We start from the raw sequence: 118,787 nt of genomic DNA on the forward strand, positions 1-118,787 counted from the left end.
GCCTGGAATTGAGATTTTGTTCCGAGTATCTTGAGAGGTTCTGGAAAGGATTAAAGGAAACATACTGTTCTTGGAATTCTGCACAAACAATTTAAAGGGACCACGTGCAAGGAATAGTGTTTAGGCAAACGGTTTTACTAATACCAATCTTAAGCCTCAGGATTTATAGAATTAAAGTGCGTAAAAATGGCTTGAGGGCTGGGGCTATGTATGGCTCAGTGGAAGAGTGCTTGCCTGGCACATGTGAGGCACTGGGTTCGATCCTCAGCACCTCATCCACCTACAACTATGTATGTAAACTGGCTTGGGCTATAGCTCAGTGGTAGAGTGCTTGCCTTGCATGCACAAGGTCTTTGGTTCAATCCCAGCACCACACTAATAGGCAATTATTCCAGGTCTTCCCTTTGAAAGAGAAATATTCTAGTTTCTGAGGCTTTCATAAGTGGTGACCCAGTGTAGCACTTGAGGAAATGGATAAGGGTTGTATGTCCAGTTTCCTGGGGTAATGCCAACTATCATAGTGGTGTCAGGGGCTTTGATGGGAAGTGAAGTAGACTGAAAGGATTTTTACAGTGCTTGGCACAGTGCCTGAAGTACCTTCAAATGGCCTAATGAGACCTTAGGAACATCCTTGCAGACAGCTGGGTCAGACACCAATGTTGACTTGCAGATCAATTACCATCCATGTTTGTAAATTTGCTACTGGGGTTTGGGGTGGTAGGGTTGTTGGGATTTGAGATAATAAGCTCAGCTAGGCAGTGACTCAGGACAAACATACCAAGTTTCAGCCAATGAAAATAATAGAAATACCTCTTTGGACTCTGGGGACTTGGGAATAATTTGTGAAGTACTAGGAGCCAAGCTTTGTATGGAGATGGACAGTTTGTATAAACCAAAAATGGTGGTATTGTGCTGTACCTGACCTTGGGTCTTGGTAGGCAGTTGTACTTTAGACCACTAGGTGGCAGCTGATGGCAACTCCAAATAAAGCACTTCACAGTCCTGGGAGGTGAGCTTTGGAATCTGAACCACCAATAAATAGAAGCTTGCTTTGGCAGGAAGAGGCAGTGTTTGGGGAAGCTTGTTTCAGCACGGCCTTGGCTGCCCTGCCAAAGATTGCTTTTTATCCAATTTTTCTGCTGGCTCGAGGATGTCAAGTGGTTTGCCCGTGTTCACACGCCTTGTGATTGTTTAACCTGGATTCCACTGTGAAATGTTAGTAGCTCCCGGCCTTTCTGTTTCCCACTGAGATCAGTGAGTGGATGGACTTCTACAGTCTTGGTGATTTTCTGGCCCTAAAATGTCACTGTTTTTCAAGAAGGGCTCTTTGCCAACCTCTTCCCTTATGATTTAAATTAGTTCCAGAATATATTCTAGATCGCCCCTGACTCTGGATAAACCCCTATAAAGTAGTCCAAGCAAGTGGATAAGCATGCTGTTGGAGGAGAGTCTTGCATCCTCCAGCCCCCTCCATTGATAAGTTGAAATTCCCCTGTCAGTCATTCCTTAGCTGCTCAGGGATCATTGCTGGTAAGTACTCTAAGAAACAAGCTCAAAATTTGCCCTCAAGCACCTTATATATTGGTTATATATTGAATATAATACCAAATACTACCTAAGTGGTAAATCATGACCAAACAATTTTTTTTCTTTTTTTCTTTTTTTTTTTTGTACTAGGGATTGAACCCAGGGGTGCTTAACCACTGGGCCACATCCCTAGCCCCTTATTTTAAAAGTTTGAGACAGGGTCTCATTAAGTTGCTGCAGCTGGCCTTGAACTTTGAATCCTCCTGCCTCAGCCTTCTGAGTCACTCTGATTACAGGTGTGTGTCACCACATCCATCTCCAAACTGAGTTATAAGGAAATGTAGCGCAGGGGAAAGAATTTAAAGGGAAGCAGCCCAATGGGGTTTTGTGGGACAAAGGAGGCATGAGACCAGATGGGGCATCTTGAAGAGTTTTTATTGTAAGTGCCCCCTCACTTGGGGAGAGTGGGTTAGGAAAGACAGTGAAAGGCCCAGCTGGAGGACTGTGTGGGCACAGCCACCACTAAGGGAAAGAAAGCTTTGGGCGTCTTCCAGGGTTGCTTTCTAGGTCCGTCATAGCTTGCTTCTACCCTCAACCTCTGCCTTACCAGCTCATTCCTACCACACAACCGTCACCAAAAAACGTCCAAAGAATTTTTAAAGGGATTTTGGAAGCTGATAGATGAAGGTCCCCCCCCCGCCCTAATTTAACATAAACTTCCTGATATGGTCACAAATCTCCTTTCCCCGAAATCTACAATTTCCTTATAACTAGTGCCAATAGCAGCTTCAATTCTCTGTGACGTAGAAGGCAGCCATTCTGCCTCTGTTAGATGCTAGGAGACAAAGAGGTGAATATAGATCAGTTTAAAGGATTTCCCAAGAGCCAGGTACAGAGGTGCATGCCTGGAATTCCAGTGCCTCAGGAGGTGGAGGCAGAAGGATCAAAAGTTTGAGGCCAGTCTAGGTAATTTAACAAGACTGTCTCAAAAAAGGGTGCTGGATGTGGTGTCACATGCCTGTAATCCCAGCAGCTCCAGAGCCTGAGGCAGGAGGATTGCTGGTTCAAAGCCAGTCTCAGCAATTTAGCAAGGCTGTAAGCAATCTAGTGAGACTGTCTCAAAAAATAAAAAGGGTTGGGGAGTGGCTCAGGGGTTAAGTGCCCTTGGGTTCAATCCCTGGTACAAAAAAAAAAAAAAAAAGGCAGGGAGTGGGGAGTGCTGGGTATGTAACTTCAGTGGTAGAGCACCCCCAGGTTCAATGGAGTATGGCAAACAAACAAGGATTTTCCAAGAAACTCATTTTTGAGAAGGTTACATCCTCTGGCCCTGAAGATAAGAGGTCCTGCTGAGAATATTTGCTACCTAGTTCTTAGCAGGGGTCCTCAACAGGGTGGAGGAATTCAGTGCAGATTGTTTTGCATTTTCTAATTTTATTCAAGTGGAATTATATAATATGCACTCCTTTTAGTTTGGCTTCTTTTACTTAGCAGCACTGTGAGTTTCACAATGTTGTTACAGATATTTGTAGTGGCTTTTTATAGCTGAGTATTTTACCTGTTGATAGGCACTTGGGTTATTTCTACTTTTTGGCTATGGTGATTAACGTTGCTGTGAACATTTGTGTGTGGTTTTGGGTGAACCTGTGTTTGCAGTTCTCCTAGGTATATACATAGGAGTGGAGTGGCTAGGTCCTGTGGTCCTGGGTAACATTTTGAGGAACAGCCAAACCATTTCCCAGAGTGGCTTTACCATTTTACATTCCCTTTTGCAGGTTATGAGTTTTAATTGCTTCTCATCCTTACCAAGTCTTGGTTTGGCCAGTCTTTTAATCTCAGCCATTGTGAAGAGTTTGGATTTTTCCTACAGATGACAATTCACAGAATGAAGACAGGGGTAGATGTGGTGGAGAAAGGGAGACTTTGGTCTAAGGGTACAAATGTAGGAGAAGTTCTTATATCATATTGTACAGCATAATGACTATAGTTAACATATTAATATATTATGTTAAGATAATATATAATCATATATTATACATTATATCATATTATATGTCATACATAATATACTTCAAAGTAGCTATAGAGGATTTTAAGTGTTCTCACCACAAAAAGGGATAAGTATTCGAGGTGGTAGATAGGCCAACTGGCCTGATTTTTCTCATTTCAAAATGTTATATGTGCATGTGGCACATGCCTATAATCCCAGCGGCTTGGGAGGCTAAAACAGGAGGATCGTAAATTCAAGGCCAGCCTCAGCAATGGCGGGGCAAATACTTAAATCCTTACTGCAGAAAAAAATCCACATTCTTTACAGTGGCTGAGATTAAGTGACTGGCCAGACCAAGGTGCGGTGAAGGTGAGGATCTAGCTGACTGAGTTTGGGTCTGCATGGTGACCACACAGGGGCACTGAGTGGTCATGGGTGAAGCGCTCTGTCATTGGGGACTACAATACACAGCCTGCGGGAAAGGGAGAGGAAATCCATCATTGGACTGCTCAGTTCTAGAAAGGAAACTGGGACAGAATGAGGGCATTGGTGTGGGGGGGAGAGGGATGAAAGGGATTGTTTAAAAAGTTACAGCCACAGAAAGCCTGGAGCCCATTTCTATTTAAAAGTGCTTTATTAAATAGAAACCCGTGATAAATGCATGGCACGGATCCAAAAGAACAGCCACTTGAAAAATAAGCCCTGCATGGTTTACTGACATATCAAAGAGGCCATTGTAAGAAAAGGGCATCTTTAAAAATAAATAAATATTAAGTGAGAGAGGATACTCAAGCTGAGGGACTAAGGAAGCCTCAAAATGGGGCAAAATTTATGGAAGCAGTGAATCCAATGGGATTTTAAAATTCTGAAGAGTCCTTGCAAGAAACGTCCAAGTAAATAGTTCTAGTTTATTGAAAAACGTGAAAAGTTGGAGGTCAGTTTGAGGATCTGGAGGCATCAGTTCCTCAATATGCAAAAAGTGTATGGGGCTGAGTAGCCAGCTGATTCTGATAGCTTGCCACTATTACATAGATATTTCCTCCTTCTTTTAAAGCTAAAAATATTTTTAAAATTTATACTGCAGTGTGGGGATTCAATCTAGGCCTTTGGGCATGCATTCTAGACAGGCATTCCCCCACTGAGTTATACCCCAGCCCCAAAGCCATTTTAGTAAAGAAATTTTCAAACATAAAATAAACATGATTATAGTAAACCACAATGTAACCATCTCTGAGATTCATCGTAACCAACATTCCATACCATTCTTTTTTATCCCCAGTCCTTTTTTTTTTTTTTTAAATTGCCAGACAGGGTCTTGCTAAATTGCCCAGATGGCCTCAAACTTGCAATTTTCCTGTCTCAGCCTCTGAGATCACTGGGATTAAGCCATGCACTGCCCCCCAAAAGTGGGCCCATTGAGTCTTTCTTGTTACATGATACCTGCACCCTCTCCCCACCCATCCCATCATAATTTGGTGGTTTGTTTTTTTTTTAATATTTTTTAGTAGTAGTTGGGCACAATACCTTTATTTTTTTTATTTATATGAGGTGCTGAGGATCGAACCCAGGGTCTTGCCTGTTTTAGGCAAGCATTCTACCGCTGAGCCACAACCCCAGCCCTGATTGTTTTTTTTAAGTCAGGGGTGTGTGTGTGTGTGTGTGTGTGTGTGTGTGTGTGTGTGTGTATTTTTGCTTTACTGGGATTGTATCCAAGGGTGCTCTAACACTGAGCTTCATCCCAATCTCTTTTAATTTTATATATATATATATTTTTTTAAATTTTTAATATATATATATATATATATATATATTTTTTTTTTTTTAGTTGTAGTATTTATTTTTATATGGAGCTAAGGATCAAACCCAGCATCTCGCAGGTGCTAGGTGAGCACTCTACCACTGAGCCACAACCCCAGCCCTCCCTTTTATTTTTTAATTTGTGATAGGGTCTAGCTAAGTTGTCCAGACTGGCCTTGAACTTGCAACCCTTCTTCCTCAGGCTCCTGAGTAGCTAGGATGACCGACATGTGCTTCTCAACCTAGCTGTTGAATCTTTTTTATTGCTCAATAGCATTCCATCCCATGCTATGGATTTGCCACAATTTGATTAATCATTCACCCAAACAAAGGACATCTTGATTGTTTGAGGTTACCATAAGTAAAGCTGCCACATATTCATGTTCGGGTTTTTTGTTTTTGTGGTTTTGGTACTAGAGATGGAACTCAGGGGCACTTTGCCACTGAGTCACATCCACAGCCCTTTTGACTTTTTTTTTTTTTTTTTTTTTTTTTGAGACAGGGTCTCACAAAATTGCTTAGGGCCTCTGTAAATTGTTGAGACTGGCCTCGAAATTGTTATCCTCCTACTTCTGCCTCCCGAGTCTCTGGGATACAGGTGTGCACTATCATGCCTGGCTTCAAGTTCAGTTTTCTGAATAAACATATTTCTTAATTTCTCTAGGATAAATGCCTAGGAATGCAGTTGCTGCTGGGTGGTATGGTTGTTGCATATTAAGTTTTTTTGAAGCCAGGGGCGTTTAACTACTGAGCCACATCCCCAGTCCTTTTATTTTATTTTTTTCATTTTTCATGTTGAGACAGGATCTTACTAAGTTACTTAAGGCCTTGCTAAATTGCTGGGGCTGGCCTCCAATTTGCAATTCTCCTGCCTCAGCCTCCTGAGCTGCTGGGATTATGGGCATGCACCACCATGTCCAACTGCATGTTAAGTTTCTTACAAGAAACTACCAGTCCCTTGTCCAGGGTGTATCATATTACAAGAGTGATCCAGTTTTCCTTCATCTTTGCCAACATTTAGTGTTTGTCCCTATTTGTTTTTAAATATATATATATATTTAGTTGTTGATAGACATTTATTTTATTTATTTATATGCGGTGCTGAGAATTGAACTCAGTGCCTCACACATGCCAGGCAAATGTGCTACCGCTGAGCCCCAGCCCCAGCCCCTGTCCCTATTTTTAATTTAGCCATTCTGATGTGTGTAGTGATATTTCACTACAATTTAATTTACTTTAATGACTAATGATAATAAACAACTTTTAATGTGCTGTTTTGCTATCTATATATCCTCTTTGTGATAAGTCTATCATGTTGTTTGCCCATTTTCTTTATTTTTTTTTGCATTTATTTAATTTTAATTTGTTCTTTTCAGTTATACATAACAGTAGGATGATTTTGACATATCATACATACATGGATATAACTTCCCATTTTTGTGGCTGTACATGATGTGGCATCACACTGGTCATGCATTCATATATGAACATAGGAAAATTAGTCCAGTTCATTCTACTGTCTTTCCTATTCCCTCTCCCTTCCCTTCCCTCCTTCCCCATTGTCCAATCCAGTGAATTCCTCCTTCCCCACATTTTGCCCATTTTCTAACTGAATTATTTTTATTTTTGGTACTCAGGATTGAAACCAGGGGCACTCAACCACTAGCCATATCCCCAACCCCTTTTTTTGTATTTTAGAGATAGGGTCTCACTAAGTTCCTCAGGGCCTTGCTAAGTTGCTGAGGCTGGCTTAGAACTTGTGATCCTCCTGCCTCAGCCTCCTGAGCTGCCAGGATTATAGGTGTGCCTGGCTCTAACTAAATTGTTTTTTAACCATTATATTTTTAAAATTCTTCATATATTCAAAGTACTTTTCCTTGGTCTGATATGTGGTTTGCAAATATTTTCTTCCAGGCTTGTCTTTTCAGCCTCTTTATGGGTCTTTCACAGAGCAAAATTTTTTATTTTCATGTAGACTAATTTATCATTTTTTCCTTTTATTAATCATGTTTTTGGTGTCAAGTGTAAGAAATCTGTCAAGAAGTAAAACTTGAAGTTTTCTCTGAAAGCTTTAGATCTTTCATGTAAATCCATGATACATTTTGAGTTATTTTTTATTAATTAGGTATGAGGTAGTCCTTATATTAGGTTGAATTTTTTGTTTTTGTTTTGTTATGCTTATGGATGTCCTAGCACCATTTGTTGAAAAGGACATTTTCTGTTAGTTTAAAAATTAACTTGGTAATTAGGCACGGTAGTGCACACCTGTAATCCCAGTGGCTCGGGAGGCTGAGGCAGGAGGATTGCAAGTTCAAAATCAGCCTCAGCAATTTAGCAAGGTCCTGAGCAACTTAGGGAGACCCTGTCTCAAAATAAAAAATTAAAAAGAGGCAGTATGTGGCTCAGTGGTCAAGCACCCCTGGTTCAATCCCAGGTACCAAAAAACAAAACAAAATCCAAACAAAAAATTAATTTTATTGTTTTAAAATACAAAGTTGTTGTACTTCTTCATATACTCTGGCTTGTTTATTTTTTAGTTTTATTATTATTATAATTATTATTTTTGGTACCAGGAATTGAACCCTGGGGTGCTTAACCACTGAGCTACATCCCCCGCCCTTTCTTAATTTTTTATTTTGAGACAGATCTCACTAAATTGGGTTTAGGGCCCCACTATGTTGCTGAGACTAGCCTTGAACTTGAAATCTTTCTTCATCAGCCTCCTTGTTTGCTGTGATTATAGGTATATACCACCATGCCTGGTGGCTTTGTTAATTTTATCTTGTTTACTTTCTATTTCATTGGTTTATTCTCTTTATTAATTTCCACCTCTATTCAATTTAGATTGATTTACTTTATTTATTTGGGTGCTGGGGATTGAACCCAGATCCTTGTGCATGGGAAACAAGCACTCTACCAACTGAGCTATGTCTCCAGCCCTACTAGGTTTTTTCCCCTAGCTTCTTTATTTTTTGTAGCCTTTATTTTGTTTGTTTATTTTTATGTGGTGCTGAGGATCGAACCCGGGCCGCACGAATGCCAGGCGAGCGCGCTACCGCTTAAGCCACATCCCCAGCCCTAAAGGAGATCACTCTTGAGAGAAGAAATAATTATCCTTCCATAGATGATAGTGTCATAGGTTTTTTTTTTTTTTTTTTTTTTTTTGTACCAGGGATTGAATCCAGGGGCACTTAACCACAGAGCCCCATCCCCAGCCTTTTTAAAAATCATTATTTTATTACAGACAGGGTCTTGCTGAGTTGCTCAGGGCCTCACTAAATTGCTAAGGCTGGATTTGAACTTGTGACCCTCATGCCTTAGCCTCCTGAGTCACTGTGATTATAGGTGTGCACTACTGTCTGGCTGATAATAGATTTAAATTTTTAAAAAATCCCAATATATATGTCATTCTACCAAGTATGTTCAATTTTCTAAAAGTCCTGAAAAGTAAAACGCTAATTAATATATTTCAAGTCCCAGGACATATTTGAAGGGAGGTTTTTTTTTTTTTAACAGAATTGGGAAGGTCATGTTTACTCATCCCTTCCACATGGTCAGTCACAAGTTCTGACCCATGCCTCCCTCTACTTTGATGCCCAATATTTAATGATATATGAATACTGTCATTCAAAAATGGAATAGAGCTGGGGATGTAGCTCAGTGGTACAGCATTTACATAGCATATACAAAGCCCTGAGTTCAAACCTCAGCACCACAAAAAGAAAGACAGACTAACAGAGAGACATTTCAGGAAGATGCAATAATTATAAATATACATCCACCTAATAATAGAACTTCAAAATATATGAAGTAAAAACAGAACTAAAGGGAGAAATACACAAACCCACAAGCTTAGATGAAGATTTTATTACCTTTCCCTCAGTACTTGATAGAGCAACTCAACAAAAAATCAGCAAGGACAATATTATCAACTAATTTAACTTAATTGATATTTATAAAGCACTATACCCAATAAGTATATAATGGCAAAGCTCAAGACCAACCTGGGCAACTTAGAAAGTTCTCTCAAAATTAAAAAGGGTGAGGGATATAGCTCAGTGGGAGAGTGGTCCTGGGTTCAAGCCCCAGCACAGGGAAAAAACAAAAATGTTGTTATGGACACCACAGGGTGGTAAATAATAAAAGAACATTTTATTTAAGAAAAGATAAAAAGTCAACATTAATTCTTAGGATGCTGTGGATATTCAGTGACTACTACTGCATGGAAACTTAGTGTTTCTTTTTCTTTTTTTCAGCATATTGTTTCATTTTTTTTCTGAGAAATTAAAAAAACAGTAATAAAACTGGGCGTGGCCATGCACACCACTAACCCTAGGAGTTTGGGAAGCTGAGACCAGAAGATCCCAAGTTCAAGGCCAGCCTCAGCTAAGAAGGCCCTAGGCAACTTGGTGAGATCCTATCTCAAAATAAAAAGCAAAAAAGCCTGGGGCTGGGGCTGAGTGGTAAAGCATTTGCCTAACATTCAATTCTCAGCACCACATAAATAAATCAAATAAAGGTATTATGTCCATTGACAACTAAAACGATATATATTTAAAAAGGGAGGGGGGGCTGGGCATGTAGCCCAGTGGTAAAATGTCCCTGGTTAAATCTCCAGTACCAAAACAAAATACAAAGAAATGGCAATAAAATTGTTTGAACACATACAATTAAATTCAAACATGAAACAACAAAAAAGAACATTTTTTTTTTTGTACCAGGAATTGAACCCAGGGGTGCTTAACCACTGTGCCACATCCCCAAACCTTTTTATGTTTAATTTTAAGACAGTGTCTCACTAAACTGCCCAGGGCCTCACTAAATTGCTAAGGCTGGTTTTGAACTCATGATCCTCCTGCCACAGCCTCCCAATCACTGGGATTACAGTGTGTGCCACCACACCCAGCAAAAAAAAGAAATCTTACAGAATATGTTCTGAGGGAAAAAAAGGACTTAAACTAGTAATAAAAAGGCATGAATATAGTCCCAGCAACTCATAAGGTTGAGGAAGGAGCATTACCAAGTTCAAAGCTAGCCTAGGCAATTTAGCAAGATCCTGTCTCAAAAAAAGTTTTTTTTCAAAAGGGCTGGAATTTAGCTGAATGATAAAGTGCTTGTCTAGTGCATATAAAGCCTGGGGTTAAAAAAAAAAAAAGAAGACTTTAACTAGAAAAGAAAAAGAAGATATCTGGAAAATCCCAAATATTTGTAGATTAAATAGTCTAGTTCTAAATAATACATGAAACAAACAGAAAATCATAATATTTTTAACTGATAGGAATATTTGTGGGGTTCAACTAAGGCAGTACTGAGGATTGAACTCAGGGGCACTTCACCACTGAGCCACATCCTCAGCCCTATTTTTTATTTTATTTAGAGACAGGGTCTCACTGAGTTGCTAAGTTCCTTGCCATTGCTGAGGCTGGCTTCCAACTCACAATTCTCCTACCTCCAAACCACTGGGATTACAGGCATGTGCTACCATGCCTGGCCCTGATTCATGTTTTAAGCCTCTGAGATCTGTGGGTATTTGTTATCCAGCAGTAAGTAACTGATACAAAAGAAGAGGTCAGAAACAAAAGGTGCCCCTGGAGGATTTAATAGGATATGACAAGGTGACCCTGGCAGAGAAGGTGACCCTGGCAAGGTAGGAAGAAGAAGCGGCATGTTCAGGAAGCAAGGGGAGTAAGGAATCTGTGAAGATCTATCTTCTGGATTTTTTTTTTTTTAAATGGGATTGAGAGAGAGAGAGAGAGAGAGAGAGAGAGAGAGAGAGAGAGAGAGAGAGAGAGAATTTTTAAATATTTATTTATTTTTAGTTTTCGGTGGACACAACATCTTTATTTTATTTTATGTGGTGCTGAGGATCGAACCCAGCACCCTGCACATGCCAGGCGAGCACGTTACCGCTTGAGCCACATCCCCAGCCCCTCTTCTGGATTTTATTCACCATTCCATGTAGGATTGGTCCTAAGAAGTTACTTCAGGTGGTCCCTGATATGAGATCAACAGAAATGCTGAGATCTTTATTCAGAAGATGGATTTTAGATGTGGTGGGTGGTGTGTTCCTCCAGACAAGTTCATCTAATTCCATCTGGAATGACTACACTCTACAAATAATGGTCAGATTTTAGAAGGGTTGACTTTTCATTTAACAATCATTTTTTTTTTCAATTACTAGGGATTGAACCCAGGGGTTCTCTACCTCTGAGCTACATACCCACTCCTTTTTAAAAAATAAAAACAAAAATAAAAAAACAAACTATTTTTAGTTATAAATGGACAAATACCTTTATTTATTTATTTTTATGTGGTGCTGAGGATTGAACCAAGTGCCTCACACGGGCTAGGTAAGCATCCCACTGAGCCACAACCTCAGCCCACCCCCATTCCTTTTTATTTATTCACTTTTTACTTTGAGACAGGGCCTTATTAAATTGTGGAGGCTGGCCTCAGATTTGTGATTCTCCTGCCTCAGTCCCCCAAATCACAGGGATTATAGGCATGCGCCACTAAGCCTTGCTAATGATTTTTTGTACTGTCTTCTATACCAGACCCTGGGATAATTACTGAGTAAGATAAGCAATTATATAAATGAGACACAGACCCTGCCTTTAAGAAGGCTGAAATGGGGTTGGGGATGTGGCTCAAGCTGCAGCGCGCTCGCCTGGCATGCGTGCGGCCCCGGTTCGATCCTCAGCACCACATACAAACAAAGATGTTGTGTCCGCCGAGAACTAAAAAATAAATATTAAAATTCTCTCTCTCTAAAAAAAAAAAAAAGAAGACTGAAATGTGGAGGACGAGAAAGGCAAGAAAATAATGACAACACTATGTAACACATGATGTGATAAATTAGGACAAACCCAGGCTATTAGGAGCCACCAAAGTAGTTAGGGAGGGCTTCCTGGAAGAGGTGACATGTTATCTTCATTTTGAAGAACAAATATAACTTAGCCTGAGGGAAAAGGCAATGGAGAGTGTGAGGGAACCTTCCAGATGGCAGGTAAAGCACGTGCAAAGACCTAGAAGGTTGTCTAGAGGCTTAAAAAAACTAGTTAAGAATGACTATAATATAGGAAATAAGGGAAAGGGTAAGGCTGGCAAAGGCCCAGCTCTTACAGGGTCTCCTATTTCCTGGAAGCCTTTGAATTTTTATTGTCAAAGCAATGAGGAGCAACTGTAGGGCTTTAATTAGTGACACGTCGTCACTAATTTTGCATTTTGGAAGAATTCCTCTTACTGCAATGAGTGGATGTGATTGAAGGGGGCTGGTTGAGAGCCAAGACCTGATGTCAGGTAAAAGGGAGAGTCCAAATAAAGTAATGACTGAGGTAAAGGCAGGAAGGACCTGGGACTGAGGATGTCAAGAAGACTGAAGCAATCAAGTTCATGATTAATTGGATAGAAAGTAAGAGATACAGCAACAATGACTCCTAGGTCTCTGGCTTAGGAAACTGAATAAATACCTTACTCTGATATGGACGCAGGAAACATAACATATGGGCATGGTGCTGCATGCTTGTAATCCCAGCAACTTGGGAGGCTGAGGCAGGAGGTTTTCCAAATTTTAGGCCAGTCTGGGCAACTTAGTGAGACCCTCTCAAAATAATATAAAAACAGGTTGGGGATTAAGCTTATTGGTAAAGCACTTGCCTATCATGTGTGAGGCCCCGGGTTTTATCCCCAGTACTGCCAAAAAAACAACCAACCAGCCAAAGAACAAACACAGGGGAATGTCCAGAAAAAAAAAATTGCAGGATACAGATCTCAAAGATATACCATGATTTAGTTTTTTTTTTTTCTTTAAAGAGAGAGTGAGAGAGAGAGAGAGAGAATTTTTAATATTTATTTTTTAGTTCTCGGCGGACACAACATCCTTGTTTGTATGTGGTGCTGAGGATCGAACCCGGGCCGCACGCATGCCAGGCGAGCGCGCTACCGCTTGAGCCACATCCCCAGCCCCCATGATTTAGTTTTTATGCTCTTTGTGTCTTCCAAATTTTTGACAGTGTACTATGTCTATAAACTTTCAGTTTTTTTATTCCTTTCTTTTAAATCAGAGTGGCAGAGGAGAAAGCTATAAAGACAACCAAAACGACCTTTAGGAATTGTCACATGAGGACGGACTAAAGCGAACTGAAATTTCATACCTACTGTGGCAATGGTTGAGAGAAATGTCAATATTAACTACAATGTACTGAGTGCCTACTATGTACCACAACCACTCCCTATTTTATGGAAGTTAAAAAATTGGGTAATCCTAATTAGAATAAGTTATACTCCAAGAATGTATAATATATCAAAATACACTCTATTGTCTCATATATATATATATATGAAAATTCCACCCCCCCCAAAAAAAAAAGTGTGTGTGTAGCAGGCAGGAAACTGAGGTTCCAACTAGGTTTGGTTTGTCTGGTTTCAACTCCTGATCTCCCCAAGCCATTGTACTAGGCTTTCCATCACTGAGCCCTTTTTATGATTCTTAAATTTTTTCCCAAGGCTAGCCTTTAACTTGAGATCCTACTGCCTCAGCCTCCCCTGTTGGGATGACAGGTGCACACCATCACACCAGACATAAAATCCTGATTTTTAAAATTATTATATAAAGTACAAGCAGACTAAAAAAGGGTAAAAAGCAATTCACAAATCCTGCACAAGATTTTTCAAATGTTTAGGATATTGTAATGGTACTAGCTTGGTCGGGGCAGCCAAAAACATTCACTGTTCATACTCCGTTTTTGTTTTTGTTTTTTTGTTTGTTTGTTTTTAGTTTTTCTTTCTGGAGAGCATGTATTATCTTTTTCTTAAGAATATGTTTAACATCCACAATATGTGTATTGATAGAACCGATGTGGCATGATTTACATTGCGTGTGTCCCTTACATCTTCCCTCTGGCATTCGCCTCCCCACAACCTGGCTTCAGTGCTGGGATCCAACCCAAGAGCTCGTGCATGCTAGTCAAGCTACATACGCAGCCCAGTATTTGCTTTGTGCATCAATAAAGAATTGCAGAATAAATATTTATTCCTTCTAATGGACAATATGTCCCAGCCTACAAGACTTTCGAGCTTCAGACTATCGAAACAACGTGTGCAATTCCCCGCCCCATTTCCATGCAGTTCCTAATCCCAGACACTTCGGGTGGCACTCTCGGATGCATTTAATGGTACCCACTTTCTCCTCCAGACATCCCCCCACACCCTCTCCCAGACTTGACACACAGGGCCAAGGGCCCGGCGGCATGACCTTGGGTCATCCTTGGCCGCAGACTCGCGGGGTGACCTTGGGCAAGTCCCCGTTTTCCGCTGACCCGCGTAGCTGGACCCTTGGCTCCGGGCCAGGCGCCCACGCCCCTCTCTTTCCTATCTCCCTCTGCTCGCAGCCCAGGGTCCCCACGCCTACGCTGCCAGCGTAGCGGCTGCCTGGAGTCGTGCGGCCCTCTCATTCCAGACGCTCGTTTACGCCGCGCGGACTGGGAGGGCTCGATTCCCGAACGCGGCCTGCGCCAGGGGCTCGCGGCCGTCCCACAGGCTGGCGCAGTCTTACGCTGCTGACGCAGCGCGCCCAAGATGGCGGCGCAGTCGTCGTCGGGGGTGGCGGCAGCAGAGGGGGCGGCGGCCGTGGCGGCAGCGGCGACGACAGCCGTGACGGCTGCGGTGGCAGCGCGGGACCTGGGCCGGGGGGAATGAGGCGGCCACGGCGAGCGAGCGGCGGAGCCGTGTAGCAGAGAAGCGCCTTCCCCTCCCTGCTTCCCGTGGCCGAGCCGGGGACGCGCGCGCGCGGCCGTCAGGAGCGGGCTCTCCACCCCTCCACTCCCGCGACCCGCACCGCACCCCCACCCGGGCTCGGAGGATGATGAAGCTCAAGTCGAACCAGACCCGCACCTATGACGGCGACGGCTACAAGAAGCGGGCCGCGTGCCTGTGTTTCCGCAGCGAGAGCGAAGAGGAGGTGAGGCGCTGGGCGCGGCGGGGTCGGGGTCGCGGGCCGCTGGCGGCCACGGCGCGGGGGGCGCGGCCGCCCGGCGGGGTGTGCGCGGGCAGCGGACTGGGCCGCCCGGCTCCGCGCGAAAGAAGTTCCGACGGAATTCCTGAGGCGGGGAAGAGGGGGACACAAAAGGGCTGGCGGGGCGGAGGGGAAGCGTCTGTGAGCGGGGCCGGGGTGGACGCGCCCGCCCGGGGGGATGCCAGGCTGCCGCCAGGGCGCGGGGGGCGGCCGCTGAGCCACCGGGGAGCGCCCGCGGGGAGCAGGCAGCGGCCGGGAGGGCCGGTCCCGGGTCCGGACCCCCAGCTCTGACCCAGGAAGGGCAGCTCCGCGCTTGTCAGCCCAGCACATGTGTGCAGAGGCCGCCGTGCACGAGGCGCAGGCCGGCCTTTGTGGCAGAGCATTAATTTTGTCCGCTTCGTTGGCAGGTTTGGGGTTTGTGAGGGATTATGTGTGAGCCCACGCCAGGGACCCGGGTTGCATTAGGAAGATTTAGGGCGTTGTGCACAAGCCAAAGCCAGCTGTTTATTTTACAGTGCCTGGTTAGCCCTATGGTGTAGCCTGAGAAGAAAGGACACTTGAGAAAATAATTTCTGGGGACTGATTTTTGTTTTTTCGTTTTTATTGGGAAGACCAAAAGTGGCACTTAAGATCCCTGCCGTTCCTCCGCTGACCTCTAGCAAAACCCTTAGGATTAAATTTGCCAGGAAAATAGAAATGTTTTAGAATCTGTTTCTTTTTGCCTCGGGTACTTAAAAAACAACAACAAAAAAAACTCGTTTTCTCAAAGCCGTTTCTGTGGTGATGAAGGGAATTCAGGGAAGGCACATGTTTTGTAAATCCACAAAGAATAGCTGCTTTGGAAATTCATAAGATGCCTGTGGGAACGCATTTTTCTCTTGTGCATGATGGTAAAATGGCAGTTAGGCTGGAAACAATGAAGGACAGTGAAATTCAATATGTTATATTCCAGCGATCAGCAGTGGGCTATGGTGGCAGGGTTGCAGTACAGTGCAAGTGTTGAAATGGGGGGGAAAGGAACTTGACCCGTTAGTTATGAAAAGAAGCTGTGATGAAAGAGACGGACGGACTGCCAGGAGTTGCTGCTGTCCAGAGATATTTAGGAGGAAGTGGGAATTTAAATTACTGCCTGAAGAAAATCAAGGAAGCACTAATTGTGCTCTTGAGGGATCCCATATGTGCCCTTTCCCCGCAAAACAGAAGAAAAGATATGGAAATGTATACTTTGTGACCTAGCCTATATTAAAAACGTCCCTCAAAGAGATGCTTGTAAGAGTGATACTAATGAGGGCCATTTTGTAAATTATGTACTGTTTTGGAATACATACTTGAGTAAAATGAAATTATTGGTGGTGGTTCCTGTTCTAGAGGTTTTGTTCTCTTCATTATCATATCATATTATGGGAAATCAGATGGTACTATAGGCTGTTAACTGGAGGGAAAGCAAATTAGCATAATAATGTTTTTCTACACTATGCTTCAGTCTGAGAGCACCCTAATTATAAGTAGAAGGGTGTATAATTTTGTCATGAATGATACAAGACTTTTTTTTTTTCAAATCATACTTGAAATTGAAAACGTGAGTATTTGGGATAAATTCGAGACCCTGTGTAGAACATAAGCAAACTAATAAAAACTTGATTTTCCATTTTCTGTTAGAAGTTTTATCATGTACTGATATTAGCAGAGTTAATGTTGCACGTTTACTTGAATGTTTAGGCTGCCCAGCTGCTGCTTGCAAATTAGACTAGGCATAAGACCTACGTTTTTAGGAGCTTAAGATCTTAACCTGTTGAAAGAAGTTTCTTGAATGGATTAAAAGATTTGCCTGATCATGGAGTTTCCTTTAGTGATTTCTTTTTGAACATTGGTTAATGAGCAGAAGAATCATGTAAATCTTTAATTACAGATTCAGTTTGTGTTATAGCTAAAGCCTGTGAAGAACAAGAAAAATAATGAAGTGGGCCCATTTTAGACTTATTCAGTTCATTTAAGCAAGTATGTTTTAAATAAAGAACCTACTATGGGTGCAGCTCTCTGTCATGTGAGATTTAAAGAAAATCATCCCTTCTTATCCCAAAGTAGTTTTAGATGGGGTTTCTTAATTGAGAGGGATTTTGGACCACAAAATAATCTCCAGAGCACTGTTCAACTTTCAAATTATATAATTGTGTTGGAAGGGAAGTGATTTGTTAGTTCCAGGAGAACTTTTATGTTCTCAATAGATGTGCCAGAGACTGGAAGTATTAGCCGCCACACATTGTGGGAAAGTGAAATTCAAACTTAACAGGACATTCAACCCAATTTTATTTTTTAATGGGAACTAATGGCTTTAATCAAGATAAATAGTTTACAGAATATTATTAGCATAATATAGTTCTAATGTAAATATAAACATGAACCTTGATTCATAAATTTAATTAGCTAGTGTCAAGAAACAAAAACAAATGTGAGGAAAAAGATGGAAATATTAGAAGATAATTGACCATTGAATAAAACCCTCTAGCATTGTGTTTTTTTCAGCCTCAGAAAACTTTACTTATAGGCCAGTAGTGAGAACAGCTGAAGTTCAGATCCGGGTTAGGATGTGTGCACATGGAATGTTTACTGAGTGTTCATTGAATGTTGGGAGTGGGAGACAGGCATGAAAGGAGGGGGCTCTGGGGTTAGTGGGAGAAATAGAAAAAGAGGCCCAAATACAAGATGAAAAGGAGTTCTCTTTCTTCCAGACTTCTGGCTTCTTTTCCTGTTGATAAACTAAAGTTAACCAGAAAAATTCCCCATAACAAGTTCTACTAATTATTTGATGTTTTGATGCTGGACATCAAACAATACAAGCTAGGCCAGTGCTCTGCCTCTGAGCTGCACCCCCATCTCTTACTAATGTCATTAACATTTTGATAAAATCTTGAGTTTGGGGTATTTGTGATAATGAACACATTTCCATAGTCCTGTGAACCTAATGTACAGGGGCCGTGCTCTTAACCAGCCCCCACTCCAGTCAGCTTGGCTCAGTGAACATTGGTTACTCATCAGGCCACTGGGTTCCCTGTACCCCAGCCATGGTCTCCCAGAAGTGAAATTGTGTGCTTATAAGGAGTCAGATGTACTTATTCTTGTATCTGTTCATGCTCATCATATTTGTTGTTGTAATTATGCAACTTAATTAAATATGCCATAGGTCAGTGAAATTTGAGTTCAAAAAGGAATAGTTTATGAGGAATATTTTAAATGCTTTGGGAAAAGTCTATAAATGCAAGTCACTAAAATAAAATTACTGCTCAATTATATATGGCAGAACAGACTGGAAGAGATTGGGAAGAAATCTTGAAATTTAAAAGGACTTTGCTTCTGTATTACTTTATGACCGTTTTTAGGATTTTGTTTTGTTTTGGTACTGGGAATTGAATCGAGGGGTCCTTAAACATGGAGCCACATTCCCAGCCCTTTTTATGTTTTATTTTGAGATAGCATCTCTCAGTTGCTTAGTACCTCCTCACTAAGTTGCTGAGACTGGCTTTGAACTTGTGATTCTCCTGCCTCAGCAGGAGAATATAGGGAATATAGGCATGCGCCATGGCAGGGTTTTTGTTTTAAAGAAACTAGGACTGGAAAACAGGTCCTTCATTATGTGTGTGGTGCAGGAAAGACAGACAACTTCAGTAAGACTCACACTTAAAGCAAGATCTTGGTCTTACAAAGATTGGTGAATAAATATACTTTTATATTTTATTTTGGTACTCTGGATTGAATCCCTGGATGCTAACACTGAGCTGTTGCCCTATTTTATTTATTTATTTATTAAAAAAAATTTTTTTTAGGGGCTGGGGGTGTGGCTCAAGCAGTATCGCTCTCGCCTGGCATGCGCAAAGCGCTGGGTTCAATCCTCAGCACCACATAAAAATAAAATAAAGATGTTGTTTCCACCAAAAACTGAAAAATAAATATTTTTTTTTAAAACATCTGCCAAACTCTTTTTTTTTTTTTTTTTTTTTTTAAGAGAGACAGGAGAGAGAGAGAGAATTTTTAATATTTATTTTTTTTTTAGTTCTCGGGGGACACAACATCTTTGTTGGTATGTGGTGCTGAGGATGGAACCCGGGCCGCACGCATGCCAGGCGAGCGCGCTACCGCTTGAGCCACATCCCCAGCCCCTGAAAAATAAATATTAAAAAAATTCTCTCTCTCTCTTTCTCTTAAAAAAATTTTTTTAAGTTGTAGATGAACATAATACATTTATCTTATTTGTTTTTATATGGTGCTGAGGATCGAACACAGTACCTCACATGTGGGAGGCAAGTGCTCTACCACTGAGCCACAACCCCAGCCTCTCCTTTTTATTTTTTAAGACAGAGTCTCACCAAGTACTTAAAGCCTTGCTAAATTTGCTAAGTCTGGTTCAAACTTTTGATCCTCCTACCTTAGCTTCCTGAACTGATGGACTTATATAGGTATGCACTATTGCACCCTGCTTTATATTTTTTTAATATGCTATATCATCCAGTTTATGGTACTTTATCATATTTAATAAAGTACCATATTTAATTTAATATGAAATTTATTAAAATTTTATTCCGAATTGGTATTATGGCATTTATCTTTATCATAAACCATTACCTAAAGTAATTCTAGCGAGATTGTCTCCCTCTCTCCCTTTTCTTTTTCCTTTCTTTCTTTTTCATTCATTTATTTATTTATTTTCAGCCTCTATAATGAGACGTGATAAATACTAGGGGGAAGAGACAGTCTTATAAGAATTTGTACTCTGTCTACCCTCTCTGGAGGAGGGGTGAAGAATGTAACACAGGCATTCCATACAGTTGAAATATCTAGGACTGTGAAATACTCTTAGAAGAGCCAGTGATACGGAATATATGAAGATAACGTCACGGTGCCTGGGAGAGTTAAAGCTGCTCCTGAAGGTCTTTCGTCTTTCTTTCTTTCTTTCTTTCTTTCTTTCTTTCTTTCTTTCTTTCTTTCTCTCTCTCTCTCTCTCTCTCTCTCTCTCTCTCTCTCTCTCTCTTTTTCTTTCTTCTTTCTTTCTTTCAACAGGGTCTCACTATTGTCTGATGTGATTTCAAAATCTTGAGCTGAAGTGATCCTCCCACCTCACCTTCCTAAAAAGCTAGGACTATAAGGAGAAAAAAAAATGAAGACTAACAAAATTGTGTCAGTTAGAATTCCTTGTGTATTAGAACTGTTTTCAAAAAGAAAGGATAATGCTGGGTGTGGTGGTTTCATGCCTTTAATCCCAGTGAGTCAGGAGGCTGAGGCAGGAGGATCACAAGTTTGAGGCCAGCCTCAAAAACTAAGTGAGACTCTAAACAACTTAGTGAGACCCTGTGTCAAAGTAAAAAAATAAAAGTAAAAAGGGCTGGGAATGTGGCTCAGGATAAAGCACCCTTGGGTTCAGTTCCACAGTAATGTCTCCCCCCTCACACCACCAAATAAATAAATAAATAAATAAATAAATAAATAAATAAACAAACACCAAAAGGATGAAATTTAAATTTTAAACTTTTCCACCAGCAGCCCTACAACTCTTGACTGGGGGAGTGCTTCTGCATTTTCTTAGATCCTGGAGCTCACCAGGTTGGTTGGGGAGATGACTGACACTGAAGATCCTCAGTAAGCAGAGACTCTGGTGGCCTGAGTGTTTGTCTATAAAATGCCCCAGAGGAGCAAGGGGAAGGACGTCACTGCAGACCACACCTTCCAGCAGGCTCTAGAGAGGGGAGTAAGGTGCAGGTGGCAATCCCAGGGGTGATAACCATGACGAAGGGCTTCCAGTAGATCCCACGCTGGCTGGGGAGTACCTCATTGTCCAGTGTTACATCGTTCTAAGATCAGGACGGGTGCTCTGATATAGTCGTTGGACATTTCTGCTCTTCATTTTTCAAGATGTTTCCCAGAGTCTGTTTTTTGTTTTATATTGTTGGCTTTTTTTTTTTTTTTTTTTTTGGTACGGGGATTGAACCCAGGGGCACTTGACCACTGAGCCACATCCCCAGCCCTTTTTATTATCATTAATATTGTTTTCATTCTGAGACAGGCTCTGGCTGAGTTGCTTAGGGCCTTGCTAAATTGCTGAGGCTGGCCTTGAACCTGCAATCCTCTTGTCTCAGCCTCCTGAGCTGCTGGGATTATAGGTGTGTACACCTCGCTGGCTTGGTGTTTTTTGTTTTCCCTTCTGCCTGCCCAATACCAGTTAGTTACTCATTTCTCCCATTATATACTTTTCTTCCCCCTTTTCCAGATGTGACTTCTGGGCTGAAGTTCTACTGCAATCCTCCTCACTGCACTTTTTTTTTTTAAACAACTCTTTGCCCTACTCTTGCTTTAAGGTGATTCTCATTTCTCTGTAAAAATAGTGAGGTATGCCAGACTCAGCAGTGCTTGCCTGTAATACCGGCTACTTGGGAGGATGAGGTAAGAGGATCACAAGTTCAAAACCAGTCCCAGTAACTTAGCGATATCCTGTCACAGAATAAAATAAAAGGCACTGGGTACATGTTTCAGTGGTAGAGTGCTTGCCTAGCATGTGGGAGGCCCTGGGTTCAATCTCCAGTAAAACAGACACACACACACACACACACACACACACACACACACACACACAGTCTTACACGGTTGCTTATCTACTGTGTGTGAAGCAGTCTCTAATTTTTCTTTACAGCCTAGTACAAAAGAGAAGGGGCTTGCTCAGGAATACCTTTGTTTACTCATCTCCTCAGCCCAGCTGTGGCTGGTCCCTGTCCCCCCATCCCTCCTGCTGATTCAGCAGCCTCATTCCCGCAGTGTCTCATCTCTCCTGCATCCTTTCTTTCTCAACTTTATCATTCCAGGGAAAAGAGGCTATTATACTTCTCATTTTAAGAAAAACAAGGGGAGAAAAAGTTCTCTCCGTGCCATATTCCCTCCAGCTACCATCCTAGTTCTCTCTTCCCTTTCATGATAATTTTTCTTGTCATTGTTCTCTCTGCTTCCCCTCCACCCATCCATCCTTTCCTGAACTCATTCCACGTAGGCACTTTCTTCTATTGTTTGCTGAATTCCTCCTCATGATAATTTACAAGTTATTAACTCAATGGCCAGCTCTTAATTCTTGTGTTTTTTGATTTTTCCTTTCTTCTTTTTTATTTTATTAAAAAATATATGTATGTGTATATTTAGCTTTTTAGGTGGACACAATATCTTTATTTTATTTGTATGTGGTGCTGAGGATCGAACCCAGTGCTTCACACATACCAGGCCAGCGCGCTACTACTTGAGCCACATCCCAGCCCCCTCTTCTTTTTTTAAATGTTTATTTTTTAGTTATAGGTGGACACAGTATCTTTATTTTATTTTTATGTGGTGCTGAGGATTGAACCCAGTGCCTCAGGCGTGTTAGGCGAGCGAGCGCTCTACCTCTGAGCCCTAGCCCCTGTTCTTTCTTCTTGACACACTTTCTTCATCAGGCTTCTAGATGATCTCCCTAGTTCTTCTTCCTTTCTGATTGTTCCTTCCTCATATTGTTGTAGATTCCTCCACATTTCTTGACTTCTCTTCATTCCAGTGTGTGAGAACACAATCTTTGAACCCTTTCTTTTCCTTGGACTCATACAGTAGACAGTCTCACCCCATCTTTAAACACTATTTTTACACTTTGTTTTTGTTTTTTGGTAGTAGTAGGGATTGAATGCAGGGTCTTGCATATTCTAGACAGGGGCCCTACCTCTCAGCTATATTCCTAGTCACCCCCACCCCTTTTTAAAATTAAAAAAAAATTTTTTTGTAGTTGCAGATGGGGCAGCATGCCTTTATTGTTTATTTTTGGTGGTGCTGGGGGTTGAACCCAGGACTTTGTGCATGCTAGGCAAGTACTCTACCAATTGAACTATATCCCCAGCCCCCCTTATTTTATTTTTTTAATGTGGTGCTAAAGATGGAATCCAGTGCCTCACATGTGCTAGGCAGTGATCTGCCACTGAGCCCCAGCCTTTTTTTAAATTTTGAGAAAGGCTGACTTTGAATGATCCTCCTGCCTTAGCCTCCCAAGTTGTTGGGGTTATAGCTTGTGCCATCATACCTGGCTTTTTTTTTTTTTTCCTTTGAAATACGGGGTATCCCTGCATTGCCCAGCCTGGTCTCTTAATTCCTGGGCTCGAGTGATCTTTCCTGTCTCAGCTTTCTGTGTGGGACTTCTGAGCTATGCCACCACATTGGTGTACACTGATTACTTTTAAATGTCTATTTTTAACTCTAAATTCTCCTGAAATCAAGACTTGAATGGTCAGCAATCTACTTGATATTTCCATTTGGAAATATGATAAATTCCAAAGCCTAAGCTGATTTCTTTCTTTCTTTTTTTTGGGGGGGGGTGGGAATTGAACCCAGAGGTTTGCATATTCTACCACTAAGTTACACCCCTAATCCCCAATTGAATTTTTTTTAAAGAGAGAGAAAGGGAGAGAGAGAGAGAGAGAGAGAGAGAGAGAGAGAGAAAAGAAAAGAAAGAAAGAATTTTATATTTATTTATTTATTTTTTTAAGTTTTCAGTGGACACAACATCTTTGTTGGTATGTGGTGCTGAGAATCGAACCGGGGCCGCACGCATGCCAGGCGAGCGCGCTACTGCTTGAGCCACATCCCCAACCCCCAATTGAATTTTTTTAAAAATATTTTTTAGTTGTGGATAGGACACAATACCTTTAAGTTTTTTTTTTTTTTTTTAATGTGGTGCTGGAGATGGAACCCAGTGCTTCACGAGTATTAAGCAAGCGCTCCACCACTCAGCCCCAGCCCCAGCCCCAACTGAATTCTTTATTCCATCCACCAAAAAAACAAACAGCAACAAACTCCTGCTTTTCCTGTGGTAAAAGAAATCTTGATAATATCAGTTGCTCAGATGGGAAACCTTGGAAATCGTCTTTGAGTCTTCCCCATCTCATACCCACATGTCATCTAGCAGAAATCACAACTCTAGCGTCTCCCAGCATTCACTGTGCTGCTCCTCCCTGGCCAGTCCTTGCCTCCTGCCTGACCGGTGCCTGTCTTCCTAACTGCTCTGCTTGTTTCTGCTCTCTCTCTGGCCGACTCTACCATCGCTGCAAGGCTGATTCATCAACACAGAGGTCAGATCACAACACCTGCAGGGTACATCCAGAGTCTTAACTGTGACTTCTAAGGTCCTAGATGATCAGATCCCTTGCCACGGCTCTGATAACATCTCTTCCCACTCTCCCTCTTACTCATGCCTCTTTTCTAGACATACTGGCCTCAGGGTCATTTCTCCCCCATATTATCTGCCTGAATCACTCCCTCACATTAGGTCTTTGCTTAATGTACCTTATCAGACACGTCTTTAATGATCAGACTGTTTAAAATATCGATGGTCTCTTGTCAACATGCGTCTCCAGTGCTTGTTATTATTTGACAGCACATACCACCAACAGACATATATTTATTTATTTATTGTCTTATTTCCTCCACTAGAATGTAAGCTAGTTTTTGAAGATTTTTGTGTTTTTATCTGTTTTCACTTCTCTGTCTTCAGTACTTAGAATGTAGAAATATCCAGTTGTTGAATGTGTGATTGAATGAATGACTCTGTATAGTCCCTGCTTTTAAGAAGCTTACTGTTTGCACTGGGATGTGGCTTAGTGGGAAAGCGCTTGACTCCCAAGCTTAAGGTCCTGGGTTTGATCAGACCTACCCACATCCACACCCACACACTTTTGTCTAGTGGAGGAACTGATATCCAAAACACACTGAATGCTAGTGTCTACCAGTAATACATTGATAACTGTGTTCCAGAGAATTCTCCCAGCTCTTTGCTTATTTCCAGTATTTTAGTGACAGGGTATTTGATAATCATGAGTATCAGCCCGATTCCAGTGAATGTGCTTTAGGTTGTAAATCTTTTCTGAGGCTTACTGGATAGTACTATAATAGGACGCTCAGGATTTCTTTCAGACATTGAATATTGTGAGTCTGTGTCATCTTGCAGAATTTTTAAAAAAATTTTTTGGTTGTCAGTGGACCTTTATTTATTTATATGTGGTGCTGAGAATCGAACCCAGTGCCTCACACGTGCTAGGCAAGCGCTCTGCCACCAAGCCACAACCCCAGCCCCATCTTGCAGAATTTGTGTTGGGTGATTGATACATAAACTAGATCCCTATTTCTAGTGGTACAAGTACCTGAGGGCAAAAGATTTTTTCATTTTGCTGATATCCTAGAACCTTTTATTAATACATAAATATTCCAGAAAACCACAATCGAGATAGTTGCTATTTTAATGGCTTGTTGATAGTGGTTCCTAGTTAATAATGTATGTCAGATCTGAATTCTAAAATTAATTAATATTAGAATAGGTCATTTGGAGATGGAGGTTGATAGGGATGGTCATAAAATGTTCCCATGATCTTGTTCTTTATCTAGGTCAAGGTTTAAGAAACATGATGCAAAGTTTGTGGGTGCTGTCCTGACACATTTGATTTATGGTGGTTAATGTTAGTGACAGAACAAAGGAACTTTCTCAGGTGGAACAGGTAACAGGATAAAAGAAGAGTAAGGAGTTGAGTTTGGAAATAAAATCCTCAAATTTAAAATTTAATAAAGAAACATACCCCGAATCAGTTTCTCTGAGTAAAGTCCTCTCAATACCCAAGAAAACTTCCTTGAACCCACTTTAAGAATTTTTGCCTTAATGTAACATGCCTGCATCTTTTCCACAGCCTTCCTGAATGAAGCCTTTGTTTCCTGACCCTTTGAATAGTGAAAACTGTTCACCCATTCACTCACTTCTTCCTTTATGAACTTAATTTATTGAGTGCTTATGTCCAGGCTGGATGCTATTCGGGGGACACTAGTGTCAGAACAAAAGTCCTTACTCTTGTGGAACATCAGATAAAATTCAGGGAGATAGTACTGAGCAAAGAAATCAGTGCACATGATGAACTTAGGCAGCAGGGAGTGCTAGCAGAAAGTAAGTGTGAGAGTCGGGGTTTTGGCATATTTTGGTTGGGTGGTCCCCTCTGAATGACAAGGCAGAGGGAAAAATAGTTACACTCCAACGTGGAAATGACTTGGTCTGGAGAAAATACAGGAAGCAGGCCAGTGTGGCTGGAAGCCAGAGCTGGGGGAGCTGGTGGGAGAGGTGGGAGGCAGCCAGCTCGGGTGGGGCTTCTCCTTGACCCTTTCCTGCCTCCGCCACCAGGAGCATCCAGTGAAACCAGCTTCTTCCTTTGAATGTGAGGGGTAGGAATGAATGGGATGGTGAGAGTTTATTAGAAAAAGCTGTATTAAAGTAATGTAAGAATGGAGATAAAAGGAAGTTCTATAGTTTTTAAAGAAGTTAATCTGAAAGGACTCCATCTCCCCCCAAAAATTTAAGATGTGAGGAAAAAAAGGAAGATGACAAAGGGGAGAAGAAACTTCATGAAAAATAAGGGAATACTGTGTGATGACCTAACATTTCTTCAACTCTTCTTAAGACAATTTAGTCAGAAAGACTTGTTGGAAATTGGTAATACTGGCATGCGGTACAAAATTTGAAAAGGGTGTGGAGTGAAAGGTGATTCTCCTTTCATGTCTTCCTTTGCCACCAGTTCCTTGCCCTAGATTCTACCACTGTTACTAGTTTCTTTATATATATATAGTGTATGTGTGCGCATGTGCATGTCAAGCTCTTGCACACTAGTCAGTCAGGTAGTTAGAACTGATATTGCAAATGAAAGATCTGGAATCAACAGGTGCATTGGTGCATACCTGTAGTCCCAGCTGCTTGGGAGATTGAGATGGGTGGTCACTTGAGCCCATGAGTTTGAGGTCTGCCTGGGCAACACAGAGACCCTGAATAAAAAAATACATACATAAATAAAAGATTGGGGGACGGTTTTTGCTTAATAGAATAAAGATTTGCGAAATTTTCTTAGAAATTTATTAGAACCCATATCAGTTGACTACTTTTTCATCACTTGCCTAGTTTTTTGAGGTTTGTTTACATAAAGTGCTAAGACTAGTATGTGGACATGAGGTCAGTTTTTGTGAGACAGTCAGGAGAGAGCTGGAGTGTGGAAGTCAATTTTCTAACTGACCTTCAAGTCCTAAGAAGCAGCTTAGCAGTTGTCTGGGTCAGACTGGGCTTGCTAACTCCTAGACTGTCTCATTGTTTAGACTACTCAGAAGAACTGAAAAAAGGAACCTTGTAAGCTTAAAGAACCTTTCTTTTCAAGGTAATGTATGAGCCTACACCTGTTAGGAAGCAGTTCACTTTAGCCATATGCTTAATCCCTGGCTGTGGAATGGGAACCTGTAGAATTATGGGTGGAATTGTGGTTTTTCAGCTCCTTCTGAGGCAAGAGGCCATGTCTTAAACTACTTTTGTTTCTTCTTCCCACCAGTCCCCCAAAATGCCAACAGAGCTGGGTGTGGGAAAACCTGAATAGAAAAACTTGACTTGAAAAAGATCATTGCAATTTAATCTCCTTATTTAATTTGAAATAGGAAAAAATTGCTAAAAGATACACCCATATTAAAATGTAATTGCAAACGTATTTGCAAAGCAGAGTAAGTGGTTTTATTTTTTTCTCTTTTGGACATCTCATCCCTTTTAAGGTGTGCTTGTGCTTCTTAATGCATTTAATCAGAAGTCAACTGTTTCTGCAAGTCTGTTGTGTGTTTCATCCAAATATACTTTTAAAAATTCTTAGTTTAGAACACTTTTTTACTCTATTTTAAATGGGAAATTGACAACTTGAGTGTCACAAAGCCTTATTTTATGGTGTATTTTTTGAGCACTTCTAAGACTAAATAAAGAAAGTGAATTTTTAGTTCAGTATCAGAGAGAATGAAAACTTTTATTTAAAAGGAATAAAAATTGAAATGTACAGCAAGTAGAAGTAAAGAGAAAAGGAGTATTATAAACAAAAAACGATCCCTTAAATAGACTTTTTTTTTTTGTACAATTAATCAATCTCTTTGTTCATAAAACAACCTTATGGTTGTTTTCTTTTCTCTTCGTCATTTATTTAACATCTTTTGGATAAGCTTTATAAGAGCAGCATTGCACTGATGGACAGAAGTGGACATGAACTCAGACATACAGTGCTTATGCTTCTATTAAGAAGAGGAAGGATAGTGATTTTTCTTTGAATATTTAGAAATTCTAATAAAACATGCAATAAGAAGTTGCTTTTATGAAACACTTTTTTGTGTGTATAACTTGAACTAATATATCTTAAATATGTGGTTATTATGATAGTTCTTGGAAATTTGATTATTTAATATTTTCACTTGCTTCCTCTTTGCAGAAATGACTTACTTGCTAGACCATTAGCTGAGTATACTGAGCCCTGGAGTTGATGCTCTGCCAGTTCTCAGGGATGACTGTACTTTATTGCATGTCTAAGAAATTATTATTATTATTATTTTAAAGAGAGAGAGAAGAGAATTTAATACTCATTTTTTAGTTTTCGGCGGACACAACATCTTTGCCTGGATGTGGTGCTGAGGATCGAACCCAGGCCGCACACATGCCAGAGGAGCGCGCTATTGCTTGAGCCACATCCCCAGCCCCCCTAAGAAATTATTTTAAATGCTTAAAATAATTTTATATTTATATTTAAATAATTAGCATGTATTTTTTATTTAAAATAATGCCTATGGATTATTATTATAATAAGACTTTTTAAAAAGTCTTTTATTTAAAGAAAGCTTTCTTTTTTTGGGGGGGAGGGATTACCAGGGAGTGAACCCAGAGGTGCTTTGCCACTGAGCCACACCCAAGCCCTTTTTATTTTTTACTTTGAAACAGGATCTCACTAAGTTGCTTAGGATCTCACTAAGTTGCTGAGGCTGGCCTTGAACTTATTTTTTTTAACTTTATTTTGTTTATTTATATTTTTATGTGGTGCTGAGCCGAACCCAGTGCCTCACATGTGCTGGGCAAGTGCTCTATCACTGAGCTACAACCCCAGCCCTGGCCTTGAATTTTTAATCCTTCTGCCTCAGTCTCCCTAGTGGTTGGAATTACAGGGGAATGACACCACATCTTTTTTTTTTTTTTTTTTTTAACTTGAAGTACAGTGCTGTGGAAGAAAAAGGAAAAGAGATTCTTCTTGCATTTGATTAAGTGTGTGAATGAGGACTTGGCAAAGGACTCGACTGAGGGATTTAAAGAAGGGTGTGCTGTGGCCAGATTAGGCAGAAGAGGTCAAGGTCAGTAGGGGCAATAGCTTATGTAGCACCACTTCTTTAGAAGAGCTTGGGTAGCTGTGCAGGGATGTAGTATGTATTGGATGATTTTTTTTTCTGGCATAAAATCAGAAATCATAGAATATAGTATATAAAGAATTGTTCTGTAAATAATTTTGAAAGTATTTGTGTCCCTGGGAACAGGGATGTTTATTATTTCTAGAATTTCTGGCCAACCTCTCCTTCCTCAGAATACTCTTGTCTCCTTTTTAGAGAAAACCCATCCTGAAGGGGATGAGGGGCCCATCTTTTAGTGCATAAACTGAATGGGCCATTATGCTACATCCCTTTTCTGGTGTGCCTACATGAATGCAGTACTAAGGCTTCAGTAGTTGGCTTTTCAGTGCTTGGTGTCTGGCTCCTGAAGAGGCTATGTGGAATCCCAGGGAGGGCATTGGCTGTGTGCTGACCAGATGCTTGTGCTGAAGACCCGGGTTGTGGCTTTTGCTGCCAGCCCTGGAGTGCCTGTGGTATGACGCCAATCTTCCAGTCCTGGCCTATGGTCCTTGCTACTGCAGTTTTCTGAACCTTTGATTTTCTTCCAGTAAATTCCTTTTGGCTTCATACCACCAGGCTTGGTTTCTGTTGCTTGCAACCAAGAACTATAATACACTATCTGAATAGTTTTTAACCTAACCTCCTTAGTAGTCCATTACAGCAGAAGAAATTTATATGTATTGACTCAGAAAATTTCAATTTATATTTTTGGGAGAGATCGTTTTCATTTTACTTCTGAAGCAGGCTTTAAATTTTTAAATTTTTTGAAGTAAAAAATGTGTTCATGCTAATGGTCTTAAAATTGATTTTATTTTAAATTTATACACACACACACACACACACACAGATGATAGGCCTTTATTTTATTTATTTATATGTGGTGCTGAGAATTGAACCCAGTGCCTCACACATGCCAGGCAAGTGTGCTGCCGCTGAACCCCAGTCTCAGCCCCATAAAATTGATTTTAAATGGCGAAAAAATATTCCAGAAATTAGAGGAAATGTAACTGACAGTGGCTTGAACTCTTGATTATTTTTATGAAATGCTTACCAGCATACTTATGCCCTCCCTACCATCGATACTTAGTTTTTAGAACTGTTCTAAAAACTGTTCAAGAATGTGTGAGGTTTTTAATGTTTTAAATCATGTAGTTGTCAAAGACAAGATTTTAAAAATTTTAACAATCCAAGATTAAAAAAACTGTAGGATGCTTTTAAAATACATATCTGTACTTTGCAAGTTCTATCTTGGCTAAGAATTGAGGTCTTTATCTCTCTAGGTGTAGTGATAATTTTAAAACTATGATATGTTCCCTGCTCTCCAGGAAGAATGCTTTTTTTAATTGATTAAATGACCTTCAGCCATTTCAGTTCAGTTGAACAAGTGTCTTGTGTGGGGCCAGATAGGAAAATTAAAATAATCAGGACTTAAAAAGTATATGGAGCAATAAGAAAACGGAGAAGAGACACTGTTTGGAAGTACTTAATTTTGGAGGCAAAATACACAAGTGGTCAGTCTTGGGCTCTAAGAAATGCATAGTTAGAAGGAAGAGGAGAGGGTAGTTAGGAGGAGGGAGCCCAGCACGACAGAGGGTGGGAATGAGTTAGTGCACACCAGAGACCCAAGCACCTGAGTGGCTTGGTGCTGTGGCAGGGCAATAAAATGGGGGTGTTGACAGGGAGGGAGTTTGGGGGTATAGAGCCTTGGTTTAAGAGAATGAGGAGTTTGGGTTGACCTCACACTGGGGACCACAGTTGTCCCTCACAGGGTTGTTGTGTAAAGGCTCTGCAGGATTAACTCCACAGGCTTCTCCCCAGAGGGAGTGAAGGAGTGACTTAAGTGATGCTGCAGTCAAAGGAGCAGACAGATTGGGTGACAGATGGTGAGTTAAAGATGAAATAAGAAGCCTGGGCTGGGGTTGTGGCTCAGTGGCAGAGCGCTTGCCTCACACATGTGAGGCACTGGGTTCTATCCTTAGCACCACATAAAAATAAATAGATAAAATAAAGATATTGTCCATGTATAATTTAAAAAGTATTAACAAAAAAGAAGCCTATGGGTGACAATGACTTATAAATGACCTGGGTAATAGGAAAGATGGAAATTTAGAAGAGAGATTGGTCTTGGAGGGAAGATGGGACTTCAGTTTTTTCATGTCCAATTTGAAGTAATGATAGGAATTGAACTGACAGTAGTTGGAGACGTGTGGCTAGAGGTGTAGTGAAAAATTAGGATCGCAGCCAGAGTTGGGCATCAGCGACCTCAGGGAGAGGGTGGAAAGTGAGCACAAGAGAAAGTGGGCAGGGGGAACAGTGGAGTGCAGCATCCCAGTGCTCAGGGAGGTGCTCAGGGAGGCAGAATGGTGGAAGCTGAGGGAAGAGAACCTTTTGGAAAATTCTGCTGCGCAATAGTGTCAGACCTGGAGCAGTCAAATGCCGCGAAGGTGGGGTGTAGCAGCAATGTTAGTGATGACTTTGGAATGTGGTTTCAGTAGAATGATAAGATGACATGTGGACTTGGGGTGGCTAAATCAGGCTTTGGGAAGGAAGCCCCCCCCCTTTTTTTCTGCCATTGGAGGGCACATGAAAGAAAAAAAACCTAGAACCCAGATTAATATTGATGTGGATTTGAGAAAGTCTCTTCTAGATGGCCTCATTCTGGGGAGAAGTTAAACATATTTCTGGAAGTGGTCTGGTGATAGGAGTTTAAGAGGCAAGAAAAATTGGACAGAGTTGCTGTGGTGTAGTCATGATCGAAGTGATGGTTCTATAAGAGGTGGAAGTGGGGGTTGAGTGGTGCTTATCCTCACACAGTCATGGGCCTGTTGGGCATGGGGAACCATGTAGGCAGCACAGGCGATAAACTACAAGCAGGAGAGACAGTTTCAGAGTTTATAATCTAGGCTTAAAAAAGGAGAAGGACTTTTAGTGTTGAAGTTTTATATTTTTTTTTCCTTTGCTTATAGGAGCTAGAGAGGGGAAAGGGAACAGTAGAGATGTTTTAAGGTTGGATGGAGACTGATTCAAGAACATCAGAAAAGGTCAAAGGAATCAGGAAATTGAAAATCAGTTGCTTTATATGTAGAATGGGAATAAGTCGTACCTAATTCATGAAGTTGTTGTGAGACTTGAGTGAGGAAGGAGAAATAAAGTGCTTCTGAGACGTGTAGTAAATGCTCAGAAAATGTTAAGTGTTGTTATTGAGATACAAGAGGAATCCCACTGGTCAACCAGTAATTATGATATATAGAGGATAATAGCAGCTGCAAAAGAAACCTGTCCATATGATTTAGACATGGAGCAGTAACACATGCTAGATCGAGAAGAAACAGTGGGAAAGGAGAAGACCTGAGTGTCAAAGAGTGAGAAGTTTGCTGCTACTCCATTGTAGAATGTGTAGGCATTAAAAAAATAAATAAAAGAAGATAAAAGAAGATTCTGGGACTTGGGGTATAGCTTAGTGGTGAGCACTTGCCCAGAGTGTATGGGGCCCTGGGTTCTATCTCAAGCACCATGGGGGGAAAATGAGTGTGCATGTCTTGATGATAGTGGCTTCACAAGCCAAGTATACTGGCACACATCTATAATCCCAGTGATTTGGGAAGCTGAAGCAGGAGGATCCCAAGTTCAAGACCAGTTTCAGCAACTTAGTGAGGTCCCAAGCAATTTAGGGAGACCCTGTCTTAGAATAAAAATTTGAAAAGGCTGGGGGTATACCATAGTGATAGAGTGCCTTTGGGCTCAATCCCCAATTCTACATACACATACACAAACAAAATGTATAACAGCTTCACACAGTTGCACAAAGATAGACTTCAGTGTGGTATGTGATTCAAAAATACAGAAAAGAAAGATTTTTTAATTTTTTAAGTTTTTGTTAAAACAAAAGTTGTAGTTGGACATAATACCTTTATTTATTTTATTTGTATGTGGTGCTGAGGATCCAACCCAGGGCCTTGCACATGCTAGGCAAGTGCTCCATTGCTGAGCCACAACTCCAGTCCAAAAGGAAAGATTTAAAGGGCCTTATGGCAGTAGGTAAGACCTGAGGCTATAGAATCTTTAAATTTGTCAGTCTGGAAGTAGTCTTAGGCATGATTTATCCTTCTAACTCAGTGAAAGAAGTAAAAGGGTGTACAAATCTTCTACTGTGATATTTTTGGTAAAATAATCTGTGCAAAGACAGGACAATCATTTCATCTGACAAATCCACAAGAGGGAGTTAAACAAGTAGAATGGAAAAATTTTGAATAAAAATATATTTCTAAGACTGATTCATAGCACCAGCATTTAAAACAAAAAAACCTAGGGCTGAGGTTGTGGCTCAGTGGTAGAGCACTTGCCTAGCACATGTGAGGCACTGGATTTGATCCTCAGCACCACATAAGAATCTATAATTAAAATAAAGGTATTTTGTCCGCCTACAATTAAAAAAGATATATAAAAAAAAACAGTAAACTGGTGGAATGAGAGGCTCTCATATAATTATAGAAACGTAGTCTCTACCAACTCCAGCAGCATCTGCTGTTCTGTTGTTAGTTTGCTGTAGTTGATCACGAGTCCTGGCACCAGTGTTTGTGTATTGTGGGAAGAAGCTGAATTTATCAGAAAGATGGATATTTTTGGTAAATTTTGGATGCAGAATAATACTTTTGACCATTTAATTTTATTTTTATTTTTTATTTTTTTTTAAAGAGAGAGGAGAGAGAGAGAGAGAGAGAGAGAGAGAATTTATTTATTTATTTATTTTAGTTTTTCAGCGGACACAACATCTTTGTTGGTATGTGGTGCTGAGGATCGAACCCGGGCCGCATGCATGCATTGCCAGACGATCGCGCTACTGCTTGAGCCACATCCCCAGCCCCACTTTTGACCATTTTAGTGGTATTTCTTTCATTATGAGGATGGTTTACACTCACTATATAGCAACTTTGGAAAGTAGCCTTTGAGTCTAGTAAGTTATAAATTACCAGAGTTCTTGTTCTTTTTTTATTTTTTATTTTTATTTTTTTGTGTGTGTGGTTCTGGAGACTTAACCCAAAGGCATTCCCACTGAGCTGTGTCTCCAGCTGCCCAGGCTGGCCTTGAACTTGAGATCGTCCTGCCTCAGCCTTTTAGGTAGCTGGTATTATATACCCGTGCCATCATGCCTGGAAACCAGAGTTTAAAATGTCTTCTGCTCATAGTTTATCGTTTCTGGCACTGCATGGTGCTGTATGCACAGGAGACCTACAATTGTTTGTGAAGATAAAATGCCGATAAGCCTCGAAATAATGTCCTCCAAAGCATATAAAAGTCATTATTTTCTTTAATCAGTAATGTGTTTAGTTTTACAACATTGTGATTGATTTGGTTTATAATTTTATGATTTTTTTAAGCACATATAAGCATTTTTTCCTCGCCTGGCTTCTGTACATATTTTTTAAATCAACTCCTATTTATTTATTTATTTGTTGTGGTTAGACACAATACCTTTATTTGTTTTTATGTGGTGCTGAGGATCCAACCCAGGACCTCAAGCTTGCTGGGTGAGCGCACTACCACTGAGCCACAACTCCAGTCCAACATTTTTATTTTTTAACTTTATTTTTTGCAGTGCTGGAGGTCAAACCCAAGGACTATGTATGCTAATCAAGCGCTCTACCACTGAGATGCACCCCAACCCCATACATGTATTTAATGGCTACATGTCCACAATACAGATGAAAGAATTTATTTAAATGACCCTCTCATGTTGTAGATACATTGTTAAATCACAAAAGATGATAATATTAGTGACTCCAGTAATAATTACTTTATTTTTGTCCCATTTCACAAAGTTACACATTTAAAAAAATATATGACACTTAACCAGCCATCTTAACAAAGCTGTCCTCTGCTTGCCACTCTCTTCCCCAGTACTTGCTGACAGAAACCAAGCATTCCAGGTATGGTGGCACAGACCTGAAACCCCTGCAACAGGAGAGGCTGAGACAGGAGGATCTCAAGTTCAAGGCCAGCCTGGGACATTAAACAAGGTCCTGTCTCAAAATAAAAAAGACTGGGGATGTAGCTTAGTAGTAGATTTCCTCTGGATTCAATCCTCAGTACTGGAAACAAAACAAAAATAAAAATAAGAAGTAAACCCTAAGTACATGTATGAAGACACGAATGGTGTGAGTCTACTTTGTTCACAGCCATATATATGAAAAATTGTGCTCTATGTGTATAAAAGGAATTGTGATGCATTCTGCTGTCATATATAACAAATTAAAATTTTTTTAAAAGAATAAGAAGTAAATGTAATACTCTATTCATTTAATCAGGGAACCACATAAACTGTGATTGATAGGATAGAGAAAGAGTGTCAGACATTTTTATGTGTGTCAGTGGGATTTGTTAAGTTTAGGGTCATCTCTGATGATTTCAGAAATGACCAAGTGCAGATTTATTTGCAGTAAGAAATCAATAACGTGTTTAGTAACAGACCTTCTTGTTTGCCTTGTTGCTTCCTGTCTACTGGGTACAAGAGTTACTGTCTTCAAAGCATTTGGCAGTAGTCAAAAATTTGCTCTTCAAAGACACAACAAAGTGGTAACAAACATTTTTAATGCATCTTTTCTTTGTTGGTGTTTGTCAACAGAACATCAATTTAAAAAAATTGTATTTTGTTTTAGCCAGAGAAAATACATAAGAATTTACCCAGTAGTGCTGGTTATCACCGACTTGATGGTCAACCCAGTCTAAAATTAATATCTAATCAATTACCAAGTCCTGCCTAGGGAATCAAGTTGGACATCGATGTCCCCCATTCTGGTTCACTTAGTGTGTGACAGATGTTGTTGCTTGGCTGGCCCCATGCCCATCCTTACCTCCTTTTCCACTTTTCCAGTTTTCTTTGCAATCAGGGATGCTGTTTGGTTTATAATTTTATGATCTTTTTTAGCACATATAAGCAGAAGTTTGCTGAAGAACAGATGTGACTGGCACTATTTTTTGTCTTGAACATTGAAGTGATATTTGAGACTATACGGTGACAATCGTAAGAAGGGATGTGGGAATGCAAAGGTATAAAGTGTCTGAGACCAGAACCAATGCTGTGGTCCATGCCTGTAATACCAGCCCTTGGGAGGCTGAGTCAGGAGAACAGCATATTTGAGGCCAGTCTGGACGACGACGACGACAACAACAACAACAAAAAAAAGGGCTAGGTAGGGGCTGGGGTTGTGACTCAGTAGTATAGCGCTCGCCTCACGCGTGCAAGACCCTGGGGTCGATCCTCAGCATCACATAAAAAATAAGTGAGGGCTGGGGATGTGGCTCAAGTGGTAGCGTGCTTGCCTGGCATGCGTGAAGCACTGAGTTCGATTCTCAGCACCACATAAAAATAAAGATATTGTGTCCACCTAAAACTAAAAAATAAAATATAAAAAAAATAAATAGATAAATAAGTGAAAAAGAGGTATTGTGTCCAACTACAACTAAAAAAGAAATATTAAAAGGGGGGGCTGGGCTGAGGCTATAGCTCAGTGGTAGAGCACTTGCCTAGCATGTGAGGCACTAGGTTTTGTCCTCAGCACCACATAAAAATAAATAAATAAAATAAAGGCAAGCTATCCATCTACAGCTACCAAAAAAAAAAAAAGTTGGGTACCCCTGGGTTCTGTTCCTGGTACCACATAAAATAGAGAGGAGAGGAAGGAGGGGAGGGGAGACTGAGTCTTAACTGCAGCCTGGTAGGGAACCTGGTGGGAGGAAGGACCCAGCCTAGTACTTTGGGTGCCAAACCCTGGAGTAGAGGCTTTATAAGATACTTGGTGGAGGTCTCTGTAAGGACTTTGGCCTTAAAATGTAAAGACTTGGACCTGGAATGAGATGGAGAGCCATTGAAAGTTTTTTAGCAGAGGAGGGACATAATCTGAGATGAAGTTATAAAGGATTTCCCTTGCTTCTGTGTTGAGAATGGCTGTGTGGGAAAGAGGGGAAGGGTGGGAGCAGGGAGACCATTTAGGGAACTTTTACTTTAATCCAGAAGCTGAAGATGGCTTAGATATAGGGTGGTAGCTACAAAGATAGTGTGAGGTGGTCCCACTTGGGTCCTGTTTGAAGGTGCAGTCTTTGACCAATGACCATGAGATGTGAATCAGGTGGATGGCACTGAACTTTGACCATCATAACTGGAAGGATGGAACTACCATTTTCTAAGATGGAAAAAGGATGGAAAGGAGAGATTTGCAATGCAGAGATCAGCTGGACACAGAAGTTGGCTTTCAGGAGAACAGTCTAGACTGGAGATATAAATTTGGAAGTTGTCAGCCTATCCAGTGGTGTTTTGAACCACAGCCTTGACAAAAGCCACAAAGGGAGTGACTATATGTAAAGAAGACAAGATGATTTGAAGACCAAACCCTGCAGCACAGAGACTGAGGAAGTAAGGAAAGAGTAGTGAGCAAGAGATGAAGAGGACCAGAAGAATATGTGTTTTAGAAGCCATGGAAAGATTGTTTCAAAACAGAGCTAATGTCACTGTGGCAAGTGCTGTCGGTGGGTTGATTGGACAATGGGTCAAGAAGTGTGAATAAGAGTAGACTATTGGATTTAGCAACAAGAAAGAAATGGGTGACCTTGAAAGGTGGTATAATTCTGTTTGAGGCGGATTTAGAAGAGAATGGGAAAAGAAGAATACAAATCAATAATACAGGCTGAGTATCCCGTATCTGAAATACTTGGGACAAGAAGTGTGTGTGTGTGTGTGTGTGTGTGTGTGTGTGTGTGTGTGTGTTTTGTGGGGATCAGATATCATAAAGATCTAGGGAAGATCAGTGGAGTACAAGAAGGAACTAGGAACAGGACGGGGAGAAAATATAGAATGATTTTGACAAAATTACACTATGTGCATGTATAAATATGCCACAGTGAATTCCACCTTTATATCTGTAAAGCACCAATTTAAAATAATTAAATAAATGGATGAAAGGAAGACCAGTAGAATAGTGCACCTCCATTTTGACTTTAAGCTGTTGCGTGTCATGTATGGATTTTTTTGTGCCATTCGTGACATTATGTTGTGCTCAAAAAATTTTGGATTTTGGAGCATTTCATATTTTGGATTTTTTTATTAAGTATGCTCAGCCTGTAATAGTCAACTTTATTGAAGAATCTTTTCTATAACAAGTAGCAGAGCTGGGTGAGGTGGTACATAATCCTAGCTACTCAGGAGGCTGAGGCAGGAGGGTTGCAAATTAGAGGTCAGGCTTGGCCTTTCTCAAAAAATAAATAAATAAATAAATAAATAAATAAATAAATAAATAAAGTTTCAGGTAGGAGGGGTTGGTAGCGGTACAGTGCTTGCCTGGCATGTACAAGCCCTGGATTCTGTCCCCAGTATTGCAAAGGCAAAAAACAAACAGAAATGAGGTAGTAGATGGAAAAGGATGTTGAGTCAAGAGATAGTTTTATTTTTTTTCTTCAGAGAAATTGCATCAATTTTGTACGGATGGAGATTATCTGATACGATAGGTAAAATATTATGATACAGATAAGAGGTGGGGGGAATTTGGAACAGTGTCTCTTAGTAGAATAGAAAGAAGATCCACATGCACAAAGGGGTGATTTATTTACTTGTTTTTTTTTTTGTACTGGGGATTGAACCCAGAGGCACTTAACTGAGCCACATTCCCAGCCCCTTCATATTTTATTTTGAGACAGGGTCTTGGTAAGTTGCTGAGGCTGGTCTCCAACTTGTGATCCTCCTGCTTCAGCCTCCTGAGCCACTGGGATTACAGGCGTATGGCATAACACCTGGCAAACTGAGGGGTTAGTTTTTTCTTGGAGCACATGTAGTGCCTCCATAGTACCAGAAGAGAGGTAAGTTGTACAGGAATGTATGTAGATAGAGATGAAAAATGGTGGGTGTTCTCTGTGAATTGCTTCTGTATTCTCAGCAAAACAAAAATTGAGAGTGAGGGTGGGGAGATGAAAGTAATATACAATATTAGGTGTAGCTCTACACTGGCAAAGAAGACCCAAAGAAGAAACAGTCTGGAGTGATGTGATGGAACTGATTTCCCCCAGGGCCTCCGTCTGACAAGTGAGGCTACTTGTGAATTTCATATCTGGTTATCTTAAGTGAATAAGTGCACAGATCTTCCACTTTGGTTCTGAATTCTCACTAAATGATGTATACTTAATTTTCCTCATTATTAAATTTCTTAAATCTTAGTTTCATATCAAGGGATATTTTTAGTATCCTGATTAATTAGGCATGATATATGTGTTCAGAAGATTATTTTTCACAGTTATGTTTTACCTTAGATTCATCTTAGTATTAATGGTCACATTGTACTTTATGATTCTACTGTAAATAATATACAAAGGCACTAGAAAAATTTATTAACTTGAAAATAAAGGGCTAGCAATAGTTCATCATTTCAGGTTTCTTATGTGGTAATAGCTAATGAAAACAACCACCAAAAAAACAGTTTTTCAGTTGGTTGGTTTTTGAGGTACTATGGATTAAACCTAGGGCCTTTCGCATTAGTCAGGCACTCTGCCACTGAGCTACATCCCCAGCCCTTTAGCCTTTTTAAAATTTTTCTTTCTTGTTTTTTGAGTCAGGATTGCTGAGCCTGGCATCAAATTTTCCATTGGTGTAAGACATATCCATAAAACCAGTGGACAACTGGGTTTCAGTGAAGGAAGAAAAGCAAATAAATACATCACACTTTTGTCTAATCATCCATTCCTAGGATTGTTTATGCACTGTCTAATCAGAGTGAGTTATGAATTTGAAAATATGTTGCTTAATAATTAGTCTTTTGTGCAAAATCCAAATTCATCTTCTTTACATAAGTATATGGTCAGAGCAAAAACCTTTAAATAGTTTTGAGAAACAAACAACACAATCAAATCCAGAAAACTTGCATCATTCATACTTTTGTCATTCTCTTTCCTTGCTTTTGATCCTTAGTGTATCATACATATATAGTCTTGTGGGTTGTTGTGTTTTATTTATTTAGCAATGACGTACTGGGAATGGTGATGTGGGCCTAGCTACTTGGGAGGCTGAGGCAGGAGGTTTGAAAGGCCAAGGCCAGCCTGGACAATTTATCAAGATCCTGCTTCAGAATAAAAAAATTAAAGGGCTGGGGATATAGCTCAGTGGTAATCCAAGTACTTTAGTCCAAGTACTGAAAAACAAAAATACCCCCCCCCAAAAAAAAAAAGAAGAAAAAAAAGATGGTGTAGACTAATGTTATTTCATGTATATTTGAAAAACAACATATAAGTGATTAGCCTTTTTTCTCAATCTTATTTGGAGCGAATATGTTGCTATGTAGTTAAGTCTAAGATTTATAGAGCTCATCTTGGTTGGTGGGTCGCCTTTTTGTTGGTGACACAGTGACCATGACAGGAAAGACCTGCCTGCACCTGCTGATGTGATCAGACTGATTAGCTGATTACTGATGCAGCTGTTTCTCTGCATCTCACAACTCTTGCTGTAGGTTGAATTTTGGGGCCCTTCCTGTGGTTCTTTTATACAATGGATGATACCTAGGAGCTTCTTGATAATAATTGCCTAGGTTGTGCATAGGAAGATCTCAGCCATTCTGTAGAATCAGTTCTGTGCTGTAGACTGGCAGTAATCCTGAAGACAGCTGGAGTTAGACCAGATTTACCAAAGAATTATTCATACAGGCAAATGGGAGTACAGAAGGACTAGAAACTCTCATCTAATTCCACCTGTAAATAGTATGCTACACAAGAAGTAGAAACTTGATTAAAACTGATTAAGAATTCTATAGATATTTTAAGAAATTGGCCGATAAATTGTAGAATGACATGACATTGAGTTCTAGACTGAAGGAAGTTAGTTTTGGGGAACAATAGATTGAATAGCCTCCCAAAGGGCCCTGGTACCTGGGGCTGGTATACATATGCTGAGTGGCTTATTTTTAAGCATTTAGCCAGTGATGCCCAGGAGCCCCACATAATGTTAATTGGCAATACAAATTTCCAAATAAAAGTCTCTTAGTAACTGTTAGATAAAAATCCATGCTTCTGAAAGAGAATAACATGAAAGAGATTTACTTAATTAGTTGTTTGGCATATGTAAGCAGCTAGCTCAACCTCTGATAAACACCAGATAAGACTACCAAGAACAGGAGGAATTGGCCATAAGGGCAAATGCCTGAAACCAGCAACAGTAAGCAATTAAACATTACATAGACTTTCAGGTCTTTTCCTAAATATAGGCTGTATCTGAAATCTAAATGTAGCCTTGCCTATAAGTAGAGGGATCAGGGTTTCAGAAGGCCTACCCTTTAGCTTTGGTTTTTTTACTAGCAAATGGTAAGACAGTCTTAAGAACTCTCCTTGGGCTGGGGATGTGGCTCAAGTGGTAGCGTGCTCGCCTGGCATGCGTGCGGCCCGGGTTCGATCCTCAGCACCACATACAAACAAAGATGTTGTGTCCGCCGAAAACTAAAAAATAAATATTAAAAATTCTCTCTCTCTCTCTCTCCTCTCTCACTCTCTCTTAAAAAAAAAAAAAAAAAAAAAAAAAAAAAAACTCTCCTTACTAGATGTGTTGAATCTTTTTATTGAGCTTGGCAAAAAATAGTTTCTAAAAAATGTATGAGGAGCCAGACATGATGGCACATGCTTGTCTAGAATCAATCCCAGCTACTCAGGAAAGCTGAGGTGGAAGGATCACAGTCAGAGGTTCAGACAGCCTGGGCAATTTAGCAAGACCCTGTCTCCCCTCTATCAAAAAAAAAAAAAAAACCACCAAAACCAAAAACTAAAATCTTTTTCTTTTTTCTTTTCTTTTTTTTTTTTTAATATTTATTTCTTAGTTCTCGGCGGACACAACATCTTTGTTGGTATGTGGTGCTGAGGATGGAACCCGGGCCGCACGCATGCCAGGCGAGCGCGCTACCGCTTGAGCCACATCCCCAGCCCCTAAAATCTTTTTCATTGCTCACATTCAACTTTTAATTTAGAAATTAAAATTTTTGAGAAATGGTTGCTCAAAATGTTTGAAATGAAATTTTGAAGGTGTGTTTACTCTGCACTGCTGTTAGAGGCCATTTTTTTGTTGTTGTTTAAAAATATAATCTTTTTTCTCTTTAAATAGAGTCTTCTTAATTCAAGTTTATATGACACAATACCATTTAATAGTCAGAAGTCTATGTTGTGGAACTTTCTTTTTGATTCATAGGTAGTGTTAGATTATTTCTAATGAAGGTCCTCACTGACTAGTGTTAAGTAACTGATGAGAGATTTGTGGTTAGCATGGTATGTTTTCACATAATGAGGCATTTGATGTGCACATTTTTTACTATAAAATTATTTAACATCATAGATTTGATAAAAGTTAATATTTTAATCCTTTCATCAGTTATAATTTTAGTTTAATTATGTCTGAATTAATTGGTGTATCCTGTACCAGATGCTTCATGCTGTTTTTTGATTTAGAAGGTATTTTAATAAACTTAGTCTCCTGAATGACTGTTTATTTCTCAGGCTCTTTTTTTTTTTTTTTTTTTTTTTAAAGAGAGAGAGAGAGAGAGAATTTTTTTTAATATTTATTTTTTAGTTTTCGGTAGACACAACATCTTTGTTTGTTTGTGATGCTGAGGATCGAACCTGGGCCGCACACATGCCAGGCAAGCATGCTACCGCTTGAGTCACATCCCCAGCCCTTTCTCAGGCTCTTAATTGCACTATTGCTCTAAGTATTGAAATTAATGTGCGAGATATCCCTCTCTAGATAATTTTTACACTGAATATTAAACATGAGAAAATAACCAAAATTATTTAATTTCTGGTCTTTTCTGTTTTTTTTTCCCACCCAGAAGTTCTGAACAAAAGATAAGCCCCTTAATATCCATTTACTACATGATACAAATTAAGCTGCGTGATATTGGTGCCTGGACCGAGCTGTAGAAGGAGTGTTCATGATGATCACAGGAGAAGCAGAGCAAAGTCCAGGAGCCTCTGCTGAAGCATCTCTAACAGAGATCTGCTTGCCAGTCATCAGGAGCAGGAGCTGTTGGAAATTCCTGGGGCCTGGCAGGGAATTTATCCCTGTCTTTCGGTCCTTTGATGTTGCTTTGGATGAGGGAGAAAGGAGCAACTATAAAGAAGAGTGAAAGGAGACCAGGATGTGGATTTATATGGTTGTTTTGGTTGGGGTAATCATAATACTGCCATCACAGGAATGCTGGAGACTCCCATAAATCAGAGGAAAGGCTCTCCAAAGGGAGTAAGAATGATTTCTCTGTAGCAATTTGAGAGAAACTAAGACCAAGATGGCAAGTAGTTTTTTAAAAAATTGGACTTTGTTTTGTTATAAAAAATTGAAAGTAGTTCCCTTGGAAGTCTTCAAGATAGCAATAGATCCTTCAACAGCTATTTTTAAAGCACTGGCTCCCTGCCAGGTCCTAGGCTGAGTGCCTGGAAGGAGGAGTACTGATGAGCAAAAACAGGGGCTCTACTCTTAGGAAGCTGACAGTCACACTCAAAATGCTTCATCACAGACTGAAATGACATCGTACAGGAAAAGAAGATCAAGTCAGTGAGGGCATTTGACAAAAGGCCTTGATATGAACTTCCTGGGGCAGGGATATCTTAGGGCAACTGCTCTCATCTCTGAGGAGTGTTAGCCAGGCATTGGGAAGGACACGAAAGGGAGAACAGTATGAGCTCAGCGTCCTCATCCTCCAGCTTTAGTCAGCACTTGGACAATCCTGTTTCATCCATATTTTCACTCTTCTGATCATAGTTCTGATTTTAAAAGCAATAGAGGCATTTGAAGTGTTTTTAATAAAAGCAGAACTAGGTAAGAAATGTGATCAGAATTTTGTTTTAAAAGATTATTTGGGCCAGGAATGGTGGCATAGTCCTGTAATCCCAGCAGCTCAAGAGGCTCAGGCAGGAGGATCTCAAGTTCAAAGCCAGCCTCAGCAATTCAGCAAGGCCCTAAATAAGTCAGTGAGGCCCTGTCTCTAAAAAAAAAAAAAATTGAAAAGGGCTGGGCATGTGGCTCAGTGGTTAAGCACCCCCGGATTCCCTTTCCAGTACCAAAAAAAAAAAAAAAAGATTATTTGGGCTGTAGAATAGAGTAAATTGGAAGAGGGAGAGCCACATATATTGGGAGACCAGATAGTTTATTATAAAAGTTCAGCTAGGTAAACATCTTGAGTTAGGTTAGTGGCATTGAAGCAGAAAGAAGGATTTCAGATATGTATTGGGGTGGGGGAGATTCTTTGAACTAGGTAACAGGTCAAATAGAGGAGGAAAGGAGAGGGGAGAAGCTTCCTCAGGTGATTCCTAAGTTTATAACCTGAACACCTGGGTGGTTGATGGTGCCACAGTGTGAAGACCAAGCACACGAAGAAGGAAGTCAGCCAGTTTCACTGAACTAATCTGAATTTGAGCTGTATTCTCGTAACCTATCTCCAGAACAGAAGTTGTTATTGTATCTAGATTCAAATAACATTATAGAGATGGCTGGTAGAATGGTCCAAAGACGGTAGCAAAAGGTTTATCCATTGGGACGGGTGTAAATTGTCAAAGTTTTATGGCTAATCTGTCTGGATTTTGAGTAATACTTGCCATTTTCTTTGAAGAGTCACCAGTCTTAAAAATGAACCAGAAAAAGTGTTACACTTTCAAAATATTTTTGAAAGCCTTATTCAAGTGTTATTTCTTCTTTAATCTTTTTGATTAAATAGATTTTAAACTGTCTTTAGGAAATCTTAGCTTTGTCTACAAGAATATGAATATCATATGCCTTATGCATGTGCATTGTGTCGGTCATAATACCAAGAGGTCAAGAGAAGGGTCTCTGAGGCTGCTGATCTCTGATAACTCCATAACATTCCTGAGAAGATCCCCAGGTACCTGCCCTGGTCATGGCTAGATATAATTCTCTGTAAGAATTTTTAAAAATCCTTTCACTGTTCTGGGTGGCATGTGATAAATGATTCTAAGTAAAAGACGAATTACTGGGGCTGGGATTGTGGCTCAATGGTAGAGTGTTTGCCTAGCATGTGTGAGGCCCTGGGTTCATTTCCCAGCACTGCATACAACTAAATCAACAAGATAAAGGTATTATGTTCTTCTTCAACTAAAAAATATTTTTAAGAAAGTTGAATTGCTCTGGATCAGTATATTGCTTTTCTAGAGAAACCTTTCGGATATTGCCCTTCAAGTCATGCACTATTGCATCATGTTCTTTAATTTCCCTCTTAGCATCTCCCACTATTTGATATTATCTTCTTCACCTTTTTATATGACTCTCCCTCTGTGGTGACTCCATCAGAGCAGTGGTCTCTTTTGTCTTGCTCACCAGTACCTAGATTAGACATACATACACATCCCAGCAGATATTTTTTTCCTAGCCCTGATGGCTGAAAAACTTAATTTATGACTCAGAATTATTCCTTTCCACAAAAATCTTTTTTAAAAAGTTGAAAAATTCATAAGATCTAAACAGAACCAGAATATATCCAGTGGATAATTTTTGAATCAATATGAAAATGTAAATAGATTTCTTCCTCTGCTCTCATTTATCACATAATTCACATTGTTGAATTTAGTCTAAAATAATCAAATAAGAAAAGTGTTGCTTGAGCTGAGCATGGTGGTGCATGCTTGTAATCCCAGTGATTTAGGAGTCTGAGAGGAGGATTGCAAGTTGGAGGCCAACTTGCCTCAGCAAATTAGCGAGTCCCTAAATAACTTAGTGAGATCCTGTCTCAAAAAAGGCTGGGAGGGCTGGGGTTGTGGCTCAGTGGCAGAGCACTTGCCTTGCACATGTGAGGCCCAGGGTTCGATTCTCAGCACCACATAAAAATAAAATAAAGATATTGTGTCCATGTATAATTAAAAAGGGGTGGAGGGTGCTGGGGATGTATCTCAGTGGTAAAGCACCCTGAGCTCAATCCCCAATACCCCTCCCCAAAAGAAAGAAGTTATTTGTCAACAGATAAATTGATAAATAGTTTGGTACTTAATACAAGTTAAAGTGTTACATTGAAATGTAGTGATTTACAAAGTATACAAAAGATGATTACATGTGATAATGTTTGGAATTTTTGCCTTGTCTTCTAAAAAACTAGTAGTTTATTTCATATTTTAAAAACTTTTTTTTTCTAAATGATGGAAATTTCAGGATTCTTTTAGCAAATTTTATTTAGTAAGTGAAATTGAAGCTATGAGTAACTTAATTCTCATAAATAAACATTCAATGATTGTCTTCATCATGTACTTTTTCTTTGTTATTAACTTCTGAGTATGTGGGTGTATTCTTATATAGTCATTTTGATCAGTTGGCTTCAAATGGCAGGTCTGATTGAAATCATTTTGAAAGAAATTAGCAGAGGGCTGGGGATGTGGCTCAAGCGGTAGCGCGCTCGCCTGGCATGTGTGCGGCCCGGGTTCGATCCTCAGCACCACATACAAACAAAGATGTTGTGTCCGCCGAGAACTAAAAAATAAATATTAAAAAAAAATTAGCAGAATTGTGTTCTTTGCTAACTATATTAGTCTTCCATCTGTATCTTGTATTTAGCCAATGACCTATTTATTACAGGTACACAAAAAACAGAATAGATCTAAAACAGTCAAAATCCCCAAGGCTGCCCAGGGGTTGAGCTTCAAGGAACTCTTCACTCTCTACAAGGAATACTATGTGTCCATTAAAAACAAAATTGCAAAATAGAAACAACAGATTGAGCTACTGTTTCCCAGGTGCTTAAATCTGGGAAGTTGTGTTTTGTTTTGCTGGGAATGGAGCCCAGGACCACAAGCATGCTAGGCAGGCACTCTACCACTGAATTACCCACCAAACTTGGGAGTTTTTGAGCAATAAATCGGGAATTGCTCTCCATGGTCCATACTGTTTTTTTTTTTTTTCTTTTTCCATTCCATGTGTGAATTGGTGATGTGATTTGATGAGGGCCAAATAAACAAGACTTTCTCCCCAAGTCCTGAAGTTGAGAGGTGGTAAACTGCTGATGCTTCCTTGCTGTCTGAGGTCCTCTGGCCTCTTTCCTTGCCGGATTAGTCATCCCTCCAAGAGTTAGGTCCCTTCTCAACTTGTAAGGAGCCCTGTCCATCCCCAAGCACTTGATAGGGAAGAGGGAGAGGTGAAAAAGCAGCTTCAGGCAGTCTTAGAAGTAAAATATCTTTAAAAAGGACATCCAAAAAAGACATTCCTCATGAAAGATACAGTTTTATTGTTTTGTTTTGGTTTTGGCTGTACTGGAGATTGAATCCAGGGGCATAATACCACTGAGCTATATCCCCAGCTATTCATGCCAGTATATATTTTTAAATTTTATTTGGTCTTTTTAGATATATCATGTCAGTATTTTTTATAATAAAATGTTCTTTCCTTTTGAACTGATGGTCATTCTGGATGATACTTATATTTAATCTTCTATTTACTTACTTGGCAAAATATGGTGGTAGCAAGTATAAGTTCCTTATTAAAACATTTTTTTAAATTGTGGTAAAGTATACATAACAAATTTTGCAATTTTAACTTTTACTAAGTGTGCAGTTTATGGCATTAAGCATATTCACATTGTTCTACAACCATTACCTCCTTCCATCTCCAGAACTTTTTTATCTTCCCGAGCCGAAACTCTGTGCCCTTTAAACAATAAGTCCCATTCCTCATTCCCAGCCTTGGCCAAAACCACCAATCTTTGTGTCTCTATGAATTTGAATTTGACTACAGATACCTCATTGTGAGGAGCCATTCTCACACGTGATCGGGTGCCTCCCGTTGAGGGTCTGAGGCACTTTGGCATAAGTGGAAGTTTTTCCCGGCCCTCTCCTGATGAGAGAGCCCATCCGTGTGGGGGTGTGCCTGACCACTGACCCCGGGGACCCAATCGCTGACCCTGACCTTGGAGTGCAGCCCCCCCTCAACCTTCATTGGATGGAATTCTCCCCTGAATCTCTGGTTCCCTAATAAAAGGCTACTCCCCGGCGTGCTCGCTCTCTCTCTCCTGCTAGCCCTGAGTAATCCTTGCTGCCGTGCTGGGCGGCTAGAGGGGAGCCGTCTCGGACCTAGCAATAGAATTAAGGTAATTGAGTCTTGTGTTTTTATTTCGATCTCGTCTAACTAACTTTATGCCTAGAACCTCATTAATGAAACCACTGCGCAGGCCGCGTGGTAGACCTCATATAAGTGAAACATACAATTTTTGCCTTTTTGTGACTAACTTATTTCACTTAGCATAATGTCTTCAAAGCTTATCCATGTTGTAGCATGTGTCAGAATTTCATTTCATTTTAAGACTAAGTAATGTTCTAGTACCTTATTTATTTTTTAAAAACTTATTAATGAGGTTTTAAAAGTCTGAAACTCATTACCAACATCATGCCCTGAGTGGACTTATATTTCGCTGATTGGTTATTATTTAATAAGTATTTGTTATACCTTACACATACTATGCTGGATGCTCTCAATGACACAAAATATTACCAAGGTTTAGGCCCTTCCTGAATGGGCTTGTAACTTTTAGGGCAGGGAAACCTTCACTTACAAAGTAAAGGTTGGATAGAAGATTGGTGTTGAACTTCTCTTCTTGTGGTACAGTGTATTAAACCTAGTGGTGCCTTGCCACCAAACTACACCCCCAACCCTTTTAATTTTTTGAAATCAGGTCACATTAAGTTGCTGAGGCTGTCCTCAAACTTGTGATTCTCTTGTTTAGCCTTTTGAGTTACTGAGATTACAAATGCACACTGTACTCAGCATTTGTTTTAAGTTTTAAAGGATGGTAGGATTTGTATATTGGCTTCCCATGATTTACACTTAGAAACTATCATTAGCATTTATACTTTTAAGTGTACTTATTAAAAATAAAAGCATCTGTGTTGGGGTTGTGGCTCAGTGGTAGAGCGCTCGCTTAGCACGTGCAAGGCACTGAGTTCGATCATCAACACCACATAAAAATAAATATATAAAATGAAGGTATTGTGGGCTGGGGTTGTGGCTCAGTGGAAGAGCACTTGCCTAGGATGTGCAAGGCACTGGGTTCGATTCTCAGCACCACATATAAATAAATTAATAAAATAAAGGTCCATTGAAAATTTTTAAAAATAGATTTTAAAAAAGCATCTATAAAAGGAAAGCAATAGGTTGAACTGCTGTTGGAAATATTAGAAATGAAAGAAGAACTGGCAGTGGTGGTAAACTCCTGTAATCCCAGCAGTTTGGGAGGTTGAAGTAGGAAGATTGTAGGTTTGGACCCAACTTAGTGAGTCTGTGAACAACCCAAGAAAATCCTGTCTCAAAATAAAAAGGGCTGAGGATGTGGCTCAGTGGTTAAGCACCCTTGGATCAATCCCTGGTACCTAAAAAAAAAAAAAAGAGCTATGGGAGCTAAGTTCCTAGACAAAGACAGAACCTTAGTAAAGTCATTTAGATTCAGTTATAACATTTATAGTAAATGACAATAATACAACATACCAATTATTCTTGTTTCCTCTACCAATCATTTTTCTGACTTTTCATAATAATCTGAAACATTCCTTGATTCTTGATGTTCAGTAGAGGTAGGTTTAAAAAAGTCCTTGTGCCAGGAGCAGAGGAAGGAAGGGAGGGAGGAAGGAAGGGAGGGAGGAAGGGAGGGAGGGAGGGAGGGAGGAAGGAAGGAAGGAAGGAAGGAATTAAGGAATTTTTAAATCCTTGTAGTAAAAGAACTTGAAAGCAATTAAAAACAAGAGGTTGGGTTTGTAGCTCAATGGTAGTGCGCTTGCCTGGTGCACAAGAGGTGCTGGGTTTCATACTCAGCACCACATAAAAATAAAAAATAAATAAAACAAGGTATTTTGTCCATCAATATTACTACTACTACTACTACTACTACTACTACTAATAATAATAATAATAATAATAATTTTTTTAAAAACCCAGCAGAGGAATTTTTTATTAAAACAGTGTGGTTAGGTTTAATATTCTTAATCTTTTTATTTAAGCCATAGATGGACAATAAAATACCTTTATTTTATTTATTTTTATGTGGTGCTGAGGTTCAAACCCAGTGCCTCAGATGTGCCTGGCAAGTGCTCTACCACTGAGCCACATCCCCAGCCCCAGGTTTAATTTTAACTTGAACTTGATTCAGTCTGGTCAGTTAGCAAATAACTTCCTTGTTTAGCATTTTATGGATAAAGAGGGAACAGAATATGGAAGACATACAAAGGTTCTCTTTATGTCTTCCTTTCTTCACTGCTTTCCTTAGGCCATGCACATCACACCCACCCCCATCTCAACTGTGGAACGTAGGAGCAGTACTGCAGCCGGGGTGCAGGGTGGGGAAGCTGCATGGTGGGAGTAAAAGCTCTGCCAGGCTACAGGGCAGGGCCAGAAGCAGTGCTGAGCTTCCGTTGTGACTATTTCCATTGTAATGGGGGATAGGGGCTGTGAGAGCGGGCTTTTCTGGCGTTTCTAGACAAGTACACTACCACTGAGCCACATCCCCTGCCCTCTTTTCTGGCATTTCTAAAGACTTCAGTTGGATTAATGTTGAATAAGACATGTGAAATTTATAAATGTGCAATTTCTAAAAATATGTGTTGATCAGAACTCTCACCTAACTCTGTTTAATGCATCTATTTTGGGCCCTCTTTCCCCACTGCCAAGACTTACTAATCTCCTACAACTGCTGAGTATGCTTCTCACCCTTAAATGACAGGCTGCCTCCCTCTTCTTCAGAGGCTAGGATATAAATTCATTTATTTTCTAATGCAATGGGTAAGTGAGGAGTTTAGTCTGCCCTTTTTCTTTCTCTTTGGTTATTTGCCATTTTGGGGAATCTCTTTTGCATAGTTTCCTTCCCCTGGTGGAAGTTACTAAATACCATTAGATTGTTGAAATAATTATGATAAAAGTTAACTTGCAAAGGGACCCAAGTAACTGTTTATCTTTCTGAAGGTGAGATGGGGATCTGGAGGCCTGGTGGATTCCCAGGTTCTGCTGGGCTAGCACCCAGTGAATTTAGATATGATTGCTAGCATGTTATGCAGCCTTTGAGTTCATAAATCAGCTATAAATGTCTGACAACTTTTGGTCACCCAAAAAAGTGAAGGGTAAGACCTCATCCTTGCTGGTTTGAGTGTTGTACTGAATTGTTGCTATGTACACTGAGCATGTTTTGCTAATGTAAACTGTTAGACTTCATGTGCTGTAGAGCAGAAGCTACAAACAACCTGCTCTTTATTCAGGTCAGTCACGATGAGTGTTAGCTCACGGTGGATAGTGCTGCAGCAGGCAAATGGAGTCAAGTGGTATGGCCGAAAGAACATGGCTTTCGAGTCAGATCTGGCCCTCAGGTCCAAGTTGCCCTCTTTAACCACAGTTTCTTCAAGTGTGAAATAGAAGTATGTCCACTAACAACATCTAAATCCTACTGTTATTTTGAGAATTAACTCAGATTATATTTATATCAATAGAACTTGGAACATTATAAATTGCTATAGAAAAATTAGTCATAGCTGTTACTAATAATTCTGTGAGCTTAGATTTCACTGCCAGCCTCAGCAAAAGTAAGGCACAGGTTTTTCTTTGTACATCCCTTTTCAGGTCCTTTGGGTAAATACTAATGAGCATGACTGCTGAATCTTATGGTAAAAGTACATTTAGCTTTGTTAACAAAATGCCAAACTGAGCCCGGCATGGTGGCACACGCCTGTAATCCCAGCAGCTCAGGAGTCTTAGGCAGGAGGATCAAAAGTTCAAAGCCAGACTCAGCAACTTAATGAGGCCCTAAACAACTTAGCGAGACCCTGTCTCTAAAATATAAAAATGGGCTGGGATGTGGCTCAGTGGTTAAGCATCCCTGGGTTCAATCCCTGGACCAAAAATAATAATAATAATAATAATAATACTGGCAAACTGTTTTTGGAAGTGGCTGTCCTGTTCTGCATTCCTGCCAGGAGTGAATGACCTGTATTGTCATCAGTGTTCTGGATTTTGGCCTTCCTAAGAGGTATTTAGTGATATCTCATTTTAATTTGCATTTCCTTGGTGACATGATGTAGAGCATCTTCTCTTAATGCTTATTTACCATCTGTAACTGTTCTTTGGTGAGGTGTCTATTCAGGTCTTTGGCTTTTTAAAATCAGATTATTTGTTTTCTTATTGAATTTAAAATATTCTTTGTATATTTTGTTCTTTATATATCTTATCCAAAATAAGACCTTCATTAAACATGTCTTTTGCAAATATTTTCTCACTAACATTGGCTTGTCTTCTTTTTCTCTCTCTCTTTTTAATTGTAGATGGATACAATATCTTTATTGTATTTATTCATTTTTATGTGGTACTGAGAATTGAACCTAGTGCCTCACACATGCTAGGTTAGCACTCTACTACTGAACCACATCCCCAGCCCCTTGTCTTCTTATTCTCTTGATATTCAATATGCTTTTACACATCTTCTGGGGGAAAGTCTAGTTAATGGCGCACACACATATGTATATGAGAGGGAGGGAGAGGGAAAGAGAGAGAGAAGAATTTTAATATTTCCCAATCTTATTAATCCAGGCATTTCATCTTCCTTTAGAAGTTAGGTAACTGTAAGTTTTAGTGAATATGGGGAGAAACTAGATACCTCATATATTGTTGGTGGGAATATGAAATGGTTCAGCTGCTATGGAAAAGTTAATGGGAGATTCTCAAAAATTTAGAGAATTATGTTTGACTCCTCAATTCCACTGCTAGGTTTATACCCAAAAGAATTGAAAATAAGTGTTCAGATATTTGTATAGGAGTGTTCAACACTATTCACAATAACCAAAAAGTGAAAAGAGCCAAATTAGTGGATGAGTGAATATCAAATTGTGGTATATGGCTTGTACATGCATAGGAGTGTTATTCTGACATAAAAAGGAATAAAATACTGATACAGGTTAAATGTGGAGATGAACCTTGAAAACCTCATGCAAAGTTTAAGAAGCTAGGCGTAAAATTACAATACAGTACAGATATTGTATGATTCCATTTACAGATAGCCTTCCAGTTACCTTGGTTCAACATATGGTATTTTTTAACTTTTTTGGGGGGAGTGGGACAGGGGGTTGAACCTAGGGGTGCTTACATACTGAACCACATCCCAACCCTTTTTTATATTTTATTTAGATACAGGGTCTCAATGAGTTGCTTAAGGCCTCACTAAGTCTCCGAGGCTGGCTTTGAACTCTTGATACTCCTGCTTTGGCCTCCCTAGCCTCTGGGATGGCAGGCATGTGCCACTGTGCCCAAGTATTTTTGACTTTATGATGGCAAGATGATGTGCATGCCAGGCACAATGGCACACATCTGTTATCCCAAGCGGCTTGAGAGGCTGAGATAAGAGGATCATGAGTTCAAAGGCAGCCTCAGCAATGGCAAAGTGCTAAGCAATTCATTGATACCCTATATCTAAATAAAATACAAATAGGGCTGGGGATGGGGCTCAGTGGTTGAGTGCCCCTGAGTTCAATCCCTAGTAACAAACAGATAAAAAAAGATGATGTGCATGCTATAAGAATCCTACTTTGGACTTTAAATTTTTATCTTTTTTTCCCAGGCTAGCAATATGCAATACAGTATTCTCACAATGCTGGGTAGCAGCATAAGGTCTAGCTTCTATTCAGCCATGTGATCATGAGGTAAACAACTGATACTCTGTACTATGTTGCTAAGCTAGTAATTGCATTTCCAGTCTGTGATATTTTTTACTTATCAGAATGTACTCCTGATAAGTTAAGGAACACCTCTCTATGAAAGAAAAGTAATAAGTAAACACATAGATACAGAAAGCAGATTGAGGGCTTAAGGAAGAGGGGGTAGGAATACACAGTTTATTGGTGTAAGGTTTTATCTGGGAATGATAGAGGTGTTTCGACACCAGATAGAGGTGGTAGTTTCACAACACCATGAACATATTAAATTTCACTGAATTGTTCACTTAAAAAAAAATATTGTTTTAGTTTTCAACGGACCTTTATTTAATTAATTAATTTATGTATATGTGGTACTGAGGATCGAACCCAGTGCTTCACTTGTTCTAGGCAAGTGCTCTGCTACTGAACCACAATCCCAGCCCCAATTATTCACTTTTAAATATTTAATTTTACGTCTGTTTCACCTCAAAAAATGGTTTTAAGACCACTTATTTTTCCCTTTGGTGGTGCTAGGGATTGAACCAGACCTTGCATGTGCTAGGCAAGTGCTCTGCCACTGAGTTTCATCATAACCCACTGTAATTTTTGAAAGTATTCACTTAAAAGTATTCCTTTTAGGGCTAGGGTTGTGGCTGAGCGGTAGAGCGCTCGTCTCACACGCACGAGACCCTGGGTTTGATCCTCAGCACCACATAAAAAATAAATGAGTGAAATAAAGGTATTGTGTCCAACTACAACTAAAAAAAATATTTAAAAAAGTATTCCTTTTAGGTTAGAACTAAATGGCAACTTAAGACATAATTGTATGCAGAAAAAGCCTTTGTTTTCTGCATACTTCATTGGGTGGGTGTTATGAGGCTGTTTCATTCTCTAAATGCTTTGAAGTACAGTTGAAAAACAAATTTAGGATAATTTTTTTTTAATTTCAGAGGCATGTAGAAATGTGGTCAGAGTAATTGTTGAGCAGTGATGCTTTTCCAGAGTTGGGCAGAGCCATTTTTGTTTTGGCCTCTTAATGATTGAGAAAAAAAAAGTCAAGAATAATTTTATAATTTTGATTTCCTTTGCTTTAAGAAAAGATTTGCAAGCACTTTCGTTAAAAATACATGAAAGAGGGACTGGGGTTGTGGCTCAGCAGTAGAGCGCTCATCTAACACAGGTGAGGCCCTGGGTTCGATCCTCAGCACCACATAACAATAAATAAATTAATTAAAGATTTAAAAAAAATACACGAAAAAAGTCAGCTAAACATTAAAAAAGATCAGTGGAGGAAATGTTTGAAGAATGGGCAGTTTTCACTAAATCTAGCTCTATTATAGGTTAGCAAAAAGATTAGAAAGAGGAAAGAGGTGATAGATAGGACTAAAGACTTTTAATGGTGAGTAAAAGGATACATATATGCTAGTATAGAAATTGATTTTCCCTGACATTTTATATGTGTGTGTGTATGTGTGTAATTTATATATGTATTTATTTTACCTTTGTTTTATATATTTATTTATTTATACATGGTGCTAAAGATTCAACCTAGTACTTTGTACATGCTAGGCAAGTGCTCTACCACTGAGCTACAATCCCAGCCCCCTGACATTGTATTTTAAGAGGCATTTATAGAGGAAATTATCGCATGAAGTTAATTTGTGTGTGCTACTGGTGATTGAGCCCAGGGGTGTTCTACCACTGAGCTACATCTCCAGCCTTTTAAAATTATTTTGAGACAGGTCTTGCTAATTTGCCCAGGTTAGTTTTGAACTTGGGGTCCTCCTGCCCCATCTTCCTGAGTTGCTAGGATTATAGGCATGTGCCACTGTGCTCAACTGGCGATGTCTTGAAATGTGGTTTGTAGAGGTTCAAAATTGTTCCTCATTTGGTCATTTTGTAAAGTTTAATGAGCTCCTTAAATTATCTATTTATGCTGGATGTAGTGATCCATACCTGTAATTCCAGCACCTCAAGGGCTGAGGCAAGAGGATTGTAAATTCTAGGCTTGCCTCAAAAATTTAATGAGATTCCTATTCAAAATAAAAATAAAAAGAACCAGACATGTAGCTAAGTGGTGAAGTGCTCCTTGGTTCAGTCCGCATAGTGCACCGGCGCGTGCACACACACACACACACACAAAAAAAAAAATTCAATAGTCAAAAATATGTTTCTATCATTCAGAATTCAAATGACAGCTGGGCGCAGTGTTGCACACTTGTAACTCCAGTGGCTGGGAGGTTGAGGCAGGAGGATCATGAGTTCAAAGCCAGCCTCAGCAAAAGCAAGGCGCTAAGCAAATCAGTGAGACCCTATCTCTAAATAAAATACAAAATAGGGCTGATGATGTGTCTCAGTGGTCAAGTGCCCCTGAGTTCAGTCCCCAGTACCCTGCCCCCCCCAAAAAAGAATTTAGATGGCTTAAGATACAGGGAAAATTCTGCCATACTTGTCTTCCCCAGTTACCCCATTTCCTTCCTCATAGACAACCAGTGTCATCAGTGTCTGTGGTTCCTTTAATAGATGTTTGATTGTATAAGATTTATTTATATATAATTTTCTGGATGTTGAATAATTAAAACTTCTTGGTCTGTAATGAACTTTTTCTCCATATTTACATCTGTTTGCACGTGAGTCTTTGAGCAGTGGTCTGACCACAAGAATAGAAACACTTAATCAGGAATTCTCAATCCTGTTTTTTTTTTCCCCTCCAGTCCTAGGGATTTAACCTAGGGATGTTCTACCACCAAGCTGTATCTTTCTTTTGTTTTTCTTTTTCTTTCTTTCTTTGTTTTTGTTTTGTTTTTGTGAGATTGTTTTTTTGTGGTGCTGGGGATTAGAACCCAGGACCTTGTGAATGCAAGGCAAGCACTCTACCAACTGAGCTGTATTCCCAGCCCACCAAGTTACATCTTGAGCCTGTTTTGTTTTATTTTGGTACCAGAGATTGAACCCAGAGCACTTAACCACTTAGCCACATCCCCAGCCCTTTTTATTTTTTTTATTTCGAGACAGGGTCTTGCTAAGTTGCTGAAGCTGGCCTCAAACTTGGCCATCCTCCTACCTCAGCCTCCAGAGTCTCTGGGATTATAGACATGTATCACCTTAATCTTAATCCTGGTTTTTTTTCTGTGACTTTTTGTGATAATGCCCTGTTCTACTCATCACTGTTTTGAAAGTCTTGGCCAGTACAGTAAGGCAGGATTTAGAAATCAGGATAAATTAGGAAGGAAGAAGTAAAACTCTTATTTGCATTCAATATGATCATCTATGTAGAAAATCCTAAGGAATCTACCAAAAGCTACTAGAACTAATTAGTGAACTAAATGTGGCATAGGTTTAAGATCAATGTACAAACATTGTATATGTTTCTGAGCAAGTGTTGACCATCACCAGGCTAATTTACTTAATACCTTTATAAAGAGTTTTTCCAAATTAGTAAGAAAAAGATCAATAGCCCAGTAAGAAATGAGCTAAAGATATAAAAAAAAGGAACATTTTACTCTTAACTATATGAAAGATGCCATACTCCCCTCATAATAAGAGAAACTTGAATTGAAACTAAAACAGGAACACTGTATTTCACCTATCAGATTGGCAAATATCAAAATGTTAGAGAGGCTGTGGGAACAGTCAGTCTCATGGGCTACTGGGAGGCACATAGACTCGCACAAACCTCAGGAATGACAAAACATCAGTATTTATTTAATTACAAATGTGCCTGTCTTTGACATGGCAGTTCCTGTCTCAGGTTCCGTAAGCTACTCTTGTCACATGTCAGTAACCTCCACATTGCCAGCTCCAGGGGTCTGTCCTTAGTTCTTGTCTTACATGACCCCTCTGTGGCGTTGAGCCCCGTAGGTCCTTTGGGCACTTCACCTGTGCTCCACTGAGTTGTTTACTCTTACTGATTGTTGTTCTCAGATCCTTTGTTGGCTCCTCTAAAACATGAAGAGGCTCTAAGGGCTCAGGTCCGGAGAGCCATGGACTGCTCTAGGGAATCCTGTCCAGCTCCATATACAGCCAGATGTGAACCTCAGCTCTGCCCTCCTTCCTGAACCGCAGACTCGGCCCTCCACTGCCCTTGGCACCTGGGCTTTACCTGGGTGAAATCCAGCTCCTGCCCTGCCCTGCCTGCCTGTCCCTGCAGGAACTCACGTCCAGCTGAGCTTCCTTCTTTTTCCTCATCGCAGTCCCTGGTGGGAATTCTCTTGCCTCCACCATTTGGCAGTGGAGTCAGGAGTGTCACTGCTGCTCACCCCTGCTCTGCTACCTCCTTAGTGGAAGCCATCTTTGCTTCTCCTCTTGGAGAAATGATATGTGACCTGCCCCACTCGTGTCCCTCTCTCCTTCGCAGGACCTTTGCTCCCAGGGGTACTTTCCCTGACATGCCCTTTCCTGTGGAGAACCAAGGCTTGCCTCCTCACTTCCATCAGTTCTCTCTGGGTGTTGCCTCTTACGAGAGGCCTCCTCTGACCCATGCTGTTTAAAGAGAGCTCTGTTAATCTCTGCTTCCTCACTCAGTCTTAATTTCTCTTAGGAGCTATTGACAGATGACGCTATTTTTGTTTGTTTGTTGTCTGTCTTCTTCTCCCACTAGATTGTCTGTGAGCACAAGAGCAAGACCTTTGTTTTGCTCATTGCTGTATCCTAAGTACCTAGAACATTGACTGGCATTGAGTTGATGTTCAATGAATATTCAATTAATTAGAGTTTCTACCAGTATATTCATATGTGGCAAATGGCTCATGTATAAGGCTATTAATTGTAACTTTGTTTTAATAGTGGAAGATTGGGAATACCCAAGGTGTTCATTGAGAGGACTGGTTAAATAAATTATGGTACAACTATATATTGAAATTACTGATGATTACTGTATGATTTCATTTATATGAAAAGTTCAGAATGGGCAAAAATAATCTGGGGTGGTACAAATCACAACAGAGATTACCTCGGGACTGAGAACACTGGAGGCACAAGGAACTTTCTTTCTTATTGTGGTTCTGGGGATTGAACCCAGGGATGTTCTACCACTGAGTTACATTGCCATCCCTGTCAGCGCAGTTACTTGGGTGAATTTGGGGTGACGCAAAATACCACATAGATACAGAATACCTTTTATGTGAGCTTCAGGATGGTCCCTGTCTCTTACCTCAGGCTTCCCAAGAAGGGGGGCAAGAGAAGGTCACGAGAGGCCTACGAGAGAGAATTAGGAAGTGGGCTTTTATTTTGGGGGGTGCTGTTTCTTAGAACATTCTATCCAAAAAAGGCAGAAAGGGTAGGATTACAAAGGAACAGGTGAGTGTAACTCAACCCCAGCGGGTGATGCCACACCTTGTTATGAGCTGGGGCAATACCCAAGTTACTGTGGAACACAATAATTGTTTAAAACCCTGGAGGGCTTAAAGGTGTGTTCTTCCAGGGCAGCTCCCCACACTACATCCTCAGGCCTGTTTATTTCTTATTTTCAGCTAATTTGCCCAGGCAGGCTTTCAGCTTAGAATCCTCCTGCCTCAGCCTCCCAAGTCACCAGGATTACAGGCATGTGCCACAGTGACAGCACAAGGCACTTTCTGGGGGAGATGGAAATATGTATCTTTATAGAGGTGTGAGTTCAGGTGGGTACATTAGTCAGGCTCACAGAATCCTTTCCTGACAGTCTTTGCTTTTCAGAACAGGTGAATTTCATTTCAGTTATAACAAAATGCAGTTCCTAAAAATGAAAACCAAATGGAAATAACGAATTTACTATATCACAAGCTGGTTGCATAATCATACAGAACATAGCTCTTTCATGAGACCTTAAAACAGTATTTGGAATGAATGTTAAATAAGAATTGGCAAGATGTTGATAAATGTTGAAGTGATGGTGACTACTAGGGAATTCATTATATTTTCTCTATGTATGTTTGGAATTTTTCTATAATAAAGTTTTACTATATTTTAAAAATGAGCTGGGTGTGGTGGTGTGTACCTGGAATTCCAGCTATTGGGGAAGCTGAGGCCAGAAGATCACTTGAGCCCAGGAGTTTAAGACCAGTTGGATAGTGAGACCCTGTCAATAGATACTCTGACTGACTGACCTCAGTATGTATTGATGTAACTGTCTCCATGATTTAAATGAAAAAGTAAAATAGAACAATGTATATAATGAGTTACTATATGGTTAACAAAGAGGAAAGAAAATAAATAAATGTTTATTTATACTTATATGCTCTACTGTCCTCAGAAGTCTTCACGAGAAGTGCTCTGGGGACAGATGTAAGAGAGAAGGCTTGCTTTTCACTGTGTCCTTTTGGGCCTTTTGAAAATGATCCCCAGCACTGCAAAATAAGTAGAGGAATTAGGAACCACAATTCTAGACACATGCACCTGTGTAAGTTTAGAATGATAGCAAGCCAGTGCTGAAAGGATTTTAGAGATTCTTTAGACACCTCATTTCAAACCTAAAGAAGCTGAAGTCTAGGGAGGTGAAATTTTTTTCTTTGTATTTGTGTGATGGATGTATTAAAGGCAGACTGGTTTCCCAGGTTTCTTGACTATCCTCTTCTAAAAAGTGGACACTATGTACTTTGACATCTTAAATCGGGTTGAAATGTGATTAATACATTGATGTTATTTTTGAATGCAATATCTGTCTTTGAGCTTATAGAGAATGCCTCCTTTGTGAACCTGTATTTTGGAAGACATCAAGTACAAGACTTGGCAAAATCAGCCTATCAACGAGCAGGAGTTTTACAGTACTTTCCTATAGCTCTAAGCCTGTGTGGGAAAATAATGCAGTTTATGGATGTCAGGAATGCCATTCCTTCATTTGTTTTAATGACCCCAAGAAACTGGAGCATTCTAAGTATTCCATTCACTCCATTTGGCTTTCAGAAATTTCCTAGGAAATAATGCTTGGCATTCTTCTTGGGTCTTTTATAAGTCTTCAGTGCTTGTTCTAAAATACGGCAGCTGTACCCGAGGTTTTAAAGTGACACACCTCCTTCTCAGGGACCCCAATTGTACTGTACAGAGGTAGTCATTGTCTAGTGTTATATCCCACACCCTGGGGATGCATACTTAAGGATGGTATTTGTGTATAATAATTTGTGTCTGTGACTACCTTTTCATATCATTCTTGCTGCTCCCAAGGTAGAAACTGATAGACTGACAGAATGTCTGTTCACTTGCACTGTATGGTGTTTCTCTGTAAGTAGGCAGGAAATAAATTCCTTCCTTCCTTCCTTCCTTCCTTCCTTCCTTCCTTCCTTCCTTCCTTCCTTCCTTCCTTCCTTCCCTCCCTCCCTCCCTCCCTCCTTCCTTCCCTCCCTCCCTCCCTCCCTCCAGGGATTGAACCCAGGGGCGCTTAACCACTGAGCCCCATCCCCAGCCCTTTTATATTTTATTTAGAGACAGGGTCTCTCTAAGTTGCTTAGGGCCTTGCTACGTTGCTAAGGCTGGCTTTGAATTCGCAATTCTCCTGTCTCAGCTTCCAGAGCTGCTGGGATTACAGGCATGTGCCACCATGCCAGCTAGGAAATTTATTCTTTTATTAAATAAACAACCTAGTCATGTAGGCAAGAAAAATGATGTTTATAAGGCATTTTGTAAATTGTTTATATTTAGTAGTTCTTGCTTTTAGCAGTTTTTGAGCGCCTGTGTAGTATTTAAAAAACAACTTTTAAGAATTTTAAGCAGCTATTTTAAAAATAGGTTAAATGGCCAGGCATGGTGACACATGCCTGTAATCCCAGCGGCTCAGGAAGCTGAGGCAGGAAGATTGAGAGTTCAAAGGCAGCCTCAGCAACTGTGAGGCACTAAGCAACCCAGTGAGACCCTGTCTCTAAGTAAAAATTCAAAAGAGGGCTGGGGATGTGGCTCAGTGGCTGAGTGCCCCTGAGTTCAATCCCTGTTATTAAAAAAAAAAAAAGGCTAAATGGCTTTAAAACTCTAGGAACTGAAAGTACTAGTTCTGGGCCCTATGATAATTTATTGATTTGCTTTTAATAAGTTACTTCACCTTATACTTAACTTTACTCATCTTTTAAACATTTTATGGATCATTGTGCACAAGCAGGTATGACATCTGTTCTTTAAAATATTCTGGAAAATATAGTAGACCTCCATTTATTTGAGAATCCAAGCAGATACAAATAATTATTCATTTTGATGTTGGTATTTTATTAAGAAGGGACACATACATGATGAAAAAGGGCTTGTCTGTAGAACTAGTCTACAGGGCATATCACAGATTTGATGGGGTTATGTGGTCCTTGTGCCACCTGGGTGCCAGCAGAGCTTTCTGGCCATAATGGCAGTGCTGGGGGACTGTTGAGGGCTAGGGCTTTGCATTGTTGGAAATGAGGTTGTTAGGTACATTACTGTGTGGCATTCTCCAGAAATTAGCGACACGTCATCATACATAGACTAATCTCTTCAAGGGAAATATCTCCTGATCGTTAACCTGGGGTGTCTGGAATACACCTACCCCCTCAGCAGTGGAATCGGGGGCCTGGAGGGTGGGTGGGAAAAGGGGGCAGGCTCCCGGAGCTGGGGCTTTGCCTATGCATGTATTGCCCCTTGGTCAACCTCACCCTGACTGGGAGATTCTGAAACTTGTTTCCCAAATCACTGTCACTTTTCCTTTTCTTAGTTCCAGTTCCACACTTATATGATAGACCACTTGAAATACTCGGTGGTCGTCACACTGCGCATGCTCAGAGACCAGCCTCCCCACCCCTCCTGTGCTTCCCTTCTTCATACTCCTCTCCATGGTCTCCTTGGAGGCAGATTCCCCACTGAGCCAGTCCCTGAGCAGTACGTAGTACTCCTGTGCCCTGGCCCTACTCCTTGTCCTATTGGTTCTTCCTGGGATGTATCTGAAAATCTGTCACTTCCTTCCAACTCTATTTTCCTACTGCCCTTATCATTCTGAACTTGAATTACCACAGAAACCTCCATCACCAGGCCTCTTCCATCTCAGTGCCAGAGTGACCTTTCTGAAACCCACATTGCCATTTCTAGGCTTCAAAAACTTCAGTGACTGGGCTGGGGTTGTGACTTAGTGGTAGAGCACTTGACTAGCATGTGTGGGAACCAAGTTCGATTCTCAGCACCCATATAAATAAGTGAATAAAATAAAGATCCATCAGCATCTAAAAAAAATATTAAACACACACACACACACACACACACAAAAAAAAAAAAAAAAAACACTTCAGTGACTTCCCTGTTGCTTTCAATCCAAAGTATTTATAATTGGACCCTGCCTTTTTTACCTCTTGGCCCTCATTTCTTTTTTTTTTATTCTCTCTCTCTCTCTCTCTTTCTCTCTCTCTCTCTCTCTATATATATGTATATATATAGAGAGATAGATAAATGTACAGTATCTTTATAAAAATAAATAAATGTGGTTCTGAGTTCGAACTCAGTGTCTCACACATGTGACGCAAGCGCTTTACCACTGAGCTACAGCCCCAGCCCCTTGGCCCTTATTTCTCAAAACATTTCTTTGTTCTTTCTGTCACTGGTCCATTCTTTTCATTTGTTTAGCAAACATTTGTTGATTGCTTATATGGGTCAGACTCTTTGCCAATATTATTAGGTGTGAGGCAGGCAACAGAACAGATTTTTAAAAATTTTCTTTTTCTTTTTGGTGGTGCTGGGGATTGAACCCAGGGCCTTGTACCTGCTAGGCTGACACTATACCACTGAGCCACATCCCCAGACCCAGAACAGATCTTTAGATATTTCATTGCCTCTCGAAGTTAATCAGAGCAGGCGAGGTTAACATGCAACAAATTTGACCTGAAATCATTGTTTTAGCACTCTAAGAGTTTTATTGCTTGTTACAATGCCTGTCAGTCATGGGTTTTAAGAGGCTCTACTCCACACACACACACACACTCCTCTGTACAGGGGCCCAGGCTTGTAGCTCCACCTACTGGACCTCCCAGTGTCCTTGGGTCCTGGGGCAAAGGAGGAGAGAGACTGGATGGGCTTCTTACTGCTACAGTCCAGTGGTGACACCTGTCCCTTCTCACATTTCATTAGCCAATCTAGTCACATGGCCCCACCTAACAGCAAGAGAGGTGGAAATACTGTAGGCAAGAACATGGACTGTTTGGTGAGCATTCTGGTCTCTGCCAGTTAGTGACATGTAAGCAGTTGCTGACTTTAAATTCTTAAGGGCTGAGACTAGAACCACTTTGCTTTTGTGTTATAAGCACATGGACACACAGTAGCCATTGAACGATTTTTGTTGTTGTTATTGTTGGTGTTGAATAACTGTTCTTGAGCTTGGATTCAGCTTAAGTCACTTCTCTTACTATCTCTCCACCACCTCCCCGAAAGCCTCAGTAGGTGTCTCTTCTCTTCCCATGATGCCGTGGTGGTGCCCTGTTCATAACTCAACCAAAGCATTCCCAACTCTGTATAATTATGCTTTTTTTTTCTTAGTCCACTGGATACCTTTAGAGCAGGAAATATGCTTTTCATGTTCTTTAAAAAACTTGCTGGACATGGTGGCAGTCTGGGCAACTTAACAAGACCCTGTCTCAAACTTTAAAGAGAAAAGGACTGGGGATGTTGCTCAGTAGGAGAGCACTTGCCTAGCATGTACAAAGCCAGTACCACCAAAAAAAAAAAAAAAAAAGGAAAAGTAATTAAGAAATAAAACATTGCTGTATTTCTCTCTCCCTCCATTAGATTTATCATTCTCACTTTTTTAAAAATTCTTTTGTTGTACATGGGTGTCGTAGTTGATATGATGATCTTCTTTCTGTGTCCACATGGAAAACAAATTGTTCCTGCCTTGTTGATTCCTGCCTGCTGTATACAGTCACTATATCATGAGCCTAACAGTGTGTTTATCCATCTCTGTGCTGTCACCTGTCTCAATGACTAAAGCTTCATAAAGGTCTGGTTCTTGGTTGACCGTACTCCACTATGATCTGTCTTAAAATTGCAGTGGTTTTAATTTCTGCATCTCCAGTCCTGGCTTGTGATAGTGCCTATTGAATATATTTTGAACAAATGATAAATTCTAGCATTCCCCCCTTAGCACATTACTTTCGGAACCTTTTAGGAACTTTGTCACTTAATTTATTTTTTAGACTATTTTGTGTGTCGAAATTAAACTTCATGATAAGAATTTAATGTTCAAGGCCCTGGGTTCAGTCCCCGGCATCTTCCCCCTCCCCCAACAAATAATTTACTGACCAGAACACCGTTTAGCATTTTACAAGGCAGGAAGGAGTAAGGCCCTGCCTAAGTAAACAGCTTTCTCTTTTGTTTTGGGGTTTCTGGCAGTAAGTTTTCAACAGGTTGTCAAGGAAACTTACTGAGGAGAGCTATTTACCAGTAATAGTGTTTGCTTTGAAGTGTGACTAAAAGTAATGAGGCGTTATTACAGATAGTCTTACTTCATAGTCTAGCTTTGAATGTGCGAAGCAATAACACAAGCTAGATTTACCAATTACTCTTTCACAATGATTGAAATTTAAAAATTGATTGGTTATATTTTATGTCAGAGTTTTCCTTTTCTTTGCTTTACCTTTGAAATGTTCCCATTTGGACTAAGCCTTGGCTGAATGGACCTAGTCAGCCTTTGAAGTCATGCTTAGGTTTAGAAAGGCTGGAAAACATTTTTCTAGGAGGCAGGGGAAGAGGGACTTTGTTGTCATTTATATAACAAATTAGTAAAGGATTAATTGATTTTACTGCTTTTTCTCATCGATTAGATTGCAGACGTGCTGCTGGGATTGCAGGCATGTTCACCATCACACCCAGCTCACGATCTGAAAACTGGGTTTTGAAAACTTGAGATGAAATTCATGTAACATAACATTAGCTGTTTTAAAGTAAATAATTCATTGATATTTACTGCTTCTTATCTACTTTCAGAACACTTTGGTCTCCCTAAAATAAAACCTGTGCCAGTTAAGCACTTGCTAACCATTTCTCCTCCCTCCCAGTCCCTGTCAACAACCAGTCTGTTTTTTTCTCTATGAATTTACTTGTTGTACATATTTCATATAAATGGAATCATTTTGTGTCTGACTTCTTGTAGTGTAGTGTTTCCAAGTTTATTCATGTTGTGTGTCAGCAGTTCATTCTTTTTATGACCAAATAATATTCCATTGTGTGAATATGCTGCTTTTTTTTTCTTTTCTTTTTTTTTTTTTTAAATACTGGGAATTGAACCCAGGGGCACCTAACCACTGAGCTACATCCCCACTCTTTTTATTTTTTATTTTGAGGCAGGGGGCAGGGTCTCACTGTTGCTTAGGACCTCACTAAATTGCTGAGGCTGGCCTCAGCCTCCTGAGTCTCTGGGATTGCAGGTGTGCACCACCATACCCAGCTATATTTTGTTTGGATATCATCCTCTTTGATAGACATTTGGGTTATTCTGAATAGCACTGCTTTGTACACTTATGTGCAGGGTTTTGTTTGAGTTTTTATTTTTAGTTCTTTTGTGTATATACCTAGAAATTACTAGGTCATGTGGTAATAGTTTTGTATGTGTGCAGTGTTGGAGATATAAAGCCAGGGCTTCCTACATGGCAGACAAGTGCTCTACAACTGAACCTTATCCCCAGTTCTGGTCATACAGTAATTTTATGTTAACTTGTTTTTTTTTTTTTGGTACTGGGGATTGAACCCAGGAGTGCTTATCCACTGAGCTGCACCCTCAGCCCATTTAATTTTTGAGACAACATCTCACTAAGTTGCCCAGGATGACATCAAATATGCGATCCTCCTGCCTCAGCCTTCCAAGTTGCTGGGATTATAGATATGCACCAGTGCACCCAGATTATGTGAATTTTTGAGGAAACACCGAACTGTTTTCAAAATTATTCACAATGGCTGAATCATTTTGCCTTCTACCGGCAATGTACAGTTTCTTCATATGCTTGCCAGCACTTGTTGTGTCCCTTTTGTTTGTATTAAGGCTATCCTTATGGGTATGAAGTATTGTGATTTTACATTTCCCTAATGACTAAGTCATGCTGAGCATCATTTCATGTGTCTATTAGCCATTTGTATGTCTTCTTGGAAATGTTGTCTTTTGTTGAATTGTAAGAGTTCTTTTTATATTTTAGATACTGTGACTTTATTAGACTCATGATTTGCAGTTATTTTCTTCTGTTCTTTTGTCTTTTCACATTCTTTTTTTTTTAAGGTGGTTACAGTATCTTTATTTTATATTTATGTGGTGCTGAGGATCGAATCCACTGCCTCATGCATTCTAGGCAAGTGCTCTACCACTGAGCCACAGCCCAGCCCCATGTCTTTTCACGTTCTTGACAGTGTTCTTGGATGCCTAGAAGTTTTAAATTTTGATAGAGTCCAATTTGTCATTTTTTATTTTGTTATTCATGCTTTTGGTGTCATATTCAAGAATTTGCCAAATCCAAAATCATGAAGATTTAATCTTTATGTTTTCTTTTTTTTTTTTTAGTTTCAGCTCTTAAATTTAACTTTGGTTCATCTTGAGTTAATTTTGTATATGATCTGAAGTAGGGGACTCTTTTTTAATGGCAAAATTTCATGGAGCCTCTGCGTTATACTGTGAGTATTCTTTAATTGAACATACATACGTACCAACAACAACAACAAAAAACTACTGTGGATTTCATAGAAAGTGAAATTATTCTGCATTGTATTAATCAAAGCAGAACTTACATAGTTTTTTCAAAATACTACATGTAAGACATTATTTCTTTCAGTTTGTAACAGATATGGGTTCATGCCCTTTCCCTAACTTCATGGTCTCCACTCAGTTTGCACATCACAGGTGTTGTAGGTGAGAATCGGGAGAATCTGCCATGGCAGGGAAACAGGAATTAAGGATGAGGATAGAATTTCCAAAGCCCCTTAATTGGAGAGACCTCAAGGGGGAGAGAGGCAATGACTGGAAGGTCAGTGACCAGAAGGCATTGGGGTAAATGGGCCAGAGAGGGCAACAGAATGACTGCAGAGCAGAAGTGAAGAGCTCACAGGGAAAATGGCTTAGAACAGGGAGGCCCAGTCATCATCATCAGAGAGGAGATTCAGGAATAGTTAAGCATTCCTTTAGTTTTAGAAATAATGCCAATCCAACTCTACCTTCCAATTAGAGTCCAACTGACTTTGCTTAGCATCTGTCCCAAAGTTGGGAAGGGAAAGGAAGTAGAGACATTTAAATTTTATTTCAGCTGTGATCAGAATACTGGTTTAAGTTTCAATTACTAAAGCTGTATTCTTTTTTCTTTAATTAGTGAAACTATATTTTATGACAGTGTTTGGTATGTGGTTTGTTTAGTTTTCTTTCCATTAATAACATTTCCTAGTTTAAAAAGTCCGGATTTATTTCCTCTGAGAGAATGATAAAAATAATATTCTGCTTCTCCCATAGAGGAAGGTTCTCATTACACCCTTAGAGCTTAGAGAACAGGATGGTGAGCTACATTGGCCTGTGGCCACCTGATAGAACAAGAATTTGGACACACAAGAGGGAGAACTGTGGACGGAAAGCATTGGACCATGGTGGCAACCACAGCCAAGGGTGCCTTCCGGCAGCTTTCTTGGTGCTTACAAGCCCTTTAGTAGCATTTTTTAAAGTTGTCTTTTGGTAACTTTGTCAGGTATATGTTCAGTGGGCTTTAGAGAAAGGGACAGGGAGGAGATGAGACTGAGGACTGAGTCTGAGGAGAGGTCAAGCAGGTACCCTTCTGTTTTTACTAGGCAGAGTGTCCTTTTGAAATGAAACAGAAACCTATCTTATAAAAAAGCAATTTGGAGAGGCATAAATAAGGAATGGGTCTTAATTATAACTTCAGTGTTTGTGGGGTTTAAACTACATTTGTCCAAATGTCTTTTAAAATTTTTAACCCTTTCCGTGTGACCTCTGTGACTTCAGGTGCTGCTGGTGAGCAGTAGTCGCCATCCAGACCGATGGATTGTCCCTGGAGGTGGCATGGAGCCTGAGGAGGAGCCAAGTGTAGCAGCAGTCCGTGAAGTTTGCGAGGAGGTATGTACTGAAGCAAAGGGCGCAGCTGAACCTCGTGACCATGAGCCTGTCCTATCTGTGTGATTCTTTATTGTATCACCACCCACTGAATAAGCATACTTAAGATCACAGAGATACCATCTAAGGTTACCATGTGTCTTCTTGATTAAAGGAATGATTGGGTGTGACGTGGTAATGTTTATCAGACACTCATAGTAGTAGTAACTATATCCAGTGATACCTGACAGTCCTTTGTGACTTTCCATGGATCTCCTCCAACACTGCCTGTTACCTGTGGCAGAGGATCAAGTATCAGCCCTAAGAAACAAAACAGTCTGCATTAGTATAATAGCTCATTCTCATTAACCTTGGGATGAGGAGGAAGAAGAGACCCTTTTCTCCTGTGCTTCCTGGATCCTAGCCATGAAATAAATGGTGGCTAAAGCAACAGTTCTGTTAGCCGGAGCTGGTAATGGTGCAGCTTGAAAAAATGACAGCATCTTCTTTTTTATTTAGTCATATGGTATTCAACATACATGTAGTAAGTTCCTAGGCCATAATATAAGATTCTTCCAAATAAACAGAAAAAGTCAAGTCATGGGCCCTTAGTTCCCATATTTCATGATTTTGCAGTCTGGAGGAAGCTGAGAAACAGACTGAAATTTAGAATCAAGAGGAAGGAACTGATGTTTCTCCATAGCCTGTTGTGGCAACACCATGCTCTGCTCTGCCTATGGTATCTCATTTAGGACTCATAATTAATTGTATAAGGTTTATTGTCCTCATGTTCTTACCCTGGCACACATAAATCCCTTTCCTTGTTCTAGAGGGCATTTAAGACTAACATATAAAGTGACATTAGGGCTAGTCTACATTCTACATTTGTTTTGGGTCTAGCTCTTGTTGAGGTCCCCTTAGACTAATTGTATCCTAAGAACATCCTAGGATTTCTCATTGCAAACTCCTACAGGCTTACATTGGCTTATGTCTAACTCATTTTATCTTGTATTTGGTATCTGTAACTGGATTGTAATCTCCAAAGGCAAAAATCATATTTCCCATATAAAATTCCCCTCTTCCTGAGCCTAATACACATACTAAATAAATAAAGAATAATATTAATACATAGATCTGTGCTAGATGGAACAGTGGCTGGAATAATGCAGATTCTGAAGAAATACCCAAAATGGAAATGATTAGATACAGGAAATGATAAACATCAACAGAGTAGACATGAGAAGGCGTTCTCACAGTGGCTGCTGAGGAGACTAACCTGGTGGAACCAAATGGAATCCAGAGGGTGTATGATGAAAGGAAGTCAGCCATGGAAATCTTGGTTTCTCATTCTGTTAGTTAAAAGCTACGTGACCTGTGGAAAAAAAATAGTTTTAAACTCTCTGAACTTGGCCCCTCACTTGAATATCTTCCTGTTTACTCCACCATGGGAGGAGGGGAGATAGAGTGAGGTTCAAATGAGAACATGAGTATGAATGTCCTTTGTAAATAATATGTGACTCTTATCTGTTAAGATGTATGCAGGGGAAAAGAATATGTCCTTATTATTCAATAACAGGTTTATCATATCACATCACAAGTCCCAGGTTGGCTGACTCAGCGGTACCAAGAGCCCCGGGCTTTCCCACCTTTTTGTTCCACCATCCCTGGTACATTGTATTTTGTTCCTGAGCTCCTCTCCTTGTGGTCACCATGTGGCTTCTCCTGTTCCACCTTCACATGCTCTTCAAATACAGGATAAATAGTTTTGCCTTAGGGGGTGTCTCTTTTTATTTGGAAGAAAGAAACCTTCCCTGGGAATACCCCTGTAGACTCTTTATGTTTGGTGGTCCAGAGTTGCTTCATAAGCCCATGCTTAAACTAGGCCCCAGCAAAGGGAATGACAGTTCTGTGTACAAACTGCTAGCCTTGGGCTGGGAGTGTGGCTCAGTGGTAGAGTGCCCCTCCAGCCACATGAGGGACTGGGTTCAAACCTCAGCACCACATAAAAATAAAATATAGATATTATGTCTACCTACAACTAAAAAATAAATATTAGAAAAAAATGGTAGCCTTTACTGACTAGGGTTTCAGAAGCCTTTTAAGACTTGAATATAAAACAATTTAAAAGCATAACCAATAGAAGATAAAATCTTTATCTTGTTAAAAATACTTATATTGCAATGTGACACTATATCCTCATTCTATAGTGTAAAAGAATGGACAGATAATATATACTTTTAGAGTGGAAAAATTCATTATGCAGGTCAGACAGTCTGTGTTGCAACTACTTAACTCTGCCATTGTAAGGCAAAAGTAGCCAGAGATAACACATAATACATAACAAAATGGACCTGCATTTCAGTAAAGCTTTATTTATAAAACCAGTGATGAAAGATTTTTTTTTAAAGTTGTTTAAATAAAAACAGAAACGGTGAGAGCCTTTGAAACTCAGTGTGGCTGCTCCACCAGCACTGTCTGTGTCACCATTTCTTGTTAGAAACAGAAAACCTCAGGCTTTACTCCAGACCTAGTCTCCAAATCTGATTTTACTTTTGTGTGTGTGTGTGTGTGTGTGTGTGTGTGTGTGTGTGTGGTGCTGGGGATTGAACCGACGGCCTTGTGCATGTGAGGCAAGCACTCTACCAACTGAGCTATATCCCCAGCCCTCAGAATCTGATTTTAAATAAGATCCTCAGATGATTTGAGAACCCACTGTATTAGAATATTGAATTTGTATAAAGAAGTGTTCTGAGAATTCCTCTCCATGGGGTGTGGAGAGAACTTGCTCTGTAAGGGCTGGATTCTGATTGGCTGTTTGCATATCCATTGTAGTTCCTTTGGGACATGGTGAGACTAGAACACTCAAAAGTGCTTTTCCCACACTCTCCTCAGTCTCAACTAAGTCTCCCTGGTGAACTGAGGTTTGCCCGATGTAAAGCACTTGCACAAGACGGCTTAAGGTAGTCACAAGGAGAGAAGCAGGTCAGGTTCTGAGGGTAGCCGGCCCATCCTTTTGGTGACACACATTTTGACAGAGCAGATGTGGTCTGAATTGGCAGCTATAGTGTCAGCTTCCTGATTTGGCTGGTGCCTTTTGTTTGGCAGCTTCCTGGTCCATCCTTAAGGGAGCAGCTCCCTTGGCAGCCCAGTCTGCAGTGTGTTTTGGGGTGTTGTTCCTGGCACCTTGCCTAGCAGTCTGTTTCTTCAGCTCTCCCAATGGTTCTGTAAGCTGTTTTTATTTATTGCTTGACAAATTCTTCTCTTGAACTAATCAGATTGGTTTCTGTTGACTACAGTTAAGAATCTTGACAATTTATTAATTGGGTCTTGGGTTTTTTTGGTGGTAAGTTTTTTGAATTCATGATATTTTCTGGATATAATCCTCTTTTAGAAGAGTGACTAGCAAAGATTTTTCTCTCATTCTGTAAGTTATCTTTTTGTATTCTTTTTAAATTTTTTTTTATTTTTTAGTTGTAGTTGGACAGAAAGGTATTGTACATTTTTTTAAATTCATTTTTATGTGGTGCTAAGGATCGAATCCAGGGTCTCATACATGCTAGGCTAGCGCTCTATGCTGAGCCACAACCCCAGCCCCTCTTTTTATATTCTTAATTGCTTCCTTTGCTATGCAGAAGATTTTTAAATTGATGCCATCCCATTTACTAACTCCTGGCATTTTTTTCTGAGCTTTAGGGGTCCTGTTGAGAAAGTTGTTGGAATGTTGACACTACATTTTCTTCTAGAAGTTGCATAGTTTCTGGTCTAACTTATAGATCTTTGATCCATTTTTAGTTGATTTTTGAGCAGGGTGAGAGAGAAGGGTCTAGTCTCATTCTTCTACATATGGATAACCAGTTTCCCTGGCACCATTTATTAAAAAGACTGACTTTTCTCCAATGTTTGTTTTTGGCATCTTTGTCAAAGATCAGATGACTGGGTTTGTCTGTGTGTCTTCTATTCTGTACCACTGCTCTATGTGTCTGCTTTTATATTAGTACCATGACTTTTTATTTATTTGTTTGTTTATTTGAATGTGAGTGTGTGTGCTGGGGATTGAACCCAGGGTTTTGTACTTGCAACTGAGCTGTATCTCCAGCCTCTATGAAGTTCTTGTTCCTATAGTTCTGTAGTATAATTTGAATTCTCAACAATTCTATTTTTGTAATGCTTGCTTGGATTTGACATCTGTCCCAGGAAAGCTGGCCTTAGTTGTTGTTACTATTGCTGTTTGTTTTTTGTTTGGTTTGGTGTTATATTTGAATTAGCTTGCATTACAGGAGTACAGCTAAGATGTAGAATAGATAATAACAGTTATTATGTCATTGGTTGCAATAGGAAATGCAGTGAGTGAGTATGGAAGGATATAGGGTACTATGCTTACCATTTGTTCCTTGGAAATTTGTTTTTTTTTTAAAGAATTTTTTTTAATTGTTGATGTACCTTATTTTATTCATTGATCTATATGTGGTGCTGAGAATAGAACTTGGTGCCTCACACACATGAAGCAAGCGCTCCACCACTGAGCCACCACCCCAGCCCGTTCCTTGGAAATTTGATTCCGTTCCTCTGTGGGTAAACGGAAGGATAGGGAGAAATAGAAATGAAGTGTTTGTTGGGCTGGGGATGTGGCTCAAGCGGTAGCGCGCTCGCCTGGCATGCATGTGGCCCAGGTTCCATCCTCAGCACCACATACAAAGATGTTGTGTCCGCCGAAAAAACTAAAAATATATTAAAAATTCTCTCTCTCTCTCTCTCTCTAAAAAAAAAAAAAAAGTGTTTGTGAAACAAGGAAATAAAATATGCAGCACAGATCATTAAATTATATTCCTCATATACTTAATGTCTTACCTGCTATTCATTATCCTATCTTGAAGTGAATCCTGATCTTGAGATTAAGCCCCTCTGCCATTCTCAGCCCTTATGAATCCTGCCTAACCTTACATATTTTTTTCTCCTGCAAACAAAGGAGAGTTCATTTCATCATACCCCATACTTTATTTCAGAATCATTGAAAGGATAAAGAAATGTTAACTGCTTTGATCCTAAATAAATAAAATGTTGTACATACAATAAAAGTTACAATTCTTTGGCTTACAACAAAATAGAATAGAGTGGGAGGCTGAGTCAGGATGATCACCAGTTCAAAGCCAGCCTCATCAATGGCAAGGCCTTTAGCAACTCAGTGAGACCCTGTCTCTAAAATAAAATACAAAATAGGGCTGGGGATGTGATGTGGCTCAGAGGTTGAGTGCCCCTGAGTTCAATCCCCAGTACAAAAAAAAAAAAAAAAAAAAAAAAAAGAATGGAGGGTAGTTTTTCCAGGTCCACATCCATCAACAGAGAATTAGCCTTGAAATCAGGAAAGATCTTTAAAAAAAAAAAAAAAAAATTTTTTTTTTTTTTTTTTTTTTTTTTTTTAGTTATAGATGGACAAAATACCTTTATTTTATTTGTTTATTTTTATGTGGTGTAGGGGATTGAACCCAGTGCCTCACTCATGCTAGGCAAGTGCTCTACCACTGAGCCACAGCCCCGTCCCAGGGAGGATCTTGATAGGTATTTTTTATTGTCCTTTAAGACCATGTACCTGTAAAATAGAAAGCAATGTTTAGAAATTCAGTTTTCAAAATGTTAATATTACTTTAAAATATAGTCAAAACCTAAGTTCTTCTGTGTGCTTGAAGATCTTATTGTTTTGTTTTTAAGCATAGATTTTATAATTGCTTTCAAAAGTCCTTATAAACTGTTATAAATACCTATAACAGTTAATTGATAACCTTCACATTTCAAATGGCATTAATTATTTTAGTGTATGTGCTTTTGAAAAACTTCATTTGTCTGATTTAAACAGAAAACTTACATAGCTCTTTAATAAAAAAAAAAAAAAACAAACTTGTGACTCTTAAACTTACAAATGAGTCCAAGACTCCTCATCCTGCCTCCTCTTTTTTAAGCACTGGGGATTGAACCCAGGGACATTATACCACTGAGCTACATTCTTAGTCTTTTTTTTTTTTTTTTTTTTTAGTTGTAGTTGGACACCATACCTTTATTTTATTCATTTTTATGTGGTGCTGAGGATCTAACCCAGCATCTCGAATGTGCTAGGTGAGCGCTTTACCACTGAGCCACAACCCCATCCCCTATTTCTTTTTTTTTTTTTTCTATTATTTATTTTTATGTGGTGCCGAGGATCGAACCCAGGGCCTTGCACGTGTTAGGCAAGCACGCTACTGCTGAGCCTGAGCCCCAGCCCCAGGCCAGCATTCCTAGTCTTTTTGAGAGTCTCATTTAGTTGCCGAGGCTGTCCTTGAATTGTGATTCTCCTGCTTTGGTCTCCTGAGTTGCTGGGATTACAGATATGAGTGAGCCCTCTTGCCTGGCCAAGTCTTAGATTTCTTTAAATATTCCCATACTGTATATAAGCTTGTTAAGATTTCCAGCTTAACATCACAAGTTATAAATAAATTATTCAGTAATACTCTTTTAATGTGATATTCTAAGAGCGCCAGTCTAACAAATAGGTTGATTCTTACAAACATCACAAAATCATAAAATGTGTCTAGGCTCCTTCCCTTTTTTTTTTTTTGTTTTGTTTTGTTTTGTGGTGCTGGGGTCTGAACCTGGGCCTCATGCATGTTCTAGTCTCCTTAACACAAAAAATATTTTACTGTTATTTCGATTCACTTAAACATTTCTATATGTAATTCTAAAATAATATTTCTAGGATTGAAAGATGTTTGCTAGGGGCTGGGGTTGTGGCTCAGTGGTAGATTGCTCACCTAGCATTCTTGAGGCACTGGGTTCAATCCTCAGCACCAAATAAATGTAAAATAAAGATATTGTGTTTACCTAAAACTAAAAAATAAATATTAAAAAAAAAAAGAAAGAAAGATGTTTGCTCACTAGAAAAACTGATCTTTTCTTTTCTTTCCTTTTTGCGGGGTGGTACCAGGGATTGAACTCAGGGGCACTCGCATGAACCACATCCCCAGCCCTATTTTGTATTTTATTTAGAGACAGGGTCTCGCTGAATTGCTTAGTACCCCACATCTGCTGAGGCTGGCTTTAAACTGGTGATCCTTCTGCCTCAGCCTCCTGAGCCACTGGAATTACAGGGGTGTGCTACAGTGCCTGGCTGATTTCTTACTCTTTAGCTGTGCTCACAGTGGTGAGGTCATGTGATATAAAAGCAGACAACCCTGCTTAATTAAGTACTGCCTGCTGCAACTTCACCAAGGCTTCTGTGTATGTGGTAAAGGTGTTTATTCATACAGAAAAATGTTTGCAACACGTTTCTAAGGGATCAAAGCAGGATAAAACAGGATTTATGATGTGAAACCATTTGGTGGGAAAGAAAAGGGTATATCCATTTGTGTAAACAGCATAATAATTAACACTTATTACACACTTACTGCATGTGAGTCTGCTCTAAAGCATTTTGTATGATGCAGTGACATTGTAACTGTTATTATCTACATTTGACAGGTGAGGGGAAAACACTAAGGTTCAGTGAAATTAAATGATCTGCCCAAATTGTGCCTTGTACTCACAGTAGGACTTGAAGCCAGGACCTCTAGCTTGAATAACTGTTCTCCTAATGCTGTGCTCCTTGAAAGAATGTTTACCAGAATGTTCACATTGGTTATCTTTCGGTCAGCTTGTAGGTTATCAGATTCTCTGCATTGAACATAAATTTTGTTACTAGAAAAAAAAAATTCCTGCCAGGCACTGTGGCACATGTCTGTAATCTCAGTGGCTCAGGAGGCTGAGGCAGGAGGATCACAAGTTCAAAGCCAGCCTTGGGCTGGAGATGTGGCTCAAGTGGTAGCATGCTCACTTAGCGGGCGTGAGGCACTGGGTTCGATTCTCAGCACAAAAATAAAATAAAGATATTGTATCCACCTAAAAAACTAAAAAAATAAATATTAAAAAAATTGTTTTTTTTTTAAAGCCAGCCTCAGCAAAAGCAAGGTGCTAAGCAATTCAGTGAGACCCTGGCTCTTGATAAAATACAAAAAAGGGCTGGGGATGTGGCTCATTGGTCAAGTTCCCCTGAGTTCAATCCCCAGTACCCCCCCCCCCCAAAAAAAAATCCTATGTAAGCATGAATAGAATGAGATTATTAAGTAGTTTATCATGGCATGTTCAGGCCTAGGTATCACTACTAAACTCTCCCTATTCTTGTTCAACTCAGCTTAAAATATTCAGCATATTGGCTGAATTCAGAAACATAATTTGAAACATCTTTAACAACACTTAAAGGAAGAACTGAAAGGTTCTCCTTTATAAACTGCCCTCCACGTTTTAGCTGCTCACAATCAAAATCCTATTATAGTGACCCTCACAGGGTTAGAGGGACCAGACTTTTTCTCAGGGCCTGCTGTGAGCCTTACAACAGTGCATTCCTAGCCCGGGGCAACAAAAGCTGTGTGAACATCCATATGATAGTTTCTGTAGTTATAAAAGAAAGGCACCTCATTGTGTGGTCCTTAGGTATTCTTTCTTGCTAAGTTCAATGGGAAAGGTAAAACCCTTATCACAGGGGAAAAGAGAAGCTGGCTCTGAAACCCTCTGCCTCTGTTCTGGTTACATTCCTTTCACCCCTTCTCACCTCAGTCAAACCAAGAGCATTATCAAAAAGATAGAGAACATCTGAAAAACAAAGCAAGAGAAAATTAAGTACATAAAGCATTTGTATACAGCCTAATTAGCCTGGGACATAGGCTCACCTCAAGACAATGTGTACTTTGTCTCTCTGAATTCTAACCCTAATGTTGCACTTCTCTGTGCTTCTCTCTTACTACAATACACTTTAATGTATAAAACTCACCATCTTGGAAATTTTTTCAAGTTAGTGCTGTCTCATTATCTTTCCTATACCTCACTATCCTCCCTTAAGCTTTTCATAGACTGTCAGAATTTATGTAAAATGCATGTATGTAAAAATTTCACAGCATGTTTGACTTAATCAGCCTTATTAAAGAAAAAGTTTGAAAGTCTTGATACCTAATGTGATGTTTATTATTAAGACCATTTCCCTTCTTTAGACAAGTTCTTGTTATGTTGTCCTGGCTGGTCTCAAACTCCTGGGTTCAATTACTGTAGTCACTGGGACCAGTGGTCACTGGACTTGTGAACCACTGCCAAGAAGCAAGTTTACATCCCTAATGGGACCTCAAGAGTTCAGAGCTACTGTTTGCTGTGGTACATGCCTATAATACCAGCTACTTGGGAGGCCAAGGCAGGGCGGATTGCAAGTTTGAGGCTACCCTGTGTAACTTAGTTTTTTTTAAGGGCTGGGGATGTAGCTCAGTGGTAGATTGTTTGCCAAGCATGCACAAGGCCCTGGGTTCAATCCCCAGTACCACACAAAAAGAGTTCAGAGTTGCTTCTTAATTATTTTCAGTCCTCCTAATCTGTTTTATGGAAGTCTGACAAGAATTTATTGTAACCCTTCTTGGTCTCATTGCGTTTTCAGATAAGAACATAGAAAATGCCATAGTGAACTTTATTTTAAAAATCTGTATGTTTGGGCTGGGGATGTAGCTCAAACGGTACCACGCTTGCCTGGCATGCATGCGGCCTGGGTTCGATCCTCAGCACCACATACAAAAAAAAAAAAATGTTGTGTCCACCGATAACTGGAAAATTAATATTAAAAAAATTCTCTCCCTCCCTCTCCCTCTCCCTTAGTGAGATCCTGTCTCAAAGTAAAAATAGGCTAGAGATGTGACTCAGTGGTAGGCAGTATTACTGAGTACTCTGCCATATATATAGAGAGAGGGGGGGGGGGAAGGGAGAGAGAGAGAGAGAGAGAGAGAGACACTCAGTTAAGACCCATATATATGTATGTATTGTGTGTGTGTGTGTGTGTGTGTGTGTGTGTATTTAATCCCAATTCCTCTATTATGCATTTCCTGTCCCTGGAAAAAGGTTGGTTTTATATTTATATTATAGCAATCAAGAGGGTCCATATGGTCTCAAAATTGTCTGTAACAAGAAAGCAGAATTTCATGTCTCCTGTTACACAAGAGTATAACATTTAAAGTCTGTGACTACTTGGTAGTAATTTAAGAAATTCTTTTGTCACTTTTTTTTTTTTTTAAGCTCATAAATGTTTAACTGGATGTGGAGTGAGAAAAAGTGAAGGTTCAGTGTAAGCTCAGTATGTGTTTACTTTTTACCAGGCCCAAGCAGTTGTGAATAGAAGGTAGATGGTAGGGTGTCACAGAATTTATCAAAGAAATAACATTTTAAAGCCAGGCGTGGTGGCGCATGCCTGTAATTCCAGTGGCTTGGGAGGCTGAGACAGGAGAATTGGGAGTTCACAGCCAGCCTCAGCCAACTGCGAGGCACTAAGCAACTCAGTGAGACTCTGTTTCTAAATAGACTACAAAATAAGGCTGGGGATGTGGCTCGGTGGTCAAGTGTCCCTGAGTTCAATCCCTGGTACCAAAAAAAAAAAAAAGAACATTTTAAAAATCTAGAACTTTAGTCACAAAATATATGTCATTTAGTAGCAAACTTTAAAATATTAATAATAGCAGGCACAGTGGTGCATACTTACTTATAATCCATACTACTCAGGAGACTGAGGCAGAGGATCTCAAGATTGAGGCCAGCCTCAGCAATTTAGGCCTTGTCTCAAAATCAGAAATAAATTGGGGCTGAGGTTGTGGCTTAGTGGTGGAGCGCTTGCCTAGCATGCATGAGGCACTGGGTTCGATTCTTAGCACCTCATACAAATAAAGTTTATCAACAACTAAAAAATATTTTTTAAAAAACAGAAATATAAAGGACTTGGGGAGGGGCTAGGGTTGTAGCTCAGCGGTGGAGAGCTCGCCTAGCACATGTGAGGCCCTGGGTTTGATCCTCAGCACCACATAAAAACAAATAAATAAAATAAAGGCATTGTGTCCAACTACATCTAAAAAATTTTTTAAAAAGGACTTGGGATGTAGTTCAGTGGTGAGAGCATTTCTCAGTTGAATTCTAGTTTAAGAAAAAAAGAATGAGGGCTGGGGAGGTGGCTCAAGCGGTAGCGCGCTCGCCTGGCATGCGTGCGGCCCGGGTTCAATCCTCAGCACCACATGCAAACAAAGATGTTGTGTCCGCCAAGAACTAAAAAATAAAATAAATATTTAAAAAAAAAAAAAGAAAAAGAAAAAAAGAATGAATTAAGAATATTTTCAATTGGGCTGGGGATGTGGCTCAAGCGGTAGCGCGCTCGCCTGGCATGCGTGCGGCCCGGGTTCGATCCTCAGCACCACATACCAACAAAGATGTTGTGTCCGCCAAGAACTAAAAAATAAATATTAAAAATTCTCTCTCTCTCTCTCTCTCTCACTCTCTCTCACTCTCTCTCACTCTCTCTTAAAAAAAAAAGAATATTTTCAATCATTTTAACATAAGTAAAACAGTTTGGGGAATTAGGAGAGGTAAAGTTATAGACCATATAGGGAGGAGGACAGGCAGTTGGCAGCGTGTGTGGGCTTGGCAAAGTATGGAGAGCCTGCCCTAACCTCACGGCAGCCCCTGCTGAGGCCCCGCCAGCTGTCATGTGGCAGCTAAGACCAGGCATATACACATCCATCCATCAAAACATTGTGTTCTGCACATTGACTATATATAATTTTATTCACCAGTTGTACCTTAATAAAGTTGGGAAGGTGAGGGAAACGTCACGTGGCCAGGTCCTCAGCCGTCTCCAGGGAATCCTGAAAGATGAGTTCTCAAGTGAGATCTCCTGATCTTTCAATGTAGGCAACTAATTTTAAAAAATGTTTTTTCAAAATGTTAAAGTTGCTTATGGATTAAAAAAGCAATAACAACAATAATAATGAAAGGCTAATAATGAAAAATAACTAAAACTTGTTCTTAATTAGGTGAATCAGCTGTGTTCCAGATTTCGAGCTCAAACTGAAACTCCAGCCTCCTAGAAGAAGATAGTTTTCCTTTTTTCATCTCCTAAGTAATAAGTGAAAGCCAATGAAGGTTTTTAACCTTTGGAATATATTTAACAGAAATATTAAAATGAGAAAGTACAGGGCTGGGTTGTGGCTCAGAGGTAAACTGCTTGCCTGGCATGCATGAGGGCACCGGGTTTGATCCTCAGCACCACACGAAAATAAAATAAAATATACTGTGTCCACCTATAACTAAAAAATAAATATTTTAAATGAGAAAGTGCATATGTAGTTATAAATTGATGTAAATTAAAAGAGACCATCAGTTAACCCCATTTGTTTGTTTAAAAGCAGGCTTTATTAAGATGAGCATCTCTGAATTCTCATTATTTAATTTTTAAAGGATTTTAAATACATGAATATGAATTACCAATTTTTAATGTACATGTATGTCTGTTGGACCTATAGATTTATCTTTAACATAGGTATAAAAGTAGGTTGGGCAGGGAGGTGTACACCTGTAATCCCTAGCTCAGGAGGCTGAGGCAGGAAGATTGCAAGTTCAAAGCCAGCCTCAGCAACTTAGCAAGACCCTGTCTCAAAATAAAAAATAAAAAGGGCTGGGGATCTAGTTCAGTGGTTAAGTGCCCCTGGGTTCAATCCCTAGTACCAAAAACAAACAAACAAACAAACATAAAACAGATACAAAAATATATAAAGAATTTTTTTAATATTTATTTTTTAATTGTAGTTGGACACAATACTTTTATTTATTTTTATGTGGTGCTGAGGATTGAACCCAGGGCCTTGCAGATGCTAGGTGAGCGCTCTATTGCTAAGCCACAACTCCAGCCCGACAAAGAATTTTTCTATTTGACATTTAAAAAAAAAAATGGCTGGGTACAAAATAGACATAAATACTTATATGCCAACCATATTCAACATCTTGATCTGGAAACTGAAGCACACTGACATGATGGATGCTGCTTTCCCCAAGACAAACTGCATGTTCATCAGGATCACCATGACTTTATTTTTACTTGGAAAAAGACATTATAAGCTTTTTTAGTCACAGCATTACAAAATACAAGTATCTGCCACCTAGTACACTACATGTACTGATTTTAGTCTGATAATTCTTTTTTAATTTTTTATTCTTTTTAGGTACACATGACAGTACAGTCTATTTTGACATATTTATACAAACACGGAGTATATCTTATTCTAATTAGGATGCCAGTCTGTGGATATGCATAATGTTGAGATTCACTGTAGTGCATTCATATGTGTACATAGGAAACTTTTTTCAGATTTCATTCTTTTTTATGATAGAAATAGCTTTATTCTGTTTTATGCCATCTCTTTCTTTTCTTGTATAGAATCTTTTCTAGAGTTTATTTATGTTTTTATTAGTACATTTTAGTTTTACATGAATAATTTATTCTCTTTAAAGGATTTATTGGGAACTGTGGCATAGTCATAAAAATTTCAAGAAAGCTTTTGTTTACCTAACATGGATTGATTTTTTTTTTGGCTGCAGTAGTGGGTCACTCATTTCATCCCAGCCATTTTTATTTTTGGGGGGGTTTTGGTTTTGTTTTGAGATTGATCGATGGGCACTTCGTACTAAGCCACATCACCAGCCCTTTTAATTTTTTTATTTTGAGACATTATCTTGCTAAATTGCTGGGACTGGCCTTGAATTTGCAGCCCTCCTGCATCATCACTGGGATTATAGGCGTACACCACTATACCTGGCAAACATGGATTTTTTTTGGTGAGGAAGCTTCGTTATTCTGCCCTCCTAGGAAAACAGAGACACAAAAATATATACAAAGAAGTTAAGAGCTTGTTCTTAGAATAAATAAATGTGAATACATAAAATGAACAGAGAAAACATTCCACATCTTGATGTACAAGCTGTTGTGAGGCCATTTTACATTAGAGAACAAACTGAATCCTGCAGACCGCAGGACCTTTCAGGCCTGTGAGTGAATCGGTATTGAATCTTCTGTTTCTGGCAGCTGAGACCTTAGAAAGGACCTGACTTCTCAGTTACAGTTTAGGGATGAAAAGAAACCTTGGCATAGACCCGTCCTCAGTGAAAGGCCTGGCTGAGGTACAATTGTGAAGATCCCTGTGCTCAGCTTTTGCTGTGTGCTCATATGGCCAAGTGAAATTTCAACTCTGGGCCCAGCTCAGGGGATACTGTTTTTCAGAGGAACTCCTCTACTCCACATGGAATAGAAAATGGCAGCTATCTACTCCTATCTTCCTTCCATGTTTACTTTTAGAATTATCTTCAGGAAGATTGAGTTTTGGTGACTATCATTTTGACTTTTGCAAAAACTCTTAGTAGACACTATTGACTCTATGAAAATTGATATTCATAATGTTCTTACATATTTGTGTTAGTGACTATTTTAGTTTAAAAATATAGATAATTGGGGCTGGGGATGTGGCTCAAGCGGTAGCGCGCTCGCCTGGCATGCGTGCGGCCCGGGTTCGATCCTCAGCACCACATACAAACAAAGATGTTGTGTGTGCTGAAAACTAAAATATAAATAAATATTTTAAAAAATATATAGATAATTTTGACTAGGAATATCCACTAGAGTGATGTATAAAAATTTCTCTTTAATAATAGAACTGACCGCCTGTGATCCCAGTAGCTTGGGAGGCTGAGGTAGGAGGATCTCGAGCTCAAAGCCAGCCTCAGCAAAAGTAAAGTGCTAAGCAACTCAGTGAGACCCTGTTTCTAAATAAAGTACAAAACAGGGCTGAGGATGTGGCTCAGAGGTCGAGTGCCCCTGAGTTCAATCCCTGGTACTTGCCTCCTCACACACAAAAAAGTAGAACTGAAAGCTGGCCTCTGTGGCACATGCCTATAATCCCAGGGATTTGGGAGGCTGAGGCAGGATCAAAGCCAGCCTTGGCAACTTAGCCAGGCCCTCAGCAACTTAGCAAGACCTTGTCTAAAAATAAAAAATAAAAATGGGCTGAGGATGTGGCTCAGTGGCTAAGACCCCCTCAGTTCGATCCCCAATGCCAAAATAAATAATAAGTAAATAAATAATAAAAATAGAGCTGAGACTGGGGATGTAGCTCAGTGGTAAAGCACTTGCTTAGCATGCATGAGACCCTGGGTTCTGTTCCAGTACCAAAATAAAAAAGAGAGAGAAAGCTGGATGTGGTGGAATATGCCTGTAGTCCCAACTACCTGAGAGACTGAGGCAGGAGGAGAGCAACCTCAGTGCCAGCCGGGCAACTTAGCAAGACTGTCTCAAATGAAATTAGAAAAAGGGCTGGAAGGGGGATGTAACTCAGTAATTGGGTGCTTCTGTAGCATGAGCAAGGACCTGGGTTCAATCCCAGCACCATACAGCAAACAAACACCCCCCAAAATTATAATCTTTGTAAGGCCCTGATTCTGAGAGTTTTTTTTTAATATTTATTTTTTAGTTGTAGCTGGACACAATATCTTTATTTTATTTATTTTTATGTGATGCTGAGGATTGAACCCAGGGCCTCACACGTGCTAGGTGAACACTCTACCGCTGAGCTACAACCCCTAGCCTGATTCTAAGAGGTTTTAAGTGCTCCTTCAAAGCACTTAGTGATTCTTTTAGTCAGGCCAAGGTTGACCCCTTGATTAAGCTGGTGCTCATCTTAGCTTACCATTTTTCTTATTGTAAAAATAATACATGAAATGAAAAGACAGAAAGCACATTTTTTTACAGTTCCATTGCTAATTATTTGTCTTTTCAATCATGAACCTTTTCAAACATACAAGAAAATCTTTAGTAAAATAAACTATTTTTAAAACTACTATCTTCTAAATATAACATCTTTTGATCTTACATATTTTAGCTTTATCTCTGTATATTTACCTCCCTATATTTTGTTTCAGCATGTAACTGTGCCATTTAAATAAGTATACCAGGAACGTTGGCACATGCCTGTAATCCCAGCAATTTGGGAGGCTGAGACAGGAGGGTAGTAAGATCAAGGCCAGCCTAAACAATTTATCAAGGCCCTAAGCAACTTGGACCCTGTCTCTAAATAAATAAATCAAAGAACTGGGAATGTGGCTCTGTGGTAAAGCACTCATGGGTTAAATTCTTAGTACCAAAAAAAAAAAAAGTTGTAAATGTCATAATCATGATATGTTACCCCTGAATTCTGTTCCAGGTTCACCTTGACCTTTTTTTTTTTAATATTTTTTTTTTAGTTGCAGTTGGACACAATATTTTTATTCCATTTATTTATTTTTTATGTGGTGCTGAGGATCGAACCCAGGGCCCCGCGCATGCTAGGCGAGCACTCTAACACTGAGCTACAATCTCAGTCCCGTCACCTTGACCTTTCTTGAACCCAGACCTGTTATCAGCCATTTCTCTGGTGAATTTCCTTTTAGTAGAAAATGTTGTATAGAAATGTTATATAGACATCAAGGTTAAGGTACTACTCGGTACCATTGCTCCTAGGCCCTTTCAGGAGACAGAAATAAAAAACATTTTTAAGAGTTATGATCTCATGTTAATATTTCTGCTCCAAATTTAACATTACAAGCCTTTTTCTTTCGTTTTCTGTTTGTATCTTAAAATATTGGTTTAATAACATTATTCTAATAACATTATTGTTACTGGCTTCTAAAAACATTGTTTGTTCTAATATAAAGCATGGGACCTTGAGAGATGTAAATTTTAGTGCTGTAAAGCAGCAACTACCAGTAAAATTTTAATTGGCTTGTAACACATGTTTGTGCAAAACACAAAACTAAATAAATTAGATCAGAAGCACTAGTATTTTCAGGAGAAATGTCATAGAGCCTGAGGATAGATTCTCGGTTGTTTAAAATGTTGCTTTTAGGGAGGAGCACTGGTAGGAGTAGACTGGATAGCTCTTGGTGCTGCTTTGTGTCATTTAGGAATTGAATCTGGGTTGCTTGGAATTGGGGATAAATGACAAAGACAATATTAGGAAATAATTGGCAGTAGCAGAAAGGTGTTGCTTAACTTTTTTTTCTAAACCTGGATTCTAGTTTGATTTATTTTAAGTACAGTGGCTTCTTCAGCTCATTTGGGAGCTGTTTTCAGACAGAGAAATAACAAGTTAGGAAACAATCTTAGAATTGGGCAGGGAGATTATTAATTTCTTCTGTGTAGATCTGGGCCCCATAGATACCCTTATTGTGCTGATAAAAAAGGTACTGCTGTGTGGTAGACTCCTATATACACGGTTACCATTCTTCTCTTTGTATATTTGCTAAATGATTACTTAAATCAGTGGTTCTCAATCTTGTCAAACTCGATACCTCCTGTCTATAATAAATGCTTTGTAATTAATACATTCTTCTGTATTAATATTTATCAACTAAAGAAAAGTTCTATTCTAGGCTTAAAGAGTTAAATCCAGGTTTCCCATCTGCATAAATGTGTGGCAAGACTTTTTAAAAAAAGTCCCACAGAACTAATCTTTTTTTTTTTTTTTTTTTTTTAATTTTTTGGTACCAGAGTTTGAACCCAAGGGCTCTTAACCACTGAGCAACATCTCTAGCCTTTTTTTGTATTTTATGTAGAGACAGGGTCTCGCTGAGTTGCTTAGGGCCTCACTAAATTCCTGAGGCTGGCTTTGAACTTGTAATCCTCCTGCCTCAGCCTCCCATTGCCACTGGATTACAGGCATGCACCACTGCGCCCAGCCCACAGAACCACAGAATGGTAAGACCATCCTTCCAAGTTCAAGACATCTAGCAATCCTGGTCCCTTTCATTATGTGCCTCCCTTCCATCGTCACCAAAACCAAGAAGACATACACTTCCACAGTGCCCTTGGGGGCAGTCGCAGTGTGGAGAAGTGCCATTTTGGCAGATCTGGGAATTCCTTTTGTCCTAAGATCCTAGTTGCTTAATTACTCATTCTTAACTGGTAACTCTGCCAGGCTCTTGCTGTGGGCTTCTCAACATGGTAGATACAGTAGAAGAAAAGAAGGGTCACGAGTACAGCAGGGTGGCGGAGGAGTTCACAATGGAGGAGGTTCTTAGACCTGGGTGTGGTGGTGGGATTACAGTTCTGCTCAGTGACTTGCAAATCCATGGGATATACTGGGGAAGATAGCAATGGTGATTCCTTTTTTTGAGAGTCTCACTGAGTTGTCCAGGCTCACCTCAAACTTCTGATCCTCCTGCCTCAGCCTCCCAAGTAACTGGGATTACAGCGGTGGGCCACAGCACCCAGCTGGAGTGGTGGTTCTCCCATGGGATTTGCCACTCATCGAAGAGGAAATAATAACTGAAAAAAGACATATTCCATCTCACTGATCATCAGATAAATGCAAAGTAAAAAAAGTTGGTGTCTTGTTTCTATCAAATTAGCCAAGATTTATAAATAAATTCTGTCAGTGAGTTTGAAGGAGGCATCATATATTAACAACCTTAAGAATGTTTTGTGTCTTGGGCCCCGTGCAGTGGTCATTCCACCTGCTCTCCATGTCATGCTTGCCACATGTGCAACATGATTCAGTGGTTCCCTCCTGCCCGATCTTTGGCTTTTCACCTTGGTCACTACGTTTAATGGAAGCTTTCATGACTTTATGGGCTGATGTATAAAGTGCTTTATTCACCATCCCATTGTAGTGTAGGCTTTAAATTTTGCTTTTTTTTTTCTTTTTGGTTACAATATTTGTATTTAGTATGGACATTTTAAAAAGAGAAAAATAAAAAGAATAAAATTTAATTTTTTCTTGCCACTAGGATTTTTTGTTTTGTTTTTAAACTAGGAATTTCACACAGGGCCTCAAACATACTCTACCTCTGAGCTATTACCCCACCTTATAACATTTTGATGTATTCTATGTTTTCCCAGCCTGCTATAGGGTTCCTTCTCAACTGTAGGCTTCCGAAGGAGAATCTCAAATATCAGATATTGGAACAAATTGAGAGCTTCATAAAAATATAAGAGGAAACAGGGTTTTCTAGCACTTCTCTTTGCTGTCATTTCCTACCATTCCTTTTCTCCCAGAGGAGCCCTCTCTTCCTACCACAGTCCAGGACACATTGACCAAATCTTGTAACTTTCTATGCCTCTTGGTTATATCTCACCCCAGCATTTTCACTAAGCATCTGCCAAGAAATGTTTGTTCGTGGACACAAAGAAGCATGTACAGTCATCACGATTTTTCTACCTAAATCTATCCCCAAATAAAAAAATTAATTAAAAGAAAAAAAAAGAAGCATGTAAAGAGGCTCATCAAAACTTGGTTTGTAAAAGCAAAAAATTAGAAACCATCTACATGTCCATCAATAAGAGATGGACATTCATATTATATATTTTCACCTAGTTTAAAAATAAACTAGGGCTGGGGATGTGGCTCAAGCGGTAGCGCGCTCGCCTGGCATGCGTGCAGCCCGGGTTCGATCCTCAGCACCACATACCAACAAAGATGTTATGTCCGCCGAGAACTAAAAAAATAAATAAATATTTTAAAAAATTTTCTCTCTCTCTCTCTCTCTTTAAAAAAATTTTTAAAAAATAAACTAGATGATAGGAAATCTGTATATCCTAACACAGAGCATCCTCTAAGAAATGAAGTTAAATAAGATGGCAACTGTGATCCCATTTGTATAAACTGAAATATACTAATGCCTAAACATGTGTGTGTTCATATATATGTAAATATATTTCTAGAATTGGAAAGAGAAATTATTAAACTGATCATAATGATTACCTTTGGGGAAGGAGGTGGACTCAAAGGAAGACCTAAGGAACTTTTGCTTTATCTTAAAAAAAAAAACAAACCAGTTTTTTTATAATCCTGTTGTGTTTTCTAGAGTCAGGGCAGACATATGAGCCATCATCCAGTTGTGAAAATTCATATTTAAAGTACTTAATGGTATAGCCCTCCCCGAAAGAATTCTAAAGAGATATTTTTGAGCTCATAACAGTTAAAATTAGAATTGCTGAAATTCTTTCCCACATTGTCGTCTTCTTGGATCTGAAGAAATGAAACCAAAGAACTTTAGTTAGGATTTTATTTTTGCTTTTGAAGCAAGCTTATTTTCAGCTTCAAAACTTTGCCTTCCAATTCTTAGAATTTTTATTTTTTTGTCCTAGTTAGAATACTTATTGACAATTAGATTAGTTGGAGAAGGGATAGTTCACATGCAATCTGTGAGACAGTTAATGTATAGGTTAATCTTTAAAGGGGTAAAAGACATTTTGCCCAGAAGTACTCCCTGAAGAATCATCAAGAATGCTAATCAGCCTGTGAATTAAAGAATGTTGTTGTGTATTTGGGACCCCTTTTGTTGGTGATGCTGATACTTACGAACTTAGAAACTATTACCTATTACTACCTACCAAAACTTAAAACACGAATGAGCATTTTTATTTCATGCTTTCTGTGAGACATGAATTCATGCAAGGTGCAGCCATGCTCCATAAGCTCTCAGATCCCAGCCGGAAGCATCACAGAAGGAGCGCAGGAGACCTTTGGGAGCCGGAAGACTTGTGAATAATTTTTTCTTGTACATCTATTTAAGTTTGCTGATTCCTCTTCATTTTTTCACCTCTAAATGTTGAATACCCCAAAATTCAGTCCTTTGCCTTTTTTTTTCTTCTTGTCTGACTCCTCTTTATTTCTTGGTGATTTCAGAGCTTTAAATATAGTAGGTGAGGGCTGGGGATGTTGCTCAGCAGTAGAGCACTCAGCTAGCAAGTGCAAGGCTCAAGGTTTAGCCCCCAGTAACCGTGAAAGAAAAGCAAATATAGCAGGTGAGTGGTTGAGTTCGTGGGTGGGTAGGTAAACAGAAGGGTGGGTGAATCATCCATCCCCAACTCGGCTCTCCTCAACTTGCCTGCTTGGTATTTCCATCTGGAACTCCAGCAGGCATCTGAAACAGTATATGTAAACCTGAAGTCCACGACCTTCCTAGACCTGCTCCTCCAGCAGTCTTCTCCATCTTAGTGAATGGCAATTCCATCCTTTTGGTTGGTTCACCTGAAAAACTAAAATCATCCTTATTTTCTGTCTTTTCTCTTACCTAATATCTGGTCCCTCAGTTGGCTCTACCTTCAAATACACATGTCTACTTTTTACCATCTCTGTCTCTACCACCGAGGTCCAAATCACCATTGCTTCTTACCAGTTCCTCTGTTCCTCCACAACCTTTGCCTCTTCTGCTTATTTTTGATCCAGCACCCAAAATGATTCTCTTAAAAGAACCAGGTTGCTGCAGTAGACCCAGCAACTTGAGAGACTGAGACAGGAGGACTGCAGGTCAGCCTTGGCAATTTAGCAAGATCCTGCCTTAAAATAAAAAATAAAGGATTGGGGATTGTAGCTCAGTGGTAAAACATCCTTGTGTTCAGTCTTCAGTACTGCAAAAAGAAGAGCAGGTGAGTGGTTGAGTTCGTGGGTGGGTAGGTAAACAGAAGGGTGGTGAATCATCCATGCCCAACTCGGCTCTCCTCAACTTGACAAGACAGATCATGTCATTCGCCAACTTTCTGACCTGCAGCTCTTAGGTTGGCCAGTGGTCTGCCTCCTCATCTCTCACTCCGTCTTCCTCACTGAGCTCCAGCCAGCCCTGAACCTCCTTGCTGTTCCTCCAACACCAGGCCTTTCCCCACTCAGGGCCTTTGTAATTGCCATTTCCTTTGTCTAACACCACAATTGAAAATACTGTCTAAGGTGTTTAGCCTGCAGGAGAGAGACTCCATCTGCTGGTTTTTCCTAATGGTTTTATAATTAGTTCCTTTATAGGTGTGGAGGATGGGAAATTCAGTTTCCAACAACAGAATGCTCCCATTGTAAGTGGTAGGCCCAAGCATTTTTATGTGTGCCATATTAAATACCTTTACTCAGAGTCCATGTCCTGCCATTCTTGATCATTCACAGTTCTTCTATGTGACTTCAGATCAGGTGGGAGTTCTAGGAGGCTTCTTGAATACTATTAAAGTGGTCATTGCATTTGTTGTCCCCCTCCCTTTTTGATGAAACTGGGAATTGAACCCACGGCTCTATACCACTCAGCTACATCCCCAGTCCTTTTTTTTTTTATTTTGAAGCAGGGTCTCCCAAAGTTGACCAGACTTATCTTGAACTTGCCGTCCCCTTGCCTCAGTCTCCTGAGTTTCTGGGATTCCAAGTGTGCACCAACAGAACCAAAACTTCACTCCACTTTTGTTCTTTTCACTACATTTCGTGGCTGAGGGACCATAAGGGGCAGTCTGGTACACCATCTGCACTGCTGGTTCTGTCAGGTGAGAAACTTGGTAGGGCTCCACATCAGGCCCTCAAACAGATATGGTTTGGTTTCAAAGTAAGCCATAAAAACCACTCTCCAAAGGGCTAAGCTTTTGAAGAGGGTTTTTAAAATGGAGAGGAAGGCAGTTAAAGAGTGGAACCATATCATTTTTAACCAAGACAGCCAGAGCTCCTCCGTGGCATGCTTTAACTAAGATTTATAAGAGCTGAAAGATGGCAATCAACTATTTATGGCTGTGTGACCAGCAACGTTCTGGGTACAGAGCTGAATGAGGACATCGCTGAGAAGATCCTTAGGCTTGAGAAGCTTGCGAGGAGCAGGGAAGGTGCCTGCCTGCCTATTTGGGGACTGTGATGTTTAGTGGAATCTATTTTTATGAGGTCATAGAATCACATTGTTACAAAGAGCATCAAGAGATTATCTATTTAAATCTTAGTTTTAGTCAAGCAAACCTTTACAACATTTAAGCCTCCATTTTTTTCCTTTTGAGTTTATATTTGTAAAAATACTCTGGTACAGTATCTAATAAGTAATTTTTAATTGTAAAAAGTCACCTTTAATTTCATCCACAAGTGAGATGCTACTATACACCTATTAGAATAGCTAACATGATAAAATGAACGATGCTGAATGAGAGTAAGAAAGGTAGTGCAGTTTATTGCTACTTTCAAATAAACTTTCTGTTCAGTGAATTGAATATATGTGTTATTAAATGTTTCAGAACCAGGCTTGGTGGTGCACACCTGTCATCCCAGAGGCTTGGGAGGCCAAAGACAGGAGCATAATTTGACACCAAAAGTTGGCCAGCCTGGGCAACATAGTGAAGTACCATCTCAAAAAAAAAAAAAAAATCTTAACATTTTGGTAATTTCATACAGACCAATAAGTCTTTTTTTAATCCTGGAACTTGGGCATTTGATTAACTGCTTATATTGTGACCTTCTACTCATATTATTTGGCATACATGTGATTGTTTTGAAGGATATCATGAATATGCCATAGTTCGTTTAATCATTCTATTTTAAAAGTAGTTTAGTTTTGTTTAACATTAGTTTTTAAGCATTTTTAGGTTTTTCACAGAAAAACCAAGTGGAAAGTATAGGAAATTCTCATAAACCCACTAACCCTACTCATGCATAGCCTCCCCCGTTGTCAACATCCCTCCCTACCGTGGTACAGTTGCTGCAATCAGTGGACCAGCTTTGACACATTATCACCCAAAGTCCATAGCTGACATCCTTGGTCCAGATATAATAATGTGTAGCCACCATTGTCATTTGAAACATTTTCACTGTGCTAAAAATTCTTTGTGCTCTGCCTGTTCATTTCTGTCTCCTCCCCATAAATTTCTGGCAACCACTGAACTTTTTACTGTCTCCATAGTTTCTCCCTTTCCAGAATGTCACGTAGTTAGAATCATCCAGTATGTAGCCTTTTCCTTTTTTTTTTTTTTAAAGAGGGAGAGAGGAAAGAGGGGAGAGAAAGAATTTTTAATATTTATTTTTTAGTTTTCAGCGGACACAACATCTTTGTTGGTATGTGGTGCTGAGGATCGAACCTGGGCCGCACGCATGCCAGGCGAGCGCGCTACCGCTTGAGCCACATCCCCAGCCCCAGTATGTAGCCTTTTCAGATAGATAACTTTCACTTGGCAGTGTGCACTTTAGTCTCCTCCATGTCTTTTCATGGCTTAATAGATCATTTCTTTGAGCATTGAATAATGTTCCATTATCCGGTTGTAGCATAATTCATTTATGTATTAAAGGGCATCTTGGTTCTTACAAGTTTGGGTCATTATGAATAAAGGTGCTATAAAAATCTATGTGCAGGTTTTTTTGTGGACATATTTTCATCCCCTTTGGGTAAATACCAAGGAATGATTGCTAGATTGTAATTTTGAAAAAAAAAAAATCTTCTAGAGCCAGGTACAGTGGTGTGTGCCCATATTCCTGGCTACTTGGAAGGCCCAGGCTGGAGGATCATGAGCCTGGGCAACGCAGAGACTGTGTCAAGAGGCAGGGTGAAGGGGAAGGAAAGAAGTAAAGGAGAGGAAAGGAACCATCTTCCAGAGCAGCTGTAGTGTTTTGCATTTCCAATAGCAGTAAATAAGAGTTCTTGTTGCTACACATCTTCCCCAGCAGTGTTCTGAATTTTGGCCCTCTTAGTGGGTTTGTAGTGAAATCTCTGTGAAATTTACATTGTGGTGTGGCACAGAGAGGTTCATCCTATAAGCATTTCCCATCTGTGTATCTTTTTTAATGAGGTGTCTTTAGGTCTTTTGCCTTTTTTTTGGTACTGGGGATTGAACCCAGGGGCGCTTAACCCACTGAGCCATATCCCCAGTGCCCTCCCCCTACTTTTTCTATTTTATTTAGGGACAGGGTCTTGCTGAGTTGCTCAGGGCTTTGCTAAATTGCTGAGGATAGCTTTGAACTCGAGAGCCTTCTGTCTCAGCCTCCTGAGCCGCTGGGATTACAAGCATATGCTATCTCTTTTAATCAGGTTGTTTAGTTACTGTGGGATTTTTTTTTAATATTTGTGTTTTAGTTGTAGTTGGACATAATACCCTCATTTTATTTATTTTTATGTGGTGCTGAGGATCAAATCCAGGGTGCCCGCATGTGCTAGGCGAGTGCTCCACCACTAAGCCACAACCCCAGTTCCTTTTTTTTTTTTTTTTAATATGATTCCATTTAATAAGTTCCTAGAATATATGGTTTCATAGAAGCAAAAAATAGAATCAAGGTTACCAGGGATTAGAAGTAAAGAATTATGAGTTACTTTTTAATGTAAATTTTTTAATTTATATATGACAGCAGAATGCATTCCAATACTTATTATAGAGAGAAAGCACAATTTTTCTTTTCTCTGGTTGTATACAAAGTATATTTATACCAATTCGTGTCTTCATACATGTACTTGCGATAGTAGTGACCATCACATTCCACCATTATTAATAACCCCATGCCCCATCCCTTCCCCTCCAACCCCTCTGCCCTATCTAGAGTTCTTCTATTCCTCCCATGCTCCTGCTCCCTGTCCCACTGTGAATCAGCTTCCTTATATCAAAGAAAACATTCAGCATTTGTTTTTTTTTTGGGGGGGGGGCGGGATTGGCTAACTTCACTTAGTATTATCTTCTCTAACTCCATCCATTTACCTGCAAATGCCTTGATTTTATTCTCTTTCACAACCTCAGTTCTTTGTGTAGTATTCCCCTGAGCACAGTACTGGGGATTGAACCCAGGGGCACTCTACCACTGAGTTACATCCCCAGTCCTTTTTATTTTACTGTGAGTCAAGATCTCACAAAGTTGCTTAGGCTGGCCTCAAAATTGTGATCCTCCTGCCTCAGCCTCCAAAGTTGGTAGGATTATAGTAGTGGCCCACCATGCCCAGTTTTCTGTTTTATTTTTGAGACACAGTCTTGCAAAGTTGGTGAAACTTGGGATTTTCCTGTCTCAGTCTCCTGAGTTGCTGGGATTATAGGCTGTGCTAACATGCCTGTTTTCTTTGTACATTTTAGATAATAATTTTGTATCAAATATCTGTTTTGCAGATAGTTTCTCTCAATTTGTGTCTTTTCATTCTCTTGACAGTGTCTTTCACAAAGCAACATTTTTTTCTTAAAATTTTTTATTTTTCAATAATTTCAGATTTATAGGAAAGTTGATGAGATATTAGAATTCCCTTTTTTTTTTAAGAGAGAGAATTTTTTTAATATTTATTTTTTAGTTTTCGGCGGACACAACATCTTTGTTTGTATGTGGTGCTGAGGATCGAACCTGGGCCGCACGCATGCCAGGCGAGCGCACTACCGCTTGAGCCACATCCCCACCCCAGAATTCCCTAATGTTAACATTTTACATGACCATGATTCATGTAACAAAACTATGAACTTTTGTATTGGTACATTACTATTAACTAAATTATAATTTCATTCAGATTTCACATATTTTTCCACTAATTTTTTTTTTTTTTGATGTATCTGTGTATTTGGGTCTGTTTCTGGGCTTTCTATTCCATTATTTCTTGTGTCTTGCGTACTGTAGCTTTACAGTAAGTCTTGAAGTCAGGTAACATCAGTCTTTGACTTTATTCTTCTTCATTGAGTTACCTAAGTGTTTACCTCCCTATAAACTTGAGAATCAACTTGTCAGTATTTATAAAACAACTTGATGGGGTTTGACTGGGATTGCATTGAATTTACAAACCAAGTTGGGATGAACAGGCGTCTTCTGATGTCGTGTCTTCTTTCCATTCACATGGAATATTGCCATTTATTCAGTTTTTCTTGGATACCTTTCATCAGCATTTTCTTCATACAAATATCTGGTACATAATTTTTTGTCAGATTTATATGTAATTATTTCTTTTGGGGTGCTAATATTAAGTGATACTGCTTTTAATTTCAAGTTCCACTTGTTCATTTCTGGAATAAAAGAAAACAGTTGACTTCTGTTTTATTAACATGACAATCATGTCACCTTTAAATAAAAATAGTTTCATTTCTTCCTTTTCCATATGTATACTCTTTATTTCTTTTTTCTGTCTTATTGCATTACCTAAGACTTGCAGTGTGAAGTTGAAAAGCAGTGGTGAGACTTTGGAAAGGAGTGGTGAGAGAGGACATCCTTGCCTTGTCCCTATTCCTAGTAAGAAACCTAATTTCTCTCCATTAAGTATGATATTAGCATAGGGATTTTTTTGGTTTTGTTTTGTAGATTGTCTTCTAGTTTGCTGAGGGTTTTAAATCATGGATTAATTAATGATTAAAGTGGTTACTAATTAATTAAAATTATTTAAAATCAATTAATTAATTTAATCATTTTCTGCATCTATTGATATGTGAATTTTCATATTTAGCCTGTTGATATGATGGATTGCTTTATTCCACTTTTGAATGTTGAACCAGCCTTGCATACCTGGGATGAATCCCACTTGGCCATAACTGTGATTCTCTTTATACATTGTTGGATTTGATTTGCAAAATAATATTGGTCGTTAGTTTTCTTGTGAAGTCTTTGTCTCATTTTGGTATTAGTATAATGCTGGCCTCATTGAGTGACCAGAGAGTATTACTTCTGCTTCTGTGTTCTAGAGGCAATTGTAGAGACTTGATGCAAATGCTTCCTTAAATTTTTGGTAGAGGGCTGGGGATGTGGCTCAAGCTGTAGCGCGCTCGCCTTGTCATGCGTGCGGCCCGGGTTCGATCCTCAGCACCACATACAAAGATGTTGTGTCTGCCAAAAAATAAATAAATATTAAAAAAAAAATCTTTAAAAAAAAAAAAAATTTTGGTAGAATTTATCAGTGAACCCATCTGGCACCTTCTGTTTGGAAAGATTATTAATTTTAAACTCAATTTCTGTAATAGATACAGACTTTTTCAGATTATATTTCTTCTGGTATGAGTTTTGGCAGATTGTGTCTTTCATGAAATTTTTTTTTTTTTTTTAAAGAGAGAGTGAGAGAGGAGAGAGAGAGAGAGAGAAAGAATTTTTAATATTTATTTTTTAGTTCTCGGCGGACACAACATCTTTGTTGGTATGTGGTGCTGAGGATCGAACCCGGGTCGAACGCATACCAGGCGAGCGCGCTACCGCTTGAGCCACATCCCCAGCCCTCTTTCATGAAATTGGTCGTTTCATCTAGGTTATCAAATTTGTGAGCACAGACTTGTTCTTAATATTTCTTTATTTTCCATTTGCTGTCCATGGGATCTGTAGTGGTATCCCATCTTTTATTTCTGATACTAGCAATTTGTGTCTTTTCTTTTTCCTTAATTAGCATGGCTAGCAGCTTATCAATTATGCCTATTCTCTAAGGAACCACAGCTTATCTTAGTTGATATTTTGTTTCAATTTCATTGATTACTGCTCTAGCTTTCATTATTTTTCTTCTGCTTGCTTTGGGTTTATTTTGCTTTTTTTTTTCCCCTAGTTTCCTAAAGTAGAAATTTTTTGGTTTTGTTTGTTGGTGAGTGGTACTGGGGGTTGAATTCAATTGCACTGGGCCATTGAGCAATATCCCCAGCCCTTTTTATTTTATTTTTTAATTTTGAGACAGGGTCTTACTAAGTAGCTCAAGCTGGCCTGCATTGTAGTTCTCCAGGCTGGAATGTAGCTCAGTGGTAAAGTGCTTGCCTTACTTATGTGAAGCCCTGGGTTCGATCCCCAGTTCCAAAAAAGAAAAGACATAAAATAAACCCTTGCAATCCTCCTGCCTCAGCCTCCAAAGTAACTAAAATTATAGGCATGTGCCACTAGACCCTTAGATTATTTGTTTTAGATCTTTCTTCTTTTCTAACATATGTATTTAATACTATAACTTTCCCTCTAAGCACTACTTTTGCTGATTCTCACGTTTTGATAAGTTGTATTTTTATTTTCATTTAATTCAAAATTTTTCTTGATTTCTGCTTTGCTGTGTTATTTAGAAGTAGACTGCTTAATTTCCTAATGTTTTGGATTTTCCAACTATCTGTTATTTTTAATTTTAATTCCATTGTGGTCCGAGAGCATACACTGTGTGCTTTCTGTTCTTGTAAATTTTATTAAATTTAATCCCCAACTTGCCAGGATTACAGGCACACACCACCATGCGTGGCGACGTGTATCTTTTGATCTTCTATCATCGGGTGCATGCACATAAGGCATTATTATGTCTTTTTGGAGAATTGGCTCCTTTGTTGTTATATAATGCCTCTCTCTATTCCTCATAACTTTCCTTGCCCTGGAGTTTCCTGTGTCTGAATTAATATAGCTATTCTTGCTTTCTTTTGACTAGTATTAGCATGGTATATATTTCTCCATCCCTTTCCTTTTGATGTATATGTATTTTTATAATTAAATTGAGTTTCTTATAAACAGACTATAGGTGGGTCTTGTTTTTTAATCCACCCTGACATTCTCTCTCTCTTTTTTTAAGTTATATGTATTTTTTTAGTGTTTTTTTTTTTTTAGAGAGAGAGAATTTTTTAATATTTATTTTTTAGTTTTTGGCGGACACAGCATCTTTGTTGGTATGTGGTGCTGAGGATGGAACCCGGGCGGCACGCATGCCAGGCGAGTGCGCTACCGCTTGAGCCACATCCCCAGCCCTTTTTTTTTTTTAAGTCGTTGGTGGACCTTTATTTTATTCATTTATTTACATGCCGTGGTGAGAATTGAATCCATTGCCTCACACATGTTAAGCAAGTGCTCAACCACTGAGCCACAACCCCAGCCCCTGGCATTCTCTCTCTTTATTTTTTCATTTACTTATTTTTATGTGTGCTGAGGATTGAACCCAGTGCCCAGTGCCTCACACATGCTAGGCAAGAGCTCTACCACTGAGCCACAACCCCAGCCCCCTGACATTCTCTTTTAATTGATGAATTTAATCCATGGTTGCTTAAGTAATTATTAATATAGTTGGATTAGTATCTGCTATGTTTGATACTGTTTTCTAGTCACCATCCATGTTCTTTGTTCTTTATTTTGTCTTCTCTGTCTGCCTTTTGTGTGTGTCTGTCGGTTGGTTGGTTCGTTGTGGGAGAATCCAGGGCCTCTCGTAGTCTAGGCAGGCCCTCTGCCATGGAGCTGCATCCCAGCCATTATTATTTTTATTTTGAGACAGAGTCTCACTGACGCCAAACCTGCAGTCCTCCTCTCTTGGTCTCCTGAGTAACTGGGATTATGGGCCTTTTGTGGTTTTAATTGAACATTTTATATGATAGAATTTCTTTCTTTCTTACTCTCCTACTTCTGTTTTAGTGGGGTTCTGGAAAGAGGAGATAATATGCATTGTCAGTCTACCATCATATTTTTTTAAAGTTTTAGAATTGCATATCCTCTTTTCTTTTGATTCTGAAGTAATGATAGAAGTATTTTTGTTTCTCTAAGGTTGTGACATAAGATACTAAAAAGGTGTATCTTTCAATAAGTATGTGACCCCCTCATCCCCTGATTGCAAATAGGTCTTGTTTTTATAAATTCAGTATTTCTGTGTAGGATTTATCTAGAACACTTGTGGCTTTTAAAAAAGAATCACTCTTGGGGAAGTGGCTCAATGGTCAATTGCCCTGCAGTTCAATCCCCAGTACCCAAAACATAAAAAAGATTTTTTTAACTAAAAATAAATAAATAAATAAATAAATAAATAAATAATCACTCTTTAGTCAAATAATTGATATCTTAAACTTACTAAGAGAGCCTAATTTAAAGGTACCTTGCTGTTAGAACATTTTTAGTGCAAGTAACTATCCCTAAATTGCCTTTCAACCATTTTAAAAACTGGAATAAAAGAAAATATGATGTCTTTTATGCACATTAGCTGTTATCACACATAATTGAATACTACCCATTGATGAGTAGTTAATTCAGTGGCTAAGTGTAGAGATTAGAATCTATCCTGTTAGTGAATATACTACTGTATTTGAACTAGTTTTTGTTGGAACCCTGAATAGAGGTTGAATTACTGGGATAAGAGCCAATTGCCTTCTGCTAAATGAATTGAGTCCAGAATAGTCTTCCAAAACAGTTGTATTTGCTTTCCACATCCAGCTCCACATTCCAGGAAAGGATGTTTAGTCATTAGGAAGCACCTCCACAGCCTGCTTTCCATTGACTCTAATAAAGCTCACAGTGGCTTCAGCAAATACCACACACAGCTCTTGCCTCTAGCAAGTCCACAATTATTAAACTGCAAGAAGCCGCTGAATTTAGATGTGTCTGACAATCTGGCTGAGGTGCCACTTAGCAGCTTCTTCTTAATTCATCAAATTTACAAATGCAAGTAGTCTGGAAGTAAATTTAAGAACTAGATTGTTTCTCCTCTTGAAGAGACTTCACATGGATCAGTATTAAAAAACTGTGTGCAGGTTAAATCACAGTAAATGTAAGTTGTTGACAGTTAATTAACAGATATATCAGGTAAGTCGTAACCAAAAGAAAACTTGGATAGTAATTGTAATATTAGAGAAAATAGAATTTAAGTCAAAAACATTTGAAGAAATTAGAGGGACATAAAAGAAATCTGGGCGCAGTGGCACAGGATCTCAAGTTCAAAGCCAGCCTCAGCAACTCAGTGAGACCCTGTCTCTAAATAAAATACAAAATAGGGCTGGGGGTGTGGCTTAGTGGTTAAGTGCCTCTGAGTTTAATCCCCGGTACCGGGCTGGGGATGTGGCTCAAGCGGTAGCACGCTCGCCTGGCATGCGTGCGGCCCGGGTTCGATCCTCAGCACCATATACAAACAAAGATGTTGTGTCCGCCGATAACTAAGGAATAAATATTAAAAAAAGTCTCTCTCTCCCTCTCTCTCTCTCACTCTCTCTTTAAAAAAAAAAAAAAAAAAATCCCCGGTACCAAAAAAAAAAAAAAAGACTACCAGTGGTTGAATAACATCATTTACAAGACTGAGGAAGTTAGGTGTGTCAAGAGCTATTGTACCAAACGAAGAAGAATACATAGGTTTTTAAGCACAAATGGAAGGGTTATAAAAACTAATCCTATGTAAAGTAATGAAGTACTAAAAATTCCATTGCATCCCCCTGAGTGCTGTCTTACATAACTAGTTCCAGCTGCTTAGAAGACTAGGCAGGAAGATGTCAGGTTCGAGGCCAGCCTGGGCAATTTAGCAAGATCCTGTCTCAAAAAAGTAAAAAAAGGGATTGGAGTGTAGCTCATGCTAGAATGCTCCTGGATTTAATCCCCAGTACTGGGGAGAAATAAAATCTAGAGCATCAATATTATATGCTATATATACTCTGAACAGTGCAGTAAAAATTAGAAATCAACAAGAAAGCCAACCTAATAGAGAAACATGTTTGAAAAGAAAAAGATACTCTAAATAATCCATGAAGGAAAGCACAATTCATAATAGAAATTAGTTAGCAGATGTAACTGAACAGCTACAAAAGCTCTCAGACACAGTTGCTTTCATAACTTCTGGGATGCAGCTCAGTTGGTTCTTTGTACCTTAGATATTATATTAGAAAGTAAAATAGACATTAAATATATTAAGCAGTCAATTCAAGAGGCCTGAAAAAACAGGAGTTTTCCCAGAGGATAAAAGGATGGAAAGAGGAAGAAAAGGAACAGAAATCGTAGGAAAAATAGAAATGATCAACAAAGCCAAAAGTAACAGAATTATTTGTTTAATAAAATAGACGAACCTTTGAGGACTAATACAAAAAGAAAGCCAGACACAGTGGTACACACCTGTAATCCCAACAACTTGAGAGGCTAAAGCAGGAGAATCACAAGTTTAAAGCTAGCCTCATCAACTTAGCGAGGCCTTGAGCAACTTAGTTAAGACCCTGTCTCAAAAATTTTTAAAAAAGGACGGGAAGCTCTGAAAATGTAGCTCAGTGGTAAAGCACCCCTGGGTTTAATCCCTAACACCAAAAAAAAAAAAAAAAAAAAACAGAATGTGTGCTTTTAGTACATAAATTAACAACTAGGTTAGGAAAGCAGAATAGTGTCCCATGGCTCTATTCTGAAATCTCTAGGTCCTTGGCTACTGGAGAATAAATATAATTGAGTCATAGTATAAAACTCTCTCAAAGGCTGGGTGTAGTGGCGCACGCCTATAGTCCCAGCAGCTTGAGAGGCTGAGGCAGAAGGATCGAAAGTTCCTGTCTCTAAATAAAATACAAAATAGGGCTGGGAATGCAGCTCAATTGTTGAATGTCTCTGAGTTCAATCCTTAGTACCCCCCCCCTCAAAAAAAAACAAAAAAAAAAAACCTCAAAAGTATAAGAAAAATTGGAAGACTAACTTCATACCGTGGAATAGGGATGTTTTTAAAACAAGATCCTAAACTCACAAAACTAAAAGTGAAATCAATTGTGTCTAATAAAATATGTTCAACAAATACATCAAAAATAAGGCTAAAACAGGTATGGTGGCACAGGCCTATAATCCCAGCAACTTGAGAGGTTGAGGCAGGAGAATTGCAAGGTCAAGGCCAGCCTTGGCAACTTAATTGAGACCCCTGTCTCAAAATTAAAAGGAGTGGGGATATAGCTCATTGGTAAAACACCCCTGGGTTCAATCCCCAATACCACAACATTTTTTTAAAAGGCTAAAGACAAGTGACAGTACCAGAGTGACAGAAAATAGTTACCACAGAATGTGTATCAAGACAGGACAGATTACTTCTGAAGATCAAGGAATCCAGCTCTCAGGGCTTGGTATGTAGCTGAGTAGTGGAGTGTGAAATTACCATTAGGGAACATCTGAATGTTCGCTGAACATTTTTTTAATAAGTTTTTAGTCATTGATGGACCTTTATTTAATTAATTTATTTATTTGTATGTGGTGCTGAGAATTGAACCCAGGGCCTCACCCGTGCCAGGCAAACACTCTACCACTGAGCTACAACCTCAGCCCCTGTTTGTTAAACATTAAGGTGCACAATTTCAATTAAAAAGCAATGTAATAACTGGAATGGTGGCATATGCCTGTAATCCCAGTAACTTGGGAGGCTGAGGCAGGAGGATCACAACTTCAAGGCCAGCTACAGCAACTTAGCAAGGCCCCTATCTCAAAATAAAATTAAAAGGGTTGGAAATGTGTGGAAATGTGGCTCACTGGTAGTATGCCTGGGTTCAATCCCAGTACCAGAAGGGAGTACAAAAAATGATGGCAGCTCATATACTACATGTGTATTTTGATGAGTGTTTCAGTTTGCCATATAACAAAACATTTCAAAATTCAGCGGCTTAAAATGTAAGTATTTACTAATTCTTAGATGCCCATGGATCAGCTCCTGGTGTTAGCTGGACTATTCAGATGTCTGCAGCCAGTTCTGGGTCAAGTAAGCAATTCTGCTGACTGTACTGGCTGTACTCTCTGTTTGGAGGCTGGCTGGCTACTGTAGGCTGCTCAGCTGAGACACCGTGGCCTTTCACGCTTTAAGAGGCTATCTCAAGCCTATTCACATGCAGGTGGCAGAGTTCGTGGAAAGTGCAAAGCCTTTCGAGGCCCAGGCTTGGAACTGGTACACCATTCTCATTTTGTTGGCCAAAGCAAGTCATGATTAGACTAGATCAGGGGTGAGTAAGTAGATTCTATCTCTTGATACGAAGAGCTGCAAAATCACCTTTCAAAGGACACAGATGTGAGAAGAGGTGGAGAATGGTAGCTGGTTTTGTAGTTGATTTACTGCAGAGAGCAACTGAGTATCTGGGAAAATTGGAAATACTTATCCCTGTGTCTCAGAAATATGAATTTTAATGTAGGTTTTATAGAAATTCACACTTGATAGGGAGATCTACAAGAGGTTTATTTAAAGCATATTAATGATAGAACTAAAAATGGATTAATAAACATGGTAATTTCATAAAACATAGTTGTTTAGCAGTTAAAGTGAATTAACTAGAACTACATGTGTCATATACCATATAGTGTTAATAGTGGATACATAGCTAAGTAGTAAAAGTATAAAAACACACAGGAGTTTATTTTTGGTACTGAGGATTGAACCTAGGGGTGCTTAACCACCAATCCACATCCCCAGCCCTTTTTATTTTTTGAGAGAGGATCTCCCTAAGTTGCTGAGGCTGGCCTCAAATTTGCAATCCTCCTGCCTCAGCCTCCCAAGTCACTGGGATGATTAGTTGCCACCTGTAGGAGTTGGAGAGTACACAGGGGTTTCATGTGTGTCAGAAGTTTGTTTAAAAAAAAAAAAAGACCAAAAGATGTTATTTGGTGCAGTGGCAACATGAGTATTTTTTTATTTACTTTTTTGATATTTGAAATTTTCTTTTTTAAAAGAAAACCCTATGATTTAATTCTAATGAACCTCTATTGGCTTCCCATCTACTTCTACCTTTCTTCAGTTGAACTTTTCTGAGTGGTCCCCAAGCCTGGCAGTTGCCAGACAGGTGCACTGTTGACCCCCTATTGCTGTGTGTGGGTTCCTCACTGAAGCACTTGCACTAGAGTCGCTGTGCGGTCCCCTGGTAGGACTGGGCTCGCAGCTTTCACAGAGGACGTTTTGATGCTGTATACCTCAGCCTTCTTGAATGTTCAGAATTTTTGTTTGGGGATACTTAGCTTTCCTCCTAGAGCTGTCCTTTAAATCAAAAGTAATAGCTTTCTACTGACTCAAAGTGGCTTCTGCACCATGGTCATCTTTCTACAGAAGTCCAAAGGTGGCCATAATGGTGTAGCTCCGCAGCCCCAGGGCTCGTCGCTTCTCGCTGATCACAAGATGACGGGGGCAGCTCCAAGTTTCAGGTCCCCACTTGAGAAGCAAGGAAGTGTAGGGTTTCTTTTGTGCAGTCTCTTTATCATGGTGGGAAATCTTTTCTGCAAGTCCCCAGGACACATTCTCCCAGGAGCTGCTGACCAGAACTGGGTCATACGCAGCACCCCTGAACCTGTGTCTGGAGGGAGTGAATTCCCAGTGCCCCACTCAAGATGCCTTTTCCAGGTGTGCTGGAGCCCAGGCCCGAACGGAATCTTAGTCTTCCAGGTAGCCAGGAGGGCAGGCAGTACCTGTTGATGAGGCAGCCAGAGTGTCCACCACAGAGGGAAAAACCTGGTTTTAGACAATGAGGATCCATCCTGTGTTCATCCAAACTGAACAGCAAAGCCAGGGCTCTTTGTGGAGTCATTTTAGGCCCACTGAATTCATGCCTTTGCCGAGCTCGTGCACACATGCACAGGGAAGATAGGGTCGCTGAGGTCTCCCCAGTCAGTCCAGCCCTTCCCAGGTAAATATTTTATTCTAATAATAAAACACCCCAAAGGAAAAGGAGTAGGATTTAAAAAAAAAAAAAAAAAAAAAAGCAGCTACCAGGTGTGGTGGCACACATCTGTAATCCAAGTGACTGAAGAGACTGAGGCAGAGGAAGGATTGTGAATTCGAGGCTACCCTGGCAACTTAGTGAGACTGTCTCAGAATTAAAAATAAATGAAAGGGGGGCTGGAGATGTGGCTCAGCGGTAGCGCGCTCGCCTGGCATGCGTGCGGCCCGGGTTCGATCCTCAGCACCACATACCAACAAGCATGTTGTGTCCGCCGAGAACTAAAAAATAAATATTAAAAATTCTCTCTCTCTCTCTCTCTCTCTCTCTCTCTTAAATAAATAAATAAATGAATGAATGAATGAATGAATGAATGAAAGGGGCTGAGGATGTGGCTCATAATAGAGCACCCTTGGGCTTAATCTGTAGTATAGCCCAAAGGTGGGAGGAAGCTGCTGAGGTTTGGGAAAGCACTTCCTCCATTTGATCAAATAATGATGAATAGATTATATTATTTTCACTGTTAGCTTTTAAATACAGATCCCTTCTCTGGATTATGGGGTTTTAACATAAAGATTGAAATTTAATTGCTTTCATATGATTTCAGATAAACAAGACCATACCAGCAGACTAACTGGACCAAACTTATACATACCCTAAATCAAATCTTATCCCCAAATGCCTGAGCCAAATATCTGTCAGCTGTGACCCTGACACCTATCCTGACCTGCATGCAGGAATCATGTGAGAGATAAAAATAACCCACTCTCAGGTTGCACATGGCAGCTTTTGAAAAAGAACAGGAGATAAAAGTTGGACTCAGGGTCCAGAATCATGAAAAAGTAAAATGATTCAAGTGAGCCCTGTCTAGGAGGACCCTGCACACAAGGGGGCTTGCTCCTGATGAGCGCCATGGCTACACTGACTCCCCCATGCTGGAAGGGGCCCCAGAGGTTCAGGCATGCTAGATACGTGCCCTTCCTCTGAACCACACTCCTACTCTGAAACCTTCTTTCATACACACACACACATACACTACAAATTTTATTTCTGGATGGACACAATGCCTTTATTTTATTTGTTCATTTCCATATGATGCTGGGGATCGAACCCAGTGCCTCTCACATGCTAGGCTAGCGCTCTATCACTGAGCCACAACCCAGACCTGTCCTTTAGGAAACTGCCAAATCCCCCAATATGAAAACCGGTAAATGTAGGAATATTTCTCTGCTTTTAATTGTAAACTGAGTGGTAGGATCACTTTAAATAGATTTCTGCCAAGTAAATCCCTTAAGTATGAGTCTAAAAGTCTGAAAGACGAAAGGACAAAGAAAACTGTCATAAGGAAGGCTGGGAGCGTAGCCTCGTGGTAGAGCACTTGCCTGGCATGTGCGAGGCCCTGGGTTCAATTCAGAGCACCACCCTATAAAAAACCTATTATTAGTTTCTACAAGTTGAAAGTGTAAACAAATGCCTCTGAAATTTTCATATACATATGGCAACATTATTTGATTTACAGTAGATTCTACAAAAATATACTTATTTCATACTTTTGAAAGGTGCTTTTATATTTCACCCAAATGCTTCTGTCACAATGAATCATTGGTGTTGAATGCATAAATTACTATTAAAAGTTTTGAATATATTGAGTTGTCATAATAATAACTTGTACCCTTAACATTTGGATGTTGTTTCCTTTTCTAAATTTTTTACTTCTTCATGAAAAAAAAAAATTAGGTGGGCAGCAGCTGCTACAGCGAACATGTTCCACTTTCTTTTTTTTTTTTTTTTTTTTTTTTAAGAGAGAGTGAGAGAGGAGAGAGTGAGAGAGGAGAGAGAGAGAGAATTTTTAATATTTATTTTTTAGTTCTCGGCGGACACAACATCTTTGTTGGTATGTGGTGCTGAGGATCGAACCCGGGCCGCACGCATGCCAGGCAAGCGCGCTACCGCTGAGCCACATCTCCAGCCCACATGTTCCACTTTCCAGAAGGGAGAGGGGAAGGTGGCCTCTATAAACCCCTCTTTCCTCACCCCACCCTATCCCCCGCCCGCCCGCCCGCCCGCCCCTGCTGTGGCAGCAGCTCTCTGCCCAGGCCCTGGACACCTGGGGCCCAAGCACAGGTGGCTTGAATCTAGAGGTGATGAGAAGGGCTTTCTAGTCCAGTGCCTGCCAGCTGTGCCGCCTCTTTCAGGCAGCGTCACTGACTAATTCCTGAGGTAAAGCTAGTTTTATCGGGCTTTGAAGAGCAATTATTTCTAAAAATGTAAGACAAGCAATAAAAGTAAAAGAAAGGTAGACGTTTTTATTCAGGTAGATTAAAACCCACCAGGGTGCATGGATATAAGGAACAGATATAAAATAGTGAGAAAGCAGGCATGTTGGCAAGAGAGGAACAAAATTCCTTAACAGATAATTAGCAGAAATTAATGTCAAAATGTAAGTCATCCAGTTTAGGCCTTTCAATCCATTTTTATTGTTGTGTTATTAAATATCTCTTAAGAATTTTAGAGTATTTAAAATTTTGTTCATTCTGTACAAACTTATTGAGTATTGTGTTTAGAAGGTATTTTTGTGCCAGGCACAGTGGTCCACAGTTGTAATCCCAGCAGCTCAGGAGGCTGAGGCAGGAGGCTCACAAGATCAAGACCAGCCTTAGCAACTTAGCGAGACACCAAGCAACTTAGTGAAACCCTGTCTCCAAAAGGACTGGGATGTGAGACTCGGTAATGAAGCGCCCCTGGGTTCACTCTTCGGTACCGCCCCCCCAAAAAAGAAAAAGTATTTTTGTCTTAATTTTTAATTTATTACCCAAAAAAAAGTGGCAGTAGAAATGGAAAACAAGTTATAGCATTACCCAGGTGCTTCCAGAGGCTCTTTGCCTTTACCTCTCATCCCTTCTGCTCCCAGAAAATAGAGATAAATATAAAAGCTAAAAAGACATTGCCAGGGCTGGGGATACGGCTCAAGTAGTAGCGCACTGGCCTAGCATGCGTGAGGCACTGGGTTCGATCCTCAGCACCACCTAAAAATGAAATAAAGATATTGCGTCCACCTAAAGCTAAAAAATAAATATTAAAAAAAAAGACATTGCCGGGCTGGGGATGTGGCTCAAGCGGTAGCGCGCTCACCTGGCATGCGTGCGACCCGGGTTCGATCCTCAGCACCACATACCAACAAAGATGTTGTGTCCGCCGAGAACTAAAAAATAAATATTAAAAATTCTCTCTCTCTCTCTCTCTCTCTCCTCTCTCACTCTCTCTTAAAAAAAAAAAAAAAAAAAAAAAAAAAGACATTGCCAAAAAGACTAAATAGTCTTATCCAAAAGGAAGGTGAACACTTATGAATCACAAACAGAATTTCAGAACAGCGAAGAAAAGACAAAGCCTGTCTGGCCTTGGGTGGCTCGTGGTTGAACCCGTGGAGTGAGCGGAGTCCAAGTGCCCCTCCTGAAATGGGATGTGGGATGAAAGGACACCAGGAGCTGAGACGTTCAGAAAGACCTGAGCCTAGGCAGAGAGAGAACACAGGTGCCCTGCCCAGCAAAGGACAGAGCCATGCCTGACTCTGACCCGTGACTCTCCCTGCAGTGCCCCATATCACCTAGATGACTGTGCCATGAGCTGGCCTGGAGAGTGTGGGGAAAGCAGCCTCAGCTAGTGCAGGAGGAATTAATCAGAGATGAAGGATTTTGTAGCATGGAACTTAAATTTATATTCAAGACATTCAACGAGTAAATGAAGGAATAACTTATGTTTTAAAAGAATAAACACTTACCTAGCACAGGGGCACACTCCTGCAATCACAGCAACTCAGAGCCTGAGGCAGGAGGATCACAAGTTCAAGGCCAGCCTCAGTAACTTTGTGACAGCTTATCTAGGTAAAATAAAAAGTGCTGGGCTGGGGTTGTGACTCAGTGGCAGAGCACTTGCTTAGCACACGTGGGCACTGGGTTTGATCCTCAGCACCACAGAAAAATAGAATAAAGGTATTGAATTCATCTACAACTAAAAAAATATTTTTAAATAAAATTAAAAGTACTAAGGATGTAGCTCAGTGGTAGAGTGCCTCTGGGCTCAATCCCCAGTACTTCAAAATATAAACACTGGCCTAGGATGCTCTAGTTTCAATTTCCTAGCACCTCAAGAGAGAGAGTATGTGTGTTTCATGGAAACAAAAGTATACATGATGGAAATAGGTTGGAATGCATACACTTGAACAGAAAATTAGTGAATTGGAATAGACTGAAAAATTCATCTGTTCTGGGGACATATTTTTTATCTATTGCAAAAACACTCATGAAAAATTCACCTGTCGCCAGGCACAGCGGTACACACCTGTAATCCCGGCTGAGGCTGAGGCAGGAGGATTGCAAGTTCAATGCCTGCCTCAGCAACTTAATGAGATCCTGTTTCAGAATAAAAAATAAAAAGGACTTCGGTTCTTTTTTTTTTTTTTAAATATTTTTAGCTGTAGATGGACATGATACCTTTATTTTACTTTTCTGTGGTGCTGAAGGTTGAACCCAGTGTTTCACACATGATAGGCGAGTGCTCTACCACTGAGCCACAACCCCAGCACAGGACTGGGTTCTAATTCAGTGGTAAATTGTCCTGAACTAGGTTCAGTCCCCATTACCACAAAAAAAAAAAAAAAAAAAAAAATTCCACATGCAGTGCATCAGAAAGAAGCAAATCTAGCCTAGTGTTACTTGGGAGGTAGGATCACAAGTTCAAGACCAGCCTCAGCAACTTGGCTAGACCCTATATTAAAGTGAAGTTAAAAGGCATAGGGATGATGGCCTGGGGCTGCGTCTGGGGCTCAGCGGTAGAGTGCTCGCCTAGCACATGTGAGACACTGGGTTTGATCTTCAGCACCACATAAGAATAAATACAAAGGTATTTTAAAAAATCATAAATTTTAAAAGAAGGCATGGGGATGAGGGAGAGAGAGTGAGCGAGGAAGAAAGACATAAATCTAAAATTTGAAAGGGCTGGTGGAAGATGGAAATTATATTTTAGGAAGGTATAATCTCTGAGGTTGGCCCTCTTCCTGTCACTCTTGGTCACATCACTCAGTACATGTCTGGCCCAATACCCTGCACTAGGATTACCATGTTTATATGTTTGTTGGCTTGGGCTTTGCAGAGGTCCTGGGGGGTCCTGCATTATCTTCTGGTATATTGTATATAGAGAGTCACAAACCAGCCAACTGAGGGTCTTGCTCTCGAGGGTCCTGCCCGAACTGTTCTCTGCGCACCTCTGGCACGACACTGCTCTGGCTTAGCTCAGGCATTCAGTGTATGTGTGTTACATAAAGAATAAGTAGCGAATACCTCACTGTATTTTTATATAGTTTCATTGACTTGATTAATCGTCTTACTTGTTTGGCCAGCATTTAGTGGGGAGAGAGACCAGGAGAGATGAGAGGAACAGGAACTCCTCCTCTCCAGAATGTACCCTGCTGTGACCAGTCTAGATGTAACATGTAGGAAACCTTGGTGTAGCCTACTCAGCCCTGGAGTCTCTGCCAGCGTGTCCTTTTGGTTTTTATTAGACTGCTCAAAAAGACTCAGCAAGACCAGCAACGTAAAAATGTCTGTGTTAATTTTTCTTTTTCCTTTTTCAGGCCGGAGTAAAAGGGACATTGGGAAGATTAGTTGGAATTTTTGAGGTAAGTCTCTTGACCTCTTTGGTACAAATGGGTATATTAATAACCACATATTCCTAATCTGGGAAAGAGCTCTGCTTTCCTGAATTGTCAAACAAAGCACAATAGAGAATAGCATTCTTTCTTTCTTTTTTGATATGGGGATTGAACTCAAGGGCATTCAACCACTGAGCCACATCCCCAGCCCTATTTTGTATTTTATTTAGAGACAGGTCTCACTGAGTTGCTTAGCACCTTGCTTTTGCTGAGGCTGGCTTTGAACTTGCGATTATCCTGTCTCAGTCTCCTGAGCCGCTGGGATTACAAGTGTGTGCCACAGCACCAGGCACCATTCTTTCTTTTTAAATCCTTTAATGTCCAAAAAGCTAAAATAATTTTAGGCATTATTTATCCCATATCTACTTTTTTTCCTCTTCTCCTAAGGTGTGAGGGAGGGGAGATAAGTGTAGAGAAAACAAGAGAAATAGGAGTTAGGTGTCTGTAGTATAGGAGGAAAATTGGCTATGGTAGTGAAAGAAGGTGAAGGACCTGAGAAGTCCTGGGAATAGAGAGGAGCAGAGTTCGTAGGAAAAGGGGAGGCCTGCCATACTCAGCCAGTCCGATGGGGCCACCAAAGCTGAGACCTCTGTGGCATTCCTGCCATCCATAGTCTCTTTTCTGGCGTTGTATTTAGTTACATTTACATGGTTTTTGTTTGTTTGTGTGGGGGGTTTTTTGTACTGGGTATTGAACCTGGGGCACTTAACCACTGAGCCACATCCCCAGCCCTCTTCCTTTTTTATTTTGAGGGTCTTGCTAAATTGCTGAGGCAGGCCTCAGACTTGCTCAGCATCCCGAGTAGCTGGGATTACAGGAGTGTACCACACCTGGCTCATGGTCCTTTTTCTCGAGAGGTCTCAACATTCCTTTGAGTTGCAGTTAAGGGAACAGAGGGAAAAGTGAGTGTAAAGTCTTAACTTTCATAGCCCAAAATTCAGGTGTAACCTGTTTTAAATAGGCCATGATTGTAGGATGGGAAAAAGTGAAAGGAATCTTTATGTCTAAATTCTCTGGACGTGTGCATAAGAGTGTGTTTCTGCGATCTCGATCTCCAAGGAAAAACTCTCCCTCTACCCTTCTCTTTTGTCTGTCAGAACCAGGAGAGGAAGCACAGGACGTATGTCTATGTGCTGGTTGTCACAGAAGTGCTGGAAGACTGGGAAGACTCAGTTAACATTGGTAAGTCCGTCACCTGACTGCCTTGGAAGAGCTCCCCATAACTGACACTTGCCCTTAGGGCATTACTCAGAACCAAAAGAGCCTGTTGAAGAAAAGAAATGGTAGAAGGGTGATTTTTTTTTCTTTTTCTTTTCTTTTTTTTTTTTAATAAGACACAGTCTTGCTAAGTTGCTGAGAATCTTCACAGAATTGCTGAAGCTTACCTTGACTTGAGATGCTCTGGCCTCAGCCTCTCTATTTGCTGGGATTACAGGTGTGCGCCACCATGCCTGGCATAAAAGAGTGTGTTTAATAAAATAAGCACATATATTTTGAACCTGAGAAAGTTATTATTTTGCATTGTCTAAAAGCAAGCTGAAAAAAAAAAAAAAAACAGAATTTTAAAATAAAATTAAAATGTGCTAAAATCGGGCTGGGGATGTGGCTCAAGCGGTAGCGCGCTCGCCTGGCATGCATGCAGCCCGGGTTCGATCCTCAGCACCACATACCAACAAAGATGTTGTGTCCGCCGAGAACTAAAAAAAATAAATAAATAAATATTAAAAATTCTCTCTCTCTCTCTCTCTCTCTCTCTCTCTCTCTCTCTCTCTCCTCACTCTCTCTTTAAAAAAAAAAAAAATGTGCTAAAATCAGGTATAGGGTCAACAAGTAGAAACATGGCCCATACATATTAGAGGTATTTCTTAAATCAAATTGTGTCCTCCCCAAAAGGGTTATGCATCTGTATCTCCTGAGCACATACTGACTGAGGCCTGCTGCTGGCCATGGGGACGAGAGGTGAGAGCAGGACCTTCTTGTTTCTCATGGTGCTCACTTGTGCTGAGGATACAGTTCCGTGGTAGAGTGATTACATAGCAAGCTCAAGGCCTGGGTTGGATTCCCAGTGTTGAGGGGAAAAAAGTTTGTATTGTTGGAAAAGACTGTTGGGTGGTGTACAACTGTCCCCAAAGAGTCACTCCATAGATCCAGAGTAGTGAGGACAGTGTTTAGCTTTATTCATACTACCCAGCTTCCTTGTAGGGAGCCATTGTCTTTGATTTGCACCCAGCTATTTTATTACTTTTATTTATAAGAGAAAAACAATAAAAGATTTTAAAACATCAATTTGAAAAAAAGAGCTAGGCACAGTGGCATATACCTATAACCCCAGCTACTTGGGAGACTGAGATATCATTTTAAAAATATGACATTTAATGGCTGCATGACATCACATTTAACTAATTCCCTATTATTGACCATCAACAGTCTGTAATTTAGTTATCGTAAATAATGCTATGATTAGAAAAAGGTCTTTAGAGCTGGGAGTGGTGGCGCACGCCTGTGATCCCAGTGGCCCAGGAGGCTGAGGATGTGGCTCAGTGGTTAAGTGCCCCTGGGTTCAATCCCCAGTAGCAAGAAAATAAATAAAAAGGAAAAAGAGCGGCTCAAGCGGTAGCGCACTCACCTGGCATGCGTGCGGCCCGGGTTCAATCCTCAGCACCACATACCAACAAAGATGTTGTGTCCGCCGAAAACTAAAACATAAATAAATGTTAAAAAAAAAAAAAAGGAAAAAGATCTTTAGCCTTGTTTTTTCTGTTTTAAAACTTCCAGGGAAAGACCTGTAGCCTAAGGACTACCTCAGTAAAGCATTCACACTTTGAAGGGTTCCTGGTGTATATTGAAACTGCTCTCCAGAAAGGCTATTCCAACCCTCAGTGTCACTCATAGGGGTCGGTCGAAGTGTCTGTCTCAGCACACACTGCTGCCTGTTCTTCATCTTTGTCAGTTACTTAGGTGAAGACCTGCATCTCACTTCAGATTTTCAGCCTCCTATTTTAATGTGGCTGTAGTTAGTGTGTGTGTGTGTGTGTGTGTGTGCGCGCGCGCGCCCTGCTCTGCTCTTCACCAACACTATTCCATAACCACCTTCCTGTGGTCTGCTGCTAGGATTCACAGCCAGGGGAACACCTGTGTAACATTCCATCAGATAAATGCACCTTCATTTGTCTGCATTGAGATGTACATTTAAGACACAGTCTTTCTCTAGTAATATGAGGAAGATCATCCAAAGGAAAGAGTACAAACTTATTCCTCACATTTTAGACCAGCCCTCACATTAGGACCAGTTCTCATAAGTGGGTGTAAAAGGCTTTTTTGGACATTAATAGAGCAAGAGCACCTTAAAAATTAGTATCACAAGTGTGCAACTCCTGCCTGACAGAGTGCTGAGAATGGGGCCGCAGCGCGTTCTCTGTCTCCTCCTCAGGCCCCAGCAGTCCACACTGAACCTTTTGACATGAGTTTATTGCACTGTTAAGAGATACAAAGCCATTAAGAACTGAAGGGCTACAGACCGCCCATGAGGGGGCATGGGGACAAGGCATGTCGACAGTAGGGGGAAGGATTTGGGCAGGTGAATTTTATCCATCTGCCAGTTTATAGCAGAAATTAATATTACACTTTTCCAGAATATGCTTTCCGTTAGAGGTAAAAGATTCAAGCATTAACCACCTCAGTTGATAGTTTAAAAGTCATACACAGAATAGTGATCTTGCCTAGTATGTATGAGGCCCTGGGCTCAGTCCCCAGCACCACAAAAGAAAAAAATTTAAGAAAGACTGTGAAGACAATAATGCTTGTGTTGAGTTCTGCTGTTTGTCGTTTTGTTTTTAGTGCTATGGATTGGACCCAGAGCCTCACACCCTCCAGGCAGGTGCTCTGCCACAGAGCTACATCCAGACCCCTTCCCTTTTTTTGAAACAGTCTCACCAAATTGCTCAGGCTGCTCTCAAACTTGAAGTCCCCCTCAGCCTCCCAACCTCAGCCCCCCGAAGCAGCTGGGATTAGAGGCATGTTCCACCATGCCTGGCTTCTTTTATATTTTCCATTAGGTAGATATACCACTTAACTTTTTGATTAAATAACTGATTATAGGCCAGCAGTCCTAGTATTCTGCCGGCTGATACTCATGTTAGTTTTTCAAAAGGTGGAAATACTACTAGACCTTTCACCCAAGCCAGGGGGAGTCCCAGGGCCTAGAGAAGCACACTGGAGGTCATGTGGCATGGTCACTCTTAGTCTCATGTTTAATTATGCACCTGTTTTCTGCAGTAAGCATTTGTATACTATTTGGAGCATATAAAGTATGCTTCCTTTTCTTTTGTAAGAAAAGAAAATAAGGGCTGGGCACGGCGGTGCATGCCTGTAATCCCAGCAACTCGGGAGGCTGAGGCAGGAGGATCGCAAGTTCAAAGCCAGCCTCAGCAATTTAGCAAGGCACTTAGCAACTCAGCAAGACCCTGTCTCTAAATAAAATACAAAAAAGGGCTGAGGATGTGGCTCAGTGGTTAAGCGCCCCTGGGTCCAATCCCGGTACAAAAAAGAAAAGGGGGAAAATTTATAAAATACACATTTCAAAAGTGTTGAGAAGCATTGCTTTAATGTTTTCTTCTACATTTTCTCAGAAATTCTAGGTTCATAAGCCTCCTGGTTGCTTCCCTCTTGTACTTATTTCTCTCCACAGGAAGGAAGAGGGAATGGTTTAAAATAGAAGAAGCCATAAAAGTGCTGCAGTATCACAAACCCGTGCAGGCGTCGTACTTTGAGACGTTGAGGCAAGGCTACTCCACCAACAACGGCACCCCGGTCGTGGCCACCACGTACTCGGTTTCTGCTCAGAGCTCCATGTCAGGCATCAGATGACTGAAGACTTCCTGTAAGAGATGGAAAGTGGAAACTAGACTGAATCGCAGACCTCCCCCTCCCCCGGCTCTTCTCACCTCTCCTCACAGGCCTCCTCTTTCAATGTGGCATGATGGGCAGCAGAGCAGGGGTGCTGGTGACGTTGCTGTTTGGTGTTAAGTGATGGGGCTTTTCCTTCTTTTTATTGAGGGGGTGGGGGCTGGGTGTGTGATCGTAAGTACCTTTGTGCATGACCTGTCCCTCCCCTCCACACCCGGCACCCTCTGAAGGGGGGGCAAAGAGCTTTCTCCACTTGGGGTTCTGAAGTGTTCCTGTCTCATCCCAGCCCTGGCCAGACATTTTCTTTGATTTTTAATTTTTTTATTAAAATATACCAATGTGAGATGAAACTTTTCAAGAATTTGTCCTATAATGTGCTGTTCAGTGCAGTAGGTTGGTCACTTTCACTGCAGGCTGCATTTATCTACACATTATATACTGGACATATAATATGTAAATAAGTGACTTTTAGAAAGAATTTAACCATTGAATTTTTCAAGGTTTTGGGGTTTTGATTTAGGGATGTTTCTGGTGTGGAGACCCTCATAGTTTAATTGACATTTTATTTTTGATGCTAGGGGCTAGGTATATTTCCCTGCCCTCTCTCCATTGCCCAGTTGGAACTGTCATTCCCTAGGTGCAGGAGAAATTCGGCCACCTTCATAGTGCTCCCAGGACTCACGGTCTTCTCTTCAAGCTGTGTCTCCATGCTAAGGAAGAAACCTTTTTTTTAATTACCAATCCAGGAGCAAATGGCCTCAGCCTAGACCCAGAGAAACAATGGTAGCAATTGCATTCTGGCCTACATGTCCAAGTAGGTTTTGAACTGGATTCTTGGGATTATGATCTTGAAAACTGGAGCATCAAGCCCTGCTTCTGCCCTGCCAGCTAGGGATCTTTCCGCGGTGCTACGTCCTGCCCACAACAGCCTCTCTTCTCACCGTGTGCGCCTCACACCGCGCGGAATGGGCATCATCCTGGGCTCTTGGAGCAGCCACAACTGAACTTTGCAAGTGCGGCCCTGCTCAGTCCTGTCTCCATGCATGGTAACCTTGTTGAGGTCCTGAAAGGTACCCAGAGGAAAGTATGTGTACTTGTCCTGTGATGTGGTGGAGCCTCTGGCTACAGCAGGAGCATCCTGCTCCCTGCCAGGATGTGAAAGGTCCATCTGCTGCAAGAGCAGCCCTAGGCCATGCGTCAGCCCCAGCCTGTGATGCGTTGGCTTGCTGCGGGTGGTCTTGGTGTGTGGATACAGGTTCTTGCTGGCTTCCTTTGCCAGTTGTATTGTTTTGTTGGGAAGTGAGAAGGATCTTGAGAATCAGGGATGGGAGTGGGGTGGGGTGGGATTGGTCCCTGGCTTAGGACAGGAGATGGTAGCCAACATGTGAAATTAAAATTGTAGATCTGTTTATTTAAAAATTCTAATAAGTCATCAAACTCCTTAAAGCTTTTGCTCTTCCCTGCCACTCAAAGAAATGTGTCCCTCTGGTAGGCCTGTGTCATTTAGCCTTCAGCATTTCTGTGGACATTAGTTTTGCATTCTCTTTCCCGGGCTTGACCCACAGAGACAGAAAGTTGTGCTGGCAGTTTTCCTGGGGTGCCATCTTACCTCTGGGGATAGAATTGTATGCCAGACAGGGTCCCAGTGGACAGACACAGCACCTTGAAATTTAAGTCCAAAAGCCCACTTGCTGTTCACAAGTCCTGCCCAAAAGCAAACACTGATTCTTATTGCCTGACTTAGAGCATTCTAAAGTTCTGTCCAAATAAGTAAAAGAGGAAGATAAAATAGATTTAACTAAGCACTAAGTAGAATCAAAAAGACACATTCTTGCAGAAAAATTCTACCTTTTTGATACAGATTGAAAGTGCTTTATAGAAAAATAGATCTCCTGAAAAAGGAACCTCATTGGTAGTAATAGTTTGCATTTTTCAATGATCTGAAAATGTTTCAGCGGGGCTGGTGTAAAGAGATACCACCCCGAAAAGTTCCGTTTTGATTGTTGCTGAAGTCTCTGGATCAAGAAGGTGCACTGTGCCAACAAGTACTTTTCAGTGACATGAATGGGTCCTATAATGCAGTCAGCTGGAGAGGGAGAGTGCTGAGGCTTTCGTGACTGACAAAGGGAGGCTTTGTCCACCCCACAATTGTTGAACTGGTGCTATTTCCTGTTGCACTGGATTCTGACAGCAAGGCTGGTGTTTTCCCCTCCCTGGCACCATGAACACTGGCTGTTTTTACTGATAAATATTTGGAGTCCTTTTCTGATAGGTTGGTTAGAGCCATGGTCCCAACATCCTTTGTCTCTCCAAAAAAAGCAAAAAGAAACAAAAGGAGGTTCAAAAACTGTCCTACATGCAGAATATTTTGTTGGCATTGATTTGCTGTTATTTCTACCAGTGCTAGGCTCATGCAGGCTTGATGGAAACAGGTTCTGAATATTTATGGCCAGTACAGGGTCTCTGGCTCATAGTAAATTACACGGAGACGTGGACTGCTGCTGGAGCGACCATCAGGGCCACCACACTCTATAAAAAACACAGCAATGGAATTTATTATTATTATTATTATTTCTTTACTTCATAAATTGTAGTCATTGGGAAACACCAGTGAGGTCATGTGATCTTTGTGAACCAGGACTAAATTCTGTGTGTGAGTGTGGGGGGGGGGTGCTTTTGGGAGTCAACCATGTGAGGTTCTCTGAGAAGCAGTGCACCCGCGCACAGCAGCCTGGCCTGTGATCCCACCACTCCAGAGGCAGAGACAGGAGGATTTCAAGTTTGAGGCGAGCTTGGGCAACTTAGGGAGCTCCTGTATCCAAAAAATAACAATAAAATAAAAAGCGCTAGAGCGCTCGCCCAGCACGCTCACACCCCGGCCTCCATCCCCAGCACAATAAAGAAATGCAACTGTAAAACAGCAAATATGACAGGATAGAACAGTTAGTGGGTTGATGGGTTTGGTTTTTTTGTTTTTTGTTTTTTTGTTTTTTTAATATTTATTTTTTAGTTTTTGGCAGACACAACATCTTTGTATGTGGTACCGAGGATCGAACCCGGGCC

The 118,787-nt window shown here is 40.1% G+C and overlaps 1 protein-coding gene across 1 annotated transcript; it reads left to right on the forward strand.

The window, feature by feature from the left end:
• The first annotated feature begins 14,515 nt into the window (after positions 1-14,515).
• Positions 14,516-117,610, forward strand: Nudt3 (nudix hydrolase 3). Its single transcript, XM_026383398.2, has 5 exons — positions 14,516-15,269; positions 69,106-69,216; positions 110,742-110,786; positions 111,917-112,001; positions 115,507-117,610. Exons 1-5 carry the CDS (start codon positions 15,171-15,173, stop codon positions 115,683-115,685), a joined length of 519 nt encoding a protein of 172 aa, XP_026239183.1. The 5' UTR covers positions 14,516-15,170; the 3' UTR covers positions 115,686-117,610.
• Positions 117,611-118,787: the final 1,177 nt, after the last annotated feature.

This window comes from Urocitellus parryii, chromosome 8 (genome assembly GCF_045843805.1).
Source record: "Urocitellus parryii isolate mUroPar1 chromosome 8, mUroPar1.hap1, whole genome shotgun sequence".
Taxonomy (NCBI): domain Eukaryota; kingdom Metazoa; phylum Chordata; class Mammalia; order Rodentia; family Sciuridae; genus Urocitellus; species Urocitellus parryii.

Coding starts and splice junctions, on each gene's coding strand:
- Nudt3 (XM_026383398.2), top strand. CDS start 15,171: ATGATGAAGCTCAAGTCGAACCAGACCCGCACCTATGACGGCGACGGC. Junction 15,270..69,105: donor GCAGCGAGAGCGAAGAGGAG/GTGAGGCGCTGG, acceptor CTGTGACTTCAG/GTGCTGCTGGTGAGCAGTAG. Junction 69,217..110,741: donor TCCGTGAAGTTTGCGAGGAG/GTATGTACTGAA, acceptor TTCCTTTTTCAG/GCCGGAGTAAAAGGGACATT.